This window comes from Vigna umbellata, chromosome 3 (genome assembly GCF_029865625.1).
Source record: "Vigna umbellata cultivar VRB3 chromosome 3, Vumbellata_1.0, whole genome shotgun sequence".
Classification (NCBI taxonomy): domain Eukaryota; kingdom Viridiplantae; phylum Streptophyta; class Magnoliopsida; order Fabales; family Fabaceae; genus Vigna; species Vigna umbellata.
The window spans coordinates 33,970,551-34,087,544 of NC_142167.1; the positions used below are offsets into that span (position 1 = coordinate 33,970,551).

The window sequence follows — 116,994 nt, forward strand, 5'->3', positions numbered from 1 at the left end:
TATATATAGATTAAAGACTTAATTAATTTTTAAAAGTGTAGATGAGCTATTATTATATTATAAGCTTATATTTGATTTTATATGGAAACCCAGTTTGTTTCATTCATCTATTTTTAAAACTTTAAATATATCAAGTATTAATTTTGAGTTATGTCATTATATTTACTGGATATTTAATAAGTTTATATAAAGAGCGATAAATTTATTGAATATTCAAGAAAAAGAATTATATGCAAAACAATTTCAAAACAATGTTGTTTTAGTTTGGGGTTAAGGTTAAGTTTTTTTTAAAAAGGTTTTCCTGTTCGATCGAACCAAAGTTCTACCTACAAAGAATATTTCAGTGTTTATTTGAATGTCCTATATTAAAAGACAATCATTTATTAATATTGATTATTTATTACCTAAATAATAATAATATGACATAGAATTGTAATTATTTTTAGTGTAAATTTTACTTAATTCAACCAACCGATTTATCACTGTTTATATAGAATTAAAAGACTGTTTTATATAGAATTAAAAGAATTATTGACTGCTCAATGATTAACAAAGACATAAATTTTATTTCTGAATTAATATGTCACCTTAGTAAGAATAAATAGATAAAAAGAACGAAAGTATTATTACTTTTATTTATGGTAATTGACCATCACCGTTCATCATATATATTGAGTAATGATAAAGTAAAGTAATATATTTTAGAGATTTGGTTTGGCTTGGTTTATTGTGGTTTGAATATAGTTTTGATAAAAATAATGAAACAACCTTTTACTGTCTGTGGTTTGAAACCCAGAAGACCAATATGAGGAATTTAAATTCCAGAATGATGATTTTGAAAAGGAAAACTTTATCACTCACTGTGTTCATGTGGGTGTTGAAGATTCCTCATGTGAGTATTGAAGACTATGAATAAAAAAAACATACTTTAAATAAGATGTGTTGAAGGAAGGTGCGATGTGAAGGATGATGGGAGAGTCAGCAGAAAATAACAAATGTAACACATTCTTTCCCAAACATGAACCTTCCAAACTCATTCGTTCACTGTTTATTGAAAATATGAAAATGTTGGGTTAACAGTGAAATATAAGCATGTGTTCACAGTTATTGATGTTGTAGGGTTTATGGTTGTTTCGTGTAACATCCCAATTATATACGTCATGCATATATAATAAAGACGTCATCATGCATAATATAGGAAAGCAGTCAAGAGTTAATCAAGGATTACAGTCATCCTTATTAAATAGTACGGAATTGGCAACTAGAGTATTGGAATTTTCCATGGAAATTACGGAAAATTTAAAACTTAAAATACAACAAATATAATTAAACGAGTCCACGAAATAAGAACTAGTAAATCTAGGTTGCAGCACTGCCGTCTTCATCAAGAGCTGCTCCTAAGGTATCCTCCCCGCCAACTGCTCCCATCCAAGTGGATGATCATCGCCAAAGAAACATACCCAAACAGCACACAACACAAACAATGCAAGGGTGAGCTAGATATAAAAAACATGTTATCATACATAGATTCATATAAAAGAACGATTAAAGCATACTCATTAAATCATAATTCATACACTCACACGACATGTGAAAGTTCATCAATCATAGTAAATTGACATTACAAGACTTGTTACTTTATACCCCGACTTGTTCCTTTATAGACCGACTCGTCCGGACTAGAATGATTACCGAGCTATGGCGGGTCTTGCACTCGTGGTGGCTTTATGAAATTTGGGCACTCCCGCCCTGGCACTACCGCCTTGTGAAACTTTGGGCACTACCGCCCGGTGGAACTTTGGGCACTCCCACCCGGCCACAATCACGAGGTTAATCCGTTATCACTCACCTTGGATCATATGGAAGCATCCAAGACTAGGACCTCCTGCTACTCCTCACCACATGTTCAATCCTCTCTACATGAGAAGAAAGACCATTGGAGTTTCAGGATGACCCCCAAAACTGAGCTACCATGTAATCATTCTATACAACCTCAAAACACCACCATGTATCCTCTCCTTGAGGATCATGGAATTACGTCCATGAATTATACTGCTACTTTAAACCTTATCCCAAGTCATGAATAACCAGATACCTCCAAAATATCACAATAAATCCAACGTATTGCATACATTCACATAAATCCCATCACAGTATATATTTTCCAAACATTTTGCACATAATTCAATTCAAGAGGAATGAACTTAACACCCAACATTTGCATAATACTATTTGGACGAGCACTGCTCACCGAACGAACGCTACTGGACGAACGCCATTGGACGAACGCTATTAACACCATAGACGAACGCTAATTACCAAACACCAGGCCGAACACTGTTTGGACGAACGTTATTAAATCCTACACTATCAGGCCGAACGCTAAGTCCGAGTACAATATTAAATTGCACACCATTTGGCCGAACGCTGAGATTAATACTTAGGCCGAACACTATTTTACCAATTACCATATTGATTTAAACACTATTGGGACGAACGCTACAATTTCTAATACACTAAGACCGAACGTTCATGATCCAACCTTAAGAATATCAATTTACATTCGAACGTCCCAGATCTAAATTTAGGAATATCAATTTAAAACCGAACGCACACTAACACATCTAAACCGAACGTTCAAGATTAAATCCTAAGAATATCAATCTAACACTGAACGCTTACGAACAACCGTACACCAAAACGGATCACTCAAGATCAAACACTGTTAAATTCAGCATCCTTAGAACGAACGTTTATACTTACTAATACACAAAGGCCGTACGTCTAAGATTCAGACTTAGAATACTAATTATAACGAACGCTCACAATCAGAATTAAACCATTACCGAACGCTCACAGAACAAAACCGAACGCTCCAGATTTAAACTTAAGACTATCAAATTATTACCGAACGTTCACATCATAATTAACCAAGGCCGAACGCTTACTAATACACCAAAACCGAACGTTTAAAGATCCAGACTTAAAAGTATCAACTTAAGGTCGAACGATCAAGATTAAACTTAAGAATCCATATCAAGGACGAACGACTGCAATTTCTAATACCCAATGTCGAACGCTCAAGATCACGTAAATATCAATTTAGGGACGAACGCCTAAAATTTCTAGTTCCCTGTATACAGTTGGGACGAACGTCTAATATATCACTGATAACGAACGAACGCTCGTTAACACAAAACCGAACGCTCATGCTATTTTGGCCGACCACTAATTGGTCGAGCCATTTGGACGAACGTCCAATTTGGCTTTCCAAATTGGACGAACGCGCGATCTGCAGAATTCTGCAGAATCGCACCAGATTTCCAGAGAGAACCCAGAAACCCCATTTTCATCCCCTTCTTCCCAGATTTGCTTCAACAACAATATTCTACCATCACTCATACAGATTCATACACGATAAAGTCACTCTAAGTACAAAATTTGTTCATCAACGACACTAAATCATAGATTTCAGTACACACATACATGGTTCATACAATCCAGAGAAAAGGATCTAGCTCCCCTTACCTCTTGAAGACTTCCTTGGAAACCTTGAATCAATCCCTGAGTTCTTCTTCTGCCGTTCCAGTTCTCTGCTACAGTGCCCAGCTCTCCTTCTCTTCTCCCAGATTGCAGCAAGCCTCTCACTCCTCCAGAATTTCAGAATCCCCCAAAACCCTTTGAATCCATGGCTTTTACCTTTAAGAAGGAAGAAATGGTGCTCCCCACAGCCACTCCTCAGTGCTATGCCCACCAACGAAGGAGATGATGGTGTTCCTTGGTGGTTGGAGCACTTCCAAGTGGAGTGACTCACCCTCCACCGGCAGCTGCACCATTGCTGAACATGGAGTCCCACCACTATGATAATGCTAAATTTTACCATATTTTAAGCATCAATTTAGTAGCAAAATCAACTCCTTTCTAACTTATAACTTGCTTAATCCTCTTATTTTGTCTTGTTTTCTAAATAATTGTGTTTTTGGCTACTTTGATTTACTTTCATCAATAATCCCTTATTTTGTAGCTAAAAATGAGCTTGGAAGAGTCTCCAACAAATTATAGAACTGGACCAAGAAATGTGCACGCAGACGCTCGTCCAAGATTTAGGACGTTCGTCCAGCAAAGAGAGAGGACGCTCGTCCAGAGTGGAAGCACGAGAGGACGCTCGTCCATGCAGAAAGGGACGCTCGTCCAAGCCAAGCAGAGTGGACGTTCGTCCAACAGAGAGGACGCCCGTCCTGGTGGAAGAGGACGCTCGTCCAGATAAGACGCTCGTCCAGAGAGGGTTAAGATTACGCTCGTTCAAGCCAGGCAGAAGAGGACGCTCGTCCAGAGAGGACGCTCGTTCGGCCAAGCAATCAGAGAACGATCGTCCAGCAGAATTGGACGTTCGTCCGTGCAGACAGAAACGGACGCTCGTCCAGAACGGACAAACGCACGAGTGGGCGCTCGTCTATGCAAAAGAGGACGCTCGTCCAGATTGAGGACGCTCGTCCATTGCAGAGAAGAGGACGCTCGTCCACTTTCAATTTTTCCAGAGAATTTCACGCCCGGGCGTGAGAAATGGGGCGCCCGGGCGTGACTTTCCAGTGAGTTTCGCGCCCGGGCGCGAAACACAGGGGGCGCCGGGCGCGACTTTTGCTGATGTGGCTATTTAACCCTAAAACGCGAAGGGGAAACGGTCTTTGGTTCGTTGGAGGCGCGATTTCACTGAGAGGAGAGCTTGGAGGGCTGCTAGGGTTCGTGGGAACACTCCCTTCTTCCTCTTGGGTTCTTCATCTTCTTCCATGGCCATTTTGTAAGCTTAAAGGCTCTCCATGGAAATGGAGAGCCAAACCCATCTTGTTGGGATTAGTTGGAGCCTTTGAATTCTTGTGTAATTGTTGAATGATTTGAATATATATATGCCTTTTCTATCAATTGCTAGTATTCTTGTTTCCGATCTTAAAGCTTGCATGTAATGGGGACGTTCATGACTTGATTTTGGGGTTTTATGGATTATGGGGACGTAAGATGAAACCCAGAACTGAAATAGGAGTCCTTGTGGGTCATTGATGTTACCAATAAGGAGTATTGGTAAATCTTGAAGAAATTTGTTTTGATGATGCTACAAGAAGTTTTAGTTGAAGAAGATATTAGAATTAGTTAAAAGCAAGTTGTAGAAATTAAATGTAGTAGGAAATTCTTGTAAACCTTGTAAAACTTGCATTTTTAACCTGCAATAATCGATTATGATTAAGCAATAATCGATTATCACAAGTCATACTTGAATAATCGATTATCACTTCCTATAATCGATTATCACATCTTTGAAAACCTGTAACGGACTTGAATAATCGATTATCACTTACAATAATCGATTATTCATGGCAGTTGGGAGCTGTCCTTTGGCATTCAGTGTACTTGGTATATATTTTGATTTGGAGAAATCAGAAGGTAACGTTGTTGAACAGAAGCTCTTGTAGAATACTGTTTGTCAGAGGAAGTTCTCAGAAGCTATAATTCAAGTTCCCTTGCTTGGTCTCGTGAACAGGAGAGGCTCGTGTGTCGTGTGTCGATAGTCGGAGCAAGCTCTCTTCGAGTTAGCAAGGTGCTCTGCCTGGTCTCGTGAATAGGAGAAGCTCGCGTTTCGTTTGTCGATATTCGGAGCGTTTCTCTTCGAGTTGGCAGAGTGTTCTTCTTCCTGTTCGTTCGTCGAAGGAAGGTTTATTTATCTGCTTTATTCACTATTTGTTGTAATCTGTGAAACCATTTTTAGTGAAAAAGGTTAATCACTATTTATAGTGATTAACGACTGGAAGTAGAATCTTTTGATTCGAACCAAGATAAAAATCCAGTGTATCAATTTTTCTACTCTCTATACTCTTTACCTTTTACGCATGTTAACTGTTTGATTAATTTTCTCTAAGAAAATTGTTTTTCTAAAACGAACCATCAAAACTTGATTTGTGACCGTAACACGCTTTCCGAATATTTTATTCCGCTGCGCAACTCTATAACGGTACCGATTGTTCCAACAATTGATTCTAGGGATGGAAGATGATTCACATGTTGTCTTAGATCCCAGCTCTTTAATGCGGGTTTTGCTTGTTAGATTGTCCAAGGGATTGGAGTTTGATAAGGAAAACCTAGGCTCTTTCACCTAAGGGATTAGGGCTAGAGTGTTTTAGTGGATTGACTTTAGTAAATTGATAGAGAGGAGATGAAATTGGTCATACACAAGAGTGCATTGGTGAAAACTAACCTTAACAATGTCATTTCATACCATTTTTAGTCTTTTCCATTTCCAAGTGCCTTCAATACCAAAGTCCAACCTTGTAATTACTTGTGAAGTTATGTTTCTGCACTTGTTTTGTAAATTGATGTTATGTTATTGAGTCTATATGAGTTGTTAATCGCACAATTCTTTAGTATTACGAGTCTCTTGGGAAAACGATACCCGGTCTTACCGGTTTATTACTTGAACGATTCGGTACACTTGCCGAAATCTCTTAACACACTACCAAAAGGGAGAGAACGTGCGGTCATTACAGGAAGTCTCTCCACTGCTTGTGAACGTGCAGCCGCCCACTTGAAGTCCCTACCCCACCACTAACATTAAAATGAACGTGCAGGTCCTTACATTTCGTGTTGAGGAATGGGTGTAGCAAACTACCTTCTGATGTAGCCAACTACCACCGTCCCACATATCTCATCCTTTTAATGTCCACTATTCAACGACATTGCTTTCCATACATGTCACATCTCTCACACCACACCCACACAATCCTCAATCTTCAATTCTGCTTAATACTTATATTCTTTCGAAGATAACGATAATCTAAAAATGATATTTTAATAATATTTTAACTTTATTTATGTATCATTATATAATTAATTTAAAATTATTTTATAATTAATAATAATAATTATAAATATTAATATAAATCAATTACAGAATGATACATAAATAATATTAAAATATTATGAAAAAATATTATTGAAGTATTATTATCTTTGTCTTAATAATTCCCTATAACATTTTAGATCACTCCTTTCTATAAAATTTGGTTTGAATAGTTATTATATTTTCTTCAAAATATAAATTTTAAATCTAATTTAATTTAAAATAATTGATATTTAAATTTAATTTAATTTTATAAAATCAATATTATTTTGATAGAATAGTTAAAATTAATTACAGTTTAAATATTATTTTCTATTGATGTCGTTTGTAAGGACTTGGTGTGAGAACCTGATAATTAGTACACATTAATTCAATCTCTAATCACTATTTAATGCACCGTGACACGTCAAAATGCACTCACCTTTCCGCTGCATGCGCCTGCCATGTGTCACGGTTGGAGCATTCTGAGAAGGTTAGTGGGAGACAAGTGGCGTTTGGAGGATGGGAGTTTATTCTGCAGGGGAAAGAGAAAAATAATTCTGGAAAAACTCTCCCTCTTCCTCCTGCATGCTTCATCTTCTTCTCAGAATTTATGCTTCCAAAAATTCTCTGCCCTCTCTCTAAACTGTTTTCATCTTCTTCCTAAGAAAATTCACCAGCAAACCTTTGATCTTGTTTCAGACACCATAGAAACCTTCCCTGCACTGTGAGCATCATTCGGATCCAAACAGAATTGAGAACTGAACTGGTAAGTTCTCGTCTCTGTGCCTCTTTCCATTTAGTTCATGCAAACCAAAATTCTGGTTGCATGCATGAGTTAGACGTCTGATATGTTAAAATTTTTGGTGTGTTAGATTAAGTTGAAGTGGTTGAGTGAACTTCTGATAGAAAGTCGTGAGAGCACGAGAGAAACTCTAAACATTTGGAAGTACACTGCTAGATCAGGTAAGGGAAGTTTATAGGTTTAATTTATACTGTTTGATTTATGATCTGAGATGCATGTATGGAAAGCATGATGTTTGAGTATTTAGAAACGTTTACTGATATGGAATATGATTTCTGGTTTGTTTTGCATGTGTGAAAAATATGAAGTTGAGTTGTTAGAAATGATCACTGATATCTGATATGCATTCTGGTTTGGATGAATCTGTCATGAACTGATACGGCTTGTATGAATTATATTTGATGTTGAATTTGTTTTAAATGCATGTTGAGTTGATTATGGATGAATGGAGAATGGCTATTGTGTGGTTGGAATGATTTTAAATGTTGAAATCTGCATGATGATGATGTTTGAAGGGAATTAAACCTGAAATGGAAGTATAAAGTTGGAAAATGGAAATCTGGAAAAATTCTGCTAAGTGTGAAAAATCTAAATTTTCTGATCATTCTCTGTTGCTAAAAGGACGTTCGTCACTGTACGGTCTTAGACCGTTCGGTTTTTGGTTAACATGACTTAGATTGGAATTCATTCATTTGGAATGAATTCTGCTCGAGAACGAGCGTCCCCCAATTGAGTGAATGAGCGTTCGTTCTGCTCAGTATAGATCAATATTTAAAACTTTATAAATAAGTGACGTTCGGTCTTAAGTCGAGCGTTCGTCCTCAATGACGTTCGGCCTCATGTCGAGCGTTCGTCCTTATTGTTGATTCGACCTTATGTCGAACGTTAGTTCTAGAGAGCGTTCGTCCTTATACTGAACGTTCGTCCAAAGTTGGCGTTCGGTCCTATACCGAAACGCTCGTCCTATAAAGCGCTTGGGTTATAACCAGCGTTAGTGCTGATTCGTGCTTGGTCATTGACCTAGCGTTCGTCCACAGCAGGGTTCGGTTTCTAACTGAACGCTCGTCCTTATTATTGAATTCTGAGCGAACGTAATTGACGTTCGTCCAAAGTAAATTTCTGATCGTTCATTCATTGACAGTAAGAGTTGTTTCTGTACTTTAAATATTCTGGTTATTTATCTAAGTTATTCTGTAAGATAATTATTTCTTTTGATTCAACCTAAAGTTCTTGTACTCAACATCTTCTAAGTATTATTCTGAACTTCTAAATTCAATCTCATCTAAATTCTTTAAGAATTCTTAATGTCCATCAGTGAATAAGAGTTCGTTTCTTTTGTTCAGAAACGTGAAATCAAAGGTTCTGTAATAAGTTCGTTTTATTTGAGTAAAGAATGCATGACGTTAATGTTAAGAGAGTGGAACACAGAATGAAAATGTGAAAATGAGAAATGTTTAATGTGGACGAATGATATGTTGAACGAATTATTGGAATTGGATTTTTACGAGCGTTCCAGGGAGGAACGTCTCTTATATGATTGAATATTGAATTGGTAAGGTATGACTGTGGTTAGTTAATGCTGGCTTGGTCCATCCTGATATTCCGTGATACACCTCTTCAAGTAGAAGGGGGTAGTCATGCGTGGGAATGGCAGGAGGTCCTTAGTCCATAAGTTAACATGGGCGACGTAAGAACGGACTTACCTCGAGTGGCAGCTGTTTGGTGTTACCCAGTTACTACACCACTCGGGTGCAAGGACGCCTGTAACTACATGGTTCATACAGTCCGGACGGTCTGTCTTATTATATGCCTTTATATGATTATTATTTGATGAATTACATGCTGTATGTGTGTTTAGAAATGTAACTGTATGTGTTGATTGTATAAATTAAATATTATAAGCTTACCCTTGCATTTCCATTGTGTTGTCTACTGTACATGTATACTCCGTCTTGTCAAATGCAATGATCATCCGTTGTGGATGTGAGCAGATGGTGGTGCATCCCTTGAAGCAATGCTGGAAGAAGAAAATTTGGACGACTCCAATCTGGTTGAAGTTGAAGTAAAGGCCGAGCCTTAGAGTGCTCGTTTGATTTAGGCTGTACATGTTAGCATAGTTATAACGTTCGGCCACCTATTTTGTAAGGCCGTTCGTCTCATTCATCTCTGATTGTATTTTGGTGCACGTTAGTTTATGTATTTAAGAGCGTTCACTCTTGGTTTTATTGTATGCGTTTACACGCGTCCTCTGTACTGATGCCGTTAGGCTTTTCAATCCAGTTTTAAATGCAAAGACTGTTTGTGATTACTGTTAATTGTAATTAATTCTGAATTATAGTGATTACTGTATTTTGGGATGTTACATTAGTGGTATCAGAGCAGTTTTGTTCTTCTAAGGACACTGTAGGGTTATGAGTGCACTGTGTTTTGCTGTGTGCTTATTGCATGTTTAATGAGTTATTATTGTTTTAACTCTTGGACATAACTAATGCTCGTTTGTTTTTCTCTGCATCCAGAGAACAAATGGCACCTAGACTTCCTCCTCCTCCTCAACCGAATGAGTCCGAAACGTCCAACAACACTAGATTGTTGGAAACCGTGGTGGAAAGATTGCATCAACAGAATACCACGTTGCTGGAGCAAAACGCCACCTTGATGCAGCAAAACCAAGCTGCTATGCAAGGCTTGGAGGCCTCGCGTGTCAATTCTGAAAACACGCAAAGGCAGTTGATGGAAATCTTGGCTGCAACTAGAGGTGCGCCTGGAGCATCTTCTTCAAACGCTGCTCAACCTGCTGCCGAGTGGAGTTTGGAGAGCTTCCTGCAGCATCACCCAGCTAAGTTCAGTGGGAAGTGCCTCCCTGATGAGGCTGATCAGTGGCTAAGGGACATGGAGAGGATTTTTAACGCCAAAAGGTGTCCGGATGAGAACAGGTTGGCGTATACAGAATATTTATTTACTGGAGAAGCAAGCCATTGGTGGGCGAGCACAAGGGCCATACTGGTAGACGCTCACCGCCCTGTTACTTGGGAAGTATTCCGTAATAAGTTTTATGAGGAATATTTCCCTGACAGCGTAAAGTTTGCAAAGGAGGTGGAGTTTTTACAACTGGTTCAAGGTGGAATGTCTGTATCAGAATACACCAATAAGTTTAAACACCTTGTCCGATTCAATACAATGGCCACTAGTGAGGAGTGGCAGTGCAGAAAATTTGAGAATGGTCTACGCAGTGATCTGAAGGTTGTGATTTCCAGTTTATGCATCCGAACGTTCCCTGCCATGGTGGAGAGGGCTAAGGTACTGGAAAAGAATTTAGCAGAGGTGGAACGGTATAAGAAACAGCAAACAGTAAGGGGGCCAATTGTCTCAAGGGGGAGTGTGAATCAGAGAGGATCCCCTTACGCTCGTCCAGCAGCCAACACAAGTGGATCTCAAGCCTTGATTCCTGCTGGACAGTCTGGACAGCAAGGTAGTATCACTTGTTTTCAGTGTGGAGGGCCACACTACCGTTCATCATGCCCTCAGTTGGCGAGAGGAAAACATTGTGCTCGTTGCGGAAGAAGTGGACATGGAACGAATGAGTGCAACTCTGGTGGGAGAGCAGTGATGAGGCCGCCAAACGCAGGAAGAAATCAGCAAGGAAGGGGTGGTCGAGCCCAAGCTACTGGGCGTGTGTACGCAATTACTGGTGCGGAAGCAGCAAGTTCAGGTACACTTATCACCAGTACTTGCTTGTTATATGGAATGCAATGTTGTGTGCTGTTTGATTCGGGGGCGACGCACTCCTTCATCTCGAAGGCGTGTGTTGAAAAGCTGGGAATAGTGGAGAGAGATATGCAGTTTGAATTGGTGGTATCAACACCAGCGGCTGGAGAGCTTAGGACATCTACCGTATGCATTAGATGTCCTATTGTGGTAGAGGGGCATAGTTATAAGGTGAATTTAATCTGTTTACCTTTGAAGGACTTGGAGATAATTCTAGGAATGGATTGGCTAGCTGCCAACCATATTATTATTGATTGTGGCAAGAAGGAATTAGTGTTTCCTGAAGAGGATGAAGAATACTTGGGTGTAACTTTCGGTCAATTGAAGGAGGATATAATGGAAGGTGCAAGCTGTTTTCTCATCATGACGCATGAAGATAAGGAGTTAAGGGGGTTGGCAGAAGCACGGATGTACAAGGGGAGCAGTATTGAGAGCACGGTTGTGAATGAATTTCTGGACGTATTTCCAGAAGAGATACCAGGATTGCCTCCTGTTAGAGAGATTGAATTCACCATTGATTTGGTGACAACAGCTGCACCTATATCTGTTCAACCTTACCGGATGGCGCCTGCAGAATTGACCGAGCTTAAGAAACAGATTGAAGAACTTATGGAGAAGCAATTCATCAGACCAAGTGTATCACCATGGGGAGCTCCTGTACTCTTGGTGAAAAAGAAAGATGGTAGCTCTCGGTTATGTATAGACTACAGGCAATTAAATAAGCTGACCATCAAGAACAAATACCCGTTGCCAAGGATAGACGATTTGCTGGATCAGCTGCATGGAGCAACGGTATTTTCAAAAATTGATTTGCGTTCAGGATATCACCAAATAAGGGTTAAGGAGGACGACATCCAGAAGACAGCATTTAGATCACGTTATGGACATTATGAGTACGTGGTCATGCATGCCATTTGGAGTAACGAACGCTCCAGCCATCTTCATGGATTACATGAACCGGATATTCAGACCCTATTTGGATAAGTTTGTAGTTGTGTTTATAGATGATATTCTCATCTACTCCAAAAGCAATGCCGAACATGAGGAGCATTTGAGAACAGTACTAACCGTATTGAGGGAGAAAGAGTTGTACGCAAAGCTGTCAAAGTGTGAATTCTGGTTAAAGGAGGTGCAGTTTTTGGGACATGTGATCTCGGCTGAAGGCATTTCAGTGGATCCCTCTAAGGTGAGAGCAGTGTTGGATTGGAATAGCCCTCGTTCAGTCACAGAAGTGAGGAGTTTTGTGGGGCTAGCAGGCTATTACAGACGTTTCATAGAGGGGTTCGCCAAGATAGTGGCTCCACTTACTCAGTTGACTAGAAAGGATCATCCATTCGCTTGGACTGATGTGTGTGAGGAACGGTTCCAAGAGCTGAAGGCGAAACTGACGAGCGCCCCAGTTTTAATTATTCCAGACACGTCCAAGCCATTTGAAGTATACTGTGACGCTTCTCACCATGGTTTAGGCTGTGTGCTCATGCAAGAGAGACGTGCAGTAGCTTACGCGTCTCGCCAGTTGAAGATCCATGAAAAGAATTATCCCACTCACGATTTGGAGTTAGCAGCAGTTGTGTTCGCATTAAAGATTTGGAGGCACTATCTATACGGATCAACATTTCAAGTCTTTAGTGATCACAAGAGCCTCAAATATTTGTTTGATCAGAGGGAGCTGAATATGAGGCAAAGACGTTGGTTGGAGTTTTTAAAAGACTATGATTTCGAACTGCTGTATCACCCTGGGAAAGCCAATGTAGTGGCAGACGCTCTGAGCAGGAAGGCAGTGCAAGTCTCGTTTATGATGGTGAAAGAGTTTAATTTGGTGGAGAGTTTTAGGGATTTGAGATTACAATTTGATCTAGGAGCGGATGTGATAAGGTGCTGTAATCTTAGAATTTCCAGTGATGTGTTTGACAGAATTAGGATGAAGCAAAGAGAGGATGAAGAGCTGGTGAAGATATTAACAGCACTCGATTCAAACAAAGATAGGGATTTCAATACAGGAACTGATGGCATGTTACGTTACCGGGGCAGAACGTGCGTTCCAAATGACAGTGAGCTGAGAAGGATCATATTAGAGGAGGGACATCACAGCCGTCTTCGAATGCACCCTGGCATGACCAAGATGTATCAAGACCTTAGGAAGTCATTTTGGTGGCCTGGTATGAAGAGTGACATTGCACGTTTTGTGTCCTCTTGCCTAACTTGTCAAAGAGCCAAAGCTGAACATCAAAGACCAGGAGGATTACTGCAGCCCTTGGAAATTCCAGAGTGGAAGTGGGACAGCATCTCTATGGATTTCGTGACCCACCTGCCACGAACAGTCCGAAACCATGATTCAATTTGGGTGATTGTAGATAGATTAACTAAGAGTGCCCACTTCTTGGCCGTTAATTTGAGGATGTCCATGACAAATTTGGCCAAGCTGTACATTAAGGAGATTGTTAGATTGCATGGAATTCCTTCAAGCATTATATCAGATCGAGACGCGAGATTCACATCTCGTTTTTGGCAGTCATTGCAAGGAGAATTGGGAAGCAAATTGCAGATGAGTTCTGCATATCACCCTCAGACGGATGGCCAATCTGAGCGAACCATCCAGACTCTTGAAGACTTGTTGAGGACATGCGTTATAGATCATGTGGGAGTGTGGGATGAAGTTCTGCCGCTTGTTGAATTCACATATAATAACAGCTATCAAGCAAGCATAGGAATGGCACCGTTCGAAGCTCTTTATGGAAGAAAGTGTAGAACTCCTTTGTGTTGGTTCCAAGAAGGTGAAACTGCATTAACTGGACCAGAATTAATTCAGCAAACAACAGAAAAAGTGAAACTGATCCAGGAGCGATTGAAGACGTCTCAAAGCAGGCAGAAATCGTATGCTGATAAGAGGAGAAGACCCTTAGAATTTGCTGCTGGAGACCACGTGTTTCTAAGGCTGAATCCTATCACTGGAGTAGGGAGAATTCTTCGTCCAAAGAAGCTATCACCAAAGTACGTTGGCCCTTATCAAATTCTAAAGAAGATTGGAGCAGTGGCGTATGAATTGGCGTTACCACCTCAACTGTCCAACCTTCATCCAGTCTTCCACGTTTCACAACTCAAGAAGTACATGGCTGATCCCTCACACGTGCTGGAGGTAGAAGACATCCAAATTCGCCCAGACCGGACACTGGAGATGCAACCTGTTTGTGTGGAAGACAGCCGCACCAGACTCTACAAAGGCAAAGATGTTCATCTCGTGAAAGTAGTGTGGAATGCCAAGACTGGTGACTCAACATGGGAGGTGGAAAAGACTGTGAAGGAGTTGTACCCTCACCTATTCCCTGGTAAGCTTTAGAATTTTCGAGGACGAAAATTTTTGTAGTTAGGGGGAATGTGAGAACCTGATAATTAGTACACATTAATTCAATCTCTAATCACTATTTAATGCACCGTGACACGTCAAAATGCACTCACCTTTCCGCTGCATGCGCCTGCCATGTGTCACGGTTGGAGCATTCTGAGAAGGTTAGTGGGAGACAAGTGGCGTTTGGAGGATGGGAGTTTATTCTGCAGGGGAAAGAGAAAAATAATTCTGGAAAAACTCTCCCTCTTCCTCCTGCATGCTTCATCTTCTTCTCAGAATTTATGCTTCCAAAATTCTCTGCCCTCTCTCTAAACTGTTTTCATCTTCTTCCTAAGAAAATTCACCAGCAAACCTTTGATCTTGTTTCAGACACCATAGAAACCTTCCCTGCACTGTGAGCATCATTCGGATCCAAACAGAATTGAGAACTGAACTGGTAAGTTCTCGTCTCTGTGCCTCTTTCCATTTAGTTCATGCAAACCAAAATTCTGGTTGCATGCATGAGTTAGACGTCTGATATGTTAAAATTTTTGGTGTGTTAGATTAAGTTGAAGTGGTTGAGTGAACTTCTGATAGAAAGTCGTGAGAGCACGAGAGAAACTCTAAACATTTGGAAGTACACTGCTAGATCAGGTAAGGGAAGTTTATAGGTTTAATTTATACTGTTTGATTTATGATCTGAGATGCATGTATGGAAAGCATGATGTTTGAGTATTTAGAAACGTTTACTGATATGGAATATGATTTCTGGTTTGTTTTGCATGTGTGAAAAATATGAAGTTGAGTTGTTAGAAATGATCACTGATATCTGATATGCATTCTGGTTTGGATGAATCTGTCATGAACTGATACGGCTTGTATGAATTATATTTGATGTTGAATTTGTTTTAAATGCATGTTGAGTTGATTATGGATGAATGGAGAATGGCTATTGTGTGGTTGGAATGATTTTAAATGTTGAAATCTGCATGATGATGATGTTTGAAGGGAATTAAACCTGAAATGGAAGTATAAAGTTGGAAAATGGAAATCTGGAAAAATTCTGCTAAGTGTGAAAAATCTAAATTTTCTGATCATTCTCTGTTGCTAAAAGGACGTTCGTCACTGTACGGTCTTAGACCGTTCGGTTTTTGGTTAACATGACTTAGATTGGAATTCATTCATTTGGAATGAATTCTGCTCGAGAACGAGCGTCCCCCAATTGAGTGAATGAGCGTTCGTTCTGCTCAGTATAGATCAATATTTAAAACTTTATAAATAAGTGACGTTCGGTCTTAAGTCGAGCGTTCGTCCTCAATGACGTTCGGCCTCATGTCGAGCGTTCGTCCTTATTGTTGATTCGACCTTATGTCGAACGTTAGTTCTAGAGAGCGTTCGTCCTTATACTGAACGTTCGTCCAAAGTTGGCGTTCGGTCCTATACCGAAACGCTCGTCCTATAAAGCGCTTGGGTTATAACCAGCGTTAGTGCTGATTCGTGCTTGGTCATTGACCTAGCGTTCGTCCACAGCAGGGTTCGGTTTCTAACTGAACGCTCGTCCTTATTATTGAATTCTGAGCGAACGTAATTGACGTTCGTCCAAAGTAAATTTCTGATCGTTCATTCATTGACAGTAAGAGTTGTTTCTGTACTTTAAATATTCTGGTTATTTATCTAAGTTATTCTGTAAGATAATTATTTCTTTTGATTCAACCTAAAGTTCTTGTACTCAACATCTTCTAAGTATTATTCTGAACTTCTAAATTCAATCTCATCTAAATTCTTTAAGAATTCTTAATGTCCATCAGTGAATAAGAGTTCGTTTCTTTTGTTCAGAAACGTGAAATCAAAGGTTCTGTAATAAGTTCGTTTTATTTGAGTAAAGAATGCATGACGTTAATGTTAAGAGAGTGGAACACAGAATGAAAATGTGAAAATGAGAAATGTTTAATGTGGACGAATGATATGTTGAACGAATTATTGGAATTGGATTTTTACGAGCGTTCCAGGGAGGAACGTCTCTTATATGATTGAATATTGAATTGGTAAGGTATGACTGTGGTTAGTTAATGCTGGCTTGGTCCATCCTGATATTCCGTGATACACCTCTTCAAGTAGAAGGGGGTAGTCATGCGTGGGAATGGCAGGAGGTCCTTAGTCCATAAGTTAACATGGGCGACGTAAGAACGGACTTACCTCGAGTGGCAGCTGTTTGGTGTTACCCAGTTACTACACCACTCGGGTGCAAGGACGCCTGTAACTACATGGTTCATACAGTCCGGACGGTCTGTCTTATTATATGCCTTTATATGATTATTATTTGATGAATTACATGCTGTATGTGTGTTTAGAAATGTAACTGTATGTGTTGATTGTATAAATTAAATATTATAAGCTTACCCTTGCATTTCCATTGTGTTGTCTACTGTACATGTATACTCCGTCTTGTCAAATGCAATGATCATCCGTTGTGGATGTGAGCAGATGGTGGTGCATCCCTTGAAGCAATGCTGGAAGAAGAAAATTTGGACGACTCCAATCTGGTTGAAGTTGAAGTAAAGGCCGAGCCTTAGAGTGCTCGTTTGATTTAGGCTGTACATGTTAGCATAGTTATAACGTTCGGCCACCTATTTTGTAAGGCCGTTCGTCTCATTCATCTCTGATTGTATTTTGGTGCACGTTAGTTTATGTATTTAAGAGCGTTCACTCTTGGTTTTATTGTATGCGTTTACACGCGTCCTCTGTACTGATGCCGTTAGGCTTTTCAATCCAGTTTTAAATGCAAAGACTGTTTGTGATTACTGTTAATTGTAATTAATTCTGAATTATAGTGATTACTGTATTTTGGGATGTTACACTTGGATTTGAGTCAGCAAAAAGGGAATGACAAGTGGCAAAAGATGAGAGGTTGAGTACTTTAAAATAAAATTACATTAGTTTTGAAACATTGATTTTTAACTCATTCCTCTTGTCTGAGAAACCATTCCTCTTCCTGCAAGCTCTCTCCTCCCCCTATATCTTCTCCCTTTCCCTTCTTCACACTGAACCATTAAATTCTCGATTAGGTGCTGCCCCAACGATCACAAAGTTGCGGGTCTTGCTCTTAGTCGATCAATTTCTCTAATCAGAACCGGTAAGAAAACCCCCTTTCTCATGTGCCCTAGGGTTGTAAGCATGTGATTGAACTTGTTGCATGCAACCCATTTCGTTTTCTTCCGTAATCTAGCTTCTATTGGGTTCTAAGATTCGTTTTCTATCATCAATTGATGATTTATAGGTGATTCTAACATTTTGAGAGTGCAAGCAAGTGGTCTAGGGTTCCTACTTGAGCTTGGTTGTCTACACTAGAGGTAAGGGGAGCTAGTTCTACTTTTGATTTTACTGTGTGGAGTGAATGCATGATAAAATTTGTAGTGGTTTGTGGTGGAAGCATGAACTTGGTTCTAGCTAAACTTGAAATGCATGTATGGAAGTGTGTGTTATGTGTATTTGGTGATTGATGTCTATAAACTGTTTGGAATGACTTAGAATGATGGAATTGTGTATGTTGGAACTGTTTTAGCGTGAAAATTCTATGGTAGTGCTGTTAGAAAGGAAATAAAGTGTCTTTAGGGTCAATTTTAGGCCATTTTAGAGGAAGTGAGGTAGGGATTTTGAGTAAATGAAGGCTGCAGTGTTCCTGGACTGTTTGGGCAGCCTAGACAAGTCCATTGTGACTTGTTAGAAACATAAGAGTGGTCGGAAACATGTTCCAAGTAGTAGAATCAAATTTGGGTCCCTAAGTTGTTGAAGTTAGTGTTTTGGAGCTGAAAGTGAACTTTAATCACTTAAAAATGGTAGTAGGAATGCTTAGAATCAGTTGGACAAGTTTAATTAAGTCTAAAACGAGAATTAAGAGTCTAAGAAGTTGAGAAAAGTGGTTAGAAATGGTCAAAGGGAGGTTCTGTTACCATTCTGCAGAATTCTGCATAATTCTGCAGAATTCTGCAGAATGCGCAAACTGACCGTTCGTCCATGTCGGATTTGAACGCTCGGTCATGCCATGTGCTGAGTGACGTTCGGTCAAATGTTGGTTTGATTAGCGTTCGTCCTTGTCTGGGGAGCGTTCGGTCTTAGGGGATGATATTAACAGCGTTCGGTCATTGGTTTAAATAACGATCGCTCAAGTTATGGTTTAGTAACGATCGCTCAGGTGTTGGTTAGTAGCGTTCGTTCAGTTGATGGTTTAATTAGCGTTCGGTCAGAGGTTGAATTAGTAGCGAGCGTCCATAAGTAATAGCGAGCGTTCATGTTGGTGGCGTTCGGCCTTGGTTTAGTTGCGATTGTGAGCGTTCAGCCTTAAGTTTGTATTCTTAGGGTTGAATCTTAAGCGTCCGGTCTTGATATTGGTTAGTGATCGCTAGCGCTCGGTCTTCATGTTTGATCGTTGAGCGTTCGTCCAAACAAAGTCCGCCCAAGGGATTTTGACGTTCGTTCAAACAGTGTCCGACCAATGGGTTTTGGACGTTCGTTCAAACAGTGTCCTCCCAAGGGCTCTTGGCGCTCGTCCAAATAGTGTTCGTCCAGTGGTGATATTTTCTGTTATGTTTTCTCTCATTCCAGTAAGTTATGTTATTTAAATATTTCGGTTACAATTTATGAATGCATCTTCATGTGATCCAGATTGGTTGAAAGTGTATGGTTATAAGTGGTTTATGATGTACATTGTTGATCCAAAAGGAATATCATAAGATTTAAAATGGTAGGATTGAATCGGAAATTTAGATCTCTCGGTGGGATCAGTTAGTGTATTGAATGAATGTAAGAGGCTTCCATATGGGGGGTTATTCCTAACACTCCAACGGTCTTTCATTCTCACTTAGAGAGGATTGACGCGTGTGGTGGGAGTAGTGGGAGGTCCTAGGGTAGACGCTATCACTGGAGGTCTATTCCGCGGTAACGGACTAGCCTTGTGTATGGTCGGGTGGAACCCCTCGGCAATGGCTTTGCAAAGTAGTAGAGGCCATCACAAGTGCACAACCCGCCCCAGCTCTACATACATTCTATGTCCGGACGTGTCTAGAGTCTTAACATGATAGGATGCTTGTCTTGATGAATTTTATGAAATAAATGCTTATGTTTATGATGACTAAGGTCACTACAGGAAAAAGCGTTATTATCGACGGTTATTTACCGAGGGCCTTTAGACCTTCGGAAAAATTTTGTGGACATAATATACCGAAGGCATGTAGGCCTTCGGTAATGTCAGTTATAGGTTAAATCAGAAATTTGGGTTTTTTTGCCCCAAATTCTCAAATTTCAGAATTCCCCCTCTCCCCTTCTCTCGTCTCCCCAATTTTAGAGATCCCTCTCTCCCCTTCCCTGTCTTTGCCCTAAGTTGAGGTTGGTCACCGTAAGCCATTGTTGTGTTCCTAACGCGGAGGTGGGTTCGTTGGTGGCTAGGGTTCGTGGCGCTTGCGGTAGGGTGGTGACTCGTGGAAGTTGGCGTTTACGTCAGGAGTGGTGGCGGTCAGTCGATTCAACATTGCGGTTTCACGGTGCACGTTTGGTGGTGTGGATGTTGATGGAGGTTCGTTGGTAGGTGGCGCTCTTTCATTCCCTGCTCTCTATTCCACCACTGCTCGTCGTGCTCAATTGCCACAAGAAAAGGTCGTGTTTTTGTATGATGTGAGATTAGTCTTCAACTTACTGACTAGTTGTACTAATGTAATGTTGTTGTATCCTGTGTTGAGTGCATAATTGCTTGTGGTAGATTGTATATTAGATTTGGGTTGTATGTGAGGATGTTGGCTGGTGCATACTTCATCTTGGGTGTGAATGCTTTAGTAGTGAGTAAATGTTATTTGATGAGTGTTGCCTGTATGTGATATTACAAAGTGCCTTTGTACCTGTCGTGGTGCCTCATTAACCTATTAAGGGTGTCTCTATTGTGCATCCTTCCTGTCTATTCTAGTGGTTATTTATGGGTTAATAGTTAGTGTATTTATGGATTAAAGTTGACTGAAATTAACTAGATGCTATCTTGGGCAGTTTATTTGGAGACTGGTACAATTTTGATTGGTGACTGATGTTTTTTATTTCCTGTTTCTTAGAGATAAGAAATATAAAAGTGAATATGTGTACTATGTTCTACATGTACAATGATGATAGAATGTGGAATGATTGGGTTAAATCGTGTAAAATTGTTGCTGGAGTCATGAAATAGATGTTTTAAATGTGGAAGTGATAAATGCCAAGATTTAATCCATGTGTATTGTAATAATGTGCTTGAAAGTGAAGAGAGCATGGTGCTGTGAGCAATATTGCGTTATTGGAATGTTGTCCTGTCACTTTTAAATGCATTAAATCAATTGATGGATGATAATCAAATGATAAATGTTGTAGTATAGGTAAATAAAACTGAGTTATAGGTAAGTTTGAATAAAGTTGCATGATCGATGTACTGTGTCTCTTTATATGTATAGTTAATATAAGTTGGCTATGGATGCTTTGGTTGTGTGTGATCGGTGCAATCATAAATGTTGTGAGTACTATAATATGACATGAATGGTTAATCTTTGGATTTCATATTAGATGCTACACATCAGTTATTGTGACTGCATGAACTCTGTTGCTGAATAGGATAATGTTGACCATGGAATTTGAAGGTTATTTCATTTGGAAGTGGCAATGAATTTGGGCAAGATTAATAACCTATTGAAAATTATTCCAGTTGTTGAATGGTAGATACTAGGTTTAGAGGTATGTTTGAAAAGTAGTAAGTCGTTGGTGTTAAAAAAAATTTGAATTAGCCTAGATGATGTGGGCCATATGGTGGGATTAATAGGACATTGACAGGGGAGGGATTTTGGTACGTTGGAATTAATAAGGGGTGGGACCCTTTGTGTACTTATGATGATATAGATTTAATGTAATTAATAAAAGGCCTAGGTAAGTACGTAAACAAATGAGGTTGATGATAGAAAACGAATCTTAGAACCCAATAGAAGCTAGATTACGGAAGAAAACGAAATGGGTTGCATGCAACAAGTTCAATCACATGCTTACAACCCTAGGGCACATGAGAAAGGGGGTTTTCTTACCGGTTCTGATTAGAGAAATTGATCGACTAAGAGCAAGACCCGCAACTTTGTGATCGTTGGGGCAGCACCTAATCGAGAATTTAATGGTTCAGTGTGAAGAAGGGAAAGGGAGATAGAGGAGAGAGCTTGCAGGAAGAGGAATGGTTTCTCAGACAAGAGGAATGAGTTAAAAATCAATGTTTCAATTTTTATTTTAAAGTACTCAACCTCTCATCTTTTGCCACTTGTCATCCCCTTTTTGCTGACTCAAATCCAAGTCCTTACACAGATTCTGCAAAATCTCACCATTTTGTTTCAATAACTTTAGTAGAAAATATCATTTTTTTTTGGAAGCGAAGAATATAAAGCAAGTGATCGTTGGGGCAGCACCTAATCGAGAATTTAATGGTTCAGTGTGAAGAAGGGAAAGGGAGAAGATATAGGGGGAGGAGAGAGCTTGCAGGAAGAGGAATGGTTTCTCAGACAAGAGGAATGAGTTAAAAATCAATGTTTCAATTTTTATTTTAAAGTACTCAACCTCTCATCTTTTGCCACTTGTCATCCCCTTTTTGCTGACTCAAATCCAAGTCCTTACACAGATTCTGCAAAATCTCACCATTTTGTTTCAATAACTTTAGTAGAAAATATCATTTTTTTTTGGAAGCGAAGAATATAAAGCAAAATAAAACAAAATCCAGCTGCTTATGTCTCATCTTTGTCTCCTTTTTGTCTCTGCCATAGATTGACCTGAGGATGGAATACGTCAGCCCAGAAGGACTTCGACTCGATGGTCGCAGACCCATGGAGGTACAGCTATTATTTTTTTCTTGGGCTTTTTTTTTTCCTCCTTTTTTTCTTCACTTAATATTCATTCCAAAAAAGGTTCCTTTAGATCTTTCAAGAATACTCATGAAGCGTATGAAATGCGGAGTATTAATAAATAATAATATCCTACATGAATTCTTACATAGTCATGAATTACTGAAGCTTTATGTTAATTAGTATATATAAGATCTGCAGATAGTTCTGCATATGGGTTATACATAGATGAGCCATGCCATGGGTAATGGAAATGTGTAAGGGCACATTTTGAACTGCAAAAAAACATATAAACAGATTAGAAGCAGTCAATAACCTTAGTTCTGATAAACATTAAAACCTATCACTTAAAAGCTACAAATGTTGTAGTTTGCCAAATGATAAAAGTAAGAAAATGGAGGGTTCTAACCCTAAGGATGTCTAACCAACCTTTTTTAGTGAGATATATGAACTTGGTCCTATGACAAAATGAGCTAATTGAAAGCAGCATTTTAAGGTCTGGCCTATGGAATTCAGTCCTATTTAACAGCTGTGATTTGGACATGATTTTGGGATTCGACTATTTAAAATGAGGAGATGCACTTTAGAGGATAAGGTGAAGTTATTACTATTTATTAAAAATTTAGTATTTAAGAGTGTGATAAAATATATGTACATGTATAAGAAACTATGAAGTTATTAAAATCTCAATGACTATTACTGCAGTTTATCCTCTAAAGTGTTATTCCTTCACTGCAGAGGATCTAAATCTATGATTTTATATTTCTTTCTCTACTGATCTTTTGCCTTTAACTTTTTCTCCTCTCTTTATGGTATATTGTAGATGCGACAAATTCGTGCAGAAATTGGTGCTGTATCCAAAGCAGATGGGTAAATGAATTTTAGCTTTTTAGAAAATTAAGTTGTGATATCATTTGAAGCATTTGACCATAAAGTTTTTTTATTTTGAAAACAGTTCTGCCATGTTTGAGATGGGTAATACAAAAGTTATTGCTGCTGTCTATGGCCCTAGAGAGGTACTGTTTAATTATTTACCTTGCTAATGAAAATTTGTCTATGTAATTTAAGGATTGTTAACTATCCTTTTTCAGTGTTAGTTGGTTTAGACATTTAAAAAACTTTGATGTTGTAGTTGAGCTTTAGATGATTTGCTGTTTTTCTTTAGTAACTTCTCTGCATTTCAGGTGCAAAATAGAAGCCAAATAACCAACCATGCTCTGGTAGTTTTTCTTTTTCTAAGTTTTGTTGTCTGTATTTATATGAATTGTAACAAAAACTTAATTGTTGCTTATGTGCAATGTATGTCTATAGGTTCGGTGTGAGTACAGCATGGCTAATTTTAGCACTGGAGATCGCATGAGGAAATCAAAAGGGTGACAGGTTTTGCTCATTTACTTGCTTTTGTTTAACTTCCTATTCTTTTTGACCTTTCACTTATTTTTTATATATTCGTAGTTTTATACTTATCAAAATGGTATTGGAGCATAGACTACTAGGATGATAGTGAATGTTGCATTAGTAGAATCTATCTTAAGAGTGCCTTGTAATTTGTAAATTGGACTTTTTGATCTTTTTACTGAGGTAAGAATTTAATAGCAATGGTGGTAATGCATGTTTAGACTTTTAGAGTATAAATTTTGATTATTAATTAGTAATATATTATATTATTAATTAGTAATATATATATATATATATATATATATATATATATATATATTGCATTCGTTCATGTGATACAGTATAATTTTTTGTTTAATCTTGCATTCATAATTTTCTATGTAACAACTATCTTGCTATCCACTAACGTATTGTAGTGTTTTTGGGGCTGGCTGCTCCATGCCTTTGATATAGCTGACTACAGGCTCAGCAATGGGTTATGTATCATAAAACAATGAAAAGCTTAACCCCATGCACCCTTTTACTGCCTTTTCTCATTTTTAATCTTTTTTGCAAGCTTTGACTTTTTTGAGTAATCTTTGGCCAAAACTCACTGAATAGTTTTGAATGGCTTAACTATCAATGTTTGCAGATATAAATGTTATCCTGTTTTGCTTTTCCTTCATAGTTTTAATATGGTTCTCATTGTAAGGTTCTCTTACAGAAGGATAATAGGATCACTTCTTATTTTTTACTACGTGATTTGAAGTTCTCATTCTACAGGAGATCAACTGAAATTTCCCTGGTTATTCGGCAAACCATGGAAGCATCTATATTGACACATCTATTGCCTCGATCTCAGGTTTTATTACACATTAAGAACTTATTTTGTCATGTGCTTTGCTTTCCCCTAGTCCTCCCTAATGTTTTACTTATTAAATTTGCAGATAGATATATATGTCCAAGTTCTCCAAGCAGATGGAGGTAACTAAGACTTGATAATGGGATCTTGTGATTCTCTTCTGTCATTGCCATTTTATTTTCTCTCTTTACTCATTTAATATGTACATTAATTTTGGGTGATGTTGACATGTCTTTTATAGGAACTAGATCTGCTTGTATAAATGCTGCAACTTTGGCCCTTGCCGATGCTGGGATCCCTATGCGTGATCTTGTAACATCCTGCAGTGCCGGATACCTTAACAGCACAAGTCTGCTTGGTATATATCTGTATTTACTCTAAATTTGAACTGGCTAAATACAAGTGTGGTATGTCTGTTTTGTTTCTGTCTACTTCTGATGCACGGGCTGCCCTAATTATTAAAGGTTTCTGAATGTGTACAGATTTGAACTATGTAGAAGACAGTGCTGGAGGTCCTGATGTAACCCTAGGAATTCTGCCAAAGTTGGATAAAGTAACACTGCTTCAGGTTAATTCATGTCTTGTTATTTTCTCTGTATCTATTGTGTAGTCAACCAGGTAAATTAGTTCAACAGAAAGGAAAACTTTTTATTGCTCTCTCAGTCATTGGTACTCACGTAGTAAAGAGTCTGGTGGTGTTTGAAGCTGTAATTCCTCTTCCTTCAAAAACTGTTCTTGTTATTAGAGATTTTGGAGAGAACAGTAGAGTTTTAACCCTTGATTACTCGAGGGAATAGGTGCATGTTCGGAAATCCCCAAAAGAAGCTTATCTAAGCTCGCCTCAGATTTAACAACTTAATAGTTTGCTGTACACATGAATCTTTTTTCAAATATCAGTTGTTTTTTAATCAACAGATACTTCTTACGAAGGTTCCTGATAGAGTGATTTGCTGTTGTACCCTTTGATGGAGTTATGTTATGACAAATCTTCTTTTAGTCTGAGTTAATGTTTGATCAAGTGTAACTTAATTTTCACTAGTATCATACTTGGTAACTCTTTATTTGGAATTCCAGTTCAGCATCTTTTACTTTTTTAGTTGCAGATCTTTTGTTGATACTTTAAATTTTGACTGAAGAAATATAGTTGATATATTCTTTCCGCCACCTTATTATAGGATGAAATTCATGTATGGTCCACAAAACAGAGAGGGAGGGTAACTTCATTTGGTGGGGCTGGCATAGATTTTTTCCAATGACAGTTTATCAGTCAGTTTATTGCTCCCATTCTTAGATTGATATTATGGAGTTAAATTTGTTTCGAACACGTGCCACTATGTAAAGGCTGGTTGAGATTGTGAACCTTCAAAGTTTTAATCAGAAATTTACTACTATCATTATTATGAAAAGCATGCAATGCTTTTCTTTTCTCATCCAGCTTATTTCATTCGTTCACTCCCTGCCATATTCCGTAGTTTAGAATGGAAAAAGCTCCTAGTTTAATTTTATTTGCACTAATTACTGTTGTTACTGTCTATAGATGGATTCTAAACTACCAATTGACATTTTGGAAAATGTTATGCAACTGGCAATCGAAGGCTGCAAAGCAATAGCAAACTACATTCGAGAAGTAAGAACCTGCTGACACTTTTGTGATTATACTAAGAGGAGTCCAAACAAGTTTTACATTAATTTCACTGCTTAAATCCTGTTTCTTTGATTGGCTGACAGATTTTGCTGGAGAACACAAAGCAACTGGAGTATCGACGAGGTGTATAGTTTTTATAGCAGAAATGATGCTATGATTATTATTACCTGTGGTCACGGTTTTCCAGATTTGTAGGTCCGTTCTTTCAGCATTTGTGCTTTTTTTTGGTTATGGAGGAGAATTCTCTTGTATTTACGTGGAACAATTTTGTTTTTAGCATACGGTGCTGAATAAAACGGAAAATTGTTGTAGAATTCGTTTCTCATTTCTGTCACCTTATCACTATGAATAAAAGGTAGCAAAATTATGATTTATTTTGGGACCACTTTCTGAATTTCCACCAATCCCCCAAAATAAGACGTGTAGAATGGAACTAATGATCTGACACTTCAACGAATGAAGAATTAATGATTGAAGTTAGAATCGAAATAATCATTGGGTTGGTGGAGTGTGTGTACATGGTGATTGCATCCTCAGAAAAAGCAATGACATCAGTATTGACAATTTAATTGCTAACTAATTTCAATGGTTAGTTTCCTAAATTTCCTTTTTGGGTACGATACAGTTTGATAAAGACAGCTTTGGTGTTAAATGTTTGTATTGCAGTTAAAGTCTTGATATAACGAGTTAAACTGATTAATTATGTAAATATAAAAAGTAAATAATTTATAGTAATTTCTAAATCCTGGTAAATATAAAGTAATTTAATTAAGTTAACATTTTTTTATTTCTTTTAAATACGTATGCTAGAGCGGAATACTGAAGTTTTTTGGTAGAGTTGAATACTGTAAGTTTGAAACATCACTAATACAGATTTAGAAGAAAAAAAAGTATTTGAAGTAATAATATTGTATGGAAAAATGTTAATTTTTCTGGGAAAAAAATTTCACAGAAAAAGTTAACCTGAAAGTTAATGATCAAGAGAATTTTAGGATTATTTCTATGGTAAAGGAAAGTATTTTGATGGTTGAGTTTGTTTTCAACTAATACCAGACTTCATTAAAAAATATATTATAATACTAACTATTTATAAAAATAAGTTTGAAGTTATGAGAATTATGAATGGAGAGTGATATAACGAGAATATAATTGAACACAAAAATTTTACCTCTTAAAAGAAACCACTGGTAAATGATGAAAAAATTAAGATAATTATAAGTGCAGATGAACATATGAAGCTCAGTTGGAAAAAAGTAAATACCGATTCATAGTTTGAATAACCAACCGCAATGTCTCGAATCTCAAGCAGGAGAAGTGCTATTGCTTTTTGACGCACCACTTTTGACCCACTTTATTGAATACAGACATGAATTCAATTACATCACAGTCAACATCAGAATTCTTGACAATGTCATTCAATTGTAAACATCATTTATAATAAAAATATTGACTTCTAGATTACTTTAAAAGCCATTTATAGCATAATTCAGCCAACTAACCATGAAATAAAAACAGTGAGAGTATACAAAATTTATGTGAAGGTTATTGAATTATGCACGTATCACTGTAAAATGGAAAATGCCAAAAAAAGATGCATGATCACATTGTCCACTAATCACTCGTTTTATCTCTGTCATGAGAGGCAGATCATAGCCGTAACCATCCAATATAAGCAAATTGGAACACCAAAGCTAAATTATCCATGCCGTGGAACATATCATCAAATCCATGGAGAGAATAAACTCGGCACCAACTCAACAAATCTAATGCTTAAAGAAGGAGCATCCATAGCAGAACGGAAGGAACCAACTGACTAATGACCTGGTAACACTTGAAAGCCATTCTCACAAAAAACATAGGCCTCTATAAAGCACTATTTCTAGCCTAAGATCATAACAACATAAAACCTGACACTCCTACTGAACAGCACTATTTCTACAACTAGATGCTGCTACATTGCTGGATGTAGTAGCAGCATTAACTCAGACCCATTTTGTACAATTCCTCAAAGACCACTTCTGTCAAGACCAAGACGGTCACTGCAAAAACTTGATGGCACAACTGATAGCTGCAGCCGACCGGTCCATTCCTCTCCCGGCTTCAAGCTCACCGGTTTCTCTATCACCGCCCCGTCAACACAAAGCATCTGTTTGTACTCTTCATCACCAAAATCTACCATGGATTTTGATTTCTTTTCCCATGGATTCCACACAGCTGAACACACCATAAAAGTTAAGATGAAAAGGACTGATTTTATATTTTCTACAACTCGAAACCTTATCTACGTTTGTATTTTGTTTGTGGAAAAAATTTGCTACTTAGAGCTTACCAACATCAGGGAGACCTTCCTTCCTTATAACAAATGTTCGCTTCTTCTCATGATCTAGCACTGCAATTATGTTTGGAGAGCTAAGATAAACTCGATCCGCCTGCCATGAAGGAAGTATGGATATTAAAAACATCTTCATTAGCCTTCATTGTGTCAAAACCAAAAGACTTTAGTAGTGGATACTGTGTGTGATTGACAAAACTGCAGCATAGGCCAGGAATATAGTGCTCTATTTATCTCAACCTGAAGTAATAGCTTAAATTGCAGCATGGAACTATAAATGTCTACATTTTGTTAACATCAATATAACCTAGAAGGGTTTACCTCAGATTCAAATGTTATTGCATCTCCTTGTTCAGTAAATCGTTCTTTTTTGAAAGGTTGTCTAGGTAGTCCAGTGTCTCCAGACCTTCAATCCTTATCTCACTATAAAAATTGTTAATGTGACGTTAATAATGATCGTCAATCTTAAAATAAAATTTCCTGTTCTAAAACAATCAAAAGAGAGGTAGTTCAAGTAAAAATATGTAAACAAGAATCTATATAGGTAACAAGCATTGCAAACAGTAGTTTGCTTCAAATGCTTACAAATTCTATAGGCTGTGTAAGAACTTTGTACTTTCATTACGACTGATCACTTGTTTACATATTTCCCGATAACTGACATGAATAAAACTCATAATTCCAGTATTCGGAGAAGAATCCACCTAATATATAGAGTATCCATGCTAGTTTCAAATGATTAGAGTGTAAGTTGTTATTAGTTTCTAAAGAAGAGAAACAGTCCTCTAAGATCTGCTTGAATGTTAAAATCCCACAATTTAAAGCATTCAGCAAATGCAGAAACTACACGTTTCAGAACAAAAACCAAATATATTTGTCTACTATAAATATTGAACAAGGAAGTACCATTAGTGCTAATAAAACTCCCATCAAGTGTTCAGCAATCAATTTACTATGGAAAAGAAAAATGATGGTTGGACATCATCCCACACACTCAGAAAAGGGAATGCAGACCAAGTACAACAAAGAATTATCCATACCTAATGTCAGAAACCAATAAGTATGTGTGATCCGCGAATGAGAAACTAAATGGCTTGCCATTTATATTCCTGACTCTAGATATCAAAGTCAGGTCCCCATCTGCTGCAAGAGACACCCGAAGACGGAATTCAAAACTGGTACAATTATTAAACAATCGTTAGATTACTACTGCTTGAAATTTACTGCCAAACACAGGAAAAAGTAATATCGAGTGCATATATGCCAGATTCAAATTATCAAACACATGGAGAGTGGATATCCCTGTTATACTGTCACATCATGCTATTCATACCTGTGTGGCCAGCACTTCATATCTTCTTCAGATGATTTTAGCACCAGGTCAATGAAGGATTTCCCACTGGAGTCATTCCCAGGAAGAGGAGGAGGGTTTTCATCAATTGCCCACATTCTATTTCTTGCAAAACCATGCTGCTCCAGCGATCCACAGTTTTCCAAACTGTGAAACAAATTCAGCTCAAGATATGTAAGTATGCATGTTACAAGTTATATAAAATGAACGTGAAAAAGGAATAAGCTTGCCTGTGGAAAACACATGGGAATTCCTCCTCGAATTGCTTTTGGAGCCTTGAAAATTGCCTACAGATAATGGAAAAGGAAACAAAACAGTTAGTTATTACTACTTGCCTCTTTAAAAAGTATAATTGATTAAAGTTCTGTGTTCCTACAAAAGCATCAGTTAAGAAGTTGGTTTTGCCGTCAAAGTTTTTCATTATACCAGTATTCAACCCCAGTGGTTCCAAAGGACAAAAGCACTACAATGCACCATTCTTCCCTGTTTTTCTCTTGCATCGATGTGATTGATGGACAGCATAGAATACTATGATTCATCAAAATCCAAACTCTTCTTAAATTTATTGATTATTTGGGCCAATGCCCTTCACATGCCAGTTGCAATATAATGCAGATTATCCCTAAAATGAAAATGTTCAGAAAGCAAGATTATGAAATATTGACATGTTTTCCTTATCAGCGCTGACAACTAACAAAATTCATATAATTTAAAATGTACAAATTGATTTTCAATCAAAATTGAAAGACATACCTTGCTGCTTGTGAATAGAAGTTCTTCCCCGTGCTCATTCCGCCATGAAGTGACCTGCGCCCCATGTAAGCTTACCTAATTTCGAGAAAAAACAGTTAATCTAAGTAATCGTAGTAATTAAATTACTCAAACTACAAATATCTTTACAGACCAAGTTATCCACATCAAGAATTCGCATTGGATGTCATAGTAATTTTAAAATCATAACTTTACCAAATGTTAAAACCGACACCAGTTTTGCAATGAACAATTTCTCACCCGTGCCGAAGAACACCTTGGGGTCCGAAGCAGAACTTGATCAATTCCATTCCAGTCCTTTGTAATTTCAGTTGCTGCTCTATAGTCCCATACGGCTGCAGAATGCCCCATTCAAATTAATGCAGATCCTCAATTTCTTCAGCAAAATCCTATTAAGCTTTTCAAATTCGGAACATGCAAATGCCAGAGGATTGAAGGGGTCTCCACCTCACACCTATACCGTAACAAACACGTGAATTAGCCTCCTCGTCAGTTAAATCCAAAATCCCAACACCCAATTTCACTGAAAATTTCTTCTCACTGGTATGATTCAGATCTACGGAACAATAGACCTATTTAAACAAGAATCTGGAATGTGTGATAGAATTCCACGAAAACTCCAGAAAGCCAAGAGCAGAAACATTACACTGAACATTTAGCAATTGAATACCAATCTACCTGGTACACATCCAAACATGTCCTTAAAACTTGTCAGATTCACAGCAGAAAAAGACAATTAAACACTGAAAAAACATAATAACTATCAGTAAATAAATAAATCACGCACGCATACATACATATACATACACACACATACATATATTACAGCTGTAATAAAATTAAAATTTTCTTTAATATAAGCAGAATACAATCACCATAATTTCTTCAGGAAAATTCAAATTAAGGAAGAAAAACCTGTAACATCCCAAAATACAGTAATCACCATAAATCAGAATTAATTACAATTAACAGTAATTATAAACAGTCTTTGCATTAATCCAGAAACAAAAGCCGAACGGCATCAGTATAGGAAACGCGTATAACGCATACGAATGAAACCAAGAGTAAACGTTCTTAGATAAATTCACTAACGTACGACAAAATACAGTCAGAGATGGTTAAGACGAACGGCCTTACAAAATAATTGGCCGAACGTTCATACTATACTAACACGCACAGTACTATTCTAACGAGCACTCTAAGGCTCGGCCTTTACTTCAACTTCCACCAGATTAGCTTCATCCAAATTTTCTTCTTCCAGCACTTCCTCAAGGGACGTACCATCATCTGCTCACATCCACAACGGATGATCATTGCATTTGACAAGACGGAGGTACATATACAAGACAACACAATGGAAATGCAAGGGTAAGCTTATAATATTTAATTTATACAATCATCACATACATTTACCATTCAATCCACTCAAACAACATGTAAACTTATCAATCCACAATCATATAGATACGTATATAAAAGACAGACCGTCCGGACTGTATGAACCGTGTAGCTACAGGCGTCCTTGCACCCGAGTGGTGTGGTAACTGTATTGCACTCGACAGCTGCCACTCGAGGTTAACTCTATCCAAAGTACCCCTAAGGAATAGAGCCTCCTGCCATTCCCACATATGAGTACTCCCTTCTACGTGAAGACGAGTATCACGGAATATCAGGATGGACCAAGCCAGCATTAGCATGCCCACAGTCATACTTTACAAAACTTCAATAATCAATCATATCTGAGACGTTCCTCCTTGGAACGCTCGTTAAAATCCATTTCCAATAATTCGTTCAAAATATCATTCGTCCATATTAAACATTTCTCATATTCACATTTTCATTCTGTGTTCCACTCTCTTAAATTCACGAACGTTCATCACTCAATCAATAGGGACTAACATGTTACAGTACTCCTACATCCTCGTTTCTGAACAAAAGAAACGAACCATTTATCCACTTAATACGTTTCAACACTAAAAATTTTGAAGGTACTGATCTTAGAAGATATGGATGATACTTAGAAAAATTTTAAGTATAAAGACTCCAGGTAGAATCCAAAGGATACAGTCAGTAAGAAAATATTTAGATACACAACCAAATATGATTTGATTTCAGAAAAACAACACTGCCAGTCAACGAACGAACGTTAATTAACAATTTGGACGAACGCCAGTTACGTTCGCTCAGAATTCAATGATAAGGACGAGCGTTCAGTTATAAAACCGAACCCTCCTTGGACGAACGCTAGGTCAATGACCGAGCACAAATCAGAACGAACGCTTGGTATAAACCGAGCGCTATCTAGGACGAACGCTTCGGTATAAGACCGAGCGCCAATTGGGACGAACGTTCAATATAATGACGAACGCTCTGTAAAACGAACGTTCGACACAAGGTCGAACAACATTAAGGACGAACGCTCGACTTAAGGCCGAACGTCATTGAGGACGAACGCTCGACTTAAGGCCGAACGTCACGTATTTATAAAGTTTCAAATATTTATCTATACTGAGCTGAACCGAACACTCATTCACAAAAATGGGGACGCTCGTTCTCGAGCAGAATTCTTTCCAAATGAAAGAATTCCAATCTAAGTTATTTTAATGAAAACCGAACGGTCTAATACCGTACAGTGACGAGCGTCATTTAGCAAAGGGAATGATCTAAAATTTCAGATTTTCACAAGCTTAACAGAATTTTCCAGATTTCAAATTTATAAACTTTATACTTTCATTTCCAGATTTAATTCACCTCAAACATTCTCATCATACAGATTTCGACATTTTAATCATTCCAACCACATAATAACCATACTCCATTCATACATAATCAAATCAACATGCATTTAAATCAAATTCAACATCAAATATAATTCATACAAGCAGTGTTCGTTCATGACAGATCCATCCAAACCAGAATTCATATCAGATATCAGTAACCATTCATAACAGCTCAACTTCATATTTTTCACACATGCAATCCAGATTTCACAACAAACGAGTACAAATTAAACATATAAGCTTCCCTTACCCGGATTGCAGTGAACGTTTAACAGTATACTTGAATCAGTCCAACTAGGGCTTTCTACCCGTTAAGCTCTTCCTTACGCTCCTTAACTAAGTCTAACCAAAGAAAACTCAGAAACTCAGATTTTTATCCTTTGCATGCAACTGAAACAGTGTTCATAGTAACTCCAAAACTAGGGTATGGCTGGAAAACTTACCGGTTACAGGATCTAAAGAAGTTCGGATCAAAACGAAGCTTACTGGCCCGTGAACGTTTCTATGGTTTCAGAAAACTGATCGGAGTTGAAAGAAGTGAGTAAGGGTAGAGAGAAGATGAAGGTTCTTAGAGAGAAGCTGGAGAAGATGAGAGGTTTGGTTTTCTGAGGAAGAAGATGAATGGTGCAGGTGAATGGAAGGGTTTTCGAAAATTCATTTTTGTTCCTTCTCATTCCAGACGAACTAGCGTCTCGCGTGATGACACCTGCACTCCCACTTCTGCCTTTAGAATTTCCATCGTGACAAGTGGCATGCGTGCATGCAGCGCTTGGTGCGTTTTTAATGCACTGAGTGTGTGACGTGGTGCGTGTTTCAGAGAATGATGGGGCTCGATATCAGTGCACAGCAGAGAGATTAAAAGCAGATTTGAAGAGGATTTTACTAAGATAAGCCTTGATCAAAGATTTAACACAGAATTATATTTGCTAATTATATAGGGTTTTACATTCTCCCTAACTACAAAAATTTTCGTCCTCGAAAATTCAGAAATTACAAGCAAATAAGTGCGGATACAAATCCTTCATTGCACTCTCCACTTCCCACGTTGAATCTCCAGTCTTAGCGTCCCACACTATCTTCACCAAACGAATGTCTTTTCCTTTATGTAGCTTGGTGCGTTCATCTTCAATGCGGACTGGTTGTAGCTCCAACGTTCGGTCTGGACGCAGTTGAATGTCTTCCAGCTCCAAGACATGAGAAGGATTAGCTATGTATCTCCTAAGCTGAGACACATGGAAGACTGGATGCAGATTTGATAGCTGAGGAGGCAATGCGAGTTCATAGGCTACTGGTCCAATCTTCTTCAATATTTGATACGGCCCTATGAACTTGGGAGACAGCTTCTTTGGACGAACAACTCTGCCTACTCCAGTGATCGGATTCAGCCTCAAAAATACATGATCACCTGCAGCGAATTCCAATGGTCTTCTTCTTCTATCCGCATAGGATTTCTGCCTGCTCAAGGACGTCTTTAATCTATCTTGGATCAATTTAACCTTCTCGGTTGTTTGCTGGATGAGTTCAGGTCCAGTTAGCACGTTCTCTCCCTCTTGGAACCAGCAAAGTGGCGTTCTGCACTTCCTCCCATAGAGAGCTTCAAACGGCGCCATCCCAATGCTAGCTTGAAAGCTGTTGTTATACGTGAATTCCACAAGAGGCAGCACCTCATCCCATGCGCCTAAGTGATCTAGGACGCACGTCCTCAGTAGGTCTTCTAGCGTCTGAATAGTACGTTCGGATTGACCGTCCGTTTGCGGATGATATGCTGAACTCATCTGCAGCTTGCTTCCCAATTCACCTTGTAAAGATTGCCAAAACCGAGAGGTGAATCTCGTGTCTCGGTCAGAAACTATGCTTGAAGGTACTCCATGCAGACGAACAATCTCATTAATATACAACTTGGCCAAATTAGTCATTGACATCTTCAGGTTCACGGCCAAGAAGTGTGCGCTCTTCGTTAATCTGTCCACGATCACCCAGATTGAATCATGATTCCTCACCGTTCGTGGTAGATGAGTCACGAAGTCCATGGAAATGCTGTCCCACTTCCATTCAGGAATTTCCAGTGGTTGAAGCAAACCACCTGGTCGTTGGTGTTCGGCCTTAGCACGCTGGCAAGTTAAGCAAGACGCTACAAATCGTGCTACATCACTCTTCATTCCAGGCCACCAAAACGATTTTCGTAGGTCTTGATACATCTTAGTCATGCCAGGGTGCATGCTAAGACGACTGTGATGAGCTTCCTCCAAAATAATCCGCTTCAGCTCGCCATCGTTAGGAACGCACGTCCTACCCTTGTAACGCAGCATGCCGTCCGTTCCTGTGTTGAAGTCCTTATCTTTATTTGAAACCAGCGCGTTTAATATCTTCACCAGATCTTCATCCTCACGCTGCTTCTTCCAGATTCGATCAAACACATTACTTGATATTCTAAGGTTGCAGCACTTGATGCTGCTCGGTTCTAACTCAAACTGCAACCTTAAATCCCTAAAGCTCTCCACTAAGCTTAACTCTTTCACCATCATAACCGAGACATGCACTGCCTTCCTGCTTAGTGCGTCCGCCACCACATTGGCCTTCCCAGGATGATACAACAGCTCAAACTCATAGTCTTTCAGAAATTCCAACCAACGCCTCTGCCTCATGTTCAATTCCTTTTGATCAAATAAATACTTGAGGCTCTTGTGGTCACTGAAGACTTGGAATGTGGATCCGTATAGGTAATGCCTCCAAATCTTCAATGCGAACACAACCGCTGCCAGTTCCAGGTCGTGTGTGGGGTAGTTCCTCTCATGAATTTTCAATTGGCGAGATGCGTACGCTACTGCCCGCTTCTCCTGCATAAGCACACAGCCCAACCCTTGATGAGATGCATCACAGTAAACTTCAAAGGGCTTGGACGTGTCCGGAATGACCAGTACAGGAGCGCTCGTTAACTTCACTTTCAACTCCTGGAAACGTTCCTCACACAAGTCAGTCCAAACAAAAGGCTGGTCCTTCCTTGTAAGCTGTGTCAGCGGTGCTACTATCTTGGAAAACCCTTCAATGAAACGCCTATAGTAGCCCGCAAGACCAACGAAGCTTCTCACCTCCGTGACTGAACGCGGACGTTCCCATTCCATAACTGCACGTACCTTTGCTGGATCTACCGAGATCCCTCCAGCGGACACAATATGTCCAAGAAACTGCACCTCCTCCATCCAGAATTCACACTTGGACAGTTTAGCATACAACTCCTTCTCCCTCAATATGCTCAGCACTGCCCTTAAGTGTTCTTCATGTTCGTCATTGGTCTTAGAGTAGATGAGTATATCATCTATAAAAACGACCACAAACTTGTCCAAGTAAGGTCTAAACACGCGGTTCATGTAATCCATGAAGATGGCTGGAGCGTTTGTCACACCGAACGGCATCACTACATACTCGTAGTGTCCATAACGAGACCTAAAAGCAGTCTTCTGAATGTCATCCTCCTTCACTCTAATCTGATGATATCCAGACCGCAAGTCAATTTTCGAGAACACAGTGGCCCCATGCAATTGATCCAGCAGGTCGTCTATCCTTGGTAAGGGGTACTTGTTTTTGATGGTCAGCTTGTTCAATTGTCTGTAATCTATGCACAAACGAGAGCTACCATCCTTCTTTTTCACCAAGAGCACAGGCGCTCCCCATGGTGACACGCTCGGTCTGATAAATTGTTTGTCCAAGAGCTCTTCAATCTGCTTCTTAAGTTCAACCAATTCTGCAGGCGCCATTCGGTAAGGTTGAACAGATATAGGGGCTGCCGTGGTCACCAGGTCTATGGTGAATTCCACCTCACGCACAGGAGGCAACCCTGGAATTTCTTCTGGAAAAACGTCTGAAAACTCCTCCATAATTAACGTTCGTTCTTTACTGCCCATGACGGACGTTCGTTCACGCCTCAATTCTCCAAGCTCTTGATCTTCATGTGTCAAGATCAAGAAGCAGCTCGCACCTTCCATTATATCCTCCTTTAACTGGCCGAGCGTTACATTCAACTCTTCACTCTCTTCTTCCGGAAACACCAACTCTTTCTTCCCACAATCTATGAGAATGTGATTGGTAGCCAACCAATCCATTCCTAGAATCACCTCCAAACCTTGTAGAGGTAGGCAGATGAGGTTAACCTTGTACTTACGCCCTTCTACTTCAACAGGACACCGGACGCACATAGTGGACGTCCTAACCTCTCCCGCTGCTGGTGTTGACACCACCAGATCAAAAGACATTTCCCTCACTTCTAATCCCAGTTTGCAAACGCACGCCTTCGAGATGAAGGAATGCGTTGCTCCCGAATCAAACAACACGCAACAAGAGGTACCAAACACAAGGCAGGTGCTGATGATGAGTGTACCTGAATTGGCTGCCTCTGCACCAGTAATCGCATACACGCGTCCAGCTGCTTGGGCTCGTCCTCCTCTAGCCTGATTTCTGCCAGCATTCGGTGGCCTCAACACAGCTCGTCCACCCATGTTGCACTCACTCTCCAAGTGCCCACTTCTTCTACATCGAGTGCAGAATTTTCCTCCCATAAGTTGAGGGCAAGACGAACGATAGTGTGGTCCTCCACACTGGAAACAAGTAACGCTTCCTGGCTGCCCGGCAGTGATCAACGCTCGTGATCCACTTGCATTTGACTGACTTGGACGAGCGTAAGGAGTACTTCTCATGTTGGCAGTACCCCTGGATACAATCGGTCCTCTAGTCACCTGTGGCTGCTTCTTTTGTCGTTCCACTTCTGCCATATTCTTCTCCAGTACCTTGGCTCTTTCCACCATGGCAGGAAATGACCGAATGCATAAACTTGATATCAACACCTTCAAGTCGCTCCTTAATCCATTCTCAAATTTCCTACACTGCCACTCTTCACTAGTGGCCATAGTATTAAACCTCAACAACTGTTTGAAAGCATTGGTGTACTCTGATACAGATTTTCCCCCTTGCACCAACTGAAGAAACTCTACTTCCTTAGCATAGCGAACGCTGTCTGGGAAATACTCTTCATAAAATTTGTTTCTGAAAACCTCCCATGTGATAGGAGCATGAGTGTCGGTCAGGATAGCCTTCACACTCGTCCACCAGTGGCTGGCCTCACCAGTCAACAAGTACTCAGTAAACGCCAATCTGTTGTCGTCCTGGCACCTCTTTGCATTATAAATCTTCTCAATGTCCCGCAGCCAATGATCTGCCTCATCAGGAAGGCATTTTCCATTAAACTTGGAAGGATGATGTTGAAGAAAGCTCTCCAAACTCCATTCTGCAGTAGGCGGGGCAGCGTTAGAAGAAGAAGCTCCAGGCGCACCTCTAGTGACAGCCAAGATCTCCATCAATTGCCTTTGCGTGTTTTCAGAATTTACACGCGAGGCCTCCAAGCCTTGCATAGCAGCTTGGTTTTGCTGCATCAGAGTAGCGTTTTGCTCCAGCAACGTGGTGTTCTGTTGATGCAGTCGTTCAACTACGGTTTCCAACAACCTAGTGTTGCTGGACGTATCGGACTCATTCGGTTGGGGAGGAGGAGGAAGTCTAGGCGCCATTAGTTCTCTGGATTAGAGAAAAACGAGCGTTAGTAAAGTTCGAGAGTTAAAACAATAACTCATTAACACATAATAAGCACACAGCAAAAACGTAGTGCACTCATAACCTACAGTGTTCCTTAAAAGAACAAAACTGCTCTGATACCACTAATGTAACATCCCAAAATACAGTAATCACCATAAATCAGAATTAATTACAATTAACAGTAATTATAAACAGTCTTTGCATTAATCCAGAAACAAAAGCCGAACGGCATCAGTATAGGAAACGCGTATAACGCATACGAATGAAACCAAGAGTAAACGTTCTTAGATAAATTCACTAACGTACGACAAAATACAGTCAGAGATGGTTAAGACGAACGGCCTTACAAAATAATTGGCCGAACGTTCATACTATACTAACACGCACAGTACTATTCTAACGAGCACTCTAAGGCTCGGCCTTTACTTCAACTTCCACCAGATTAGCTTCATCCAAATTTTCTTCTTCCAGCACTTCCTCAAGGGACGTACCATCATCTGCTCACATCCACAACGGATGATCATTGCATTTGACAAGACGGAGGTACATATACAAGACAACACAATGGAAATGCAAGGGTAAGCTTATAATATTTAATTTATACAATCATCACATACATTTACCATTCAATCCACTCAAACAACATGTAAACTTATCAATCCACAATCATATAGATACGTATATAAAAGACAGACCGTCCGGACTGTATGAACCGTGTAGCTACAGGCGTCCTTGCACCCGAGTGGTGTGGTAACTGTATTGCACTCGACAGCTGCCACTCGAGGTTAACTCTATCCAAAGTACCCCTAAGGAATAGAGCCTCCTGCCATTCCCACATATGAGTACTCCCTTCTACGTGAAGACGAGTATCACGGAATATCAGGATGGACCAAGCCAGCATTAGCATGCCCACAGTCATACTTTACAAAACTTCAATAATCAATCATATCTGAGACGTTCCTCCTTGGAACGCTCGTTAAAATCCATTTCCAATAATTCGTTCAAAATATCATTCGTCCATATTAAACATTTCTCATATTCACATTTTCATTCTGTGTTCCACTCTCTTAAATTCACGAACGTTCATCACTCAATCAATAGGGACTAACATGTTACAGTACTCCTACATCCTCGTTTCTGAACAAAAGAAACGAACCATTTATCCACTTAATACGTTTCAACACTAAAAATTTTGAAGGTACTGATCTTAGAAGATATGGATGATACTTAGAAAAATTTTAAGTATAAAGACTCCAGGTAGAATCCAAAGGATACAGTCAGTAAGAAAATATTTAGATACACAACCAAATATGATTTGATTTCAGAAAAACAACACTGCCAGTCAACGAACGAACGTTAATTAACAATTTGGACGAACGCCAGTTACGTTCGCTCAGAATTCAATGATAAGGACGAGCGTTCAGTTATAAAACCGAACCCTCCTTGGACGAACGCTGGGTCAATGACCGAGCACAAATCAGAACGAACGCTTGGTATAAACCGAGCGCTATCTAGGACGAACGCTTCGGTATAAGACCGAGCGCCAATTGGGACGAACGTTCAATATAATGACGAACGCTCTGTAAAACGAACGTTCGACACAAGGTCGAACAACATTAAGGACGAACGCTCGACTTAAGGCCGAACGTCATTGAGGACGAACGCTCGACTTAAGGCCGAACGTCACGTATTTATAAAGTTTCAAATATTTATCTATACTGAGCTGAACCGAACACTCATTCACAAAAATGGGGACGCTCGTTCTCGAGCAGAATTCTTTCCAAATGAAAGAATTCCAATCTAAGTTATTTTAATGAAAACCGAACGGTCTAATACCGTACAGTGACGAGCGTCATTTAGCAAAGGGAATGATCTAAAATTTCAGATTTTCACAAGCTTAACAGAATTTTCCAGATTTCAAATTTATAAACTTTATACTTTCATTTCCAGATTTAATTCACCTCAAACATTCTCATCATACAGATTTCGACATTTTAATCATTCCAACCACATAATAACCATACTCCATTCATACATAATCAAATCAACATGCATTTAAATCAAATTCAACATCAAATATAATTCATACAAGCAGTGTTCGTTCATGACAGATCCATCCAAACCAGAATTCATATCAGATATCAGTAACCATTCATAACAGCTCAACTTCATATTTTTCACACATGCAATCCAGATTTCACAACAAACGAGTACAAATTAAACATATAAGCTTCCCTTACCCAGATTGCAGTGAACGTTTAACAGTATACTTGAATCAGTCCAACTAGGGCTTTCTACCCGTTAAGCTCTTCCTTACGCTCCTTAACTAAGTCTAACCAAAGAAAACTCAGAAACTCAGATTTTTATCCTTTGCATGCAACTGAAACAGTGTTCATAGTAACTCCAAAACTAGGGTATGGCTGGAAAACTTACCGGTTACAGGATCTAAAGAAGTTCGGATCAAAACGAAGCTTACTGGCCCGTGAACGTTTCTATGGTTTCAGAAAACTGATCGGAGTTGAAAGAAGTGAGTAAGGGTAGAGAGAAGATGAAGGTTCTTAGAGAGAAGCTGGAGAAGATGAGAGGTTTGGTTTTCTGAGGAAGAAGATGAATGGTGCAGGTGAATGGAAGGGTTTTCGAAAATTCATTTTTGTTCCTTCTCATTCCAGACGAACTAGCGTCTCGCGTGATGACACCTGCACTCCCACTTCTGCCTTTAGAATTTCCATCGTGACAAGTGGCATGCGTGCATGCAGCGCTTGGTGCGTTTTTAATGCACTGAGTGTGTGACGTGGTGCGTGTTTCAGAGAATGATGGGGCTCGATATCAGTGCACAGCAGAGAGATTAAAAGCAGATTTGAAGAGGATTTTACTAAGATAAGCCTTGATCAAAGATTTAACACAGAATTATATTTGCTAATTATATAGGGTTTTACAAAACCAAACACTAATAAATCTCAAGAGAATACTGAATAATAAATCTCCCATTAACCAAACACTGGTAATAAGTTTACTTACTTCAACAATCCGGAATCAGGAATTCTAAGTCTAAACCGACACCAGGTCTTGGATGCAGAGAGAAGCAGCAGTAGGAGCCAGAATAATGCATGACCTCTGTGAAATGAGTTAAGAAAATTCACACATCCAATGACACGAGGCAGCACATGCTCATCAAGTACATAGATACATACATGACGAAGAAGAAGCGTTCAAAAAGTTGAAAGGTACCCTTTTCTTAGAAGTATGCATTCAAGACCATATGTAACATCCCAAAATACAGTAATTACCATAATTGAGAATTAATTACAATTAACAGTAACATAAACAGTCTTTACATTAAAATAGGATTAAAAGCCGAACGGCATCAGTACAAAAGAACGCGCATAAACGCATACAAGGAAAACCTAAAACGAACGTTCTTAAATGTATAAAAAAACGTACGTCAAAATAGAAGAATAGATGATTAAGACGAACGGCCTTACAAAATACTTGACCGAACGTTCAAACTACACTAACATTTACAGTCCTAATCTAACGAGCACTCTAAGGCTCGGCCTTTACTTCAACTTCCACCAGATTAGCTTCATCCAAATTTTCTTCTTCCAGCATTTGTTCAAGGGACGCACCACCATCTGCTCACACCCACAACGGATGATCATTGCATTTTGACAAGACGAATGTACATGGACAGTAGACAACACAATGGAAATGCAAGGGTAAGCTTATAATATTTAATTTATACAATCAACACATACATTTACATTTAAATCCACACATACAACATGTAACTTATCAATTAGCAATCATAGAAATACGTATATAAGACAGACCGTCCGGACTGTATGAACCATGTAGTTACAAGCGTCCTTGCACCCGAGTGGTGTAGTAACTGATCTAATCTCACAGCTGCCACTCGAGGTTAACCCTATCTGTCCAAAGTACTCAAGCGGACTAGGGCCTCCTGCCATTCCCACGCATGACTACCCCCTTCTACTTGAAGAGGAGTATCACGGAATATCAGGATGGACCGCGAGGCTTAACTTATCCAGGTTCATACTTTACCAAATTTCACATTTAACACATCTGAGACGTTCCTCCTTGGAACGCTCGTTCATTTTCCACAATCGTATAATCAGTTAATACAGTATTCGAACACATTGACATTTCATGTTTATAATATTTCCATTCTTTGTTCCACTCTCTGAAAAAGACGGATGTTCAATTTTCAAAAGAAAGAGGACGTACGTTAAAACCGGATTTTAAAAGAACTTCTTAAAATCATAAAGACTTCAGAATAAAAGATCAACTCCAGAATATTTTTAAATACTAAGAAGTCAGATTATCTCAATTTAGATGAATAGACATTAAAGAGAATATTTGAATATATAAGGAACTTTATATTCGAAAGGAAACAGGCTACCAGTCAAAGACCGGACGCGCAAATATAAGTTTTTCAAATGTTTGGACGAACGCTATTTACGTTCAGTAAGGAATTAAAGATGTTGACGAACGTTCGGTTTAAGACCGAACTCTTTATTAAAGCGGACGCTCGGTATATGACCGAGCACAAATCATGACGAACGCTTGGCAAAAGGCCGAGCGCTCTTTAGGACGAACGCTCAATATGGAACCGAGCGCTCTTTAGGACGAACGCTCAATATGGAATCGAGCGCTCTTTAGGACGAACGCTCAATATGGAATCGAGCGCTCTTTAGGACGAACGCTCAGTATAAGACCGAGCGTTACTTATTTATAAAGTTTCAAATATTTATAAACATCTGAGCTGAACGAACGCTCAGACATTCAATTGGGGACGCTCGTTCACGAGCAGAATTCTTTCCAAATGAAGGAATCCCATTCTAAGTTATTTTAAGGAAAACCGAACGGTCTATGACCGTACGATGACGAGCGTCATTTTATCAAAGGGAAGATTTAAAGTTTCAGATTTTTCAACCTTAACAGAATTTTCCAGATTTCTAATTTCTAAACTTTATAACTTTCATTCCAGATTTAATTCACCTTAAATATCATCATCATATAGATCTCAACATTTTAATCATTCCAACTATACAATAACCATACTCCATTCATACGAAATCGAATCAACATGCATTTCAATCAAAATCAACAACATATATAATACATACAAGCAGTGCTCGTTCATGACAGATCAATCAAAACCAGAGATCATATTCAATAACAATGGTCGTCCATACAGCTCAAACATCATATTTTTAATACATGCAATCCAGATTACACAACATGCAAGTATAAATTAAACACATAAGCTTCCCTTACCCGGCTTGGAAATCAGACTTGTCCTAGATGTAAAAATGGCTTCGTCCAACTACGTTTTGCTTAGGTTCTTGACTCTTCCAGAACAAAATCTAACCACAGAATACAGAACACTTAGATTACATGCTTGCATGCACTGGAAACCCTATTTTTCCAGAAACCTAAGGACGAACTACGGGAAGAGGACTTACCAGTTTCAGTCCTTGAAGCTGTTCGGTCCAGTGGATAGCTCTTAGTGCAGCGGACGTTTCTACGGTGCTGAAAACGTGATTGGAGGAGAACCGTAAGGATTACAGTAGAGAGAAGTTTAGGGTTTTTTAGAGAGAAGTTGGAGAAGATGAAAGGGTGAGTTTCTGAGAAAGAAGATGAGTGGTGCAGGTGAGAGAAAGAGTTTTCGAAATCTGATTTTATTTAACTCACGTTCGTTTGAACGAACGTCTACCAAGCTGACACCTGCATACCAAACTCTGAATTGGAAGCTTCCAACGTGACAAGTGGCGTGTGTGCATGCAGAGTTTAGTGCGTTTTTAATGCACTGAGGGTGTGACGTGGTGCGTGTTTCAGAGGATGAGGTGGCTCGGTTTCAGTGCACAGCAGGGGGTTTAGCAGATTTGATAGTGTGTTTTAATGAGATAAGCATGAATTATGGGGTGTATTAATTGGATGTGACAAGGAATCATTACTGCTAATTATTTAGGGTTTCACACCATACTTGCAATTGAATCAAGAAAGTTCAAAACTTTCAACAACCCCAAGATTTGAAAAACCAAAAAAACTACAGCAAATGGTAGGTGGCAATGTTGTGTGAAGGCGAGATAAAACTTTTACAGAAGCTTAAGATAAGGAGCAAAAACCGGTCTTGTAAATTCTGTGTCTGTTGGCTGCTGAAGAGATCTAGTTCTTGGACGTGGAAATACGAAAAGTAAATGTACACATGTAAAAACCGTTAAAAAATTTAAACATTTTTTAATGACAATTAAACTACATTAATTTTGTGTACAAGATTTAAAACCAGAATAAAATATACACCATTCCAGTACAGGGTTGAAAGCTACTTTTTCTTTGGACTGTGGTGAGTTCTGAGGAAGAAGGTTTTTGCACCAAACTAGGCATATTTGCCTATAATATTACCAAAATGGGCAAATTCAACCAAATTTACGAAAATGGGGAAGTCGTGAGGGGCCCAAACGACTTCAAATGAAGAAGTCGTGCCCCTCCTGCACGACTTCACACTGTTCATAGCAACAGTGTTGAAGTCGTGCACCCCAAAAACGACTTCTGGGTCCTGTAATCGATTACCATTTTTTGGTAATCGATTACACAATGTTGAAATCCTGACCCCTGCAAGACTGAAAATGGACGAGCGTCCACTTCTCCTGCCGAGCGTCCACTTAGCTAGATGGACGAACGTCCTCTTAGCTTTCTGGACGAGCGTTCTCTCTGCCTGTCTGGACGAGCGTCGTCGAGATGCGCTCAGTGGACGCTCGGCAGGAGAAGTGGACGCTCGTCCATTTTCAGTGAACGCTCGTCCATTTTCAGTCTTGCAGGGGTCAGGATTTCAACATTGTGTAATCGATTACCAAAAAATGGTAATCGATTACAGGACCCAGAAGTCGTTTTTGGGGTGCACGACTTCAACACTGTTGCTATGAACAGTGTGAAGTCGTGCAGGGGGGTCACGACTTCTTCATTTGAAGTTGTTTGGACCCCCCACGACTTCACTTTTAGTCAATTTTTGCCTACTTTGGTAATAAATACCACATTTTTGCCTACTTTGGTAACAAAGCCGAGGAAGAAGATGAGTGGTGCAGGTGAGAGAAAGAGTTTTCGAAATCTGATTTTGTTTAACTCACGTTCGTTTGAACGAACGTCTACCAAGCTGACACCTGCATACCAAACTCTGAATTGGAAGCTTCCAACGTGACAAGTGGCGTGTGTGCATGCAGAGTTTAGTGCGTTTTTAATGCACTAAGGGTGTGACGTGGTGCGTGTTTCAGAGGATGAGGTGGCTCGGTTTCAGTGCACAGCAGGGGGTTTAGCAGATTTGATAGTGTGTTTTAATGAGATAAGCATGAATTATGGGGTGTATTAATTGGATGTGACAAGGAATCATTACTGCTAATTATTTAGGGTTTCACACCATACTTGCAATTGAATCAAGAAAGTTCAAAACTTTCAACAACCCCAAGATTTGAAAAACCAAAAAAACTACAGCAAATGGTTGGTGGCAATGTTGTGTGAAGGCGAGATAAAACTTTTACAGAAGCTTAAGATAAGGAGCAAAAACCGGTCTTGTAAATTCTGTGTCTGTTGGCTGCTGAAGAGATCTAGTTCTTGGACGTGGAAATACGAAAAGTAAATGTACACATGTACAAACCGTTAAAAAATTTAAACATTTTTTAATGACAATTAAACTACATTAATTTTGTGTACAAGATTTAAAACCAGAATAAAATATACACCATTCCAGTACAGGGTTGAAAGCTACTTTTTCTTTCAAAAATGATTCTTTGACACGGTTAAAGCAAATTACATTCATTTGACACGCGGTGGGCCCCGAAAACTGTCAACATCATGAAGGATAGTTTGGTCATTTGCTGTGCTGAGTTGGCTTGTAAAAAAGTAAATGAAACGTTGCGTTTCACTTGCTGGCTTAGGATCTGTGTGTGGGATTTCAAAGGTTTTTGCACCAAACTAGGCATATTTGCCTATAATATTACCAAAATGGGCAAATTCAACCAAATTTACGAAAATGGGGAAGTCGTGAGGGGCCCAAACGACTTCAAATGAAGAAGTCGTGCCCCTCCTGCACGACTTCACACTGTTCATAGCAACAGTGTTGAAGTCGTGCACCCCAAAAACGACTTCTGGGTCCTGTAATCGATTACCATTCTTTGGTAATCGATTACACAATGTTGAAATCCTGACCCCTGCAAGACTGAAAATGGACGAGCGTTCACTGAAAATGGACGAGCGTCCACTTCTCCTGCCGAGCGTCCACTTAGCTAGATGGACGAACGTCCTCTTAGCTTTCTGGACGAGCGTTCTCTCTGCCTGTCTGGACGAGCGTCGTCGAGATGCGCTCAGTGGACGCTCGGCAGAAGAAGTGGACGCTCGTCCATTTTCAGTGAACGCTCGTCCATTTTCAGTCTTGCATGGGTCAGGATTTCAACATTGTGTAATCGATTACCAAAAAATGGTAATCGATTACAGGACCCAGAAGTCGTTTTTGGGGTGCACGACTTCAACACTGTTGCTATGAACAGTGTGAAGTCGTGCAGGGGGGTCACGACTTCTTCATTTGAAGTTGTTTGGATCCCCCACGACTTCACTTTTAGTCAATTTTTGCCCTACTTTGGTAATAAATACCACATTTTTGCCTACTTTGGTAACAAAGCCGGATTTCAAATTTCGAAGACGCTCGAGTTAACTTGCTGGCTTAGGATGTGTGGGATTTCAAATTTCAAATGTTCGAGCTAGGGTTAGGATTGAGAGAGAACGAGAGATAACGAGAGAACGAGAGAGATCGAGGGAGAAAACACAAACCCTACTCCATTGCTGCCATCGGAGGCTGGACGTGATAGGAAAAGTTTGTACCAGCGAAGGTGTAGCCGAAGGCAAAGTTCGTACCGGACGTGGTCGATGTGGAGCGCGGAAGGTTTGTCCCCTTTCTTATTTCTCCCCTTTGTACCGTTTGAATAATATAAAGTATGATACTGTTGTTCCTTTGTTCTTTTCTCATAATTTGTCTATCTTTGTTTTTATTTTTGGTATATTATCGGAAACCCTAGACTAAAGGGGGAAATGTCGTGAGAGATAAAATTCTGGATTGGGCAAACTTGTAGGATTATTTACTGTCCTTAGTGTTTTTGGGCTTGGTTTGCTTATTTGCAAAAGGGAATATTGCAATAAATGGATGAAGTGTGAGATGATTAGAAGAAATGGAAAAAGGGTAGTGTGGCTTTTGCACCAAAGTAGGCAAATATGCCTCTAATATTACCAAAATGGGCAAATTCAAACCATATTACGAAAATGGGGAAGTCGTGAGGGGCCCAAACGACTTCAAATGAAGAAGTCGTGCCCCTCCTGCACGACTTCACACTGTTCATAGCAACAGTGTTGAAGTCGTGCACCCCAAAAACGACTTCTGGGTCCTGTAATCGATTACCATTTTTTGGTAATCGATTACACAATGTTGAAATCCTGACCCCTGCAAGACTGAAAATGGACGAGCGTTCAATGCAAATGGACGAGCGTCCACTTCTCCTGCCGAGCGTCCACTTTTGGTGCAAGGCGGAAGAGACGCTCGTCCAGGCAGAAGCGGACGCTCGTCCAGGCAGAATAGGACGCTCGTCCAGCCAGGCAGAAGAGGACGCTCGTCCAGCCAGGAAGAAGAGGACGCTCGTCCAGCCAGGCAGAGAGAACGCTCGTCCAGAAAGCTAAGAGGACGTTCGTCCATCTAGCTAAGAGGACGCTCGTCGAGATGCGCTCAGTGGACGCTCGGCAGGAGAAGTGGACGCTCGTCCATTTTCAGTGAACGCTCGTCCACATACAGATCGTCCGCGCCCGGGCGCGCGATTCTTTCAGAAAGTTTCAACACTCTGTAATCGATTACCAAATCAATGTAATCGATTACAGGATCCAGAAGTCGTTTTTGGGATGCACGACTTCAACACTGTACCTATGAACAGTGTGAAGTCGTGCAGGGGGGGCACGACTTCTTCTTTTGAAGTCGTTTTGGCCCCCCACGACTTCACTTTCGGTCAAATTTTGCCTATTTTGGTAATAAAGAAGGCATATTTGCCTACTTTGGTGCAAAAGCCGGGTAGTGTCGATGGAGAGCTAGAGAGTGAAAAAGTTCCACGAAATCAGAGGGAATAGTGATTGGAATAGTTTGCAAAATGGCACCCACCCAGCACGGTTATTCTGCTCAGCAGCAGCACGAAATGCAACGCAAACGTTTCTAACTGTCTTGGCGCCAATGCTGGAGCTACTTCCCATGAACTGATTGAAATGATTCCCCTTTTTGTTATAGTCCGAAAACTCCCTGTCCATGCTGCATTCGCTCCCTCTATGTTCCTTAATTATTTTGTGTTTGATGATATTTTTTTTGCGTTAGAAAAAGGGAAATATTGTCATGAGAGTTGAACATCAGTTTAAGGTGTCCTGAATTTTTCATACATTTGCTTCTGGCACCATTTTATTTTTAATTTATGTATTGTATATGTTATGTACCTGCATCCACTGTTTTTTACTGAGAGATAAATTTGCTTTGGAATCCATCACATATATTTTATTTCTATCACTACTAGGTTGCCCTTTCTTGGTCAGTTGTATTAGCATTTTGCATTGTGCCCTGTTTGCCCCTAGATATATTGCGTGATTATGTTGTTTGTGGTTTGTATATGGTGTTTGGCCACTGTTATTTATAACTCCTTGGATTTTATGTAGAGAATGGTTTCATCTAATTTATGAATTTAAATATAGAGTATTCTTTCATAGAGCTAAGTGCTTGATTAACACCAAAAGTTTCTTTGTCCATTTTTTCTGTTTCTAGTGTCCTTGTGGAATCAGCTCTTACGAAATTAATTGTTTTGCATGTATTACCCTATGACAATTGATGCAGGAGTTAGATTTTACAAATGTTGGTGAACTTGAAGATTGCATGATTACCCTATGACAAATGTATGTATTCCCTTCCCCAGAGTATTTAATGCTTTCCTACTATCCACACAATCATTAACCACATACGATTAACAACATAACCACTTCCTGCAGCTCGTTACTCAACTCATGCATGCATAAAGGGTCTTAAAAACCAACCTCAGTCAACGACATAGCGACAAAAACAAACTCAAAAGTCTAAAAAACCACCTCCCCAATTTTAAACCGACCCCGTATCACGCCTACACCCTAGGGTCAAAATGAAACTCAAAAGACTCAACCTTTTTACTACTCTGCTTCCTGTCGCACCACACATAAAGCTCCTACATAAAACACGTTACCAGCAAAGCAACCCCAACCCCGCCTCCAACATAGAACACATCACCAACAAACCAACCCCACCTCCCATCAACCCAAAAATCAGAGATTGGTCCCCCACAACCCTACATCAATAAACCGATGTACAAAAAAATTACATTGCGACAAAAACTACACAAATCTGTACCGTAAATAGAAAATAAAAAATCAAAAACCTGTACCGTAAAATCCGAACACCAAACGCGCGACACAAATCCAGTTTCTTGATGGAAACGCGCGACACAAATCCGAAGACGAAACGCGCGACACAAATCCGAAGACCAAACCTGGACCGTAAAATCAAACGACTAAGGTGTCTAAAAGATGGGGATTTCGAATCTGAAAACTCAAATGGGGATTTCGAGTTTCTTAAGAAAACTCAAATGGGGATTTCGAATCTCAAAACACAAACCCTAGGTGTTTTTCCACTTTTACCCTCCATCACTTTGCAGTTTTTTTTTTAAAAAAGCTGACGTGGACCGTGTCAAATGAGTGTAAGTGACACGTAGGCGTGTCACCGTATTACTACTCTTTTTCTTTGGACTGTGGTGGACAGAGTCAAGAGTCACATACACAACACACAGCACAACACAATCGAAGGTGATGGATGAATCCATCTCAAGATGTAAACCAATAGAAAAAACAAAAAAAAACACTTTTGTCTTAAACACAGAACACACAACACAGAGGCATCACATCACTTCAGCATACTATTATAAGGGCATGCGTAGATGTTCGATATTTCTTCCAATGAGGTGTGCAAAATGGATTTGTCACCGCAATCCCGGGCTTATCTTTCAATTTCTCTTTCTTTTTTCTTTTAGCACGGAAACACTGACCATTTTCTTTCTTTTTAATATACTGAGACAGAGCACACAAAAAAAGAAATTGAAATTCCCACAATAAAAATAGGTTTAAAAATAGGATGGTCACTTCTCGCCTTCAAAATTTGCCAAATTGTTTGATCCTGAAGCTTCCTGGGACAAGGTTTGTTCTTTCAGTACATCCTTCATATCCATTCCTGGACGAGAAGGAGAAGGCGTGGCGGTTGAGGAGGTTGATGTAGAGGGCATAGGCGGTTAAACCCGTCATCCCTAATTTCTCATACTTCCCTTCGGTGTGCAAGTTCAACCTGTCATCCTCGCCCTGCGACGAAGACACTTCCCTAAAGTCCCTCAAAAACCTGTGAATAGCATCGTTCACGTCTTCCACCCTTATGTTAGTGCCCCACACAAAGGTGGGCCTGGCGTCGTCCATGTCGTAGCCATCGCCGCCGTCAGACGAGGCCGCCGCGTCATATGTTGTGGATGTAGGTGTGACGGGAACGCGCCCACCTCCGCCGACGCCTTAGCGGGAGCGCGGCGCGGTTGGGGTGGCTTCGGAGGAGGCGAATCGAGATCAGCGCTCCGACGGAGTGGCGAATGCGGAGGGAGTGGAGGAGCGGCGGCGGCGGCGCCTACTTCCCGGAGAAGAGAAGGTGTTGCTGATGGGGCTGGAAAGGGAGTCGTCGGGGGAAGAAGGACCTATCAGAAAGGAGGTTTGAATAAATTAACAAATCAGAAAATTCGGAAAATGAAAACCGAAAGACGAGACAGAGAGAGGAGCGGCACGAACCGTTGTTGAAATTCGGAGAAGAATCGGAAGCCATAGATTTGGTTGTCGGAGAAAATCAGATACAGAAGCAAGAGTGAGTGATATAGAAAGGGCGGTAACTCACCCGTCATCCTCACCCTTCATACATCCTTCATATATCCTTCATAGAGGTCGATGTATTCAGGTCAGACTCTGCCACCTGCAAATAAAATGATACGTGAGCATGTCTCCTGTTTAAAAAATTAACGCCGTTCATTGTATTTAAAAGAAAATGTATTATTATTTAATTATGTTAAATTAGGGATTCAAAAGAAAAGGTATTATTATTTAATTATGTTAAATTAGGGATTCAATTGATCATTTCTAAAATTAAAAGATTCAATTAAAATGAACCCGTAAATACAAGAACTTCCGAACCTATTAAAAAAAAAATATTAGCTGCACTGGAAGCCTCCAAGAGTAGGACCTCCTGCTACTCCTCACCACATGATCAATCCTCTCTATTTAAGAATGAAAGACCATTGGAGCGTCAGGAAAACCCTCAAGAATGAGCTACCATGAAATCATTCTGTACACCCCAAATCACCACCATATATCCTCTCCTTGAGGATCATGGAATTACGTCCACCACCATGTATCCTCTCATGAGGATCATGGAATTACGTCCCTGAATCATATTGTTACTCCCGAATCACCAGATATCCATTTTATCACAGTAAATCCAACACACCTCATACATTCACATAAATCACTTCACAGTATATATTTTCCAAACCTTGCACGTAATTCAATTCAAGAGAAAATGAATTTAAAATCCAACATTTGCAGAATACTATTTGGACGAGCACTGTTCACCGAGCACAGTGGACGAACGTTTATTGAACGAACACTACCTTCCAACCACTAGGCCGAACACTATTTGGACTTACGTTCGTTATCAATCACCAGGCCGAACGCTGTTGGACGAACGTTATCAAATCCTACACTATCAGGCCGAACGCTAAACCATCGAACACCAATACTAAATTCAACACTTGGACGAACGCGCAACCCTTGGAACCTAAGAATACTACTCAAGGCCGAACGCTCAACATTGCGATCCGAAAATACAATGTTAAGAACGATCGCTCAAACTCACTAATATTATAAGGCCGATCGTTAAAGATTTCAAATTATAATATCCAATTATGGCCGAACGCTCACAATCACAAATATCCATGAACGAACGCTTATGATCCAAACTAAGGAATCCAAATTAAAATCGAACGCTCAGAAGCGAGAATACCTTATCAAAACCGAACGTTCAACAGAATAAGACCGAACGCTCAAAATTCCAAAACTTAAAACTATCAAGCCAAGACCGAACGCTCACAATTAGAATCAAGGAAAGACCGAACGCTCACAATCAGAATTAAACCAAAACCGAACGCTCACAATGAGAATTAAACTATGACTGAACGGTCAAAATCCAATCCTAAGAATACCAACTAACGGCCGAACGCTCACAATCACAATTAACCAAGGCCGAACGCTGACTAATACACCGAAACCGAACGTTTAGAGATCCAGACTTAATAGTATCAACTTAACGTCGAACGATCAAGATTAAACTTAAGAATCCGTTAAGGACGAACGACTGCAATTTCTATTACCAAATACCGAACGCTCAAGATCACGTAAATATCAATTTAGGGACGAACGCCTAAAATTACTAATTCCTGTATACAGTTGGGACGAACGTCTAATATATCACTGCAAACGAACGAACGCTCGTTAACACAAAACCGAACGCTCTTGCTATTTTGGCCGACCACTAATTGGTCGAGCCATTTGGACGAACGTCCAATTTGGCTCACCAAATTGGACGAACGCGCGATCTGCAGAATTCTGCAGAATCGCACCAGATTTCCGGAGAGAAACCAGAAACCCCATTTTCATCCCCTTCTTCCCAGATTTGCTTCAACAACAATATTCTACCATCACTCATACAGATTCATACACAACAAAGTCACTCTAAGTACGAAATTTGTTCATCAACGACACTATATTATAGATTTCAGTACACACATACATGGTTCATAAAATCCAGAAAAAAGGATCTAGCTCCCCTTACCTCTTGAAGACCTCCTTGAATCTTGAATCTCTCTCCCAAGGTCTCCTTGAAATTCCAGAGCTCTCCTCTCACTCTTCAGATTTTTGCAGCAAAACTCCAATTCTTCTTTTCCCGAAATTGCAGCAAGCCTCTCCCTTCTCCAGATGCAGCATCCAACCCCTTCAATCCACGATTTCTACCTTTAAGAAGGAAGAAATGGTGCTCCCCATAGCCACTCCTCAGTGCTATGCCCACCAACAAAGGAGATGATGGTGTCTTTGGTGGCTGGAGCACTTTCAAAGTGGGAAGACCCCACCATCCACCAGCTGCTGTTGCCACTTGAAGCGCCCCCCACCACTACACGAACGTGCAACCAGCCGCCCACTTCCATCGTGCAGCCGCCCCCTTCCACTTCCAGGAATGTGCCTCCCTTCCCCACCACTTCTCTGTTAGGTAGCCGCCCCTCCCACTTTCAAAAGAAAGTGGGACGTGCGGTCTTTACATTCTCCCCAACAACAAAAATTTTCGTCCTCGAAAATTAGGCTTTATCAGAACAAGTGTGGGTAGGTTTCTCTCATCTCGTCCTCTAACTCCCAGGTAGAGTCGCCCGTTCCACTGTTCCAGATAACTTTGACAAGTCTGACAGTTCTTCCTCTAAGTTGTTTGTTTTGACTCTCCTCAATCTTTATTGGTTGCACTTCAATTGACAAATCTTCTCTGACTTGCACATCGTCAACTTCAAGCACATGAGAAGGATCAGACATGTATTTTCTGAGTTGAGATACATGGAACACTGGATGCAAGTTTGCCAACCGAGGTGGCATGGTTATCTCATAAGCTACGGGTCCTACACGTCGTAGAATCTGGTAAGGACCAAGATATCTAGGAGATAGTTTCCTAGCACGAATGGCTCTTCCTACACCGGTAGTAGGAGTCACTCGTAGGAACACATGATCCCCAACTGCAAATTCTAACGGCTTGCGCCTCCGATCAGCATAGGACTTCTGTCTATTCTGAGACGCCCGCATCCTTTCTTGTATAAGCTTCACCTTCTCTGTAGTCTGCTGAACTATTTCTGGTCCCGTCAAAACTGCTTCTCCATCCTGAAACCAACAAAGAGGTGTTCTACAGCGCCTCCCATACAACGCTTCAAACGGTGCCATGCCGATACTAGTCTGATAGCTGTTGTTGTAAGTGAACTCAACTAGTGGCAATATCTCATCCCATACCCCTAGGTGATCCAAAATGCAAGTCCGCAACAAATCTTCAAGCGATTGGATTGTCCGCTCAGACTGTCCATCCGTTTGGGGATGATAAGCCGAGCTCATCTGAAGTCTGCTTCCCATCTCACTCTGAAGAGTTTGCCAAAACCTGGATGTGAACCTTGGGTCTCTATCTGATACAATACTCGAAGGTACCCCATGTAACCTCACTATTTCCTTAACATACAGTTGCGCCAACTTCGCCATAGACATCCTCAAATCGATTGCCAAGAAGTGGGCACTCTTGGTCAATCGGTCCACTATTACCCATATTGCATCATGTCTTCGAACAGTGCGTGGCAAATGGGTAACAAAGTCCATAGCGATGCTATCCCATTTCCATTCTGGAATTTCCAATGGCTGCAACAAACCTCCTGGTCTCTGATGCTCTATTTTAGCTTTCTGACAAGTTAAACAAGAGACAACAAACTGAGCTACATCTCTTTTCATACCGGACCACCAAAAAGACTCCTTGAGGTCTTGATACATTTTAGTCATGCCAGGATGCATGCTAAAACGGCTTTTATGACCTTCCTCAAGGATTAACCTCTTCATTTCTGAATTGCTAGGGATACAGACTCTGCCTTTGAACCTTAAGATACCATCAGCCCCCAAGGCAAAATCCTTTCCCTGCTCAGTCCCAATCAAACTGGATGACGTTTGGAGCTCAACATCCTTCGACTGCTCTTCTTTAACACGCTTCAACAAGTCATTGGACACCACCAAATTACTGCATCTGATGCTGTCAGCTTCAAATTCTACCTGCAACCTCAAATCTCTGAAGCTTTCTACCAACTCTAACTCTCTGACCATTAAGGCTGAAATATGCACTGACTTCCTGCTCAATGCATCTGCCACCACATTAGCCTTCCCAGGGTGATAAAGGAGATCAAATTCAAAATCTTTAAGAAACTCCATCCATCGCCTTTGCCTCATATTAAGCTCGTTCTGATCAAAGAGGTATTTCAGGCTCTTATGATAACTGAACACCTGAAATTGCGCGCCATACACATAGTGTCTCCAAATCTTCAAAGCAAATACCACAGGTGCCAACTCCAAGTCATGAGTGGGATAATTCTTCTCATGAACCTTGAGTTGTCTTGATGCATATGCCACTACCTTCTTCTCCTGCATCGGTACTGATAACAGTTGAAAAACTGTTATTTTCATGCTTAAAATTGATACTAAAAGCAACCTTTAGACTTAGAAACTAGCTTGAAATCATGCCTTTTATCTATATTTTCAGAAATAAGAGAGCTGGACAGGTTTATGCTTGATTTCAGTGTTTTTGTGCAGGTTTTGAGGTGAATTTGGTGAAAGAAGTGAAGAATAAGAGAGAGGACATTAGAAAAGACAAGAAAGAGTGCAAAAAGGAGAAGTCGAAGGCACCGCTCAGCGGCAAACTACCGCTGAGCGGCACTCAAGAGGTGGCGTTGGAACCGCTGAGGGGCACTTTTCGGGCTTGGGCTTTTGTAATCTTTTGTAACTCTAGATTAGTATATAAGGGCTTGCACGTCCTTTAGTTAGGGATCTTTGGCAGAAACGAGGCAAAGACTCTCTCTTTCACCCCTTTGAAGGAGGATCTTGGATGCTCAGGCTACCTCTTCACCTTTATTGGGTTTATTCTTTCATACTTTCATTGTTATTCATCTAGGTTCACCATGAATATGGTGAACTAAACCTTGTATGTTTGTTGGGGAATCAATGTAATCTCTTGAAGCTCTCATATATGGAATCTGTTGAGTACATCTTTGAATTAAGACATATGCTTTCTTTCATCATTAGTTAGGGTTTTTCCTCTTTGCTCAATGCTTGCATTGTTTAACTCATTCTAATGCATGATTATTGGTTTTGTCGATACGGACACGTACGGGGAAGTCTAGATCCGGGGAATTTCTCCCAATATTATACTGACAATATTCTATTGGTTGCCTTTAAGCTCCTGCACTCATGAACTAATCATTAGGAATGCTAGGAATTGTATGAACTATTTGATTAGGGAGAAGCCATCTAGAATGGTACATTAGAGAGTGGCATTAACAATGATGATTTGAATGTTGAATTCCTAAAATATATGAGAGTGGATGAGATGAAATTGACCCCCAACAACATATTCATTCATATATTCCATTGAAAGTGTTTATCTTTTGTCTTTGCCATTGATCAAAATTCATGCATACATGTTTATTTTCTGTCTTGCATTTTAAACTCAAATATTTCGTTTGTAAGTCTTAGTTAATCAAGAAACCACATAACTAAACTAGGCCGTGAGTCCTTTGGGAAGAACGATACTTGGTCTTACCAAGTTTTATTACTTGAACGATTCGGTCATACTTGCCGATTGTAAAACAAGTTTGTGACATCATATTTTGGTGCTTACAAATTTGTCCATCAAGTTTTTGGCGCCGTTGCCGGGGATTCATGGTTTAACTGGTTAATTTGTGTGATTATTGATTACCTTTGACTTTAATTTTGAATTTCTGTTTTTATTTTTTCTGTTTTTATTTTTTTATCTTTTTAGATTTGATTTTTATCTTTTAGGTTAGATTTTATTTTTATCTTTTTAGATTAGATTTTATTTTATTTTCGAATTTTTATTTTATTTTTCTGTTTTCTGTTTTTCTGTTTTCTGTTTTTTTATTTTTCGGTTTTTATTTGATTTGATTTTATCTTTTTAGATTAGATTTTATTTTATTTTATTAGATTTTATTTTTTTATCTTTTTAGGTTAGATTTTATTTTATTTTATTAGATTTTATTTTTTTTTTATTTTTTTTTTTTTATCTTTTTAGGTTAGATTTTATTTTATTCTTATTCTATCTTTTAGGTTAGGTTAGATTTTATTTTATTTTATCTTTTAGATTAGATTTTATTTTTTAGATTAGGTTTTATTCTATTTTATTTGATTCTATTTTCTAAATCTTTTATCTTCTTATATCTTTTCAATCTTTATTTTCTTCTATATCTTTTTGTGCTAACAAATCTGTTCTAGGGTTTTGTTTTCTTGTGCATGCAGAAGGCAATTCGAACTAGAAGTAAGAAAACAACAAAACCACTACTTGAAGGGCTAGAAGAGAGTAGAAGGAGGAGAAGAATCAGAACGTCCAGAGAACTTTTCCCTTCTCCTGAAACTCTCCTACAATCATCACCACAAGGTTCTGTTCATAGCACAGGGAGTATGGAGAACAATAATAATGCTAGAAGAACTCTTGCAGATTACACTAATCTTGCTGGACCTCAGCACTTCAATAGCATAGCTCGGCCTAGAGTCAATGCAGCCAACATGGAGGTCAAACCAGCATTAATTCAACTGGTAAAGAGTAATCAATTTAATGGGTTATCACATGAAAGCCCATATGAGCACCTTACAACATTTAATGAGATTTGTAACACGGTCAAGATCAATGGGGTGCCAGACGAAGCTATCAAACTTAGCTTGTTTCCTTTCTCATTGGGGGGCAATGCTAAGCTTTGGTTGAACTCTTTTCCAGAAGAAAGTTTCACGGAGTGGGAAGCAGTGGTTACAAAGTTTCTAAACAAATATTTCCCACAATCTAAAGTGACTAAAGGAAAGCAAGAGATATCTTCATTCAAGCAGGGCATGGAGGAATCACTGGGACATGCATGGGACAGGTATAAAAGCTTGTTACGTAAAACTCCCACGCATGGCTTTGAAGATCAAGAAGTAGTCCTAACTTTCCTTGGAGGGCTTGGTTCACAAACCAAGATGATGTTGGATGCCTCAGCTGGAGGCAATATCAAATGGAAGACTCCAGAGGAAGCAACTGAAATTATTGAAAATATGGCTACAAGTGATAATGAGCTTCACAATGAAAGAGGCGCCCCTATGCAACAGAAAGGGGTTCTTCAATTACAAACCCATGATGCTCTGCTAGCACAGAATAAGATTCTAACTCAACAGCTGGAAACTCTGACCAAAACTTTGGCTCAATTACCTAAAGAGTTGAAATCTGCTGCACAGATACAAACCCAGTTGTGCGAATTATGTGGAGGTGATCATGTCAATGGTCAGTGTGCTTTTCCAGTGGAAGCCGTGGAGGATGTTAATTTCATGGCTAATCAGTTTCCATACCGTCAAGGGAACTACAATCAGGGGTGGAAACCACATCCAAGNCTGCTCAGTATAGATCAATATTTAAAACTTTATAAATAAGTGACGTTCGGTCTTAAGTCGAGCGTTCGTCCTCAATGACGTTCGGCCTCATGTCGAGCGTTCGTCCTTATTGTTGATTCGACCTTATGTCGAACGTTAGTTCTAGAGAGCGTTCGTCCTTATACTGAACGTTCGTCCAAAGTTGGCGTTCGGTCCTATACCGAAACGCTCGTCCTATAAAGCGCTTGGGTTATAACCAGCGTTAGTGCTGATTCGTGCTTGGTCATTGACCTAGCGTTCGTCCACAGCAGGGTTCGGTTTCTAACTGAACGCTCGTCCTTATTATTGAATTCTGAGCGAACGTAATTGACGTTCGTCCAAAGTAAATTTCTGATCGTTCATTCATTGACAGTAAGAGTTGTTTCTGTACTTTAAATATTCTGGTTATTTATCTAAGTTATTCTGTAAGATAATTATTTCTTTTGATTCAACCTAAAGTTCTTGTACTCAACATCTTCTAAGTATTATTCTGAACTTCTAAATTCAATCTCATCTAAATTCTTTAAGAATTCTTAATGTCCATCAGTGAATAAGAGTTCGTTTCTTTTGTTCAGAAACGTGAAATCAAAGGTTCTGTAATAAGTTCGTTTTATTTGAGTAAAGAATGCATGACGTTAATGTTAAGAGAGTGGAACACAGAATGAAAATGTGAAAATGAGAAATGTTTAATGTGGACGAATGATATGTTGAACGAATTATTGGAATTGGATTTTTACGAGCGTTCCAGGGAGGAACGTCTCTTATATGATTGAATATTGAATTGGTAAGGTATGACTGTGGTTAGTTAATGCTGGCTTGGTCCATCCTGATATTCCGTGATACACCTCTTCAAGTAGAAGGGGGTAGTCATGCGTGGGAATGGCAGGAGGTCCTTAGTCCATAAGTTAACATGGGCGACGTAAGAACGGACTTACCTCGAGTGGCAGCTGTTTGGTGTTACCCAGTTACTACACCACTCGGGTGCAAGGACGCCTGTAACTACATGGTTCATACAGTCCGGACGGTCTGTCTTATTATATGCCTTTATATGATTATTATTTGATGAATTACATGCTGTATGTGTGTTTAGAAATGTAACTGTATGTGTTGATTGTATAAATTAAATATTATAAGCTTACCCTTGCATTTCCATTGTGTTGTCTACTGTACATGTATACTCCGTCTTGTCAAATGCAATGATCATCCGTTGTGGATGTGAGCAGATGGTGGTGCATCCCTTGAAGCAATGCTGGAAGAAGAAAATTTGGACGACTCCAATCTGGTTGAAGTTGAAGTAAAGGCCGAGCCTTAGAGTGCTCGTTTGATTTAGGCTGTACATGTTAGCATAGTTATAACGTTCGGCCACCTATTTTGTAAGGCCGTTCGTCTCATTCATCTCTGATTGTATTTTGGTGCACGTTAGTTTATGTATTTAAGAGCGTTCACTCTTGGTTTTATTGTATGCGTTTACACGCGTCCTCTGTACTGATGCCGTTAGGCTTTTCAATCCAGTTTTAAATGCAAAGACTGTTTGTGATTACTGTTAATTGTAATTAATTCTGAATTATAGTGATTACTGTATTTTGGGATGTTACACTTGGATTTGAGTCAGCAAAAAGGGAATGACAAGTGGCAAAAGATGAGAGGTTGAGTACTTTAAAATAAAATTACATTAGTTTTGAAACATTGATTTTTAACTCATTCCTCTTGTCTGAGAAACCATTCCTCTTCCTGCAAGCTCTCTCCTCCCCCTATATCTTCTCCCTTTCCCTTCTTCACACTGAACCATTAAATTCTCGATTAGGTGCTGCCCCAACGATCACAAAGTTGCGGGTCTTGCTCTTAGTCGATCAATTTCTCTAATCAGAACCGGTAAGAAAACCCCCTTTCTCATGTGCCCTAGGGTTGTAAGCATGTGATTGAACTTGTTGCATGCAACCCATTTCGTTTTCTTCCGTAATCTAGCTTCTATTGGGTTCTAAGATTCGTTTTCTATCATCAATTGATGATTTATAGGTGATTCTAACATTTTGAGAGTGCAAGCAAGTGGTCTAGGGTTCCTACTTGAGCTTGGTTGTCTACACTAGAGGTAAGGGGAGCTAGTTCTACTTTTGATTTTACTGTGTGGAGTGAATGCATGATAAAATTTGTAGTGGTTTGTGGTGGAAGCATGAACTTGGTTCTAGCTAAACTTGAAATGCATGTATGGAAGTGTGTGTTATGTGTATTTGGTGATTGATGTCTATAAACTGTTTGGAATGACTTAGAATGATGGAATTGTGTATGTTGGAACTGTTTTAGCGTGAAAATTCTATGGTAGTGCTGTTAGAAAGGAAATAAAGTGTCTTTAGGGTCAATTTTAGGCCATTTTAGAGGAAGTGAGGTAGGGATTTTGAGTAAATGAAGGCTGCAGTGTTCCTGGACTGTTTGGGCAGCCTAGACAAGTCCATTGTGACTTGTTAGAAACATAAGAGTGGTCGGAAACATGTTCCAAGTAGTAGAATCAAATTTGGGTCCCTAAGTTGTTGAAGTTAGTGTTTTGGAGCTGAAAGTGAACTTTAATCACTTAAAAATGGTAGTAGGAATGCTTAGAATCAGTTGGACAAGTTTAATTAAGTCTAAAACGAGAATTAAGAGTCTAAGAAGTTGAGAAAAGTGGTTAGAAATGGTCAAAGGGAGGTTCTGTTACCATTCTGCAGAATTCTGCATAATTCTGCAGAATTCTGCAGAATGCGCAAACTGACCGTTCGTCCATGTCGGATTTGAACGCTCGGTCATGCCATGTGCTGAGTGACGTTCGGTCAAATGTTGGTTTGATTAGCGTTCGTCCTTGTCTGGGGAGCGTTCGGTCTTAGGGGATGATATTAACAGCGTTCGGTCATTGGTTTAAATAACGATCGCTCAAGTTATGGTTTAGTAACGATCGCTCAGGTGTTGGTTAGTAGCGTTCGTTCAGTTGATGGTTTAATTAGCGTTCGGTCAGAGGTTGAATTAGTAGCGAGCGTCCATAAGTAATAGCGAGCGTTCATGTTGGTGGCGTTCGGCCTTGGTTTAGTTGCGATTGTGAGCGTTCAGCCTTAAGTTTGTATTCTTAGGGTTGAATCTTAAGCGTCCGGTCTTGATATTGGTTAGTGATCGCTAGCGCTCGGTCTTCATGTTTGATCGTTGAGCGTTCGTCCAAACAAAGTCCGCCCAAGGGATTTTGACGTTCGTTCAAACAGTGTCCGACCAATGGGTTTTGGACGTTCGTTCAAACAGTGTCCTCCCAAGGGCTCTTGGCGCTCGTCCAAATAGTGTTCGTCCAGTGGTGATATTTTCTGTTATGTTTTCTCTCATTCCAGTAAGTTATGTTATTTAAATATTTCGGTTACAATTTATGAATGCATCTTCATGTGATCCAGATTGGTTGAAAGTGTATGGTTATAAGTGGTTTATGATGTACATTGTTGATCCAAAAGGAATATCATAAGATTTAAAATGGTAGGATTGAATCGGAAATTTAGATCTCTCGGTGGGATCAGTTAGTGTATTGAATGAATGTAAGAGGCTTCCATATGGGGGGTTATTCCTAACACTCCAACGGTCTTTCATTCTCACTTAGAGAGGATTGACGCGTGTGGTGGGAGTAGTGGGAGGTCCTAGGGTAGACGCTATCACTGGAGGTCTATTCCGCGGTAACGGACTAGCCTTGTGTATGGTCGGGTGGAACCCCTCGGCAATGGCTTTGCAAAGTAGTAGAGGCCATCACAAGTGCACAACCCGCCCCAGCTCTACATACATTCTATGTCCGGACGTGTCTAGAGTCTTAACATGATAGGATGCTTGTCTTGATGAATTTTATGAAATAAATGCTTATGTTTATGATGACTAAGGTCACTACAGGAAAAAGCGTTATTATCGACGGTTATTTACCGAGGGCCTTTAGACCTTCGGAAAAATTTTGTGGACATAATATACCGAAGGCATGTAGGCCTTCGGTAATGTCAGTTATAGGTTAAATCAGAAATTTGGGTTTTTTTGCCCCAAATTCTCAAATTTCAGAATTCCCCCTCTCCCCTTCTCTCGTCTCCCCAATTTTAGAGATCCCTCTCTCCCCTTCCCTGTCTTTGCCCTAAGTTGAGGTTGGTCACCGTAAGCCATTGTTGTGTTCCTAACGCGGAGGTGGGTTCGTTGGTGGCTAGGGTTCGTGGCGCTTGCGGTAGGGTGGTGACTCGTGGAAGTTGGCGTTTACGTCAGGAGTGGTGGCGGTCAGTCGATTCAACATTGCGGTTTCACGGTGCACGTTTGGTGGTGTGGATGTTGATGGAGGTTCGTTGGTAGGTGGCGCTCTTTCATTCCCTGCTCTCTATTCCACCACTGCTCGTCGTGCTCAATTGCCACAAGAAAAGGTCGTGTTTTTGTATGATGTGAGATTAGTCTTCAACTTACTGACTAGTTGTACTAATGTAATGTTGTTGTATCCTGTGTTGAGTGCATAATTGCTTGTGGTAGATTGTATATTAGATTTGGGTTGTATGTGAGGATGTTGGCTGGTGCATACTTCATCTTGGGTGTGAATGCTTTAGTAGTGAGTAAATGTTATTTGATGAGTGTTGCCTGTATGTGATATTACAAAGTGCCTTTGTACCTGTCGTGGTGCCTCATTAACCTATTAAGGGTGTCTCTATTGTGCATCCTTCCTGTCTATTCTAGTGGTTATTTATGGGTTAATAGTTAGTGTATTTATGGATTAAAGTTGACTGAAATTAACTAGATGCTATCTTGGGCAGTTTATTTGGAGACTGGTACAATTTTGATTGGTGACTGATGTTTTTTATTTCCTGTTTCTTAGAGATAAGAAATATAAAAGTGAATATGTGTACTATGTTCTACATGTACAATGATGATAGAATGTGGAATGATTGGGTTAAATCGTGTAAAATTGTTGCTGGAGTCATGAAATAGATGTTTTAAATGTGGAAGTGATAAATGCCAAGATTTAATCCATGTGTATTGTAATAATGTGCTTGAAAGTGAAGAGAGCATGGTGCTGTGAGCAATATTGCGTTATTGGAATGTTGTCCTGTCACTTTTAAATGCATTAAATCAATTGATGGATGATAATCAAATGATAAATGTTGTAGTATAGGTAAATAAAACTGAGTTATAGGTAAGTTTGAATAAAGTTGCATGATCGATGTACTGTGTCTCTTTATATGTATAGTTAATATAAGTTGGCTATGGATGCTTTGGTTGTGTGTGATCGGTGCAATCATAAATGTTGTGAGTACTATAATATGACATGAATGGTTAATCTTTGGATTTCATATTAGATGCTACACATCAGTTATTGTGACTGCATGAACTCTGTTGCTGAATAGGATAATGTTGACCATGGAATTTGAAGGTTATTTCATTTGGAAGTGGCAATGAATTTGGGCAAGATTAATAACCTATTGAAAATTATTCCAGTTGTTGAATGGTAGATACTAGGTTTAGAGGTATGTTTGAAAAGTAGTAAGTCGTTGGTGTTAAAAAAAATTTGAATTAGCCTAGATGATGTGGGCCATATGGTGGGATTAATAGGACATTGACAGGGGAGGGATTTTGGTACGTTGGAATTAATAAGGGGTGGGACCCTTTGTGTACTTATGATGATATAGATTTAATGTAATTAATAAAAGGCCTAGGTAAGTACGTAAACAAATGAGGTTGATGATAGAAAACGAATCTTAGAACCCAATAGAAGCTAGATTACGGAAGAAAACGAAATGGGTTGCATGCAACAAGTTCAATCACATGCTTACAACCCTAGGGCACATGAGAAAGGGGGTTTTCTTACCGGTTCTGATTAGAGAAATTGATCGACTAAGAGCAAGACCCGCAACTTTGTGATCGTTGGGGCAGCACCTAATCGAGAATTTAATGGTTCAGTGTGAAGAAGGGAAAGGGAGAAGATATAGGGGGAGGAGAGAGCTTGCAGGAAGAGGAATGGTTTCTCAGACAAGAGGAATGAGTTAAAAATCAATGTTTCAATTTTTATTTTAAAGTACTCAACCTCTCATCTTTTGCCACTTGTCATCCCCTTTTTGCTGACTCAAATCCAAGTCCTTACACAGATTCTGCAAAATCTCACCATTTTGTTTCAATAACTTTAGTAGAAAATATCATTTTTTTTTGGAAGCGAAGAATATAAAGCAAGTGATCGTTGGGGCAGCACCTAATCGAGAATTTAATGGTTCAGTGTGAAGAAGGGAAAGGGAGAAGATATAGGGGGAGGAGAGAGCTTGCAGGAAGAGGAATGGTTTCTCAGACAAGAGGAATGAGTTAAAAATCAATGTTTCAATTTTTATTTTAAAGTACTCAACCTCTCATCTTTTGCCACTTGTCATCCCCTTTTTGCTGACTCAAATCCAAGTCCTTACACAGATTCTGCAAAATCTCACCATTTTGTTTCAATAACTTTAGTAGAAAATATCATTTTTTTTTGGAAGCGAAGAATATAAAGCAAAATAAAACAAAATCCAGCTGCTTATGTCTCATCTTTGTCTCCTTTTTGTCTCTGCCATAGATTGACCTGAGGATGGAATACGTCAGCCCAGAAGGACTTCGACTCGATGGTCGCAGACCCATGGAGGTACAGCTATTATTTTTTTCTTGGGCTTTTTTTTTTCCTCCTTTTTTTCTTCACTTAATATTCATTCCAAAAAAGGTTCCTTTAGATCTTTCAAGAATACTCATGAAGCGTATGAAATGCGGAGTATTAATAAATAATAATATCCTACATGAATTCTTACATAGTCATGAATTACTGAAGCTTTATGTTAATTAGTATATATAAGATCTGCAGATAGTTCTGCATATGGGTTATACATAGATGAGCCATGCCATGGGTAATGGAAATGTGTAAGGGCACATTTTGAACTGCAAAAAAACATATAAACAGATTAGAAGCAGTCAATAACCTTAGTTCTGATAAACATTAAAACCTATCACTTAAAAGCTACAAATGTTGTAGTTTGCCAAATGATAAAAGTAAGAAAATGGAGGGTTCTAACCCTAAGGATGTCTAACCAACCTTTTTTAGTGAGATATATGAACTTGGTCCTATGACAAAATGAGCTAATTGAAAGCAGCATTTTAAGGTCTGGCCTATGGAATTCAGTCCTATTTAACAGCTGTGATTTGGACATGATTTTGGGATTCGACTATTTAAAATGAGGAGATGCACTTTAGAGGATAAGGTGAAGTTATTACTATTTATTAAAAATTTAGTATTTAAGAGTGTGATAAAATATATGTACATGTATAAGAAACTATGAAGTTATTAAAATCTCAATGACTATTACTGCAGTTTATCCTCTAAAGTGTTATTCCTTCAATGCAGAGGATCTAAATCTATGATTTTATATTTCTTTCTCTACTGATCTTTTGCCTTTAACTTTTTCTCCTCTCTTTATGGTATATTGTAGATGCGACAAATTCGTGCAGAAATTGGTGCTGTATCCAAAGCAGATGGGTAAATGAATTTTAGCTTTTTAGAAAATTAAGTTGTGATATCATTTGAAGCATTTGACCATAAAGTTTTTTTATTTTGAAAACAGTTCTGCCATGTTTGAGATGGGTAATACAAAAGTTATTGCTGCTGTCTATGGCCCTAGAGAGGTACTGTTTAATTATTTACCTTGCTAATGAAAATTGTCTATGTAATTTAAGGATTGTTAACTATCCTTTTTCAGTGTTAGTTGGTTTAGACATTTAAAAAACTTTGATGTTGTAGTTGAGCTTTAGATGATTTGCTGTTTTTCTTTAGTAACTTCTCTGCATTTCAGGTGCAAAATAGAAGCCAAATAACCAACCATGCTCTGGTAGTTTTTTTTTTCTAAGTTATGTTGTCTGTATTTATATGAATTGTAACAAAAACTTAATTGTTGCTTATGTGCAATGTATGTCTATAGGTTCGGTGTGAGTACAGCATGGCTAATTTTAGCACTGGAGATCGCATGAGGAAATCAAAGGGTGACAGGTTTTGCTCATTTACTTGCTTTTGTTTAACTTCCTATTCTTTTTGACCTTTCACTTATTTTTTATATATTCGTAGTTTTATACTTATCAAAATGGTATTGGAGCATAGACTACTAGGATGATAGTGAATGTTGCATTAGTAGAATCTATCTTAAGAGTGCCTTGTAATTTGTAAATTGGACTTTTTGATCTTTTTACTGAGGTAAGAATTTAATAGCAATGGTGGTAATGCATGTTTAGACTTTTAGAGTATAAATTTTGATTATTAATTAGTAATATATATATATATATATATATATATATTGCATTTGTTCATGTGATACAGTATAATTTTTTTTTTTAATCTTGCATTCATAATTTTCTATGTAACAACTATCTTGCTATCCACTAACGTATTGTAGTGTTTTTGGGGCTGGCTGCTCTATGCCTTTGATATAGCTGACTACAGGCTCAGCAATGGGTTATGTATCATAAAACAATGAAAAGCTTAACCCCATGCACCCTTTTACTGCCTTTTCTCATTTTTAATCTTTTTTGCAAGCTTTGACTTTTTTGAGTAATCTTTGGCCAAAACTCACTGAATAGTTTTGAATGGCTTAACCATCAATGTTTGCAGATATAAATGTTATCCTGTTTTGCTTTTCCTTCATAGTTTTAATATGGTTCTCATTGTATTCTCTTACAGAAGGATAATAGGATCACTTCTTATTTTTTACTACGTGATTTGAAGTTCTCATTCTACAGGAGATCAACTGAAATTTCCCTGGTTATTCGGCAAACCATGGAAGCATCTATATTGACACATCTATTGCCTCGATCTCAGGTTTTATTACACATTAAGAACTTATTTTGTCATGTGCTTTGCTTTCCCCTAGTCCTCCCTAATGTTTTACTTATTAAATTTGCAGATAGATATATATGTCCAAGTTCTCCAAGCAGATGGAGGTAACTAAGACTTGATAATGGGATCTTGTGATTCTCTTCTGTCATTGCCATTTTATTTTCTCTCTTTACTCATTTAATATGTACATTAATTTTGGGTGATGTTGACATGTCTTTTATAGGAACTAGATCTGCTTATATAAATGCTGCAACTTTGGCCCTTGCCGATGCTGGGATCCCTATGCGTGATCTTGTAACATCCTGCAGTGCCGGATACCTTAACAGCACAAGTCTGCTTGGTATATATCTGTATTTACTCTAAATTTGAACTGGCTAAATACAAGTGTGGTATGTCTGTTTTGTTTCTGTCTACTTCTGATGCACGAGCTGCCCTAATTATTAAAGGTTTCTGAATGTGTACAGATTTGAACTATGTAGAAGACAGTGCTGGAGGTCCTGATGTAACCCTAGGAATTCTGCCAAAGTTGGATAAAGTAACACTGCTTCAGGTTAATTCATGTCTTGTTATTTTCTCTGTATCTATTGTGTAGTCAACCAGGTAAATTAGTTCAACAGAAAGGAAAACTTTTTATTGCTCTCTCAATCATTGGTACTCACGTAGTAAAGAGTCTGGTGGTGTTGAAGCTGTAATTCCTCTTCCTTCAAAAAATGTTCTTGTTATTAGAGATTTTGGAGAGAACAGTAGAGTTTTAACCCTTGATTACTCGAGGGAATAGGTGCATGTTCGGAAATCCCCAAAAGAAGCTTATCTAAGCTCGCCTCAGATTTAACAACTTAATAGTTTGCTGTACACATGAATCTTTTTTCAAATATCAGTTGTTTTTTAATCAACAGATACTTCTTACGAAGGTTCCTGATAGAGTGATTTGCTGTTGTACCCTTTGATGGAGTTATGTTATGACAAATCTTCTTTTTAGTCTGAGTTAATGTTTGATCAAGTGTAACTTAATTTTCACTAGTATCATACTTGGTAACTCTTTATTTGGAATTCCAGTTCAGCATCTTTTACTTTTTTAGTTGCAGATCTTTTGTTGATACTTTAAATTTTGACTGAAGAAATATAGTTGATATATTCTTTCCGCCACCTTATTATAGGATGAAATTCATGTATGGTCCACAAAACAGAGAGGGAGGGTAACTTCATTTGATGGGGCTGGCATAGATATTTTCCAATGACAGTTTATCAGTCAGTTTATTGCTCTCATTCTTAGATTGATATTATGGAGTTAAATTTGTTTCGAACACGTGCCACTATGTAAAGGCTGGTTGAGATTGTGAACCTTCAAAGTTTTAATCAGAAATTTACTACTATCATTATTATGAAAAGCATGCAATGCTTTTCTTTTCTCATCCAGCTTATTTCATTCGTTCACTCCCTGCCATATTCCGTAGTTTAGAATGGAAAAGCTCCTAGTTTAATTTTATTTGCACTAATTACTGTTGTTACTGTCTATAGATGGATTCTAAACTACCAATTGACATTTTGGAAAATGTTATGCAACTGGCAATCGAAGGCTGCAAAGCAATAGCAAACTACATTCGAGAAGTAAGAACCTGCTGACACTTTTGTGATTATACTAAGAGGAGTCCAAACAAGTTTTACATTAATTTCACTGCTTAAATCCTGTTTCTTTGTTGGCTGACAGATTTTGCTGGAGAACACAAAGCAACTGGAGTATCGACGAGGTGTATAGTTTTTATAGCAGAAACTGATGCTATGATTATTATTACCTGTGGTCACGGTTTTCCAGATTTGTAGGTCCGTTCTTTCAGCATTTGTGCTTTTTTTTGGTTATGGAGGAGAATTCTCTTGTATTTACGTGGAACAATTTTGTTTTTAGCATACGGTGCTGAATAAAACGGAAAATTGTTGTAGAATTCGTTTCTCATTTCTGTCACCTTATCACTATGAATAAAAGGTAGCAAAATTATGATTTATTTTGGGACCACTTTCTGAATTTCCACCAATCCCCCAAAATAAGACGTGTAGAATGGAACTAATGATCTGACACTTCAACGAATGAAGAATTAATGATTGAAGTTAGAATCGAAATAATCAGTGGGTTGGTGGAGTGTGTGTACATGGTGATTGCATCCTCAGAAAAAGCAATGACATCAGTATTGACAATTTAATTGCTAACTAATTTCAATGGTTAGTTTCCTAAATTTCCTTTTTGGGTACGATACAGTTTGATAAAGACAGCTTTGGTGTTAAATGTTTGTATTGCAGTTAAAGTCTTGATATAACGAGTTAAACTGATTAATTATGTAAATATAAAAAGTAAATAATTTATAGTAATTTCTAAATCCTGGTAAATATAAAGTAATTTAATTAAGTTAACATTTTTTTATTTCTTTTAAATACGTATGCTAGAGCGGAATACTGAAGTTTTTTGGTAGAGTTGAATACTGTAAGTTTGAAACATCACTAATACAGATTTAGAAGAAAAAAAAGTATTTGAAGTAATAATATTGTATGGAAAAATGTTAATTTTTCTGGGAAAAAAATTTCACAGAAAAAGTTAACCTGAAAGTTAATGATCAAGAGAATTTTAGGATTATTTCTATGGTAAAGGAAAGTATTTTGATGGTTGAGTTTGTTTTCAACTAATACCAGACTTCATTAAAAAATATATTATAATACTAACTATTTATAAAAATAAGTTTGAAGTTATGAGAATTATGAATGGAGAGTGATATAACGAGAATATAATTGAACACAAAAATTTTACCTCTTAAAAGAAACCACTGGTAAATGATGAAAAAATTAAGATAATTATAAGTGCAGATGAACATATGAAGCTCAGTTGGAAAAAAGTAAATACCGATTCATAGTTTGAATAACCAACCGCAATGTCTCGAATCTCAAGCAGGAGAAGTGCTATTGCTTTTTGACGCACCACTTTTGACCCACTTTATTGAATACAGACATGAATTCAATTACATCACAGTCAACATCAGAATTCTTGACAATGTCATTCAATTGTAAACATCATTTATAATAAAAATATTGACTTCTAGATTACTTTAAAAGCCATTTATAGCATAATTCAGCCAACTAACCATGAAATAAAAACAGTGAGAGTATACAAAATTTATGTGAAGGTTATTGAATTATGCACGTATCACTGTAAAATGGAAAATGCCAAAAAAAGATGCATGATCACATTGTCCACTAATCACTCGTTTTATCTCTGTCATGAGAGGCAGATCATAGCCGTAACCATCCAATATAAGCAAATTGGAACACCAAAGCTAAATTATCCATGCCGTGGAACATATCATCAAATCCATGGAGAGAATAAACTCGGCACCAACTCAACAAATCTAATGCTTAAAGAAGGAGCATCCATAGCAGAACGGAAGGAACCAACTGACTAATGACCTGGTAACACTTGAAAGCCATTCTCACAAAAAACATAGGCCTCTATAAAGCACTATTTCTAGCCTAAGATCATAACAACATAAAACCTGACACTCCTACTGAACAGCACTATTTCTACAACTAGATGCTGCTACATTGCTGGATGTAGTAGCAGCATTAACTCAGACCCATTTTGTACAATTCCTCAAAGACCACTTCTGTCAAGACCAAGACGGTCACTGCAAAAACTTGATGGCACAACTGATAGCTGCAGCCGACCGGTCCATTCCTCTCCCGGCTTCAAGCTCACCGGTTTCTCTATCACCGCCCCGTCAACACAAAGCATCTGTTTGTACTCTTCATCACCAAAATCTACCATGGATTTTGATTTCTTTTCCCATGGATTCCACACAGCTGAACACACCATAAAAGTTAAGATGAAAAGGACTGATTTTATATTTTCTACAACTCGAAACCTTATCTACGTTTGTATTTTGTTTGTGGAAAAAATTTGCTACTTAGAGCTTACCAACATCAGGGAGACCTTCCTTCCTTATAACAAATGTTCGCTTCTTCTCATGATCTAGCACTGCAATTATGTTTGGAGAGCTAAGATAAACTCGATCCGCCTGCCATGAAGGAAGTATGGATATTAAAAACATCTTCATTAGCCTTCATTGTGTCAAAACCAAAAGACTTTAGTAGTGGATACTGTGTGTGATTGACAAAACTGCAGCATAGGCCAGGAATATAGTGCTCTATTTATCTCAACCTGAAGTAATAGCTTAAATTGCAGCATGGAACTATAAATGTCTACATTTTGTTAACATCAATATAACCTAGAAGGGTTTACCTCAGATTCAAATGTTATTGCATCTCCTTGTTCAGTAAATCGTTCTTTTTTGAAAAGGTTGTCTAGGTAGTCCAGTGTCTCCAGACCTTCAATCCTTATCTCACTATAAAAATTGTTAATGTGACGTTAATAATGATCGTCAATCTTAAAATAAAATTTCCTGTTCTAAAACAATCAAAAGAGAGGTAGTTCAAGTAAAAATATGTAAACAAGAATCTATATAGGTAACAAGCATTGCAAACAGTAGTTTGCTTCAAATGCTTACAAATTCTATAGGCTGTGTAAGAACTTTGTACTTTCATTACGACTGATCACTTGTTTACATATTTCCCGATAACTGACATGAATAAAACTCATAATTCCAGTATTCGGAGAAGAATCCACCTAATATATAGAGTATCCATGCTAGTTTCAAATGATTAGAGTGTAAGTTGTTATTAGTTTCTAAAGAAGAGAAACAGTCCTCTAAGATCTGCTTGAATGTTAAAATCCCACAATTTAAAGCATTCAGCAAATGCAGAAACTACACGTTTCAGAACAAAAACCAAATATATTTGTCTACTATAAATATTGAACAAGGAAGTACCATTAGTGCTAATAAAACTCCCATCAAGTGTTCAGCAATCAATTTACTATGGAAAAGAAAAATGATGGTTGGACATCATCCCACACACTCAGAAAAGGGAATGCAGACCAAGTACAACAAAGAATTATCCATACCTAATGTCAGAAACCAATAAGTATGTGTGATCCGCGAATGAGAAACTAAATGGCTTGCCATTTATATTCCTGACTCTAGATATCAAAGTCAGGTCCCCATCTGCTGCAAGAGACACCCGAAGACGGAATTCAAAACTGGTACAATTATTAAACAATCGTTAGATTACTACTGCTTGAAATTTACTGCCAAACACAGGAAAAAGTAATATCGAGTGCATATATGCCAGATTCAAATTATCAAACACATGGAGAGTGGATATCCCTGTTATACTGTCACATCATGCTATTCATACCTGTGTGGCCAGCACTTCATATCTTCTTCAGATGATTTTAGCACCAGGTCAATGAAGGATTTCCCACTGGAGTCATTCCCAGGAAGAGGAGGAGGGTTTTCATCAATTGCCCACATTCTATTTCTTGCAAAACCATGCTGCTCCAGCGATCCACAGTTTCCAAACTGTGAAACAAATTCAGCTCAAGATATGTAAGTATGCATGTTACAAGTTATATAAAATGAACGTGAAAAGGAATAAGCTTGCCTGTGGAAAACACATGGGAATTCCTCCTCGAATTGCTTTTGGAGCCTTGAAAATTGCCTACAGATAATGGAAAAGGAAACAAAACAGTTAGTTATTACTACTTGCCTCTTTAAAAAGTATAATTGATTAAAGTTCTGTGTTCCTACAAAAGCATCAGTTAAGAAGTTGGTTTTGCCGTCAAAGTTTTTCATTATACCAGTATTCAACCCCAGTGGTTCCAAAGGACAAAAGCACTACAATGCACCATTCTTCCCTGTTTTTCTCTTGCATCGATGTGATTGATGGACAGCATAGAATACTATGATTCATCAAAATCCAAACTCTTCTTAAATTTATTGATTATTTGGGCCAATGCCCTTCACATGCCAGTTGCAATATAATGCAGATTATCCTAAAATGAAAATGTTCAGAAAGCAAGATTATGAAATATTGACATGTTTTCCTTATCAGCGCTGACAACTAACAAAATTCATATAATTTAAAATGTACAAATTGATTTTCAATCAAAATTGAAAGACATACCTTGCTGCTTGTGAATAGAAGTTCTTCCCCGTGCTCATTCCGCCATGAAGTGACCTGCGCCCCATGTAAGCTTACCTAATTTCGAGAAAAAACAGTTAATCTAAGTAATCGTAGTAATTAAATTACTCAAACTACAAATATCTTTACAGACCAAGTTATCCACATCAAGAATTCGCATTGGATGTCATAGTAAATTTTAAAATCATAACTTTACCAAATGTTAAAACCGACACCAGTTTTGCAATGAACAATTTCTCACCCGTGCCGAAGAACACCTTGGGGTCCGAAGCAGAACTTGATCAATTCCATTCCAGTCCTTTGTAATTTCAGTTGCTGCTCTATAGTCCCATACGGCTGCAGAATGCCCCATTCAAATTAATGCAGATCCTCAATTTCTTCAGCAAAATCCTATTAAGCTTTTCAAATTCGGAACATGCAAATGCCAGAGGATTGAAGGGGTCTCCACCTCACACCTATACCGTAACAAACACGTGAATTAGCCTCCTCGTCAGTTAAATCCAAAATCCCAACACCCAATTTCACTGAAAATTTCTTCTCACTGGTATGATTCAGATCTACGGAACAATAGACCTATTTAAACAAGAATCTGGAATGTGTGATAGAATTCCACGAAAACTCCAGAAAGCCAAGAGCAGAAACATTACACTGAACATTTAGCAATTGAATACCAATCTACCTGGTACACATCCAAACATGTCCTTAAAACTTGTCAGATTCACAGCAGAAAAAGACAATTAAACACTGAAAAAACATAATAACTATCAGTAAATAAATAAATCACGCACGCATACATACATATACATACACACACATACATATATTACAGCTGTAATAAAATTAAAATTTTCTTTAATATAAGCAGAATACAATCACCATAATTTCTTCAGGAAAATTCAAATTAAGGAAGAAAAACCTGTAACATCCCAAAATACAGTAATCACCATAAATCAGAATTAATTACAATTAACAGTAATTATAAACAGTCTTTGCATTAATCCAGAAACAAAAGCCGAACGGCATCAGTATAGGAAACGCGTATAACGCATACGAATGAAACCAAGAGTAAACGTTCTTAGATAAATTCACTAACGTACGACAAAATACAGTCAGAGATGGTTAAGACGAACGGCCTTACAAAATAATTGGCCGAACGTTCATACTATACTAACACGCACAGTACTATTCTAACGAGCACTCTAAGGCTCGGCCTTTACTTCAACTTCCACCAGATTAGCTTCATCCAAATTTTCTTCTTCCAGCACTTCCTCAAGGGACGTACCATCATCTGCTCACATCCACAACGGATGATCATTGCATTTGACAAGACGGAGGTACATATACAAGACAACACAATGGAAATGCAAGGGTAAGCTTATAATATTTAATTTATACAATCATCACATACATTTACCATTCAATCCACTCAAACAACATGTAAACTTATCAATCCACAATCATATAGATACGTATATAAAAGACAGACCGTCCGGACTGTATGAACCGTGTAGCTACAGGCGTCCTTGCACCCGAGTGGTGTGGTAACTGTATTGCACTCGACAGCTGCCACTCGAGGTTAACTCTATCCAAAGTACCCCTAAGGAATAGAGCCTCCTGCCATTCCCACATATGAGTACTCCCTTCTACGTGAAGACGAGTATCACGGAATATCAGGATGGACCAAGCCAGCATTAGCATGCCCACAGTCATACTTTACAAAACTTCAATAATCAATCATATCTGAGACGTTCCTCCTTGGAACGCTCGTTAAAATCCATTTCCAATAATTCGTTCAAAATATCATTCGTCCATATTAAACATTTCTCATATTCACATTTTCATTCTGTGTTCCACTCTCTTAAATTCACGAACGTTCATCACTCAATCAATAGGGACTAACATGTTACAGTACTCCTACATCCTCGTTTCTGAACAAAAGAAACGAACCATTTATCCACTTAATACGTTTCAACACTAAAAATTTTGAAGGTACTGATCTTAGAAGATATGGATGATACTTAGAAAAATTTTAAGTATAAAGACTCCAGGTAGAATCCAAAGGATACAGTCAGTAAGAAAATATTTAGATACACAACCAAATATGATTTGATTTCAGAAAAACAACACTGCCAGTCAACGAACGAACGTTAATTAACAATTTGGACGAACGCCAGTTACGTTCGCTCAGAATTCAATGATAAGGACGAGCGTTCAGTTATAAAACCGAACCCTCCTTGGACGAACGCTAGGTCAATGACCGAGCACAAATCAGAACGAACGCTTGGTATAAACCGAGCGCTATCTAGGACGAACGCTTCGGTATAAGACCGAGCGCCAATTGGGACGAACGTTCAATATAATGACGAACGCTCTGTAAAACGAACGTTCGACACAAGGTCGAACAACATTAAGGACGAACGCTCGACTTAAGGCCGAACGTCATTGAGGACGAACGCTCGACTTAAGGCCGAACGTCACGTATTTATAAAGTTTCAAATATTTATCTATACTGAGCTGAACCGAACACTCATTCACAAAAATGGGGACGCTCGTTCTCGAGCAGAATTCTTTCCAAATGAAAGAATTCCAATCTAAGTTATTTTAATGAAAACCGAACGGTCTAATACCGTACAGTGACGAGCGTCATTTAGCAAAGGGAATGATCTAAAATTTCAGATTTTCACAAGCTTAACAGAATTTTCCAGATTTCAAATTTATAAACTTTATACTTTCATTTCCAGATTTAATTCACCTCAAACATTCTCATCATACAGATTTCGACATTTTAATCATTCCAACCACATAATAACCATACTCCATTCATACATAATCAAATCAACATGCATTTAAATCAAATTCAACATCAAATATAATTCATACAAGCAGTGTTCGTTCATGACAGATCCATCCAAACCAGAATTCATATCAGATATCAGTAACCATTCATAACAGCTCAACTTCATATTTTTCACACATGCAATCCAGATTTCACAACAAACGAGTACAAATTAAACATATAAGCTTCCCTTACCCGGATTGCAGTGAACGTTTAACAGTATACTTGAATCAGTCCAACTAGGGCTTTCTACCCGTTAAGCTCTTCCTTACGCTCCTTAACTAAGTCTAACCAAAGAAAACTCAGAAACTCAGATTTTTATCCTTTGCATGCAACTGAAACAGTGTTCATAGTAACTCCAAAACTAGGGTATGGCTGGAAAACTTACCGGTTACAGGATCTAAAGAAGTTCGGATCAAAACGAAGCTTACTGGCCCGTGAACGTTTCTATGGTTTCAGAAAACTGATCGGAGTTGAAAGAAGTGAGTAAGGGTAGAGAGAAGATGAAGGTTCTTAGAGAGAAGCTGGAGAAGATGAGAGGTTTGGTTTTCTGAGGAAGAAGATGAATGGTGCAGGTGAATGGAAGGGTTTTCGAAAATTCATTTTTGTTCCTTCTCATTCCAGACGAACTAGCGTCTCGCGTGATGACACCTGCACTCCCACTTCTGCCTTTAGAATTTCCATCGTGACAAGTGGCATGCGTGCATGCAGCGCTTGGTGCGTTTTTAATGCACTGAGTGTGTGACGTGGTGCGTGTTTCAGAGAATGATGGGGCTCGATATCAGTGCACAGCAGAGAGATTAAAAGCAGATTTGAAGAGGATTTTACTAAGATAAGCCTTGATCAAAGATTTAACACAGAATTATATTTGCTAATTATATAGGGTTTTACATTCTCCCTAACTACAAAAATTTTCGTCCTCGAAAATTCAGAAATTACAAGCAAATAAGTGCGGATACAAATCCTTCATTGCACTCTCCACTTCCCACGTTGAATCTCCAGTCTTAGCGTCCCACACTATCTTCACCAAACGAATGTCTTTTCCTTTATGTAGCTTGGTGCGTTCATCTTCAATGCGGACTGGTTGTAGCTCCAACGTTCGGTCTGGACGCAGTTGAATGTCTTCCAGCTCCAAGACATGAGAAGGATTAGCTATGTATCTCCTAAGCTGAGACACATGGAAGACTGGATGCAGATTTGATAGCTGAGGAGGCAATGCGAGTTCATAGGCTACTGGTCCAATCTTCTTCAATATTTGATACGGCCCTATGAACTTGGGAGACAGCTTCTTTGGACGAACAACTCTGCCTACTCCAGTGATCGGATTCAGCCTCAAAAATACATGATCACCTGCAGCGAATTCCAATGGTCTTCTTCTTCTATCCGCATAGGATTTCTGCCTGCTCAAGGACGTCTTTAATCTATCTTGGATCAATTTAACCTTCTCGGTTGTTTGCTGGATGAGTTCAGGTCCAGTTAGCACGTTCTCTCCCTCTTGGAACCAGCAAAGTGGCGTTCTGCACTTCCTCCCATAGAGAGCTTCAAACGGCGCCATCCCAATGCTAGCTTGAAAGCTGTTGTTATACGTGAATTCCACAAGAGGCAGCACCTCATCCCATGCGCCTAAGTGATCTAGGACGCACGTCCTCAGTAGGTCTTCTAGCGTCTGAATAGTACGTTCGGATTGACCGTCCGTTTGCGGATGATATGCTGAACTCATCTGCAGCTTGCTTCCCAATTCACCTTGTAAAGATTGCCAAAACCGAGAGGTGAATCTCGTGTCTCGGTCAGAAACTATGCTTGAAGGTACTCCATGCAGACGAACAATCTCATTAATATACAACTTGGCCAAATTAGTCATTGACATCTTCAGGTTCACGGCCAAGAAGTGTGCGCTCTTCGTTAATCTGTCCACGATCACCCAGATTGAATCATGATTCCTCACCGTTCGTGGTAGATGAGTCACGAAGTCCATGGAAATGCTGTCCCACTTCCATTCAGGAATTTCCAGTGGTTGAAGCAAACCACCTGGTCGTTGGTGTTCGGCCTTAGCACGCTGGCAAGTTAAGCAAGACGCTACAAATCGTGCTACATCACTCTTCATTCCAGGCCACCAAAACGATTTTCGTAGGTCTTGATACATCTTAGTCATGCCAGGGTGCATGCTAAGACGACTGTGATGAGCTTCCTCCAAAATAATCCGCTTCAGCTCGCCATCGTTAGGAACGCACGTCCTACCCTTGTAACGCAGCATGCCGTCCGTTCCTGTGTTGAAGTCCTTATCTTTATTTGAAACCAGCGCGTTTAATATCTTCACCAGATCTTCATCCTCACGCTGCTTCTTCCAGATTCGATCAAACACATTACTTGATATTCTAAGGTTGCAGCACTTGATGCTGCTCGGTTCTAACTCAAACTGCAACCTTAAATCCCTAAAGCTCTCCACTAAGCTTAACTCTTTCACCATCATAACCGAGACATGCACTGCCTTCCTGCTTAGTGCGTCCGCCACCACATTGGCCTTCCCAGGATGATACAACAGCTCAAACTCATAGTCTTTCAGAAATTCCAACCAACGCCTCTGCCTCATGTTCAATTCCTTTTGATCAAATAAATACTTGAGGCTCTTGTGGTCACTGAAGACTTGGAATGTGGATCCGTATAGGTAATGCCTCCAAATCTTCAATGCGAACACAACCGCTGCCAGTTCCAGGTCGTGTGTGGGGTAGTTCCTCTCATGAATTTTCAATTGGCGAGATGCGTACGCTACTGCCCGCTTCTCCTGCATAAGCACACAGCCCAACCCTTGATGAGATGCATCACAGTAAACTTCAAAGGGCTTGGACGTGTCCGGAATGACCAGTACAGGAGCGCTCGTTAACTTCACTTTCAACTCCTGGAAACGTTCCTCACACAAGTCAGTCCAAACAAAAGGCTGGTCCTTCCTTGTAAGCTGTGTCAGCGGTGCTACTATCTTGGAAAACCCTTCAATGAAACGCCTATAGTAGCCCGCAAGACCAACGAAGCTTCTCACCTCCGTGACTGAACGCGGACGTTCCCATTCCATAACTGCACGTACCTTTGCTGGATCTACCGAGATCCCTCCAGCGGACACAATATGTCCAAGAAACTGCACCTCCTCCATCCAGAATTCACACTTGGACAGTTTAGCATACAACTCCTTCTCCCTCAATATGCTCAGCACTGCCCTTAAGTGTTCTTCATGTTCGTCATTGGTCTTAGAGTAGATGAGTATATCATCTATAAAAACGACCACAAACTTGTCCAAGTAAGGTCTAAACACGCGGTTCATGTAATCCATGAAGATGGCTGGAGCGTTTGTCACACCGAACGGCATCACTACATACTCGTAGTGTCCATAACGAGACCTAAAAGCAGTCTTCTGAATGTCATCCTCCTTCACTCTAATCTGATGATATCCAGACCGCAAGTCAATTTTCGAGAACACAGTGGCCCCATGCAATTGATCCAGCAGGTCGTCTATCCTTGGTAAGGGGTACTTGTTTTTGATGGTCAGCTTGTTCAATTGTCTGTAATCTATGCACAAACGAGAGCTACCATCCTTCTTTTTCACCAAGAGCACAGGCGCTCCCCATGGTGACACGCTCGGTCTGATAAATTGTTTGTCCAAGAGCTCTTCAATCTGCTTCTTAAGTTCAACCAATTCTGCAGGCGCCATTCGGTAAGGTTGAACAGATATAGGGGCTGCCGTGGTCACCAGGTCTATGGTGAATTCCACCTCACGCACAGGAGGCAACCCTGGAATTTCTTCTGGAAAAACGTCTGAAAACTCCTCCATAATTAACGTTCGTTCTTTACTGCCCATGACGGACGTTCGTTCACGCCTCAATTCTCCAAGCTCTTGATCTTCATGTGTCAAGATCAAGAAGCAGCTCGCACCTTCCATTATATCCTCCTTTAACTGGCCGAGCGTTACATTCAACTCTTCACTCTCTTCTTCCGGAAACACCAACTCTTTCTTCCCACAATCTATGAGAATGTGATTGGTAGCCAACCAATCCATTCCTAGAATCACCTCCAAACCTTGTAGAGGTAGGCAGATGAGGTTAACCTTGTACTTACGCCCTTCTACTTCAACAGGACACCGGACGCACATAGTGGACGTCCTAACCTCTCCCGCTGCTGGTGTTGACACCACCAGATCAAAAGACATTTCCCTCACTTCTAATCCCAGTTTGCAAACGCACGCCTTCGAGATGAAGGAATGCGTTGCTCCCGAATCAAACAACACGCAACAAGAGGTACCAAACACAAGGCAGGTGCTGATGATGAGTGTACCTGAATTGGCTGCCTCTGCACCAGTAATCGCATACACGCGTCCAGCTGCTTGGGCTCGTCCTCCTCTAGCCTGATTTCTGCCAGCATTCGGTGGCCTCAACACAGCTCGTCCACCCATGTTGCACTCACTCTCCAAGTGCCCACTTCTTCTACATCGAGTGCAGAATTTTCCTCCCATAAGTTGAGGGCAAGACGAACGATAGTGTGGTCCTCCACACTGGAAACAAGTAACGCTTCCTGGCTGCCCGGCAGTGATCAACGCTCGTGATCCACTTGCATTTGACTGACTTGGACGAGCGTAAGGAGTACTTCTCATGTTGGCAGTACCCCTGGATACAATCGGTCCTCTAGTCACCTGTGGCTGCTTCTTTTGTCGTTCCACTTCTGCCATATTCTTCTCCAGTACCTTGGCTCTTTCCACCATGGCAGGAAATGACCGAATGCATAAACTTGATATCAACACCTTCAAGTCGCTCCTTAATCCATTCTCAAATTTCCTACACTGCCACTCTTCACTAGTGGCCATAGTATTAAACCTCAACAACTGTTTGAAAGCATTGGTGTACTCTGATACAGATTTTCCCCCTTGCACCAACTGAAGAAACTCTACTTCCTTAGCATAGCGAACGCTGTCTGGGAAATACTCTTCATAAAATTTGTTTCTGAAAACCTCCCATGTGATAGGAGCATGAGTGTCGGTCAGGATAGCCTTCACACTCGTCCACCAGTGGCTGGCCTCACCAGTCAACAAGTACTCAGTAAACGCCAATCTGTTGTCGTCCTGGCACCTCTTTGCATTATAAATCTTCTCAATGTCCCGCAGCCAATGATCTGCCTCATCAGGAAGGCATTTTCCATTAAACTTGGAAGGATGATGTTGAAGAAAGCTCTCCAAACTCCATTCTGCAGTAGGCGGGGCAGCGTTAGAAGAAGAAGCTCCAGGCGCACCTCTAGTGACAGCCAAGATCTCCATCAATTGCCTTTGCGTGTTTTCAGAATTTACACGCGAGGCCTCCAAGCCTTGCATAGCAGCTTGGTTTTGCTGCATCAGAGTAGCGTTTTGCTCCAGCAACGTGGTGTTCTGTTGATGCAGTCGTTCAACTACGGTTTCCAACAACCTAGTGTTGCTGGACGTATCGGACTCATTCGGTTGGGGAGGAGGAGGAAGTCTAGGCGCCATTAGTTCTCTGGATTAGAGAAAAACGAGCGTTAGTAAAGTTCGAGAGTTAAAACAATAACTCATTAACACATAATAAGCACACAGCAAAAACGTAGTGCACTCATAACCTACAGTGTTCCTTAAAAGAACAAAACTGCTCTGATACCACTAATGTAACATCCCAAAATACAGTAATCACCATAAATCAGAATTAATTACAATTAACAGTAATTATAAACAGTCTTTGCATTAATCCAGAAACAAAAGCCGAACGGCATCAGTATAGGAAACGCGTATAACGCATACGAATGAAACCAAGAGTAAACGTTCTTAGATAAATTCACTAACGTACGACAAAATACAGTCAGAGATGGTTAAGACGAACGGCCTTACAAAATAATTGGCCGAACGTTCATACTATACTAACACGCACAGTACTATTCTAACGAGCACTCTAAGGCTCGGCCTTTACTTCAACTTCCACCAGATTAGCTTCATCCAAATTTTCTTCTTCCAGCACTTCCTCAAGGGACGTACCATCATCTGCTCACATCCACAACGGATGATCATTGCATTTGACAAGACGGAGGTACATATACAAGACAACACAATGGAAATGCAAGGGTAAGCTTATAATATTTAATTTATACAATCATCACATACATTTACCATTCAATCCACTCAAACAACATGTAAACTTATCAATCCACAATCATATAGATACGTATATAAAAGACAGACCGTCCGGACTGTATGAACCGTGTAGCTACAGGCGTCCTTGCACCCGAGTGGTGTGGTAACTGTATTGCACTCGACAGCTGCCACTCGAGGTTAACTCTATCCAAAGTACCCCTAAGGAATAGAGCCTCCTGCCATTCCCACATATGAGTACTCCCTTCTACGTGAAGACGAGTATCACGGAATATCAGGATGGACCAAGCCAGCATTAGCATGCCCACAGTCATACTTTACAAAACTTCAATAATCAATCATATCTGAGACGTTCCTCCTTGGAACGCTCGTTAAAATCCATTTCCAATAATTCGTTCAAAATATCATTCGTCCATATTAAACATTTCTCATATTCACATTTTCATTCTGTGTTCCACTCTCTTAAATTCACGAACGTTCATCACTCAATCAATAGGGACTAACATGTTACAGTACTCCTACATCCTCGTTTCTGAACAAAAGAAACGAACCATTTATCCACTTAATACGTTTCAACACTAAAAATTTTGAAGGTACTGATCTTAGAAGATATGGATGATACTTAGAAAAATTTTAAGTATAAAGACTCCAGGTAGAATCCAAAGGATACAGTCAGTAAGAAAATATTTAGATACACAACCAAATATGATTTGATTTCAGAAAAACAACACTGCCAGTCAACGAACGAACGTTAATTAACAATTTGGACGAACGCCAGTTACGTTCGCTCAGAATTCAATGATAAGGACGAGCGTTCAGTTATAAAACCGAACCCTCCTTGGACGAACGCTGGGTCAATGACCGAGCACAAATCAGAACGAACGCTTGGTATAAACCGAGCGCTATCTAGGACGAACGCTTCGGTATAAGACCGAGCGCCAATTGGGACGAACGTTCAATATAATGACGAACGCTCTGTAAAACGAACGTTCGACACAAGGTCGAACAACATTAAGGACGAACGCTCGACTTAAGGCCGAACGTCATTGAGGACGAACGCTCGACTTAAGGCCGAACGTCACGTATTTATAAAGTTTCAAATATTTATCTATACTGAGCTGAACCGAACACTCATTCACAAAAATGGGGACGCTCGTTCTCGAGCAGAATTCTTTCCAAATGAAAGAATTCCAATCTAAGTTATTTTAATGAAAACCGAACGGTCTAATACCGTACAGTGACGAGCGTCATTTAGCAAAGGGAATGATCTAAAATTTCAGATTTTCACAAGCTTAACAGAATTTTCCAGATTTCAAATTTATAAACTTTATACTTTCATTTCCAGATTTAATTCACCTCAAACATTCTCATCATACAGATTTCGACATTTTAATCATTCCAACCACATAATAACCATACTCCATTCATACATAATCAAATCAACATGCATTTAAATCAAATTCAACATCAAATATAATTCATACAAGCAGTGTTCGTTCATGACAGATCCATCCAAACCAGAATTCATATCAGATATCAGTAACCATTCATAACAGCTCAACTTCATATTTTTCACACATGCAATCCAGATTTCACAACAAACGAGTACAAATTAAACATATAAGCTTCCCTTACCCAGATTGCAGTGAACGTTTAACAGTATACTTGAATCAGTCCAACTAGGGCTTTCTACCCGTTAAGCTCTTCCTTACGCTCCTTAACTAAGTCTAACCAAAGAAAACTCAGAAACTCAGATTTTTATCCTTTGCATGCAACTGAAACAGTGTTCATAGTAACTCCAAAACTAGGGTATGGCTGGAAAACTTACCGGTTACAGGATCTAAAGAAGTTCGGATCAAAACGAAGCTTACTGGCCCGTGAACGTTTCTATGGTTTCAGAAAACTGATCGGAGTTGAAAGAAGTGAGTAAGGGTAGAGAGAAGATGAAGGTTCTTAGAGAGAAGCTGGAGAAGATGAGAGGTTTGGTTTTCTGAGGAAGAAGATGAATGGTGCAGGTGAATGGAAGGGTTTTCGAAAATTCATTTTTGTTCCTTCTCATTCCAGACGAACTAGCGTCTCGCGTGATGACACCTGCACTCCCACTTCTGCCTTTAGAATTTCCATCGTGACAAGTGGCATGCGTGCATGCAGCGCTTGGTGCGTTTTTAATGCACTGAGTGTGTGACGTGGTGCGTGTTTCAGAGAATGATGGGGCTCGATATCAGTGCACAGCAGAGAGATTAAAAGCAGATTTGAAGAGGATTTTACTAAGATAAGCCTTGATCAAAGATTTAACACAGAATTATATTTGCTAATTATATAGGGTTTTACAAAACCAAACACTAATAAATCTCAAGAGAATACTGAATAATAAATCTCCCATTAACCAAACACTGGTAATAAGTTTACTTACTTCAACAATCCGGAATCAGGAATTCTAAGTCTAAACCGACACCAGGTCTTGGATGCAGAGAGAAGCAGCAGTAGGAGCCAGAATAATGCATGACCTCTGTGAAATGAGTTAAGAAAATTCACACATCCAATGACACGAGGCAGCACATGCTCATCAAGTACATAGATACATACATGACGAAGAAGAAGCGTTCAAAAAGTTGAAAGGTACCCTTTTCTTAGAAGTATGCATTCAAGACCATATGTAACATCCCAAAATACAGTAATTACCATAATTGAGAATTAATTACAATTAACAGTAACATAAACAGTCTTTACATTAAAATAGGATTAAAAGCCGAACGGCATCAGTACAAAAGAACGCGCATAAACGCATACAAGGAAAACCTAAAACGAACGTTCTTAAATGTATAAAAAAACGTACGTCAAAATAGAAGAATAGATGATTAAGACGAACGGCCTTACAAAATACTTGACCGAACGTTCAAACTACACTAACATTTACAGTCCTAATCTAACGAGCACTCTAAGGCTCGGCCTTTACTTCAACTTCCACCAGATTAGCTTCATCCAAATTTTCTTCTTCCAGCATTTGTTCAAGGGACGCACCACCATCTGCTCACACCCACAACGGATGATCATTGCATTTTGACAAGACGAATGTACATGGACAGTAGACAACACAATGGAAATGCAAGGGTAAGCTTATAATATTTAATTTATACAATCAACACATACATTTACATTTAAATCCACACATACAACATGTAACTTATCAATTAGCAATCATAGAAATACGTATATAAGACAGACCGTCCGGACTGTATGAACCATGTAGTTACAAGCGTCCTTGCACCCGAGTGGTGTAGTAACTGATCTAATCTCACAGCTGCCACTCGAGGTTAACCCTATCTGTCCAAAGTACTCAAGCGGACTAGGGCCTCCTGCCATTCCCACGCATGACTACCCCCTTCTACTTGAAGAGGAGTATCACGGAATATCAGGATGGACCGCGAGGCTTAACTTATCCAGGTTCATACTTTACCAAATTTCACATTTAACACATCTGAGACGTTCCTCCTTGGAACGCTCGTTCATTTTCCACAATCGTATAATCAGTTAATACAGTATTCGAACACATTGACATTTCATGTTTATAATATTTCCATTCTTTGTTCCACTCTCTGAAAAAGACGGATGTTCAATTTTCAAAAGAAAGAGGACGTACGTTAAAACCGGATTTTAAAAGAACTTCTTAAAATCATAAAGACTTCAGAATAAAAGATCAACTCCAGAATATTTTTAAATACTAAGAAGTCAGATTATCTCAATTTAGATGAATAGACATTAAAGAGAATATTTGAATATATAAGGAACTTTATATTCGAAAGGAAACAGGCTACCAGTCAAAGACCGGACGCGCAAATATAAGTTTTTCAAATGTTTGGACGAACGCTATTTACGTTCAGTAAGGAATTAAAGATGTTGACGAACGTTCGGTTTAAGACCGAACTCTTTATTAAAGCGGACGCTCGGTATATGACCGAGCACAAATCATGACGAACGCTTGGCAAAAGGCCGAGCGCTCTTTAGGACGAACGCTCAATATGGAACCGAGCGCTCTTTAGGACGAACGCTCAATATGGAATCGAGCGCTCTTTAGGACGAACGCTCAATATGGAATCGAGCGCTCTTTAGGACGAACGCTCAGTATAAGACCGAGCGTTACTTATTTATAAAGTTTCAAATATTTATAAACATCTGAGCTGAACGAACGCTCAGACATTCAATTGGGGACGCTCGTTCACGAGCAGAATTCTTTCCAAATGAAGGAATCCCATTCTAAGTTATTTTAAGGAAAACCGAACGGTCTATGACCGTACGATGACGAGCGTCATTTTATCAAAGGGAAGATTTAAAGTTTCAGATTTTTCAACCTTAACAGAATTTTCCAGATTTCTAATTTCTAAACTTTATAACTTTCATTCCAGATTTAATTCACCTTAAATATCATCATCATATAGATCTCAACATTTTAATCATTCCAACTATACAATAACCATACTCCATTCATACGAAATCGAATCAACATGCATTTCAATCAAAATCAACAACATATATAATACATACAAGCAGTGCTCGTTCATGACAGATCAATCAAAACCAGAGATCATATTCAATAACAATGGTCGTCCATACAGCTCAAACATCATATTTTTAATACATGCAATCCAGATTACACAACATGCAAGTATAAATTAAACACATAAGCTTCCCTTACCCGGCTTGGAAATCAGACTTGTCCTAGATGTAAAAATGGCTTCGTCCAACTACGTTTTGCTTAGGTTCTTGACTCTTCCAGAACAAAATCTAACCACAGAATACAGAACACTTAGATTACATGCTTGCATGCACTGGAAACCCTATTTTTCCAGAAACCTAAGGACGAACTACGGGAAGAGGACTTACCAGTTTCAGTCCTTGAAGCTGTTCGGTCCAGTGGATAGCTCTTAGTGCAGCGGACGTTTCTACGGTGCTGAAAACGTGATTGGAGGAGAACCGTAAGGATTACAGTAGAGAGAAGTTTAGGGTTTTTTAGAGAGAAGTTGGAGAAGATGAAAGGGTGAGTTTCTGAGAAAGAAGATGAGTGGTGCAGGTGAGAGAAAGAGTTTTCGAAATCTGATTTTATTTAACTCACGTTCGTTTGAACGAACGTCTACCAAGCTGACACCTGCATACCAAACTCTGAATTGGAAGCTTCCAACGTGACAAGTGGCGTGTGTGCATGCAGAGTTTAGTGCGTTTTTAATGCACTGAGGGTGTGACGTGGTGCGTGTTTCAGAGGATGAGGTGGCTCGGTTTCAGTGCACAGCAGGGGGTTTAGCAGATTTGATAGTGTGTTTTAATGAGATAAGCATGAATTATGGGGTGTATTAATTGGATGTGACAAGGAATCATTACTGCTAATTATTTAGGGTTTCACACCATACTTGCAATTGAATCAAGAAAGTTCAAAACTTTCAACAACCCCAAGATTTGAAAAACCAAAAAAACTACAGCAAATGGTAGGTGGCAATGTTGTGTGAAGGCGAGATAAAACTTTTACAGAAGCTTAAGATAAGGAGCAAAAACCGGTCTTGTAAATTCTGTGTCTGTTGGCTGCTGAAGAGATCTAGTTCTTGGACGTGGAAATACGAAAAGTAAATGTACACATGTAAAAACCGTTAAAAAATTTAAACATTTTTTAATGACAATTAAACTACATTAATTTTGTGTACAAGATTTAAAACCAGAATAAAATATACACCATTCCAGTACAGGGTTGAAAGCTACTTTTTCTTTGGACTGTGGTGAGTTCTGAGGAAGAAGGTTTTTGCACCAAACTAGGCATATTTGCCTATAATATTACCAAAATGGGCAAATTCAACCAAATTTACGAAAATGGGGAAGTCGTGAGGGGCCCAAACGACTTCAAATGAAGAAGTCGTGCCCCTCCTGCACGACTTCACACTGTTCATAGCAACAGTGTTGAAGTCGTGCACCCCAAAAACGACTTCTGGGTCCTGTAATCGATTACCATTTTTTGGTAATCGATTACACAATGTTGAAATCCTGACCCCTGCAAGACTGAAAATGGACGAGCGTCCACTTCTCCTGCCGAGCGTCCACTTAGCTAGATGGACGAACGTCCTCTTAGCTTTCTGGACGAGCGTTCTCTCTGCCTGTCTGGACGAGCGTCGTCGAGATGCGCTCAGTGGACGCTCGGCAGGAGAAGTGGACGCTCGTCCATTTTCAGTGAACGCTCGTCCATTTTCAGTCTTGCAGGGGTCAGGATTTCAACATTGTGTAATCGATTACCAAAAAATGGTAATCGATTACAGGACCCAGAAGTCGTTTTTGGGGTGCACGACTTCAACACTGTTGCTATGAACAGTGTGAAGTCGTGCAGGGGGGTCACGACTTCTTCATTTGAAGTTGTTTGGACCCCCCACGACTTCACTTTTAGTCAATTTTTGCCTACTTTGGTAATAAATACCACATTTTTGCCTACTTTGGTAACAAAGCCGAGGAAGAAGATGAGTGGTGCAGGTGAGAGAAAGAGTTTTCGAAATCTGATTTTGTTTAACTCACGTTCGTTTGAACGAACGTCTACCAAGCTGACACCTGCATACCAAACTCTGAATTGGAAGCTTCCAACGTGACAAGTGGCGTGTGTGCATGCAGAGTTTAGTGCGTTTTTAATGCACTAAGGGTGTGACGTGGTGCGTGTTTCAGAGGATGAGGTGGCTCGGTTTCAGTGCACAGCAGGGGGTTTAGCAGATTTGATAGTGTGTTTTAATGAGATAAGCATGAATTATGGGGTGTATTAATTGGATGTGACAAGGAATCATTACTGCTAATTATTTAGGGTTTCACACCATACTTGCAATTGAATCAAGAAAGTTCAAAACTTTCAACAACCCCAAGATTTGAAAAACCAAAAAAACTACAGCAAATGGTTGGTGGCAATGTTGTGTGAAGGCGAGATAAAACTTTTACAGAAGCTTAAGATAAGGAGCAAAAACCGGTCTTGTAAATTCTGTGTCTGTTGGCTGCTGAAGAGATCTAGTTCTTGGACGTGGAAATACGAAAAGTAAATGTACACATGTACAAACCGTTAAAAAATTTAAACATTTTTTAATGACAATTAAACTACATTAATTTTGTGTACAAGATTTAAAACCAGAATAAAATATACACCATTCCAGTACAGGGTTGAAAGCTACTTTTTCTTTCAAAAATGATTCTTTGACACGGTTAAAGCAAATTACATTCATTTGACACGCGGTGGGCCCCGAAAACTGTCAACATCATGAAGGATAGTTTGGTCATTTGCTGTGCTGAGTTGGCTTGTAAAAAAGTAAATGAAACGTTGCGTTTCACTTGCTGGCTTAGGATCTGTGTGTGGGATTTCAAAGGTTTTTGCACCAAACTAGGCATATTTGCCTATAATATTACCAAAATGGGCAAATTCAACCAAATTTACGAAAATGGGGAAGTCGTGAGGGGCCCAAACGACTTCAAATGAAGAAGTCGTGCCCCTCCTGCACGACTTCACACTGTTCATAGCAACAGTGTTGAAGTCGTGCACCCCAAAAACGACTTCTGGGTCCTGTAATCGATTACCATTCTTTGGTAATCGATTACACAATGTTGAAATCCTGACCCCTGCAAGACTGAAAATGGACGAGCGTTCACTGAAAATGGACGAGCGTCCACTTCTCCTGCCGAGCGTCCACTTAGCTAGATGGACGAACGTCCTCTTAGCTTTCTGGACGAGCGTTCTCTCTGCCTGTCTGGACGAGCGTCGTCGAGATGCGCTCAGTGGACGCTCGGCAGAAGAAGTGGACGCTCGTCCATTTTCAGTGAACGCTCGTCCATTTTCAGTCTTGCATGGGTCAGGATTTCAACATTGTGTAATCGATTACCAAAAAATGGTAATCGATTACAGGACCCAGAAGTCGTTTTTGGGGTGCACGACTTCAACACTGTTGCTATGAACAGTGTGAAGTCGTGCAGGGGGGTCACGACTTCTTCATTTGAAGTTGTTTGGATCCCCCACGACTTCACTTTTAGTCAATTTTTGCCCTACTTTGGTAATAAATACCACATTTTTGCCTACTTTGGTAACAAAGCCGGATTTCAAATTTCGAAGACGCTCGAGTTAACTTGCTGGCTTAGGATGTGTGGGATTTCAAATTTCAAATGTTCGAGCTAGGGTTAGGATTGAGAGAGAACGAGAGATAACGAGAGAACGAGAGAGATCGAGGGAGAAAACACAAACCCTACTCCATTGCTGCCATCGGAGGCTGGACGTGATAGGAAAAGTTTGTACCAGCGAAGGTGTAGCCGAAGGCAAAGTTCGTACCGGACGTGGTCGATGTGGAGCGCGGAAGGTTTGTCCCCTTTCTTATTTCTCCCCTTTGTACCGTTTGAATAATATAAAGTATGATACTGTTGTTCCTTTGTTCTTTTCTCATAATTTGTCTATCTTTGTTTTTATTTTTGGTATATTATCGGAAACCCTAGACTAAAGGGGGAAATGTCGTGAGAGATAAAATTCTGGATTGGGCAAACTTGTAGGATTATTTACTGTCCTTAGTGTTTTTGGGCTTGGTTTGCTTATTTGCAAAAGGGAATATTGCAATAAATGGATGAAGTGTGAGATGATTAGAAGAAATGGAAAAAGGGTAGTGTGGCTTTTGCACCAAAGTAGGCAAATATGCCTCTAATATTACCAAAATGGGCAAATTCAAACCATATTACGAAAATGGGGAAGTCGTGAGGGGCCCAAACGACTTCAAATGAAGAAGTCGTGCCCCTCCTGCACGACTTCACACTGTTCATAGCAACAGTGTTGAAGTCGTGCACCCCAAAAACGACTTCTGGGTCCTGTAATCGATTACCATTTTTTGGTAATCGATTACACAATGTTGAAATCCTGACCCCTGCAAGACTGAAAATGGACGAGCGTTCAATGCAAATGGACGAGCGTCCACTTCTCCTGCCGAGCGTCCACTTTTGGTGCAAGGCGGAAGAGACGCTCGTCCAGGCAGAAGCGGACGCTCGTCCAGGCAGAATAGGACGCTCGTCCAGCCAGGCAGAAGAGGACGCTCGTCCAGCCAGGAAGAAGAGGACGCTCGTCCAGCCAGGCAGAGAGAACGCTCGTCCAGAAAGCTAAGAGGACGTTCGTCCATCTAGCTAAGAGGACGCTCGTCGAGATGCGCTCAGTGGACGCTCGGCAGGAGAAGTGGACGCTCGTCCATTTTCAGTGAACGCTCGTCCACATACAGATCGTCCGCGCCCGGGCGCGCGATTCTTTCAGAAAGTTTCAACACTCTGTAATCGATTACCAAATCAATGTAATCGATTACAGGATCCAGAAGTCGTTTTTGGGATGCACGACTTCAACACTGTACCTATGAACAGTGTGAAGTCGTGCAGGGGGGGCACGACTTCTTCTTTTGAAGTCGTTTTGGCCCCCCACGACTTCACTTTCGGTCAAATTTTGCCTATTTTGGTAATAAAGAAGGCATATTTGCCTACTTTGGTGCAAAAGCCGGGTAGTGTCGATGGAGAGCTAGAGAGTGAAAAAGTTCCACGAAATCAGAGGGAATAGTGATTGGAATAGTTTGCAAAATGGCACCCACCCAGCACGGTTATTCTGCTCAGCAGCAGCACGAAATGCAACGCAAACGTTTCTAACTGTCTTGGCGCCAATGCTGGAGCTACTTCCCATGAACTGATTGAAATGATTCCCCTTTTTGTTATAGTCCGAAAACTCCCTGTCCATGCTGCATTCGCTCCCTCTATGTTCCTTAATTATTTTGTGTTTGATGATATTTTTTTTGCGTTAGAAAAAGGGAAATATTGTCATGAGAGTTGAACATCAGTTTAAGGTGTCCTGAATTTTTCATACATTTGCTTCTGGCACCATTTTATTTTTAATTTATGTATTGTATATGTTATGTACCTGCATCCACTGTTTTTTACTGAGAGATAAATTTGCTTTGGAATCCATCACATATATTTTATTTCTATCACTACTAGGTTGCCCTTTCTTGGTCAGTTGTATTAGCATTTTGCATTGTGCCCTGTTTGCCCCTAGATATATTGCGTGATTATGTTGTTTGTGGTTTGTATATGGTGTTTGGCCACTGTTATTTATAACTCCTTGGATTTTATGTAGAGAATGGTTTCATCTAATTTATGAATTTAAATATAGAGTATTCTTTCATAGAGCTAAGTGCTTGATTAACACCAAAAGTTTCTTTGTCCATTTTTTCTGTTTCTAGTGTCCTTGTGGAATCAGCTCTTACGAAATTAATTGTTTTGCATGTATTACCCTATGACAATTGATGCAGGAGTTAGATTTTACAAATGTTGGTGAACTTGAAGATTGCATGATTACCCTATGACAAATGTATGTATTCCCTTCCCCAGAGTATTTAATGCTTTCCTACTATCCACACAATCATTAACCACATACGATTAACAACATAACCACTTCCTGCAGCTCGTTACTCAACTCATGCATGCATAAAGGGTCTTAAAAACCAACCTCAGTCAACGACATAGCGACAAAAACAAACTCAAAAGTCTAAAAAACCACCTCCCCAATTTTAAACCGACCCCGTATCACGCCTACACCCTAGGGTCAAAATGAAACTCAAAAGACTCAACCTTTTTACTACTCTGCTTCCTGTCGCACCACACATAAAGCTCCTACATAAAACACGTTACCAGCAAAGCAACCCCAACCCCGCCTCCAACATAGAACACATCACCAACAAACCAACCCCACCTCCCATCAACCCAAAAATCAGAGATTGGTCCCCCACAACCCTACATCAATAAACCGATGTACAAAAAAATTACATTGCGACAAAAACTACACAAATCTGTACCGTAAATAGAAAATAAAAAATCAAAAACCTGTACCGTAAAATCCGAACACCAAACGCGCGACACAAATCCAGTTTCTTGATGGAAACGCGCGACACAAATCCGAAGACGAAACGCGCGACACAAATCCGAAGACCAAACCTGGACCGTAAAATCAAACGACTAAGGTGTCTAAAAGATGGGGATTTCGAATCTGAAAACTCAAATGGGGATTTCGAGTTTCTTAAGAAAACTCAAATGGGGATTTCGAATCTCAAAACACAAACCCTAGGTGTTTTTCCACTTTTACCCTCCATCACTTTGCAGTTTTTTTTTTAAAAAAGCTGACGTGGACCGTGTCAAATGAGTGTAAGTGACACGTAGGCGTGTCACCGTATTACTACTCTTTTTCTTTGGACTGTGGTGGACAGAGTCAAGAGTCACATACACAACACACAGCACAACACAATCGAAGGTGATGGATGAATCCATCTCAAGATGTAAACCAATAGAAAAAACAAAAAAAAAACACTTTTGTCTTAAACACAGAACACACAACACAGAGGCATCACATCACTTCAGCATACTATTATAAGGGCATGCGTAGATGTTCGATATTTCTTCCAATGAGGTGTGCAAAATGGATTTGTCACCGCAATCCCGGGCTTATCTTTCAATTTCTCTTTCTTTTTTCTTTTAGCACGGAAACACTGACCATTTTCTTTCTTTTTAATATACTGAGACAGAGCACACAAAAAAAGAAATTGAAATTCCCACAATAAAAATAGGTTTAAAAATAGGATGGTCACTTCTCGCCTTCAAAATTTGCCAAATTGTTTGATCCTGAAGCTTCCTGGGACAAGGTTTGTTCTTTCAGTACATCCTTCATATCCATTCCTGGACGAGAAGGAGAAGGCGTGGCGGTTGAGGAGGTTGATGTAGAGGGCATAGGCGGTTAAACCCGTCATCCCTAATTTCTCATACTTCCCTTCGGTGTGCAAGTTCAACCTGTCATCCTCGCCCTGCGACGAAGACACTTCCCTAAAGTCCCTCAAAAACCTGTGAATAGCATCGTTCACGTCTTCCACCCTTATGTTAGTGCCCCACACAAAGGTGGGCCTGGCGTCGTCCATGTCGTAGCCATCGCCGCCGTCAGACGAGGCCGCCGCGTCATATGTTGTGGATGTAGGTGTGACGGGAACGCGCCCACCTCCGCCGACGCCTTAGCGGGAGCGCGGCGCGGTTGGGGTGGCTTCGGAGGAGGCGAATCGAGATCAGCGCTCCGACGGAGTGGCGAATGCGGAGGGAGTGGAGGAGCGGCGGCGGCGGCGCCTACTTCCCGGAGAAGAGAAGGTGTTGCTGATGGGGCTGGAAAGGGAGTCGTCGGGGGAAGAAGGACCTATCAGAAAGGAGGTTTGAATAAATTAACAAATCAGAAAATTCGGAAAATGAAAACCGAAAGACGAGACAGAGAGAGGAGCGGCACGAACCGTTGTTGAAATTCGGAGAAGAATCGGAAGCCATAGATTTGGTTGTCGGAGAAAATCAGATACAGAAGCAAGAGTGAGTGATATAGAAAGGGCGGTAACTCACCCGTCATCCTCACCCTTCATACATCCTTCATATATCCTTCATAGAGGTCGATGTATTCAGGTCAGACTCTGCCACCTGCAAATAAAATGATACGTGAGCATGTCTCCTGTTTAAAAAATTAACGCCGTTCATTGTATTTAAAAGAAAATGTATTATTATTTAATTATGTTAAATTAGGGATTCAAAAGAAAAGGTATTATTATTTAATTATGTTAAATTAGGGATTCAATTGATCATTTCTAAAATTAAAAGATTCAATTAAAATGAACCCGTAAATACAAGAACTTCCGAACCTATTAAAAAAAAAATATTAGCTGCACTGGAAGCCTCCAAGAGTAGGACCTCCTGCTACTCCTCACCACATGATCAATCCTCTCTATTTAAGAATGAAAGACCATTGGAGCGTCAGGAAAACCCTCAAGAATGAGCTACCATGAAATCATTCTGTACACCCCAAATCACCACCATATATCCTCTCCTTGAGGATCATGGAATTACGTCCACCACCATGTATCCTCTCATGAGGATCATGGAATTACGTCCCTGAATCATATTGTTACTCCCGAATCACCAGATATCCATTTTATCACAGTAAATCCAACACACCTCATACATTCACATAAATCACTTCACAGTATATATTTTCCAAACCTTGCACGTAATTCAATTCAAGAGAAAATGAATTTAAAATCCAACATTTGCAGAATACTATTTGGACGAGCACTGTTCACCGAGCACAGTGGACGAACGTTTATTGAACGAACACTACCTTCCAACCACTAGGCCGAACACTATTTGGACTTACGTTCGTTATCAATCACCAGGCCGAACGCTGTTGGACGAACGTTATCAAATCCTACACTATCAGGCCGAACGCTAAACCATCGAACACCAATACTAAATTCAACACTTGGACGAACGCGCAACCCTTGGAACCTAAGAATACTACTCAAGGCCGAACGCTCAACATTGCGATCCGAAAATACAATGTTAAGAACGATCGCTCAAACTCACTAATATTATAAGGCCGATCGTTAAAGATTTCAAATTATAATATCCAATTATGGCCGAACGCTCACAATCACAAATATCCATGAACGAACGCTTATGATCCAAACTAAGGAATCCAAATTAAAATCGAACGCTCAGAAGCGAGAATACCTTATCAAAACCGAACGTTCAACAGAATAAGACCGAACGCTCAAAATTCCAAAACTTAAAACTATCAAGCCAAGACCGAACGCTCACAATTAGAATCAAGGAAAGACCGAACGCTCACAATCAGAATTAAACCAAAACCGAACGCTCACAATGAGAATTAAACTATGACTGAACGGTCAAAATCCAATCCTAAGAATACCAACTAACGGCCGAACGCTCACAATCACAATTAACCAAGGCCGAACGCTGACTAATACACCGAAACCGAACGTTTAGAGATCCAGACTTAATAGTATCAACTTAACGTCGAACGATCAAGATTAAACTTAAGAATCCGTTAAGGACGAACGACTGCAATTTCTATTACCAAATACCGAACGCTCAAGATCACGTAAATATCAATTTAGGGACGAACGCCTAAAATTACTAATTCCTGTATACAGTTGGGACGAACGTCTAATATATCACTGCAAACGAACGAACGCTCGTTAACACAAAACCGAACGCTCTTGCTATTTTGGCCGACCACTAATTGGTCGAGCCATTTGGACGAACGTCCAATTTGGCTCACCAAATTGGACGAACGCGCGATCTGCAGAATTCTGCAGAATCGCACCAGATTTCCGGAGAGAAACCAGAAACCCCATTTTCATCCCCTTCTTCCCAGATTTGCTTCAACAACAATATTCTACCATCACTCATACAGATTCATACACAACAAAGTCACTCTAAGTACGAAATTTGTTCATCAACGACACTATATTATAGATTTCAGTACACACATACATGGTTCATAAAATCCAGAAAAAAGGATCTAGCTCCCCTTACCTCTTGAAGACCTCCTTGAATCTTGAATCTCTCTCCCAAGGTCTCCTTGAAATTCCAGAGCTCTCCTCTCACTCTTCAGATTTTTGCAGCAAAACTCCAATTCTTCTTTTCCCGAAATTGCAGCAAGCCTCTCCCTTCTCCAGATGCAGCATCCAACCCCTTCAATCCACGATTTCTACCTTTAAGAAGGAAGAAATGGTGCTCCCCATAGCCACTCCTCAGTGCTATGCCCACCAACAAAGGAGATGATGGTGTCTTTGGTGGCTGGAGCACTTTCAAAGTGGGAAGACCCCACCATCCACCAGCTGCTGTTGCCACTTGAAGCGCCCCCCACCACTACACGAACGTGCAACCAGCCGCCCACTTCCATCGTGCAGCCGCCCCCTTCCACTTCCAGGAATGTGCCTCCCTTCCCCACCACTTCTCTGTTAGGTAGCCGCCCCTCCCACTTTCAAAAGAAAGTGGGACGTGCGGTCTTTACATTCTCCCCAACAACAAAAATTTTCGTCCTCGAAAATTAGGCTTTATCAGAACAAGTGTGGGTAGGTTTCTCTCATCTCGTCCTCTAACTCCCAGGTAGAGTCGCCCGTTCCACTGTTCCAGATAACTTTGACAAGTCTGACAGTTCTTCCTCTAAGTTGTTTGTTTTGACTCTCCTCAATCTTTATTGGTTGCACTTCAATTGACAAATCTTCTCTGACTTGCACATCGTCAACTTCAAGCACATGAGAAGGATCAGACATGTATTTTCTGAGTTGAGATACATGGAACACTGGATGCAAGTTTGCCAACCGAGGTGGCATGGTTATCTCATAAGCTACGGGTCCTACACGTCGTAGAATCTGGTAAGGACCAAGATATCTAGGAGATAGTTTCCTAGCACGAATGGCTCTTCCTACACCGGTAGTAGGAGTCACTCGTAGGAACACATGATCCCCAACTGCAAATTCTAACGGCTTGCGCCTCCGATCAGCATAGGACTTCTGTCTATTCTGAGACGCCCGCATCCTTTCTTGTATAAGCTTCACCTTCTCTGTAGTCTGCTGAACTATTTCTGGTCCCGTCAAAACTGCTTCTCCATCCTGAAACCAACAAAGAGGTGTTCTACAGCGCCTCCCATACAACGCTTCAAACGGTGCCATGCCGATACTAGTCTGATAGCTGTTGTTGTAAGTGAACTCAACTAGTGGCAATATCTCATCCCATACCCCTAGGTGATCCAAAATGCAAGTCCGCAACAAATCTTCAAGCGATTGGATTGTCCGCTCAGACTGTCCATCCGTTTGGGGATGATAAGCCGAGCTCATCTGAAGTCTGCTTCCCATCTCACTCTGAAGAGTTTGCCAAAACCTGGATGTGAACCTTGGGTCTCTATCTGATACAATACTCGAAGGTACCCCATGTAACCTCACTATTTCCTTAACATACAGTTGCGCCAACTTCGCCATAGACATCCTCAAATCGATTGCCAAGAAGTGGGCACTCTTGGTCAATCGGTCCACTATTACCCATATTGCATCATGTCTTCGAACAGTGCGTGGCAAATGGGTAACAAAGTCCATAGCGATGCTATCCCATTTCCATTCTGGAATTTCCAATGGCTGCAACAAACCTCCTGGTCTCTGATGCTCTATTTTAGCTTTCTGACAAGTTAAACAAGAGACAACAAACTGAGCTACATCTCTTTTCATACCGGACCACCAAAAAGACTCCTTGAGGTCTTGATACATTTTAGTCATGCCAGGATGCATGCTAAAACGGCTTTTATGACCTTCCTCAAGGATTAACCTCTTCATTTCTGAATTGCTAGGGATACAGACTCTGCCTTTGAACCTTAAGATACCATCAGCCCCCAAGGCAAAATCCTTTCCCTGCTCAGTCCCAATCAAACTGGATGACGTTTGGAGCTCAACATCCTTCGACTGCTCTTCTTTAACACGCTTCAACAAGTCATTGGACACCACCAAATTACTGCATCTGATGCTGTCAGCTTCAAATTCTACCTGCAACCTCAAATCTCTGAAGCTTTCTACCAACTCTAACTCTCTGACCATTAAGGCTGAAATATGCACTGACTTCCTGCTCAATGCATCTGCCACCACATTAGCCTTCCCAGGGTGATAAAGGAGATCAAATTCAAAATCTTTAAGAAACTCCATCCATCGCCTTTGCCTCATATTAAGCTCGTTCTGATCAAAGAGGTATTTCAGGCTCTTATGATAACTGAACACCTGAAATTGCGCGCCATACACATAGTGTCTCCAAATCTTCAAAGCAAATACCACAGGTGCCAACTCCAAGTCATGAGTGGGATAATTCTTCTCATGAACCTTGAGTTGTCTTGATGCATATGCCACTACCTTCTTCTCCTGCATCGGTACTGATAACAGTTGAAAAACTGTTATTTTCATGCTTAAAATTGATACTAAAAGCAACCTTTAGACTTAGAAACTAGCTTGAAATCATGCCTTTTATCTATATTTTCAGAAATAAGAGAGCTGGACAGGTTTATGCTTGATTTCAGTGTTTTTGTGCAGGTTTTAAGGTGAATTTAGTGAAAGAAGTGAAGAAGGAGAGAGATGGAATCATAAAAGGAATCAAAGAGTGCAAAAAGAGAAGAAGCCGAAGTCACCGCTCAGCGGCACTTTACCGCTGAGCGGCACTCAAGAGGTCACGTTGGAACCGCTGAGGGGCAAAATGGCCGCTGAGGGGAAGAAAAGAGACGCGCACTCACCGCTGAGCGGTACTTTACCGCTGAGCGGCATACTTATGGGCTTGGGCTTTGATTTTTTGTAACTTTAGAATAGTATATAAGCCTTAGAACGTCCTAGGGTTAGTATCTTTGGCAGAAACGAGGCAAACACTCTCTCTTTCACCCCTTTGAAGGAGGATCTTGGATGTTCAGGCTACCTCTTCACCTTTATTGGGTTTATTCTTTCATTCTTTCATTGTTCATCTAGGTTCACCATGAATATGGTGAACTAAACCTTGTATGTTTGTTGGGGAATCAATGTAATCTCTTGAAGCTCTCATATATGGAATTTATGCTTGCATCTTTTAATTAAGACTTATGCTTTCTTTCATCATTAGTTAGGGTTTTTCCTCTTTGCTTAATGCTTGCATAGTTTAACTCATTCAATGCATGATTATTGGTTTTGTCGATACGGGCACGTACGGGGAAGTCTAGATCCGGGGAATTTCTCCCAATATTATATTGGTTGTCGTTAAGCTCCTGCACTTATGAACTAATCATTAGGAATGCTAGGAATTGTATGAACTCGTGATTAGGGAGAAGCCATCTAGAATGGTACTTTAGAGAGTGGCATTAACAATGATGATTTGAATGTTGAATTCCTAAAATGTATGAGAGTGGATGAGATGAAATTGACCCCCAACAACATATTCATTCATATATTTCATTGAAAGTGTTTATCTTTTGTCTTTGCCATTGATCAAACTTCATGCATACATGTTTATTTTCTGTCTTGCATATTAAAATCCAAATATTTCGTTTGTAAGTCCTAGCTAATCAACAAATCACATAACTAAACTAGGCCGTGAGTCCTTTGGGAAGAACGATACTTGGTCTTACCAAGTTTATTACTTGAACGATTCGGTCATACTTGCCGATTGTGAAACAAGTTTGTGACATCATATTTTGGTGCTCATAAATTTGTCCATTAAGTTTTTGGCGCCGTTGCCGGGGACTCGTGGTTTAACTGGTTAATTTGTGTGATTATTGATTATCTTTGACTTTAATTTTGAATTTCTGTTTTTATTTTTTCTGTTTTTATTTTATTTTATCTTTTTAGATTAGATTTTATTTTATCTTTTTAGATTAGATTTTATCTTTTTAGATTAGATTAGATTAGATTTGATTTTATTTTATTTGATTAGATTTTATTTTATTTTATCTTTTAGATTAGGTTAGATTTTATTAGGTTAGATTTTATTTTATCTTTTAGATTAGGTTAGATTTTATTTTATTTTATTCTATCTTATTCTATCTTCTGAATCTTATATCTTCTGAATCTTTATCTTCTTCTATATCTTTTTGTGCTAACAAATCTTTTCTAGGGTTTTGTTTTCTTGTGTATGCAGGAAGCAATTCGAACTAGAAGTAAGAAAACAACAGAACCACTTCTTGAAGGTCTAGACGAGAGTAGAAGGAGGAGAAGAATCAGAACGTCTAGAGAACTTTTCCCTTCTCCAGAAACTCTCTTACAATCATCACCACAAGGTTCTGTTCATAGCACAGGGAGTATGAAGAACAACAATAATGCTAGAAGAACTCTTGCAGATTACACTAATCTTGCTGGACCTCAGCACTTCAACAGCATAGCTAGACCTAGAGTCAATGCAGCCAACATGGAGGTCAAACCAGCACTGATTCAACTGGTGAAGAGTAATCAATTTAATGGGTTATCTCATGAAAGCCTATATGAGCACCTTACTACCTTTAATGAGATTTGCAACACAGTCAAGATTAATGGGGTGGCAGACGAAGCTATCAAACTTAGCTTGTTTCCTTTCTCATTGGGAGGCAATGCTAAGCTTTGGTTGAACTCTTTTCCAGAAGAAAGTTTCACAGAGTGGGAAGCAGTGATTACAAAGTTTTTAAACAAATACTTCCCACAATCTAAAGTGACTAAAGGCAAGCAAGAGATTTCTTCATTCAAGCAGGGCATGGAAGAATCACTGGGACATGCATGGGACAGGTATAAAAGCTTGTTACGTAAAACTCCCACGCATGGCTTTGAAGATCAAGAAGTAGTCCTAACTTTCCTTGGAGGGCTTGGTTCACAAACCAAGATGATGCTGGACGCCTCAGCTGGAGGCAATATCAAATGGAAGACTCTAGAGGAAGCAACTGAAATTATTGAAAACATGGCTACAAGTGATAATGAGCTACACAGTGAGAGAGGAACTCCTATGCAACAGAAAGGGGTTCTTCAATTACAAACACATGATGCCTTGCTAGCACAGAATAAAATTCTAACTCAACAGCTGGAGACTCTGACGAAAACTTTGGCTCAATTACCTAAAGAGTTGAAATCTGCTGCACAGATACAAACCCAGTTGTGCGAATTATGTGGAGGTGATCATGTCAATGGTCAGTGTGCTTTTCCAGTGGAAGCCGTGGAGGATGTTAATTTCATGGCTAATCAGTTTCCATACCGTCAAGGGAACTACAATCAGGGGTGGAAACCACATCCAAGCATTGGCCAAGGACAAACTGGGCAGGCTAATCAATATAAGCAGCAGCAGCAGCAACCAACCTTGTGGCAACAGTTATCTATGCTTAATGAAAGATCAACAAGGTTGGAAGAAACTCTTCAGCAATTCATACAGAAAACTGAATCTTCTCAAAAGAGCACTGAAGCTGCTATAAAGAATTTTGAGATTCAGATGGGTCAGATTACCAAGCAATTGGAAGAAAGACCAACTAGAAATTTTGGGGCTAATACTGAAGTTAACCCTAGAGAAGAGTGCAAAGTGGTAAAGAGTGTGAATGAAGAGATAGTTGAGTTAGAAGAAGAAGAAACAGAAGAAAGAAGAGAAGTAGAAAGAAAGGACACTTTTCCTTTTCCAACAAATCAAGAGAAACCAATGGACTTCACAGATTTATTCAGAATGGTTGATAATGAAGCACCTTGGGAACAAATTCTACAGAAAATTGCAGTTTACACAAAGCCTGATGAAGGAACCTCTACAAAGAAGAGACGTAGAGAGGATGAGGAAGAAAGTGTATAACTGTTAAGAAAGAGTCATTCCCACCAAAAGCAGCAGATCCAGGTAGTTTTTCTATCCCTTGTACTATAGGGAAGAAAAAGGTAAAGAAAGCTCTCCTTGATTTAGGCTCAAGTGTTAACTTGATGCCTTATGCTTTACTGGAGCAAATTGGCAATGTTAAAATGAAACCTGTAAAGGTTAATTTAGTAATGGCCGATGGGTCTTCAAAGGAGCCATGTGGGATTGCGGAAGACATTGTAGTTTGTGTTGGCAAATTTCAGTTTTTGGCAGACTTTGTGGTGATGAAGATGGAGACCGAAAAAATACCTATCATACTTGGAAGACCGTTTATGAAAACGGCCAGGGCCATCATAGATGTAAATGAAGGTATAGTGGTGCTCCAAGACAGAGAGGAGAGAGTGGTGGTGGATGTTTTCAAAGATGAAACACAAGCAAAGGAGGAAGAGGCTAGTTATAAAGCTGCATTTCGAGATGCACCCATGACTAGAGGTCAAGATGAAAATCTTGAGGTTTCAGGTAAACATTGTTTGTTGTTTCAGGTACCCAAGGAAGAAGAAACTGGAAGAGGAGAAGAGATTCCTATAGACTGGAAGAAAAGAGGACCCAGACTTGGCACACCTGTGAGACTCAAGAACAAGTTGTGGGTTGTGAAGGGCTTTAAAGAAAAGGAGATGATAGAGATAGAGTCTCCTTATTCTAGAAGAACCAAAACAATCCAAAGGAAGCAGTTGAGAAGTTGGTGGAAAGACACCATCAACTATACAGAAGATGGAACTTGAACTTTACTGGGTCAAGCTAATGACGTTAAAAGAGCGCTTGCTGGGAGGCAACCCAGTGGATTTAAAAACTTTTGATTTGGTTTTGTAACTTTTAATCTGTGGACATTATTTTTGTGAATATTTTGTTGGATCCAGCATCTACTGAAGGATGCTAGGTGGTTAAGTATCTACTGAAGGATACTAGGTTTGTAACACCTACTGATGGGTGTTGGTGAGAAAATTTTGCACCTACTGATGGGTGCTGGTAAGTTTGAAACACCTACTGATGGGTGATGGTGGATTTTGGGTCAGGCTCGTGACGTTAAACAAGCGCTACCTGGGAGGCAACCCAGTTGATTGATTGTTTTTGTTTGTTTTATTTTAGTTAGGGTTTGCATAAGTATTTTAAACATTGAATTGCAGGGAACCAGTGAAGGGCATGTCTAGGAGGCACATAGGTTAAGAAAAGAAGGAGAAGAGCACTTCATGAAAGTGTCGTTGAGCGGCAACTTACCGCTGAGCGGTACTCTCGCAGATGGGCTTTAGTTTCCCCTTAGCGGGACCCGAGCCCATTAGGGTATTTTTATACCCTAAGCTGCGCATAAGCTTCTATTTTCAGACTCTTCTCTGCACACACACTCCTACATACCTTTTCAAAGGTTTTCTACAACTTTTCCCTCATCCCTCTTTAGAAAATCTCCCTTCCACTCACTTGCTCACTAGTTTTCCATCTAAGTTTGGGGTTGGGAGAGAGCATCATTGAAGGGGCTGATTTCTTCAGTGTGGTTTACTAATGCTTAACAATGTATCTTTTGGTTTTGTGAATTATGTTTGATGCAGGGATGGCCTCCTCATCGGGCAAAAGGAATCAAGACTATAAGATCCAAGAAGAGGAGGATACAGATGATAGCTCAGATTGAGGAGGAGCTGAGATAGCATTTACTGATGAATGCTATCATGCTTATGCCTTTGATTGGTTTAAGTTTTCTAAACTTATTTATTTTTTGTTTTTAGATTAGGGTTGATGTACTCTATTGAACACCTGGTTTGTTATGATGGTTTGCTATTAACTGTGATTGTGTGATAAGTAATGCTTGATGATGATTAGTGATTGATTGATGTTGAGATAGATGTGCACATAAAATGCTTATACAGGTGATTCACAAGCTTTGTGAACAAATACAGGATATTATGATTGTGATTGTGAAATTAAGCAGGATGGGTATGTCAAATGTGAATGAGCTTATATGTGAGGTTTTGAGCTTCAGAGTTATTATTGTTGAATGCTATTACTTTGAAAGCATGAATGATTTTGCCCAGGTTTTCTATGATTGAATCAATTGCTTGTTTTGCATCATATGATCAAGGCCGTGTTGTTGAAACCCTTTTTATTGGCCAAATACATAAAGTTAGCCTACTAAAAGAGAACACTTTGTGTTCTATCCTTTGAACCCTTAGCCTTGAACATACACAGAAAACCCTTGATTGAAAATCTTTACCTTGAGTTAAGTAGAAGATCTTGTGTGGTATTGTTAAATGTTCAAGTTTGGGGTTGTTGGGAAAACATGAAAAAGGAAAAGCATTGAGCTAAGAGCTAAAAAGTAAGAATATGCAAAGAAAAAGAAAAGAAAAGAAAAAGAAGTAAAGCTCAATGCAAATGCAAAGGCAAAAGAAAGTTGGGAATGAATAAGATGATTGTGTTGATATGATTCTCTTAACTCAGGGATTTTGTGATCCAGAAAAACCAATTTTCTTGTTAGCCCAGCCACGTTATAAGCCATTGAAAAGTCCTTGTGATGATGCATGCTTGTGAATGTTTTTGATTGTGGTAAAATGAAAGGCAAAGTTGATTCATGTGACATTGTGATAGTAGAGTGAATGAGTGAAACACTTTACCTAGTGAGGAAATATTCCATAAGCACATGAACATCCATGCTTAATTGATTGATCATTCATGAAAAATAGCATTTGTTGGAATTTAAATGACTTTGTGAACACTAAAGCATGTGCACATCTTGAATTAACTCTTGGTCATAAGTTTGAGTGAAGTTGTTACTTATCTTAGAAAAAGAGGATTTTTGAATGAGTGAACCATCATATGAATTGGTTGGAGATGGAGTTACATTTTGTTTGCTTGAGGACAAGCAAAGTTCTAAGTTTGGGGTTGTGATAACAGTTGAAAAACTGTTATTTTCATGCTTAAAATTGATACTAAAAGCAACCTTTAGACTTAGAAACTAGCTTGAAATCATGCCTTTTATCTATATTTTCAGAAATAAGAGAGCTGGACAGGTTTATGCTTGATTTCAGTGTTTTTGTGCAGGTTTTAAGGTGAATTTAGTGAAAGAAGTGAAGAAGGAGAGAGATGGAATCATAAAAGGAATCAAAGAGTGCAAAAAGAGAAGAAGCCGAAGTCACCGCTCAGCGGCACTTTACCGCTGAGCGGCACTCAAGAGGTCACGTTGGAACCGCTGAGGGGCAAAATGGCCGCTGAGGGGAAGAAAAGAGACGCGCACTCACCGCTGAGCGGTACTTTACCGCTGAGCGACATACTTATGGGCTTGGGCTTTGATTTTTTGTAACTTTAGAATAGTATATAAGCCTTAGAACGTCCTAGGGTTAGTATCTTTGGCAGAAACGAGGCAAACACTCTCTCTTTCACCCCTTTGAAGGAGGATCTTGGATGTTCAGGCTACCTCTTCACCTTTATTGGGTTTATTCTTTCATTCTTTCATTGTTCATCTAGGTTCACCATGAATATGGTGAACTAAACCTTGTATGTTTGTTGGGGAATCAATGTAATCTCTTGAAGCTCTCATATATGGAATTTATGCTTGCATCTTTTAATTAAGACTTATGCTTTCTTTCATCATTAGTTAGGGTTTTTCCTCTTTGCTTAATGCTTGCATAGTTTAACTCATTCAATGCATGATTATTGGTTTTGTCGATACGGGCACGTACGGGGAAGTCTAGATCCGGGGAATTTCTCCCAATATTATATTGGTTGTCGTTAAGCTCCTGCACTTATGAACTAATCATTAGGAATGCTAGGAATTGTATGAACTCGTGATTAGGGAGAAGCCATCTAGAATGGTACTTTAGAGAGTGGCATTAACAATGATGATTTGAATGTTGAATTCCTAAAATGTATGAGAGTGGATGAGATGAAATTGACCCCCAACAACATATTCATTCATATATTTCATTGAAAGTGTTTATCTTTTGTCTTTGCCATTGATCAAACTTCATGCATACATGTTTATTTTCTGTCTTGCATATTAAAATCCAAATATTTCGTTTGTAAGTCCTAGCTAATCAACAAATCACATAACTAAACTAGGCCGTGAGTCCTTTGGGAAGAACGATACTTGGTCTTACCAAGTTTATTACTTGAACGATTCGGTCATACTTGCCGATTGTGAAACAAGTTTGTGACATCATATTTTGGTGCTCATAAATTTGTCCATCAGGTACGCACCCTAATCCCTGATGAGAGGCATCACAAAAAACCTCAAAAGGTTTATCTGTGTCAGGGATAACCAAAACTGGTGCACTAGTCAATCTGTTCTTTAGCTCTTGGAAGCTAGTCTCACAACAGTCTGTCCAAACAAAAGGTTGATCCTTCCTAGTCAGTTTTGTTAACGACGCCACAATCCGGGAAAAGCTCTCAATAAAACGACGATAGTAGCCCGCTAGACCCACAAAGCTCCTCATTTCTGTAACAGTCTTAGGTCTCTCCCACTGAAGTACTGCTTGCACCTTAGCGGGATCGACAGCAATTCCTCCAGCTGAAATCACATGCCCAAGAAAAGGAACCTCTTCCATCCAAAACTCACACTTGGATAGCTTGGCATACAATCTTCTTTCCCTCAGCACTTCAAGCACTGCCCTAAGGTGATCTTCATGTTCTTCCCGAGTTTTAGAATAGACAAGTGTCGCAACCGGAATCGCGACGGGACAACGATCCGAAAAAGAAAACGCAGGGGTTTGAAAAAAAGATTTTTTGGGAGTCGCCACCATAGTTTATTCTGGAAAACTACGGAAAAACCATAAAATGATAAGGCATAGTCTGCGAAAATGAGATTCTAAATTCGGGAGTCGGTTACGTGTAGGGAAGGTATTAGCACCCTACAACGCCTGCCCTAGGGCAGTACCTTTAACTAAATGTGCGAATGTGATGTGGTTTTCAAAATGTTTAACTATCCCCTAAAATAAAAATTCTAAAGAAACAAAATATTTTTTAGTTTTTTGTGCTCGACAAAGATTGACCTTGCTCCTACGTATTCTCATTCAGAATGAGAAATCAGGGTTACGTAGTTCTTGTAGAAAACTGCTTGAAAATTTGTTTGCAAATTGTTTGAAAGATTTGTTTGATTGATTATGGATAAATTTGGATTTTTGGGGAAATGAACCTGACAAGGACTAGCCTTGCTCCTACGTATCTCCACTTTTGATGGAGAATCAAGGATCACGTAGTTCTGGCCAGAAAGATTGTTTGTTGTTTGAAAATGTGGATGTTTTTGGTTTTTGAAGATTTTATATTTTTTTGGTATTTTTTGATGTAATATTTAAATTTTTGCGTAATGAGCACTAGGCTGATGCGTACGATCGCACGAGCACTCACACGGCTTTGTTTGTTTTATTTTATTTTTTGTTTATATTTTTTATGAACAAACCCAACAAAATATAAGATGCAATATACAAGAGTGGAGTTATAACACAAAGGGCTACATAAAGAAATAAAAATTTAAGAACAAAGCGAGAGAAACAAACCAACAAGAATAGGGGGTGCAGAGATAAAAACCCGGAGTGCAGAGAGTAGATTTGAAGCTCCTTTGTCTGTCAGGGGTGTAAAAATGAAAACAGAAGGGCATCCTGAAACGTGTGTCAGATCCAATTCCCCTTTCCTTTTTCTTTTTTTTTTTTTTTTTGTTTGCACATAATGGGCTTAAGCCCAAACAAAAACGGGGTGTGAAACATGAAACCGTGGGTGCAGATAAAGTTATTTTTTTTTGTTTAAGGGTTTGGATGGGTCTGAGTCCAGGGAATGGATGCGGGGGTGCGCGGGTGAGAAAACAGGGGGTGCGTGAAGGAGGAAAATGTTTTAGTATCATTATTTTGTTTTGATTTATTAGAGAGAGTTGGGTCGGAAAGAAATAAAAAAGAAAAGGCCCAAGGCCTTTCCATTCTTCAGCCAACATTCCTTGGGGTCTCCTTCATTCCACAATCTCAACTCAAAACAGAGACCTAGAGTCTTCTTCCAAAGTAGCCAACGGAGGTATCTCCACCCCGTCACGCACGCGCGCCACTGTCTCAGCCAGAAACGGCTGCCGCCAGCTGCGGCCCAAGCCGCCGCCAGTACGCCGACCACCCAGGGAGGGGTTCGTCTCCGATGTCTCTGTGTCGCGTCTGCCTAACTGGCCGCCGCCTCCTCCAAGCAGACCGCCGCGAGTTGCTTCTGGTCTCTCTCCCTCTCTTCTGTCTATTTTCTGCTTCTGTGCTTGATTGTTTTGATTGGGTTACAATGTAGACAAAATGATGATGCTTTCGGTGGTGGGTTTGTCCGAGTGGTTCTTGATGATTTCCAGTGAATACAAGTGAGTATTGTGAGGGGTGGAGAATTGAATTTTCAAGTTTTGATGTTGGGGAGATGAAGTGGAAGTTGGGTGGAAGGATGGTGATTGAAGATTGTGTGGTGGCCGTGAGGTCTGGATAAAATGATGATGGGTGTTGGCCCTGTTGACAGAGAATGGAGGAGGATTGAGTGTTGTGTGATGCGGAGATGATTCTGTGGAGTGAATGGGATAGGAGTATGTGTGGTGAATCCTGGTTTGGTGTTTGGCCGTGGAGTTGGGAGTGAAAAGGAAATGGTTTGCTGTGGTTACGGCTGAGAGGAGCCAGTGCCCCCCAAGGCTGTGGTGATGAGGTGTTGTGATGGCTGTGAGGATGAAGAATGAGATGAAGATGGAGATGGTAACGGGTGAGGGGCTCAGAGGGAGCCAATGCCCCTCGGCCCCCTTCCCCCTCCCTTTCCTCGTGTGAATTATGTAGGCTTCAGCACAGTAAGAGATGAGAGTGTCGGTAGCTATGATTGGAGGATGAGGAGTGTCGGTAGCTGCGATTGGAGGATGCAGAAATTATTGGGTTGGTGGAATAGTTGGAAGCATAATTGGATGGTTGGTGAAGTGGGAGAAGGTAGAAGTGGACCGTTGGCAGATTGTGGGAATCATTACTGGGGCCGGAGGGGAGACACGAGAGAGTGATCAGGACGATCGGTCAGGACGAGCGTTCAGGACGAATGGTATACGGCGGAGTGACCTGGACGAGCGGTAGAAGAGGAAAATGGGGTAAGGACGAAAGATAGAATGACGAACGACCATGTAAAAAAATTATTACTGTTTGGGCGAACGCTAAAACAGGACCGAACGTTCACGAACGTTCAACAATAAACACTTTAAAACCGAACGTTCTACAACATCAAGACCGAACGTTCAACCACATTAAGACCGAACGTCCAATAGCAAGTAAACATGACCGAACGTTCACTAACAAATATACCGAACGTTCAACCACAGACCGAATAGCTGAACAATTTAGGACGAGCGACCGAACGTCTTTGGGGTCGAATGGTTCGAGGCCGAGCGGCCGAATGCAATTGAGGTCGAACGTCCGTGAGGCTGAAAGTGTGGACACGTGAGACCAGTAAAGGACGAGCGTCTTGATATTGTCAACAACGAACGGTTACGCATGGTGGAGGACGAATGGTCGCTCAGAGTAGCGGACGAACGGTTGTGCAGAGTAGAAGACGAACGGTCGCTCAGAGAAGAGGACGAACGGCTCAGTCGCACAGCAAAAGGCCGAACGCTCTGTTCTTTTTTTTATTTTATTATTTTGTTTTATTTTATTATTCATTATTTTTCATTTTTTTTATTTTTTATTTTACACTCATGATGAAAATAAAATACAGCAAACCTATTAGTCCATCCGGACGAAATTGGGTGTTGACAACAAGTATGTCATCTATAAATACCACCACGAACTTGTCCAAGAAGGGTCTGAAAATTCGATTCATATAGTCCATGAATATGGCTGGAGCATTAGTCACACCAAAAGGCATAACCACATACTCATAGTGGCCATACCTGGATCTGAATGCTGTCTTCTGCACATCATCGTCTTTCACCAAAATTTGATGGTAACCCGACCTCAAATCAATCTTGGAGAATACCGTAGCCCCGTGTAATTGATCCATCAGATCATCAATCCTTGGCAAGGGATACTTGTTCTTGATCGTCAACTTATTCAGCTGTCGATAGTCAATGCACAACCTCGAGCTTCCATCCTTCTTCTTTACTAGTAATACTGGCGCACCCCACGGCGAAGCACTCGGCTGGATAAACTTTTTCTCTAATAACTCTTCAATCTGCTTCTTCAACTCAACCAGCTCAGCTGGAGCCATCCGATAAGGGGCTATGGATACTGGTCCTGCTCCTGAGACCAGATCAATAGAGAACTCTACTTCTCGCGGAGGAGGTAAACCAGGAACTTCTTCAGGGAAAACATCCATGAAATCATTCACAACCAGAAGGTCTACACTCTGGTTCACAAGCGCTGAAGAATTTAAACTAGGAGTCCCGTCCTTATGGAACATGATTAGGAAACAGCTGGCACCCTCGAAGATGTCCTTCCTCAATACACCGAGCGATAATGACATGTCTTCATCTTCTTCGGGAAATATTAGCTTCTTACCACCGCAATCTAAAAGAATACGATTGGCTGCTAACCAATCCATTCCCAAAATTACCTCTAACTCCTGCAGAGGTAAGCAAATAAGGTTCACTCTGAACCTGCGACCCTCTACCTCAATAGGACACCTGGAGCACACATTAGATGTCCTAAACGATAGGTATTGGTTTAAGTCAGATTTTGAACGTTCGGCCTGATATTTGGAGATAACGTTCGTCCAGTTTATTTGGTGACGTTCGGTCAAATGGTGTTCGGCCATTTACTTGTAAATGGCGTTCGTTCGTTTTGGTGAATAAGTAATTTTAGACGTTCGTTCTTATCTTGGTAGTTCAGGAAGCGAGCGTTCGATCTGGATAATAATTATTTTAAGTTAGTGATCGTTCATAACGAACGTTCGGTTTTGATGACGTTATGTTCAGATAGAATTCTCCATAAGCAGCGTTCGTCCGAGATAGTTTTGTGAGCGTTCGTCCTTGGTTTTGTTAGCGTTCGTCCTTGGTTTGTGAGCGTTCGGCCTGTTGATCTCATAGCGTTCGGCCAAATAGTGTTGAATCCAATATGACGTTCGGTTTTAGCGTTCGGCCTAATTGTGTTCAGGCGTTCGGTGTTAGCGTTCGGTCAGTTTTTGTTACCGTTCGTCCAATTGGCATAGTTGCGTTCGGCTTATAACGCTCGGTGGAATAGTGTTCGTCCATCCAATGGTCTGCAAATGGTAACGGGTTCTAAGTTCCTTTGCTCTTGGATTGAATTATGTGTACCAATGTTTGGAATATATGCTGTAACGTGAAATATGTGAAAATATGTGAATGTATGAGATATGTTGGATTTGTTGTGATAATATGGTAGTATATGGTTATTCATGGCTTGGGTTAAGGTTCAAAGTAACAGTATGATTCATGGACGTAATTCCATGATCCTCAAGGAGAGGATACATGGTGGTGTTTTGGGGTTGTATAGAATGATTACATGGTAGCTCAGTTTTGGGGGTCATCCTGAATCTCCAATGGTCTTTCTTCTCATGTAGAGAGGATTGAACATGTGGTGAGGAGTAGCAGGAGGTCCTAATCTTGGATGCTTCCATATGATCCAAGGTGAGTGATAACGGATTAACCTCGTGATTGTGGCCGGGCGGGAGTGCCCAAAGTTCCATCAGGCGGTAGTGCCTAAAGTTCCACCAGGCGGTAGTGCCTAAAGTTTCACAAGGCGGTAGTGCCAGGGCGGGAGTGCCCAAGTTTCATAAAGCCACCACGAGTGCAAGACCCGCCATAGCTCGGTAATCATTCTAGTCCGGACGAGTCGGTCTATAAAGGAACAAGTCGGGGTATAAAGTAACAAGTCTTGTGATGTCAGTTTACCATGTTTGGATGAATGTTTACATGTCATGGAAGTATGTGAAATATGGATCAATGAGTATGCTTTAATTGTTCTTTTATATGAATCTATGAATGATTGCATGAATTAACTGTGTTGTATGTATAACATGCTTTTTATATCTAGCTCACCCTTGCATTGTTTGTGTTGTGTGCCAATTTGGATATCTTTCTTTGGCGATGATCATCCACTTGGATGGGAGCAGATGCTGTCGAGGAGAGTCCTTTGGATCAAGAGCTAGAGGTTGCTGATGTTGCAGAGTAGTCTTCCTAGAAATTTCCTGATTGAACACTTGTAGTGATCAATCCTTTCAACTGTTCAAGTTTAAATTTTTGCTCATTTTATTTGGATGATTGTAATTTAACAATTAAATTACACGTCATATTCTGACTGTTCTCTATATTTGAATGTTGACGTCTTTATTATATAATATTGGTTATTATATAATTGGGATGTTACAATGATCATCGCCAAAGAAACATACCCAAACAGCACACAACACAAACAATGCAAGGGTGAGCTAGATATAAAAAGCATGTTATACAATCCAACATGATATGCAAAAGTCACTCATACATGGTAAACTAACATCACAAGACTTGTTACATTAAACCCTGACTTGTTACTTTATAGACCGACTCGTCCGGACCAGAATGATTACCGAGCTATGGCGGGTTATGCACTCGTGGTGGCCTCTACTGCTTTGCAAAGCCATTGCCAATGGGTTCCACCCTACCACCCTCACGAGGTTAGTCCGTTCCGTGCCCTGGAGCATACTGGAAGCCTCCAAGACTAGGACCTCCTGCTACTCCTCACCACATGGATCAATCCTCTCTACTTGAGAATAAAAGACCATTGGAGCGTCAGGAAAACCCCCAAGACTGAGCTACCATGAAATCATTCTGTACACCCTAAATCACCACCATGTATCCTCTCCTTGAGGATCATGGAATTACGTCCACCACCATGTATCCTCTCATGAGGATCATGGAATTACGTCCATGAATCATATTGTTACTCCCGAATCACTAGATATCCATTTTATCACAGTAAATCCAACACACCTCATACATTCACATAAATCACTTCACAGTATATATTTTCCAAACCTTGCACGTAATTCAATTCAAGAGAAAATGAATTTAAAATCAAACATTTGCAGAATACTATTTGGACGAGCACTGTTCACCGAGCACAGTGGACGAACGTTACTGAACGAACACTACCTTCCAACCACTAGGCCGAATACTATTTGGACGTACGTTCGTTATCAATCAACAGGCCGAACGCTGTTGGACGAACGTTATCAAATCCTACACTATCAGGCCGAACGCTAAACCATCGAACACCAGTACTAAATTCAATACTTGGACGAACGCGCAACGCTTGGAACCTAAGAATACTACTCAAGGCCAAACGCTCAACATTGCTATCCGAACAGGTTTAAACAAGTGACCTATTAAACCTATTTAGTGACCTATTTAAACACCGAACAGCGGAACCCTGCCTAGACTAGGCTCGTTTGCAGTGCGCGGACCAACTTCCGTTCTCGCCGTCGCCACACAGAGCGTAACAGCCACCGTCAAATCTCGCCGTCAGTCAGGTACTTTTCCTTTTCTCTCTCTCTGGTCATCAAAGTTCAAACCCTTTCAATGTTTGCGTTGTCATGTGTAGTGCCTTGCAGTGTCACCACTCACCACCCAATCCCTATTTTCTGTTAAACTCGTAAAAGTTGCTATGCTTTTCTAATTTAATCAATTCAACATTTACAACCAAGAAAAATGGAGTTTACGACAGCTTTGTATAAGCTTCAAACATTGAACATCTTGATAACCAATTACTCCTATACTATATCGTTCTCTCAATCAAACTTATAACCCTTCCTTGCCCTTTGTATCGATCTCACAAAAGCTCTTCTTAAAAATCCTGCACCTTGAACTTGCATACCACTCAACCATAAAATTGATCTATAGCATAACCGAGTCACTAAAATCATTGCTCTGTGTTATTAGTTTATTAAGTGGGAAGGGAACACTGTCCTTCTCATATATAATTGACCCAAATCTTTCTTCTGTAACTATTAAACTAAAAGCCTGCTCATTCTCCTTTAGAAATTTGTTGAAATTCGGGGAGTGCTAGAATAAAATAAAAATAATAACAGTATGCAGATTGAATTTGCTTCGAGAACCACCCCTTTACAATATCTTTCTGTCCGTGGTGTACTTTCCTCTTTTTCTTTGCTTGCAGTAAGATTAAGAGCAAACTTAAATGTTTAAAAGGGTAGGGACACGACCAGATTTATTTTCTTCAAATGCGTTGTTATTTTGTTGTTTGCTGATTTCTAATATTTATTTCTGCAATATTATTTACCTAGTGCCCCACTTATTGGGTAAATGTTTGTTGTTGTCTATATGATATTCATTCAAAGTTCATATTGCTTGATTTTTTGTAACCTTGTTTTCATCCTAATCTTTACAGAGCAACTGGAGTTTGTTCGGTATGTTTTCAATTGAGTAGTGTTATTAATTCGAACTGCCCTCTCACTCATCTCACTGTATGACCCACAAACTACTTGAGCCAACACAAACTTTTAAATGGCTCAGATTCTGCAAAATCTCACCATTTTGTTTCAATAACTTTAGTAGAAAATATCATTTTTTTTTGGAAGCCAAGAATATAAAGCAAAATAAAACAAAATCCAGCTGCTTATGTCTCATCTTTGTCTCCTTTTTGTCTCTGCCATAGATTGACCTGAGGATGGAATACGTCAGCCCAGAAGGACTTCGACTGGATGGTCGCAGACCCATGGAGGTACAGCTATTATTTTTTTCTTGGGCTTTTTTTTTCCTCCTTTTTTCTTCACTTAATATTCATTCCAAAAAAGGTTCCTTTAGATCTTTCAAGAATACTCATGAAGCGTATGAAATGCGGAGTATTAATAAATAATAATATCCTACATGAATTCTTACATAGTCATGAATTACTGAAGCTTTATGTTAATTAGTATATATAAGATCTGCAGATAGTTCTGCATATGGGTTATACATAGATGAGCCATGCCATGGGTAATGGAAATGTGTAAGGGCACATTTTGAACTGCAAAAAAACATATAAACAGATTAGAAGCAGTCAATAACCTTAGTTCTGATAAACATTAAAACCTATCACTTAAAAGCTACAAATGTTGTAGTTTGCCAAATGATAAAAGTAAGAAAATGGAGGGTTCTAACCCTAAGGATGTCTAACCAACCTTTTTTAGTGAGATATATGAACTTGGTCCTATGACAAAATGAGCTAATTGAAGC

At 39.7% G+C, this 116,994-nt stretch overlaps 5 protein-coding genes, 3 long non-coding RNA genes and 2 pseudogenes across 10 annotated transcripts; 3 read left to right on the forward strand and 7 right to left on the reverse strand.

The window, feature by feature from the left end:
- Positions 1–7,493: 7,493 nt before the first annotated feature.
- On the forward strand, positions 7,494–10,325 carry LOC148202328 (uncharacterized). Its single transcript, XR_015785175.1, has 3 exons — positions 7,494–7,634; positions 7,741–7,831; positions 9,662–10,325. It is a non-coding gene; the product is annotated as an uncharacterized LOC148202328 (long non-coding RNA).
- A 13,127-nt stretch (positions 10,326–23,452) lies between these two features.
- Positions 23,453–26,655, forward strand: LOC148202329 (exosome complex component RRP41 homolog; annotated as a pseudogene).
- Positions 26,656–28,047: 1,392 nt separating this feature from the next.
- On the reverse strand, positions 28,048–30,344 carry LOC148202330 (putative glucose-6-phosphate 1-epimerase; annotated as a pseudogene). The gene is made up of 5 exons (XR_015785178.1): positions 30,190–30,344; positions 29,897–30,031; positions 29,178–29,279; positions 28,854–28,953; positions 28,048–28,738 (listed from the first exon to the last, which is right to left on the reverse strand). The product of XR_015785178.1 is annotated as a putative glucose-6-phosphate 1-epimerase (transcript).
- On the reverse strand, positions 30,307–31,859 carry LOC148202331 (putative glucose-6-phosphate 1-epimerase). Its single transcript, XM_088109595.1, has 4 exons — positions 31,219–31,859; positions 30,961–31,035; positions 30,417–30,494; positions 30,307–30,354 (listed from the first exon to the last, which is right to left on the reverse strand). Exons 1-4 carry the CDS (start codon positions 31,327–31,329, stop codon positions 30,307–30,309), a joined length of 312 nt encoding a protein of 103 aa, XP_087965721.1. The 5' UTR covers positions 31,330–31,859.
- On the reverse strand, positions 31,380–49,688 carry LOC148202332 (uncharacterized). Its single transcript, XM_088109596.1, has 8 exons — positions 49,546–49,688; positions 38,134–39,083; positions 37,418–37,824; positions 37,203–37,243; positions 36,512–37,022; positions 36,045–36,394; positions 31,854–31,893; positions 31,380–31,550 (listed from the first exon to the last, which is right to left on the reverse strand). Exons 1-8 carry the CDS (start codon positions 49,686–49,688, stop codon positions 31,380–31,382), a joined length of 2,613 nt encoding a protein of 870 aa, XP_087965722.1.
- Positions 49,689–51,444: 1,756 nt separating this feature from the next.
- LOC148202333 (uncharacterized) lies at positions 51,445–52,513 on the reverse strand. Its single transcript, XR_015785154.1, has 2 exons — positions 52,269–52,513; positions 51,445–52,177 (listed from the first exon to the last, which is right to left on the reverse strand). It is a non-coding gene; the product is annotated as an uncharacterized LOC148202333 (long non-coding RNA).
- Positions 52,514–63,694: 11,181 nt separating this feature from the next.
- Positions 63,695–70,354, forward strand: LOC148202334 (exosome complex component RRP41 homolog). Its single transcript, XM_088109597.1, has 12 exons — positions 63,695–64,141; positions 66,304–66,369; positions 67,205–67,251; positions 67,337–67,397; positions 67,565–67,600; positions 67,691–67,758; positions 68,502–68,580; positions 68,666–68,702; positions 68,822–68,938; positions 69,063–69,148; positions 70,117–70,206; positions 70,307–70,354. Exons 2-12 carry the CDS (start codon positions 66,316–66,318, stop codon positions 70,352–70,354), a joined length of 723 nt encoding a protein of 240 aa, XP_087965723.1. The 5' UTR covers positions 63,695–64,141; positions 66,304–66,315.
- A 1,393-nt stretch (positions 70,355–71,747) lies between these two features.
- On the reverse strand, positions 71,748–75,523 carry LOC148202335 (putative glucose-6-phosphate 1-epimerase). Of its 2 annotated transcripts, none has more exons than XM_088109992.1 (8): positions 74,918–75,523; positions 74,659–74,733; positions 74,137–74,193; positions 73,891–74,054; positions 73,598–73,732; positions 72,878–72,980; positions 72,554–72,653; positions 71,748–72,438 (listed from the first exon to the last, which is right to left on the reverse strand). In XM_088109992.1, exons 1-8 carry the CDS (start codon positions 75,026–75,028, stop codon positions 72,230–72,232), a joined length of 954 nt encoding a protein of 317 aa, XP_087966118.1. In that variant the 5' UTR covers positions 75,029–75,523; the 3' UTR covers positions 71,748–72,229. The 2 variants fall into 2 exon arrangements, with proteins under 2 accessions (XP_087966118.1, XP_087966119.1); XM_088109993.1 differs by lacking the exon at positions 74,918–75,523 and adding an exon at positions 74,283–74,527 and having other exon boundaries at positions 74,659–74,734.
- Positions 75,524–75,528: 5 nt separating this feature from the next.
- Positions 75,529–93,387, reverse strand: LOC148202336 (uncharacterized). Its single transcript, XM_088109598.1, has 7 exons — positions 93,245–93,387; positions 81,833–82,782; positions 81,117–81,523; positions 80,902–80,942; positions 80,211–80,721; positions 79,744–80,093; positions 75,529–75,592 (listed from the first exon to the last, which is right to left on the reverse strand). Exons 1-7 carry the CDS (start codon positions 93,385–93,387, stop codon positions 75,529–75,531), a joined length of 2,466 nt encoding a protein of 821 aa, XP_087965724.1.
- Positions 93,388–95,144: 1,757 nt separating this feature from the next.
- Positions 95,145–96,213, reverse strand: LOC148202337 (uncharacterized). Its single transcript, XR_015785158.1, has 2 exons — positions 95,969–96,213; positions 95,145–95,877 (listed from the first exon to the last, which is right to left on the reverse strand). It is a non-coding gene; the product is annotated as an uncharacterized LOC148202337 (long non-coding RNA).
- Between the last annotated feature and the right edge of the window lie 20,781 nt (positions 96,214–116,994).

What these genes read in the sequence shown, in the direction of transcription:
- LOC148202331 (XM_088109595.1), bottom strand. Translation starts at nt 31,329, where the DNA reads ATGGGGCATTCTGCAGCCGTATGGGACTATAGAGCAGCAACTGAAATT. An exon ending in TTCTATTCACAAGCAGCAAG is followed by an intron (nt 30,495 to 30,960) that starts GTATGTCTTTCA and finishes CATTATCTGTAG; the next exon opens with GCAATTTTCAAGGCTCCAAA. An exon ending in CAAGCTTATTCCTTTTTCAC is followed by an intron (nt 30,355 to 30,416) that starts GTTCATTTTATA and finishes TTTGTTTCACAG; the next exon opens with TTTGGAAAACTGTGGATCGC.
- LOC148202332 (XM_088109596.1), bottom strand. Translation starts at nt 49,688, where the DNA reads ATGGACAGGGAGTTTTCGGACTATAACAAAAAGGGGAATCATTTCAAT. An exon ending in TGTCACCATGGGGAGCGCCT is followed by an intron (nt 37,244 to 37,417) that starts GTGCTCTTGGTG and finishes GGATATCATCAG; the next exon opens with ATTAGAGTGAAGGAGGATGA. An exon ending in ATTTTCCTGAAGAAATTATG is followed by an intron (nt 31,551 to 31,853) that starts GTGATTGTATTC and finishes TTGTTTAAATAG; the next exon opens with GTCTATTGTTCCGTAGATCT.
- LOC148202334 (XM_088109597.1), top strand. Translation starts at nt 66,316, where the DNA reads ATGGAATACGTCAGCCCAGAAGGACTTCGACTCGATGGTCGCAGACCC. An exon ending in GCTGTATCCAAAGCAGATGG is followed by an intron (nt 67,252 to 67,336) that starts GTAAATGAATTT and finishes TTTTGAAAACAG; the next exon opens with TTCTGCCATGTTTGAGATGG. An exon ending in AGTTCTCCAAGCAGATGGAG is followed by an intron (nt 68,703 to 68,821) that starts GTAACTAAGACT and finishes TGTCTTTTATAG; the next exon opens with GAACTAGATCTGCTTATATA.
- LOC148202335 (XM_088109992.1), bottom strand. Translation starts at nt 75,028, where the DNA reads ATGGGGCATTCTGCAGCCGTATGGGACTATAGAGCAGCAACTGAAATT. An exon ending in CAAGGTGTTCTTCGGCACGG is followed by an intron (nt 74,734 to 74,917) that starts GTGAGAAATTGT and finishes TCTCGAAATTAG; the next exon opens with GTAAGCTTACATGGGGCGCA. An exon ending in TTCTATTCACAAGCAGCAAG is followed by an intron (nt 74,194 to 74,658) that starts GTATGTCTTTCA and finishes CATTATCTGTAG; the next exon opens with GCAATTTTCAAGGCTCCAAA.
- LOC148202336 (XM_088109598.1), bottom strand. Translation starts at nt 93,387, where the DNA reads ATGGACAGGGAGTTTTCGGACTATAACAAAAAGGGGAATCATTTCAAT. An exon ending in ATTCAGAAGACTGCTTTTAG is followed by an intron (nt 80,722 to 80,901) that starts GTCTCGTTATGG and finishes AGAACACTTAAG; the next exon opens with GGCAGTGCTGAGCATATTGA. An exon ending in ACGACCTGGAACTGGCAGCG is followed by an intron (nt 80,094 to 80,210) that starts GTTGTGTTCGCA and finishes AACATGAGGCAG; the next exon opens with AGGCGTTGGTTGGAATTTCT.